Source organism: Eumetopias jubatus, unplaced genomic scaffold (genome assembly GCF_037043125.1).
Source record: "Eumetopias jubatus isolate StellerSeaLion01/CBP00866 unplaced genomic scaffold, mEumJub1_p1.0 scaffold_7, whole genome shotgun sequence".
NCBI classification, from domain to species: Eukaryota; Metazoa; Chordata; class Mammalia; order Carnivora; family Otariidae; genus Eumetopias; species Eumetopias jubatus.
The window spans coordinates 2422117-2566295 of record NW_028274813.1 but is presented as its reverse complement, the minus strand read 5'-3'; the positions used below and the strand labels follow the sequence as shown (position 1 = coordinate 2566295).

Here is a 144179-nt window from a genome sequence, read left to right as displayed (position 1 = left end):
TATACATCCTTCCCAAGTGCACGTGGAATATTTTACAGTATGGATCATATGTTAGGCCACAAAACAAGTCAATACATTTAAAACTATTGAAATAAAGTCAAGCATCTTTTCCAAACAATGGTATGAAACTAGAAATTACTTGAAGAAAACTGGAAAGTTCACAAATATGTGGAGACTAAACACCAGTTACTGAACAACAAATAGGTCAAAGAGGAAATCATACTGAACCAGAAAATAGAGACAAACAAAAATGGAACTATAACATACCAGAATTTATGGGATGCAGCAAAAGCAATTGCAAGACAGAAGTTCATCCTGAGAAATACCTACCTCAAGAAACAAGAAACATACCAAACCACCTAACACTACACCTCAAGAAACTAGAAGAACAAATGAAGCCCAAAGTTAGAAGAAAGGATTTAACAAAGTAGAAATAAATGAAATAGAGACTAAAAAGACCATGGAGAAGATTAATGAAACTAAGCTGAAAAGATAAACTAAATTAAGAAACCTTTAGCTAGACTCACAAAGAGAAGAAGAGAGGACTCAAAAAAAAAAAAAAAAAAATGAAAGAGGTGTTAGAACTGATACCACAGAAATGCAAAGGATCATAAGAGACTTGTGAACAATTATATGCCAACAAATTGGACAACATAGAAGAAATGGGTACATTTCTAGAAGCATACAACCTACCAAGACTGAACCATGATGAAATAGAAAATCTGAACAGACTGATTACTAGTAAGGAGATTGAATTAGTAATCAAAAATCTCCAAACAAACAAAAGTCTAGGACCAGATGGCCTCGCTAGTGAATTCTACCAAACACACAAAGAGGAATTAATCTCAATCATTCTCAAACTCTTCCAAAAAATAGAAGAGGGGGGAACTCTTCCAAACTTATTTTATGAGGCCAGCGTTACCCTGATAGCAAAACCAGTCAAGGATGCCACAAGAAATGAAAATTACAGGCCAATATCTCTAATGAACATACTTCACGCAAAACTTCCCAACAAAATATTAGCAAACTGAATTGAAAAATACATTAAAAGGATCATACACCATGATCAAGTGGGATTTTTTCCAGAGATGCAAGGATCCAGGTTTCAACATCCACAAATCAGTCAATGTGATACACCACCCTAACAGAGGAAATAATCATATAATTAAGTCAATCAGTGCAGAAAAAAGCATTTGACAAAATTCAATATCCATTTATCTGTTTATCTATTTTAGATTTTATTTATTAGAGTATGAGCAGTGGGAGCAGCAGGCAGAGGGAGAAGCAGACTCGCTACTGAGCAGGGAGCCCGATGCGGGACTTGATCCTGCCACTCCAGGATCATGACCTGAGCCGAAGGCAGTTGCTTAACCAACTGAGCCACCCAGGCACCCTCGATATCTATCTATGATAAAAACTCTCAACAAAGCAAGTATAGAAGGAATATATCTCAATATAATAAAGGCCATATATGATAAACCTACAGCTAACATCATATTCAATGAAAAGCTGAAAGACCTTCCTATAAGATCAGGAACAAGACAAGGATGCCCACTCTTGCCACGTTGATTCAATATAGTATTGGAAATCCTAGCCAGAGGAATTAGGTAAGAAAAGAGATCCATATTAGAAAGGAGGTAAAATTCTATTTGTGGATGACATGACATCATATATAGAAAACCCTAAAAATTTCATCAAAAAACCATTAGAAAAAATAAATTCAGTAAAGTTGCTGGTTACAAAATCAATACACAAAAATTGGTTGCATTTCTGTATACTAACAATGAATTATCAAAGAGATTAAACAACCCCATTTACAATTGCATCAAAAAGAATAAAGTACGGGGTGCCTGGGTGGCTCAGTCAGAAAGTGTCTGCCTTCAGCTCAGGTCATGATCCCAGGGTCCTGGAATCAAGCCCCATGTTTGGCTTCCTGCTCAGTGGCGAGTCTGCTTCTCCCTCTCCCTTTGCTCCTCCCCCTGCTTGTGCTCTCTTTCTTTCAAATAAATAAAAATCTTAAAAAATAAATTAATTAAATACCTAGGAATAAATTTAACCAAGGAAGTGAAAGAGCTGTATATTATTTTTTAAAATACTTGGTTTATTTACTTGAGAGAGTGAGAGCGAGCACAGAGGGAGAGGGAGAATCACACACCCAACAAGCAGGGAGCCTGACATGGGGCCAGATCCCAGGACCCTAAGATCATGACCTGAGCCAAAGGCAGACACTTAATGGACTGAGCGACCCAGGTGCCCCAAAGAGCTGTAATGTTAAAAACTATAAGACATTAACAAAAGAAATTGAAGAAGACACAAATAAATGGAAAGATATCCTGTACTTAAAGAGGGGTAGAATTAATATTGTTATGATGTCCATACCACCCAAAGCAATATACAGATCAATGCAATTTCTATCAAAATTTCAATGGCATTTTTCACAAAACAAACAATCCTAAAATTTGTATGGAACCACAGAAGACCTCAAATAGCCAAAGCAATCTTGAGAAAGAACAAAGCTGGACGCATCACACTCCCTGGTTTCAAACTATATTACAAAGCTACAATAATAAGATGGCAGGGCAGGGTGACCCTAAGTTTGCCTTATCGCACAGATACAACTAGATAACACTCATATTGGCATAAATAACCCAGAAAACGATCTGAAGGCCGGCAGAACAAACTCCACAACTGAAGGCAGAGGCGAGGACAGATCGAGAAAGTAGGAAGAGCAAAGATACAGTCTGGGAGCAAACAGACCATAGCTGTCCGTGGTGGGTGGGGGACTGTGGCGGAGAAGGGCGAAAAACAGACTTTCACACCAGGGAACCCAGGAATGGGGAGGAGGAATCCCCATAACATTTGCCTTTGAAAGTGAGAGGGGCCGAATTTTGTGAGTTCTTATAATCAATGGGACTTAAACCCTGGAATTTTAAAAATTACTGGATTCAACTGTGGAGTCCTTTTATTTCTTTTTTAAGATCTTACGTATTTATTTGACAGAGAGAGACCCAGCGAGAGAGGGAACACAAGCAGGGGGAGTGGGAGAGGGAGAAGCAGGCTTCCCGAGGAGCAGGGAGCCCGATGCGGGGCTCCATCCCAGGACCCTGGGATCATGACCTGAGCCAAAGGCAGACGCTTAACGACTGAACCACCCAGGTGCCCTCTCACCCTTAAAGAGACAGCATAACAGTCTTTGCAGATACAGTGTAGAACCAGTAGTTTGAAAATCGCCGGGGGCAGACAGGAGGGATCGTGATTTGTTTGACCCAGAGTGTGGCCCGGAAATATAGGGATCATGGGGAGACCCCTCCAGAAACAAAGGGGCTGGCAGGTGCCACTTCCCTCCCCACCCCCTAGCATAATCAAAAACCACCTATGGGAACCAGTGCCACATCGGCACACATTACCTAACTTGCTTACACCAAGCCCCCCAAGCCCCATGCTTGGGGTGGATCCACCCTTCCCGGTCACACTCCCCTTAGTCCCAGAGCTGTGGGTGCCTTCTCCCAGGAGACTGGCACAAACCCTGTCAACACTGCATCTCCTGACCTGCGCACATTCCAGAGCTCAGCTATGGAGGTTGCAGGAGTAGACTGATCTCACAAGCAGACCACTGCACACCTTGTTCAAACACACCCCACCCTTGTTGGGGACCAAACACTGTCCATAATAGGTAAAGAGAGCCTTTGCAGACAACTGGACTGAAGGGAAAAGAGACGCTCCTTGAAGTGCCAGGCCCTGGGGAACAGGGCACGCTGTAATGCAGGGCACTGCAGGACCTTTTCTTCATAAGGCTGTTATTGTTAAGATCCAGAGAAGTTGGGGGACCTGGGTGGGTCAGTCAGTTAAGTGATGGACTCTTGATTTCAACTCAGGCCATGATCTTAGCATCCTGGGATCGAGCCCCACATCAGGCTTACCACTCAGCAGGAAGTCTGCTTCTCTCCCTCGCCCCCTTCCTCTGCCCCTCGCCCCACTTGCACATGCACTCTCTCTCTCTCTCTAAAATAAATAAATCTTAAAAAAAAAAAAGACTTTAAGAGTAAGAGAAGTAGCTGACTTTCCTAACGCCAAAACAGACACAGAGAGGAGACAGAGAAATATGTCCCAAATGAAAGAACAGGACCAAACCACAGCAAGAGATCTAAGTGAAACGGATATAAGTAATATACTTGATAATTTGTTTTTTTAACATTTTGTTTTTAAACGAGAGAGAGTGTGAGTGAAGAGAAGGGCAGAGGGGGAGGGGGAGGGAAAGAGAGAGAATTCCAAGCAGACTCTGAGCTGAGTGTGGAGCCTGATGTGGGGCTTGATCTCACGACCCTGACAATATGACCTGAGCTAAAACCAAAAGTCGGACACAACTGACTGAGCCACCCAGGTGCCCCTTGATAGAGAATTTAAAGTAATGATCATAAAGATACTGGTCTTAAGAAAATAGTGGAGGACATCAGAGACTCTTAATACAGGTAAAAAAAAAAAATCAGAGATCAATAACACAATAAAGGAAATAAAAAATATATTTGATGGAATAAAGAGCAGTCTAGCTGAAGCAGAAGAACGAATTAACAACCTAGAAGACAGATTAATGGAAAGTAACCAAGCTGAGCAAAGGAGAGGAAAGAAAATTACACAAATTGAGAACAGTCTTAGGGAAGGAACTCAGTGACTTCAACAAGCATAATAACATTTGTATTATAGGGATCTCAGAAGAAGAAGAGACAGAAAAGGGGGCAAAATTTTTATTGGAAGAAATAATAGCTGAAAACCTCCCTAATCTGGGGAAGGAAACGAAATTCCCCCCTCACCCCCCCCCCAAATTCAACACAAGGGACTCTACACCAAGACACCTAGTAATTAAAATGGCAAAAAGCAGTGATAAAAAATTTTAAAGCAGCAAGAGAAAAAAAAAAAAAAGACAGCTACATACAAGTGAAACCCCATAAGACTATCAGCGGATTTCTCAGCAGAAACTTTGCAGGACAGAAGAAAGTGGCATAATCTATTCAAAGAGCTGAAAGGGAAAAATCTACAGCCAAGAATACTCTGCCTGGCAAGGCTATCATTCAGAATAGAAGGAGGAGATAGAGTTTCTCAGACAGACAAAAACTAAAGGAGTTTGGGCGCCTGGGTGGCTCAGTTGGTTAAGCAACTGCCTTCAGCTCAGGTCATGATCCAGGAGTCCCGGGATCGAGTCCCACATGGGGCTCCCTACTCAGCAGGCAGTCTGCTTCTCCCTCTGACCCTCCCCACCTCTTATGCTCTCTCTCCCTCTCTCTCTCTCTCATTCTCTCTCTCAAATAAATAAATAAAATCTTTAAAAAAAAAAAAAACTAAAGGAGTTCATCACCACTAAACCAGCCCTACAAGAAATATTAAAGGGGACTCTTTGAGTGGGAAGGAAAGACCATAAGTGAGAGTATGAAAAGTAAAAAACACAAAAGCAGTAAAAATAAGTATTTCTGTAAAAATCAGTCAAGGTGTTCATAAAATAAAAGGATGTGAAATATAACAGCATATACCTAAAAGGTGGTGGGGAGAGGAGTAGGAGTGAAGAATGGGTTCAAGCTTATGCAACCATCAAGTTCACATAGACTGCTATACACAGAAGATGTTATATACAAGCCTAATGGTAACCACAAATCCAAAACCAGTGCAAAGAATAAAGAGAAAGGAATTCAAGTATATCACTAAAAAGAAGCCAACTAATCGTGAGAGAAGAGAGCAAGCGAAGAAAGGAACAAAGAACTGCAAAAACAACCATGAAACAAGTAACAAAAAGGCAATAAGTACATATCAATCAGTAATTACTTTGAATGTAAATGGACTAAATGATCCAATCAAAAGACATAGGGTGACAGAGTGGATTAAAAAACAAACAAACATCTATATGCTGCCTACAAGAGACTCATTTCAGACCAAAATACACCTGCAGATTGAAAGTGAGGCATGGCAGACTTGGGACTCAAAGCCCTGGAGGTCAGAGCTGAGAAGTGTTCAGAAACTAAGTCATGAATCCACCTACACATAAAGAAAAATTCAAAGTTAGGGAAACCTGGGGGTGGCTCAGTCGGTTAAGCATCTGACTCAGGATCATGAGATCGAGCCCTGCATCAGGCTCTGCACTAAGCATGGAGCCTGCTTAAGATCTCTCTCCCCCTCTCCCTCGGTCCCTCACTTCCCCCACCTTGCTGCTCGCATGTGTGCACTCTCTCTAAAAACAAAACAAAAAACAAAGTTCATGATATTATTAAAACCCTTTGCAAAATCCATCTAGAGGGAACATACCTCAACATAATAAAAGGCCTTATATGAAAAAACTACAGCTAAGATCATACTCAATGGTGAAAAACTGAGAGTTTTTCCCCTAAGGTCTGGAACAAGACAAGGATGTCCACTCTCACCTTATTCAACAAAGTACTGGAAGTCCTAGCCACAGCAATTAGGCAACGTAAAGAAATAAAAGGCATCCAAATTGGTAAGGAAGAAGTAACACTCACTATTGCAAGTGACATGATATTATATATAGAAAACCCTAGAGACTACACCAAAAAACCACTAGAACTGACAAATGAATTCAGTAAAGTTGCAGGATACAAAGTCAATGTACAAAAATCTGTTGCATCCCTATACGCTAATAATGAAGCAGCAGAAACTGAAATTAAGGAAACAATCCTATTTATAATTGCTCTGAAAACAACAATAAAATATCAAGGAATAAACCTAACCAAAGAGGTGAAAGACTTGTACTCTGAAGATGATGCAAAGAAATGGAAAGACAGGGGCGCTTGGGTGGCTCAGTCGTTAAGCGTCTGCCTTCGGCTCAGGTCATGATCCCGGGGTGCTGGGATCAAGCCCTGCATCGGGCTCCCTGCTCGGCGGGAAGCCTGCTTCTCCCTCTCCCTCTGCCCCTGCTTGTGCTCCCTCTCTCGCTGTGTCTCTCTCTGTCAAATAAATAAATAAAATTTTAAAAATTTTTAAAATGAGCAGAAAACACGAATAGACATTTCTCCAAAGAAAACATACAGATTGGCAAACAGACACGCAGAAAGATGCTCAATATCACTCATCATCAGGGAAATGCAAATCAAAACTGCAATGAGATATCACCTCACACCTGTCAGAATGGCTAAAATCAAAAACAAAGAAACAAGTGTTGGTGAGGATGTGGAGAAAGGGGAACCCTCTTGCAGTGTTGGTGGGAATGCAAACTGATGCAGCCACTCTGGAAAACAGTATGGAGGTTACTCAAAAAGCTAAAAATAGGGGCACCTAGGTGGCTCAGTCGGTTAGGCGTCCGCCTTCGGCTCAGGTCATGATCTCAGGGTCCTGGGATCGAGCCCTGTACTGGGTGGGGGTGGGGTGTCCATGCTCAGCAGGGAGTCTGCTTCTCTCTCTCCCTCTCTGCCCCACCCCACATCTTGTGCTCTCTCTCTCTCTCTGTCCAATAAATAAAATCTCTTTAAAAAGTTAAAAATAGAACTACTCTACAATCCAGTAATTGCACTACTGGGTATTTACCCAAAAAATACAAAAATACTAATTCAAAGGGATACACGCACCCCTATATTTACAATAGCCAAACTATGGAAGTAGCCCAAATGCCCATTGATAGATAAATGGATAAAGAAGATGTGGTGTAGGGGCGCCTGGGGGGCTCAGTCAGTTAAGCAGCTGCCTTCGGCTCAGGTCATGATCCCAGGGTCCTGGGATCGAGCCCTGCATTGGGCTCCCTGCTCCGCGGGAAGCCTGCTTCCCCCTCTCCCACTCCCCCTGCTTGTGTTCCTGCTCTTGCTGTGTCTCTCTCTGTCAAATAAAGAAATAAAATCTTAAAAAAAGAAGATGTGGTGTATATATATATATATATATATATATATATATATATATATACAATGGAATATTATGCAGCCATAAAAAAGAATTGAAATCTTGCCATTTGCAACAACATGGCTAGAGCTAGAGAGTATAATGCTAGGTAAAATAAGTCAGAATCGCTTCTTGGCCTTTTCGCATTAGATCAAATGTGAAATAAGTCAGTCAGAGAAAGACAAATACCATATGATCTCAAGCATATATGGAATTTGAGAAACAGAACAACAAACAAGTAAAGAAAAGAGAGAGAGAGAAACCAAGAAACAGACTCTTTTAAATACAAAGAACAAACTGACGATTGCCAGAGGAGAGGTAGGTGGGAGAATGAAGGAGAATAGGTGACGGGGATTAAAGAGTACACTCAACATGATGAAAAATAAATAAAAATTATCCCTTTCCTTAAGTACAGGAAAAAAAAAACTATAGTAATTAAAAGGGTATAGTATTAGCATAAAAGCAGACACATAGATCAACAAAACAGGGTACAGAGCCCAGAAGTAAACCCACACATATATGGTCAATTGATTTACAACAAAGGAGCTAATAATATACAGTGGGGGAAGGACAGTCTTTTCAATAAATGGTGTTGGCAAAATTGGACAGCTATACACAGAAGAATGAAACTGGACCACTGTCTCACACCATACAAAAGAATTAAAACTCAAAATGGATTAAAGACTTGAACATAAGATCTGAAACCATAAAACTCCTGGAAGAAAAGATACCTCTTTCAGAGGGATCTTGGCGACGGTTTTTTGAATCAGTTTTGAATCTTGAATCTGACACCAAAAGCAAAATCAACAGAAATAAAAGTAAGTGGGACTGCATCAAGCTAAAACTTCTTCACAGCAAAGGAAACCATCAACAACAAAAAAAGGCAACCTACTGAATGGGAGAAAATATTTGCCAAACATGTATCTTATAAAGGACTAATATCCAAAATATATAAAGAACTCATTATAGTTCAGTAGCAAAAGTAACCCACAAATAATCCTACTAAAAATTAACAAGACATTTTCTGTAAAGGAGACATACAGATGGCTAATTGGGTACGTAAAAAGATGCTCAGGGCACCTAGGTGGCTCTGTCAGTTGGGTATCTGCCTTCAGCTCAGGTCATGATCTTGGGGTCCTGGGGTCGAGCCCCGAGTTGGGCTCCCTGCTCAGTGGGGAGTCTGCTTCTCTCTCTTCCTCTGCTTCTCCCCCAAGCCCCCGCTTGTGCACTCTAATAATGAATAGATAAAATCTTAAAAAAAAAAAGATGCTCAACATTATTAATCATCAGGGAGATGCAAATCAAAACCTCAATGAAGTATCACCTCACATCTGTTAGAATGGCAATGTCAATATTACCCAAAGCAAGAAGAGTTGTTTAGGATTATAGCCTAGAGTTACAACTGTTTAATTCAAATTTATACCATCTTGACTTCAATAGTATATCTATCCAGCATCATTACCACCTCTTTCATTTATTGCTGTTAGAAATCACACCTTAATGCATTGTGTGTCCAACAACCTAGGCTAATAACTTTTTTATTCATTAGTCTTTTTTTTTTAAAGATTTTATTTATTTGACAGAGAGAGGGAGCACAAGGAGGACGAGTGGCAGAGGGAGAAGCAGGCTCCCCACTGAGCAGGGAGCTTGATGTGGGGCTCAATCCCAGAATCCTAGGATCATGATCTGAGCTGAAGGCTGACTTTTAACTGACTGAGCTACCCAGGTACCCCTAGTCTTTTAAATCATAGAAAATTAAAAGTGGGGCTGTAACCCAAAATTCCAATAATACTAGCTTTTACAATTGCCCATGTTTTTACATTATTGGAAATCTTTATTTCTTCGAGATCTTCAAGATATTGCCTAGAGTCCTTTTATTTCAGCCTGAAGGAGTCCCTTCAGCATTTCTTATAGAGCTGGTCTCATGGTAATGAACTTTCTTAACTTTTATCAAGGAGTATCTTAATTTTTCCATTTTTGGAGGATACTTCTCCCAAATACAGGATTCTTGCTTGACAGTTGCTTGTTTTTTGTTTTTTGGGTTTCTTTAAATATATCAATCCATTGCCTTCTGGCCTCCAAGGTTTCTGATAAATTTGCTGATAATCTTATTGGGAATCCCTGTCTGTGATGATTTGCTCCTCTCTTGCTGCTTTCAATATTTTCTTTGTCTTTGTGATTTGATATTTTTATTATATGTCTTGGTGAGTCTTTGGAGTGGTTCCATTCATGTCTGTCATCAAAGTTGAGATCAGCCATAATTTCTTCAATTATTCTCTTGGCCTGCCTCTCTCTGTCTTGTCCTTCTGAGACCCCAACAGTGCATATGTTGGTCCCTTAGGTTCTCTCACTTTTCTTCAATCTTTTTCTTTCTGTTCCTTAGACTCAATAATTTCCATTGTCCTATCTTCAAGTTTGCTGATTCTTTCTTCTGCCTGCTCAAATTTACTCTTGAATTCCTCTGGTGAATTCTTTTTAGTTATACTTTTCAGATCCAAAATTTCCTTTTGATTCCTTTCCATGCTTCACATCTCTTCATTGATATTTCCATTTTGTTCATATATCATTTTCTTGACTTTGTCCACATTTAACTCTTCCAATATCTTTAAGACAGTTGTTTTCAAGTCTTTCTAACAAGTCCACCATCTCTTCCTTAGATGAGGTTTCTGTCTTTGAGTGGGCTAGACTTTCCTGATTTTTGTATGTGTTGTGATTTGTGGTTATTGTCATTGAAAACTGAGCAGCTGAATTTTACAATGTGGTAACTCTGGAGATCAGATTATTTCCCTTCCCCAGGGTTTTTTTTTCTTATCAAGTCTTTTTGGTTTTTTGGTTTTTTTTTGTTGTTGTTTGTTTGTTTTTTTGGGGGGAGAAGGGGGAGTGGTGCGGAGGGGTAGAGAGGGAGAGAGAGAATCCCAAACAGGATCCTTGCTCATCACAGAGCCAGACATAGGGCTCGATCTCACAACCCTGAGATCATGACCCCAGCCAAAATCAAGAATTGGATGCTCAACTGACTGAGCCACACTGGCACCCCTCTTTTTGTAAAATAATTATTGTAGGGTATTTTTGTGCTGAGGCTCAACCTGAGGTGTAAACTTAAGGTCTTCTCAGGTCTTTTCTGAGACTATGTCTTTTCCTGGGCATGTACAGTGACCTTTCCAAATTCCCCTGCACATGTGGTTGCTTTTGAATGTCCAAATTCTTAATTATCTGGTTCCCAGGAGGGAAAAAGGAAAGCTCAAAACCAAAACCAAACAGATTAAAACAAATAAACAGGCTCTGTGTCTCTAGACTCCCTGGAACTTACTTCAGCTGGTGGGGGCTCAGCCCTGAGAGCCACCTCTGTGTCTGCACAGCTGTGTTCACAAGCAGCAATCCACAATCAGGACAGGGATTCCTAATATTTGGAGAACATCCTTATTGCCCAGCGGGGCTCCCACATAGGAACATGCGCATGGCTCCCTGCTATCGGGTGGAGGGCACTGGAGGATGGTGGGAGATGGATCCTTGGCTCTCCCTACGCCATCTTCCCTGATGTCGCTGCTACAGCAAGAACTTTTACAACTCAATAATAAAAAGAGAAATACCCCAATTAAAAATTGGGCAAAGGATCTGTATAGACATTTCTCCAAAGAAAATATACAAGTGGCTAAGAAGCATGTGAAAATATGCTCAACACCCCTAGCCATCAGGAAAATTCAAACCAAAACCACAACTTCACACTCACTAGAATGATGATGTACTAGGCCAAAAAAATGACACCCCAAAAGATAGCCACGTCAGATCCCTGCAACCTGTGAATGTTACCTTATGTGGCCACAGATATGAGTAAGGTAGGACCTTAAGAGGAGGGGCTCATCCTGCATTATCTGAGTGGACGCTAAACGCAATCACGTGTGTTCTATAGGGCCGGGGGAGGGGGGAGGCTGAGAGAAGCACACAGAGGTGAAGGAAACATACAGACGGGGGCAGAGACTGGGGCAGGGCAGCCACAAACCAAGCATGCCACAGCCACCGCAAGCCGGAAGAGGCAGGGAGCAGAATCTCTGCTTACACCTTCAGAGGGAGCGCGGCCATCCCGACACCTTGATTTCAGACTTCTGGGCTTCGGAACTGTGAGAGAATACGTTTCCGCTGTTTCAAGCCGCCGAGTTTGCGGTGCTTTGTTACGGCAGCCCCAGGACGCTAATACATGTGGCTATCATAGAAAAGACTTGTAATAACTAACGTTGGTGAGGATGTGGAGACATTGAAGGCTTCACGCATGTCCACCGCTGCGGGGAGTATAAAACAGCACCGGAGTTTGGAACAAAAGATTAAACAGAGTTATCATATGACCCAGCAATTCCACTCCCTAGTAATAAAGAGAAATTAAAACCTATGTCCACATAAAAACTTGTCCGTGAATGTTATAGCAGTGTTATTTTTAATAGTTGAAAAGTGCAAACAACCCGAACGTCCACCAACTGTCAAATGGATCAGTAAAATATGTATGTATCCACATACAATGGATTGTTATTTTGCTTTGTGTTGTTTGGTATTTCTTAATGCCTTCCAGGAATTCCTTATATATTCACGACAACACTCATCTTTTGTTAATTATGTGCCTGATACTATCTCCTCTGAGTTTGTGCCATGTCTTTTCCCTTTCTTTATGACATCTTGAATATAAAATGGATTTAATTTGCATTTTCCTGGTTGCTGGCAAATTAAGCATCTTTACATGTGTTTACCGGCCAATTGCCAGCCTTTTTGTGAGGTGCCTTTTCGAATCTCTAATTTTCGTTCGGTTTTTGCTTAAACATTTGTAGAAGTTCTTTAAATATTCTGAATATGAGCCTTTGTCAGTTATGTGTTACAAATATCTTCCTTAGTTTGCTCCTTTTTGTTTCTTTGTTTACTCTTTGAATGTTGTCTTAGTGAAAAGTTCTTAATTTTACTGTAATTAAATTTATCAGGTTTTTTTCCCTTCAGGATTATTTTTATGCCTTTTTTGTTAATAAATTTTTGCTACCCTATGGGGCGCCTGGGTGGCTCAGTTGGTTAAGCGACTGCCTTCGGCTCAGGTCATGATCCTGGAGTCCCAGGATCGAGTCCCACCTCGGGCTCCCTGCTCGGCAGGGAGTCTGCTTCTCCCTCTGACCTTCCCCCCTCTCATGTACTCCCTCTCTCTCTCATTCTCTCTCTCAAATAAATAAATAAAATCTTTTAAATAAATAAATAAATTTTTGCTACCCTAAATTCCAAAAGATATTATATTCTACAGGCTTTATAGTTTGTATTTCATATCTAATTAATTTTTGTATATGGTGCAAAGTAGGGATCAAGTTGTTGCTTTTTCTTTTCTGTCCTATGGGAATACCCCACTGTTCCAGAACCATTTATTTAAAAGACTGTTCTTTCCCTACTGCTCTCTCTGAAAGGCCTCCTTTGTTGAAAATCAGGTATCTACATACGTGTTGGTCTACTTCTTGAGTTTTACTATTCCATGGGATTATCTTTGTATTCATACACTAATAACACAGTGCCTTAATTCCCATACTTTATAATAAGCCTTGATATCCAGTGAAGGCATTCTCTTACCTTGTTCCTCTGTTTTCAAAAGATTTTGGATATTCTTGGTCCTTTGCATTTAATAGAAATTTAGAATCAGTTTGTCAAGTTACATAGGTCTGTAACATATATGCACACAACCCTTCTGGCATGGTCTTTGAGATTGCATTGAGCGTACAGATCGATTTTATAGAAGAATACATTATAATAATGAGTTTTCTGATATGTAAACATGATATATTTCACCTTTTATATATTCTTTCATTTCTTATAATTGCCTTTAGTTTTCTATGTAGCTGCCTTGCATATCCTATATATGTCTTTACAAAGATTCATTCTCTAGCTCCTGTGTCTACTTTAACAGAAAGACAATTCCTTTTCATGCTCTGATCTTATGCCCAGCCACCTTCCTAAAGTCATTTATTAATTCTAATAATTATCCATATATTTATTTTAGATTTTCTATGTGCATATCATCTGCAAATAATGACAATTTCAGGTATCCCTTCCCAACCCTTTTATCTTTTATTTCTCTTTTCTTCCTGCACTTACCAGGGAGCTCCCTTGCCATCTTGATTTAAAGCAGCAAAAGTGGGTGTCCTTGTGTTTTCCTGATGGCAAAAAGAGAGCTGGAAACATTGTAACATTAAGGATGACAATGTCTGCTGCACATTTGTTTAGATATTCTTAACAGATCAAGGAAGTTCCAATCTATTCCTAGTTTGCTAGGAATATTGAATCAATTGTTTTTCTGCATGTATTGGGGTGTTTATATGATTATTTTCTCCTTTATTTTGCTGTTTTGGTGAATTACATTGATTTCTGAATGTTAAACCAAACTCGCATTCCTAGAATAAGCCCAACTTGGTTGTGTTATCTTTTCAATAATCACTGGATTTGGCTTACTAATATTTTATTTAGAAATATTTTTATCTTTGTCCCCAAGCAATATAATATTGGCATGTAATTTTTCTCATAATGTCCCCGTCAGACTTGGGGAACAAGTTGCCTACAAGGTCCAACTAAAACAAACATGTGTTGGAGTGTTTGGGTGGCTCAGTCAGTTAAGCCTCCAACTCTTGGTTTCAGCTCAGGTCATGATCTTGGGTTGTGGGATCAAGCCTCATGTCAGGCTCCGCGCTTGCATGGAGATGGCTTGGGATTCTCCCTCTCCCTCTCTCCTCTGCCCCTTCACCCCGGGTTGCTATCTCTCTCTCTCTCTCTCTCTCTCTCTCTCTCTCTCAAATAAATAAATAAATAAATCTTTAAAAAATAAAAACACAAACATGTGTCTCCTCTTTTTCTTTTCTCCAGAAGGGTTTGCATGAAATTAGTGTTATTTCTTTTTAAATGTTTGGCAGAACAGCTAGTGAAATCATCAGGGTCTAGAGTTTTCTTTGGGGAACGTTTTGAATTGTAGGTTCAATTTTGTTGGTATGATACTATCTAGATTTTCTATTTATTCTCATGCCAATTTGGTCAGGTATATTATTCTAGACATTGGTCCATAGCATCTAAAATTTTAAATGTGTTGTTACAAAGTTGTTCATGATACTCTCTTACTGCCATTTTAATGTCTGAAGGATCTCTAGTAATGTCTCTTTCTCTTGACCATGTTTCTTGTGCTTCCCTTACCATGATCAGTTTCACTAGCACTGAGACTTGTAGCTTTATTGATTCTGTTTGTTTTGTTTTCTTTTTTTTTAAGATTTTATTTATTCATTTGAGACACAGAGATACAGAGAGAGAGCATGAGCAGGGGGAAAGGCAGAGGGAGAGGGAGAAGCAGGCTCCCCCTGAGCCAAGAGCCTGATGTGGGGCTTGATCCCAAGAAGCTGGGATCCTGACCTGAGCCAAAGGCAGACGCTTAACCATCTGAGCCACCCAGGCGCTCCTCTGTTTGTTTTCTATTTCATTAATTTCTCTTTATTATTCCCTTTCTTGTACTTCCTTTGGGTTTAGTTGACTCTTTCTTTTCAAATTTCTTGAGATGCTTGCTTAGGTCTTGTGTTCCCAGCATTTCTTCTTGTCTGAAAGAATTTGTATAAAACTGAAATAATGTGTTCTTTGACAGTTTGATAGAACTCACCTATGGAATTATTTGTGCTTCAATTTCTCTACTAGTTATGGAGCTATTCATTTTCTATTTCTTCTTGGGTAGTCGTGATGTTATAATTTCTGGGAATTATAAAGCTTTCAAAGTATTAACACGAATTTGCTGATTGCATTTCTTTATTTTTTTAATCTCTGTAATATCTGTAGTCATTTCTTACCTTATATTTAATAATACTTTACTCTTCATTTCTCTCTTTTATTCTTAATTAGCCAAGCTAAAGTTCTGCCTTTTTTTTTTTTACCAGTTTTTTCAAGGAACTGTTTCTTGGCTTTATTGATCTCATTTTATCTTTATTCTCTATTTCATTAATTTCTGCTTTCCACTTGTCCTTTTTACTTTGGGTATAATGCATTCTTTTTCTGACTACATAATATTAATGCATAACTCATTATTATTTTTATTATTTTTTAAGTAAGCTCTATACCAAGCATGGGGCTTAAACTCATGATCCAGAGATCAAGGTTGCAGGCTCAGCCAACTGAGCCATCCAGACACCCCAGCCCATCTTTTCTTATTTAAGCATATAAGTCTGTGATTTTCTCTCTAAATACCATTTTGTTGTATCCCACAGGTTCTAATGAGTAAAATTGTTATATCATTCAATTTTACTTTCTCCTTCTTTGTTCATTTGACCTATAAATTATCAGTGTGTTTGCTTGCCTGTTGTAGGTCTAGATTCGAATGCTTTAACAGAATCTCTTTTGGGCTTCCCTGGCTGCAGAAGCTAGTTCCTGCTTATTAATACTCAAGCACATCAATTATCCATCCAAGCTTGTATGCATCACACACTGCAAGTCATCTTTTCTCCTGCCCTCTTGGTGAAAGGAGGCTTTGAGTCCAGCAGCCCCAGGGGAAGGCATGTAGGTAGGACTCAGGCTGACTCAGAAGGCCAGCCCTGGACAGCTCATGTCTGAGGTTACACCCGCCAGAACAGAATCTTGTTCTGACAACCCGACAGGTTCCATGTGGCCTCATCATGCCCAGCTCCTAAACTGTCATGTGAGGTCAGGGATTTATTTAACAGGAAAGGTTAGACTTTTGAGGGTTTTGCTCTTTCAATTCTGCCCCTGTCTTTGACCTGGAATCAAATATACTGGTAACAAATATTTTCCAAATGCAATCAGGACAGCCACCTTCCTGGTTGACGTGTGACGGGGGTATGATGAACCATCAGAATCATGGTCATAGAAACGGAAGGGCAGGAAGGGCAGGAAGGGTCTTAGGCAGGGTTGAATCTACTCTCTTGATGGCCACTCCCTGTCAGCTTCCTATAAGGAATCCATAATGAGCAACAGAAAGGTTGTCAGTCACCATTAATTAAGCCTAGTGCATGGACCTTAAGATAAAATTAAATCCATTACCAGCCAGTGAAGAATTACCCTTCTTTCTAAGCCACAAAATAACCAATATAAATGGCCTGCATCTATCAGCCACACTTTCTTGATCATTTTGTCACTTAAGTTGGTGACTGTGGGCAAGTTAGTCCAAGTGTAGTAGGCTGCACAGTGGCCCCCAGGATCTCAGGTCCTGATCCCTGGAATCTGTGGATGTTACCTTATATGGCGAAGATCTTGCCAATGTAGTAAATTAAGGACCTTGAGCTGGGTAGATGATCCTGGATTATTTGAGTGGACCCTAAATGCCATCACAAGTATCCTTATAAGAGCCAGGCCGTAGGGGGCAAGCAAGACACAAAGACAGAAGAGGAGATGGCAGTATGACCAGAGATTGGAGCGATGCTCCCACAAATCAAGGAATACCAGCAGCCTCCAATGCGGGAAGAGGCCGAGGACAGATTCTCCCTTCCAGTTCTGACAGATGAGTCAATCAGTCATCATTCGTTTTCATTCTCTCACCACCCAACATTCAGGGGCACCTGGTCCTTAAGTCTGTCCGAGCCCTCTGGTGCCTGCCAGGCCAGCTGGTGCGGGGGGTGCGATCTGGACCTGCCTCGCTGGTGAAATCGGATACTCTCCAGACCCTGAGCAGGCTCCAGGGCACAGAAGATGAGTGGAGGGCCTGCAGCAGAGGCCCCGGGTCACCATTTACTAGCCGGGAGAGCTCAGCAAACCTCCTAACCTTTAGGAGTACCAGTTTTCTCATCTGTAAAATGGGAATTCATTCATTAGGAGAAGTCAGAAAGGTAAGAGGGAAGCCCTCCGCAGGGAATGGCAGAGAAGGGAAAGCAAGGGCTGGGGGTGAGGACCTGGAGTTGAGGGTCCCCTGGTTTTAGACTAGAGAGAAAGGCAGCTGTTTGTGGCTGGTAGAAGGAGTCTACACATAAAGAGAGGGTGTCCATGAAAGAGGAGCTGAGGATCCAGGGAGGGTCTGGGGGTACTAGGAAGAACATGAGCCCAGATTCCCCACAGGGGCATCTCCTTTGGGATATGCAGGGAAGTAGGAGGAAAGGGTGGCCCTCCATGGGGCACGGGGGGGTCTGTGGTCATTGGGCAGGGTGTGCTGTGCAGGCTCTGTGGGGGTTATTGCTGCTTCTCTGACTCTCAGGGTCCTCTGCCCACCCACTGTTTACCCCTCCCCACCCCAGGAGCTCCAGCCCGGAAGCGACACGCCTTCCTTCACTGCGGGCTCACCTGCAGCAAATGGGGGGGGAGCCCCAGTCTTACACTGAGTTTGATCTGGCAGCTTTAAACTGGGCAGGGCTTTCAATGACTGTGAATGTCCAGAAAGTTAGGGACCAACCTGAAGCGGATTCCACAGAACACCGTTGAAAACAAGGGGCCAAGAAAAGAGATCTATAGTCACACCACCTACCGAGTTTATATTCCTTGATAAATGTAGTTACAATAGTAATGGGGTTGCAGGAGGTATTATTGTCCTTCCCCCCCCACCCCCTGCAAGTTTTACTAGATGGAAATTACGACACAAAATAGGTCCCAAGTTACTGCATTTGATGTCTGATAGGCATCTCAGATATAACACATTCACAACTGAACCGAATTTTTCATTTCTGCTGCTGTCCCCCGAGTCCCCTCCCCCATCTCAGTAAATGGTACTAGGAGCCAGCCTCGGGTCCTACTTTTTTCTCTTCCCAAGCATAGGGTCCATCTGCCAGTCCTACGGTCTCAACTGGGACAAGCTCTCCCAAGTCTGACCCAGCATGAACCCCCAGCCTCAGCCCTCCTTCCCTCCTGGACACGTAACGCCCACCTGGGGGGGTGGGTGGGCGGGGGCTTTTATCTTATCTTTGACCAATGTTTATTAACTATTTTAATTTTTTTAAAGATTTTATTTATTTATTTGAGACAGAATGAGAGAGAGAGAGAGAGAGAGAGAGAGAGAGCGCACATGAGAGGGGGGAGGGTCAGAGGGAGAAGCAGACTCCCCGCCGAGCAGGGAGCCCGATGCGGGACTCGATCCCGGGACTCCAGGATCATGACCTGAGCCGAAGGCAGTCTCTTAACCGACTGAGCCACCCAGGCGCCTCGTTAACTATTTTAATTTTTTTTAAAGATTTTATTTATTTATTTGAGACAGAATGAGAGAGAGAGAGAGAGAGAGCACATGAGAGGGGGGAGGGTCAGAGGGAGAAGCAGACTCCCCGCCGAGCAGGGAGCCCGATGCGGGACTCGATCCCGGGACTCCAGGATCATGACCTGAGCCGAAGGCAGTCGCTTAACCGACTGAGCCACCCAGGCGCCCCGTTAACTGTTTTAATTTTTTTTTAAAGATTTTATGTATTTATTTGACAGAGAGAGACACAGTGAGAGAGGGAACACAAGCAGGGGGAGTGGGAGAGGGAGAAGCAGGCTTCCCGCCGAGCAGGGAGCCCGATGAGGGACTCGATCCCAGGACCCCGGGGTCACGACCTGAGCCGAAGGCAGACGCTTAACGACTGAGCCACCCAGGCGCCCTAATTTTATTTTTTTTATAAAACTTGAGTAGACCTGTAATTTCCCTCCTAGATATACACCCCAAAGAACTGCAAACAGGTGCTCACACAGAGACATGCAGTCCCATTTCATCGCAGCACTCTTCTCTGTAGCCAAAAGCTGCAAGCAGCCCAAACGTTCACGAGCAGACGCATGGACGAGCACAGTTGGTCTGCTGGCACAATGGCATATCGTTCAGCCGTGAAGGGGAATGAAGTACTGATACATACCACACTGTCGCTGAGCCTTGAAAACATATGCGAAAGGGGCAAGACACAGAAGGTCAAATATTGTCTTATTCCATTTACATGAAATATCCAGAATAGGTAAATCCATAGAGACAGAACACAGATAGGTGGGAGCCAGGGGCTGGGGGGAGAGAGGACAAGAAAAACTACTTAATGCCGGGAGAGGTGTTACTCTGGAGTGATGGGGATGTTTTGGAACTAGATAGAACTGGTGATTGTGTAGCATTTCAAATGTACTAAACGCCCTTGAATTATTCACTTGAGACGGTTAATTTTATGTTATGTGAATTTTCCCCAGGGAATTATGTTTGAAAACAACTCAAGTATTTGTCAGGAATGGTGATTCACGAATGTTCCTATACCTACCCCTTGTTTCCGTCCTTGTCTCCTCAAAGGTAACCACTGAACCTCTACCCTGATTTTTGTGCTTGTTATCTGCTTCCATTTTTTGGAATTCTTTTTTCCCATATGTTTGCATCCTTAGACAATAAGTTGTTGGCTTTGCATGTTTTTGTTTCCAAGCTTTGCATAAATGGAATAGTGCTTTATAGAGTCTGTGAAGTTTTTGTCACTCAAGATTATATTCCTGGTATTCCTTCACGTTGCTGTGTGTCATTGTAATGGAGTTGTTATCTCTGCTCTCTGCTGTTTCTTTTAAAAAAAAATTTTTTTTTAAGATTTTATTTATTTGACACACAGAGAGAGAGCCCATAAGCAGGGGGAACAGCAGGCTGAGGGAGAGGGAGAAGCAGACTCCCCGCTGAGTGGGGAGCCCGATGCAGGACTCGATCCTCGGACCCTGGGATCATGACCCAAGTGGAGGCGGACGCTTAACCTACTGAGCCACCCAGGCGCCCCTATGCTGTTTCTTTGCATAAATATGCCATAGTCTTTATTCACACAGACAATGGATATTTACATTGTTTCCAGTATTTTTTTTAAAGATTTATTTATTTATTTTAGAGACAGAGAGAGAGAGCAGGGGGAGGAGCAGAGAGAAAGGGAGAGAGAATCCCAAGCCAACTCCCCACTGATCCCACGACCCTGGATCACAACCCGAGCTGAAACCAAGAGTCGGACGCTTAACCGACTGCGCCCCCCAGACGCCCCGTTTCCAGTATTTTTCTATGACAAACAGCAATGCGATAACATTCTTACACAGGTCCCCTGTGCACATGGGCAGGAGCTTCTTTAGGGCAAACACTGCAATCGGAACTGCCTTGTCGTGGGACATGGATAGCTTCCACTTTACTTGCTAATCCAGCTTGTTTTCCAAGATGCCAGTTGTATTCACTTTCGCAAAGAACCACTTTTTGGCTTTGTTGGTCCTCTATGTGATCTTTGTGCTGTATTTCATAATTTTCTGCTCTTGCCTTTGGTATCAGTTTCCATTCCCACCAGCAATGCCTAAGAGTTCCCTTTGCTCCACATCCTCAGCAATGCATGGTGTGTCAAATTTTTTCATTTTTGCCAGTCTGGTGACTGTTACATGGTGACTCAGTCTGGTTTTGGTTTGCATTTGCAATAACAGATGAGTTTAAACATGTGTTCTTATATTTATTGCCACTGTGAAGGGCCTATTCTAATGTCTTGCCCAAATGTCTAGTAGATTATTTATCTTATTAAATTGTAAACATTCTTTACATAGTGTGGATATGAATCCTTTATCCCTTATATCTTCTCCCAGTTTGAGATTTGTACTGTCACCCTCTTTTTTTTTTTTTTTTTTTGGTGAGATAGAGAGAGAGAGCACTCACGGGCAAGTGGGAAGGGGGGGAAGGGCAGAGGGAGAGGGAGAGAAAGAATCTTAAGCAGACTCCACACCCAGTGTGGAGCCCAATGCAGGGCTCAATCTCACCACCCTGAGATCATGACCTGAGCAGAAATCAAGAGTCGGACACTTAACCAACTGAGCCAACCTAGGCGCCCCTTTATTTTTTTATTTTTAAGTCATGTCTACACCCAACACGGGGCTCGAACCTACAACGCACATGCTCCACTGAGCCAGCCAGGTGCCCCTGTACTGTCACCCTCTTGATGGTGTTTTTGAAAAAAGAGATTGTTATAGGGTGGAGGAGGGCTTTTTTTAAACTGTATATCCTTTTGCACCTTGTAAATTGTGCACTGAGTGCATCTATTACCAAAAAAATGAATATAATTTGAATTAAAAGAAAAGAGCTTAATCTTAGGGCGCCTGGGTGGCTCCATCGGTTAAGCGTCCGACTCCTGGTTTCGGCTCAGGTCGTGATCTCTAGGACATGAGATGCAGCCCCATACCGGACTCTGTGCTCAGTGGGGCGTCTGCTTGAAGATTCTCTCCCTCTGCCCCTCCATCAACTCTCTCTCTCGTTCTCTCTCACTCTCTCTCAAACAAAATACATAAATCTTAAAAGAGCTTAGTCTCTATCACTCTACCCTCATTAATTTTCATAAGTTATTGTGCCCTAAATTATATCACTCATGAATTCTTTTATGTGTGTCCTGTGACACTTGACTGAGAACTGTGTTCAGAGCGATGTCCCCAGTGCTTGAAACACCACTTTACTCAAAGTGGGTGTGCGGGTGCGGTCCTTACCCTGTAGGGGAGCAACAAAGGGCAGGAGGCAAAGGAGGGAGGACTGACATTAGGGGTGAATGTGGCTTTTCATGGGGGTCCACTGGTTCCAAGGATGGTACAGGAACCAAAGTACTGGAAAAAATACTCTTTCCTCAAATAGAGCTTAGGTTGTTTCTGGAAAAATTATTATTTGTATCAGGAGGTGTGCTTACTTCTGATGGTCAGCCCTAAAGTAGTGGCCGATGCAAGTCTCGAGAGAGGTCCTGGGTCTTCGTCACCCAGTCTCCCCGACTCTCCCTCACTCTTTTATGGCCCACCTCTCTTTGCAGCCAGCATGGTGTCTGAGCCACTGGCCTGGGACCTAGAGCACTGCTTTCTGCCCTGGGAGCTTGATCAGGCTTCTTGCCCTTCCCTGGGAGCTTGAGCAAGCTTCTTGCCCTTCTTGCCCAGTCTCCATGTCCCCGAAAGCAAAACAGAGGCAACAGTGCGAACACTAACAGCTTACCTCGTATTGCTAGACCTCTTACCCAGAGTATCTGTATCCATTACCTCCCATAATGAGGTACCCCATGAGACAGGTGAGATTGGATGAGGAAACCTGGAAGGAGTGAGCCTCTAACTCTCGGCCATGTATGGCCTAAGAAGCCTTGTCTCCAGGGTTCATCCTGGGGAGAACCGAGAAGTGCGGCTGCCTGGGAAGGTGAACTCTGCACATACGTGCTGGCTGCTCCCTGGGCACTTCCTCTGTGGATGCCCACTGCAACTGTGAGTGACGGGTACTATTATTCCCATGTGACTGGTGAAGAAACTGGCCTTGAAAGACGTGAAGTAATTTGCCCAAGGTCACCCAGCATTCAAGGTCATGAGCCAGGGCTCAAATCCAAGGTTCAAACTCCAGAGCCCATGCTTCTCTCCCACCACTCTTGTCTCCATAGACCTTTGCGTGCATTCAACAGTGGGGTTCCCCAGCTCAGAGCAGAGTGGCCAAGGGAGAGGGCCTGCTACAGAGAGCCACACTGTCAGGATCTAGAAGGTCACCCAACAGAACGTCATATACATATGCTTCTAAATCTAGATCCAGACTGACAATCTCCAGCACATCAGACAGAGAATAGAACATTTCAATAGTCTGGGGCCATTAAGTGCAGGGGCAACTGGCCCTTTCTATCTCCAGATCCCCCAGGCCATCACAGTGTTGCAGTGCATTATGGGAACTGATAAAAGGGTAACTATTGACCAAAGCTGAATTTTTCAGAATAGTGTGCTTAGGAAGGCTGGGAAGTCTGTGATCCATCTCAGAAGCAGTCCATCCACAATTATCCTGAAAGGAGGCAGTACTGAGAAGAGAGAAGGGTGGTCACTGTCAGATCTGTGCTTTTTTTTTTTTTTTAAGATTTATTTATTTATTTATTTGACAGAGAGAGAGAGACAGTGAGAGAGGGAACACAAGCAGGGGGAGTGGGAGAGGGAGAAGCAGGCTTCCCTCAGAGCAGGGAGCCTGATGCGGGGCTCGATCCCAGCACCCTGGGATCATGACCTGAGCCGAAGGCAGACGCTTAATGACTGAGCCACCCAGGCGCCCCTGTGTTGACTTTCTAAACGGACACTCTGCTGAGCTAAGCACAAGGGGCTAGAAAGCCCTCCCCTTAACCAGAATGAAAGGGATCCATCACTGTCAGACACTTGGAGGGCAGAGCACAGCTTTGGAGTACGCTCCTGGCTCTCCTCTTGGTTATGACAATGTTGGACAAGTTACAGTCCCTCTCTCTAAACCCTGGTCTCCCACCACCCAAGCCCAGCGACATGCACGTTGACTCCATCACAGGGCTGTTGGAGAGTTCGTAGTCTAGGTGCCTGGTGCAGTGCCAGGTACACAGCTGGAGCTCAATAAATGTAGTGTGACCTCAGGCAGTAAAAATCAAGGATGCTGGGAGTGGGGGAGAGCTCACTGGAGGCCAATCTGGGAAGGCTCCACAGAAGAGGTGAGATGACAAGGGAGGATTCAGGGGGCCTGGGAAGCTGCTCCAGGCCGGAGAACAGCAGGAACACAGTGTCAGACGTGAGAATTCCTAAGCTGACTGCTGGACCCTCCCTGAGGGCAGTAATGGCCCCACTGGGGTGAAGGGGACCAGAGTAGTGAATTAGAACAGGAGCATGCCTGCTCGGACCTACAGTATGCTGGGGAGCAGCCTGGAAGGTGGCTCTGAAATGGACTTCATATTTCCCAGAGCCTTCAAGCGTCTCTAGCCTACTTGACCTACACTTGGCCTGGCCCCTCCTCTTCCCCTGCCTCTAGGCATGACGACCCCAGGTGTCCCAGATTATTACACTCCTCTTCTCTGTGGCTTTGTTCATTCTCAGTGCTCAGCTTTGGGTCAGCTCCCAAGCCCCCCCCACACACACATACACACACACACACACACACACACACACACACACACACACGGAGGGACAGCTCCTGGCCCCAGCACCTCCCACATTCTGGCAGAGAGGTTGTGGCTGTGAGCACAGTGGTATGGTGGCCAGGCTGAAGCAGGCCTTGCCAGCCCTGTCCAAAATAGATGTGGTGCAGAGAGCACAGGCCTGGGGGTCAGGAGATCTCACCACTGCATATGACAGAATTGGTTTAGGAATGCACTGGGCTGCAAGTAACAGACAACCCAAACTGTCACGGCTTCAACAAATGGGTGCTTATGTTTCCTGCATAAGGCTATTATTGCCCTCTGTGAGGGTCCAGCAGACAGCTTAGGAATCTCACGTCTCAGACGGTATTCCTGCCCTTCTCTGGCCCTGAACATCTTCCCAATCCCTCTGACTCTTCCCTGTCGTTACACAGTCTGGAGGAGAGCATCTCAGGGCCCGGGAAGGTACTCAAAGACTCTTTCTTTCTGGTGCCCACACTAGCTATGGAGCAAGGGCATGGCTCAGGGGTTTGGGAGAGTTGGGCCCCTTTCCGGCTCTGCTGCTAACTACTGTGCAGCTGCAGACAAGTCATGTCACCTCTTGGAGGCTCTGTTCCTTTTCTGTCCCCCCGCCCCCCAGCAACAAGGGTAGGACTGGATTATCCTCAGCTTCTCATGTCTCAGGATGAGCTTCCTTCCTGACATGTGAGTCAGCTCTACCTATGCACACACACAGCTTTGTAGATTTCCTTATGTCTTTTAGCTTAAGGAGACGAAGATAGAGCTCATTCTAATATGAAGATAGAGAATAAGGAACATGAAAAAGGACAGAAGAAGGCATTCTGGAAGTGACTTCCAGATCCAGATCTCGCCCTTCCATTCCTTCCAGACCATGGATCCATACATAACAATGCTTTGTTTTTTCTTTTCTCCCCCACCACTTTCTCCATTTTTTTTTTGCATGTATCATGCATACTTTGCCTCCCATTTTCCCATTTACAGGTCTTTATAGTACTGTGATGTCATTTGACATAAGAGAAATGAAAAGCTCAAAGTGAGAAGGGCATGTGATGTGATGAGCACTGGGTGTTATACGCAACTAATGAATCATTGGACATTACATCAAAAACTAATGATGTAATATATGTTGGGTAACTGAATTTAAATTAAAAAAATGGAAAAAATAAATAAACATATATAATATATATAAAGGAAAAGTTCAAAGTGTTTCTTTAATTCCAGCCTTTATGAAAACCAGAAGCATCTTGAGTTAAATAGTGTCAGCTTCAGGGCGCCTGGGTGGCTCAGTTGGTTAAGTGACTGCCTTCAGCTCAGGTCATGATCCTGGAGTCCCGGGATCGAGTCTCACATCGGGCTCCCTGCTCAGCAGGGAGTCTGCTTCTCCCGCTGACCCTCTTCCCTCTCGTGCTATCTCTCATTCTCTCTCTCAAACAAATAAATAAAATCTTTAAAAAAAAAATAGTGTCAGCTTCATTTCCTATCTTTTGGCATTCCTGATTCATTACTTAAGGTGTGGCTTGGTGAGAAAAGCGTTTAATTGGAAACCTCATCCCCCAGCTACTTCTTTGGCCAATGTGGAATGTTCTGAATTGTCTAAACCCTGTCTCTCAGCTCCTACCCAAGGCTGAAACCCTTTTGTGTGTCCTCCAGGTGTTTTCATAGCTGATCTAGTTGACATTCATCAGGATGCAGAACTGAGTGCCACACGGTGTCTGAGCCTGGCCTGACTCCTGCCTACCGCACCAACCTAACCTCTCGCCTCTCATTCTCTTGACATTGACCCAACTCCACTATGTTGTTCCTCATCTCTGGGACCCTGTACAGGCTGCCCTTCTGCTTGGAATGCCTTTCCAATGACCCGCCAGACCCATGCATATCATATAGTTAACCCAAGCCCATGACCACTAACAGGAGCTCTTTCTGCCCTTCTCATAACATCAGGCCCAACCATATGATTTCACTTCAACTCAATATATTTACTATTATTAGGTCTCACAACTAACACATTAACTATATATTAATGATGACGAGATATTGTTTGAGAAAGCACATTTCAAGGTCACCACACTCCCATTGTTCAAAAAGGCCTATGATACGGCATAATTCTTTTCATTGTCTCATAAGTATTCTTTTTTGCAGATTTTTTTTTGAGCCTTCTACCACTCCAGCTTAGCACCTACTCCCGAACTAGGAGGATGCTGACTACCCACGGGCATTACCCCCCTAAACCCCTTAGAAGTCCCACTACTCAACACCTCCGTACTTTTAGCTTCCAGAGTATCAATCATTTGAGCACATCACTATCCTCCCCTGGCTACCTCTACTCACACTTTCAGACTCAGTGTAAACAAACATCTTTTTCCCAGGAAGCTTCCCTGACCCAACCCCCCAAATTGGGCTAAATGCCCTACTGGAGCTCCAACAATCTTGTATTCACCCACATTTCATATGAAATGTATGAAGCACACATTTAAGTAATGAGAATTTAATCATGTCTCCTTAGCCAAAGAGGGAGAGAGAGAATAACATTTTTTTTTATTATTTTTTTAAAGATGTATTTATTTGAGAGAGAGAGAAGAGAGCGCAGGAGTGGGGGTGGAGGGGCAGAGGGAGGAGAAGCAGACTCTCCGCTGAGCAGGGAACCTGACCTGGGGCCTGATCCCAGATCTCTGGGATCACGACCTGAACCAAAGGCAGACGCTTAACCAACTGAGCCATCCAGGCTCCCCGAGAGAATAACATTTTAAACAAGGTTACCCTTGTCCCAGTGAACACTAGCCTGAGAGGGTGAGATGGAAGCCCCAAATGCATCTTAGTCCTCAGGTGTTTTTATGGTGGGAGCGTCTGCCCTCTCTGGGTACGATGCTGGTGTTTAAAGACATATTTTTCTCACAGAGCAGGAAATGTCCCAGACGTAGCAGAAACGGTTCACATAATGAGGGACGAAAAAAGGAAGAAAGAAAAACAAGGCATACCCACTACAAGAACTTATCTGTTAGGGAAGTTTTAGGACATGGGTTCAAATCCTAGCTCTGCAGCTAACCAACTTGGGTACTTCAGTCAAGTCACTGTAATCTGCTGGCAGGTGTGCCTGCCCGTCTTTATAATGAGGGGCACCCGCGTGGCTCAGTCCGTAGAGCATGAGACTCCTGATCTTGGAGAGTTCAAGCCCCACATTTTGGCATAGAGCTTACTTTAAAAAAAAAAAAATTAAAAATAAATAAATAAATTTAAAAAAATATATAGGGTAACCCCGAGGCTTAAATGAGGTAACAAATGTAATGTACCCATAAGCTAGACCATAACAGTTCGTGTTACTTCAGCCAATACCCCTCTCCTTCCTCAGAACCTCGAACCAATGGATTCCATCCACCGCAGGCCAGGATCGGCGCAGGACCACCGGGCACATGAAGAGGCGAGGGAGCCTTCCAGTAGCATTTCCGATGTTCCAGGCTGTAGTGTTGCTGAGCTTCGGCCCCAGGCTGGGACCCAGAGGTGCTTCCAGCCCTGCAGCAGCCACACGCTGGTATTTAGGAACTGGTCCCTGGGGGCTTCTAGGGCTTCGCCTCGCTCCCTCTCCAAGCCCCAGTATAGCAGTCTTCCTTCCGGATGGCATTAAGCCGAGTCCGGGTCCATCCCGCTCCTGACCGCGAGCTCCTCGGGGGTGCCCAGCCCAGCCCGCGGCTACCCAGAGCTGGAGGTAGGAAGGGTGAATCCTCGACTCCCAGAAGCCCGGCTCCTCCCCGCAGCCCCTGCCCTATAACTGCTGCCGCGGCTCGATTCCGTGCCTCGCGGTCCCACTCAACCCCCGCACACAGTAGGCGCTCCACTAACACTGTAAAACGCCAGCCCAGCAGTCGCACTCAAGCCATCGCCCAGGGCCATGTGCCGACTCTCTCGGGGGCGCCGGCAGCGCGCGCCGCGCCCGGCCACCCTTTCCGCGCCCAGAGCGCCGCCTCGTCCACTCGGGACAGGACCAAGTCGCCCCTAGCAACAGCAGCCGGGCAGGCTTCCTCGGGTCGCGCTGATTGGCCGAGCTCCGGGAGGCGGCGGTGCCGTCACTTCCGGCATCCGGAGGCAGCAGAGGAAGCCGAGGGGCGGCCATCTTGGGTCCGTGAGGCTCCGAGGTACCGGGAGCGGCGGCGGCCAGCAGTGGAGGCTGAGGAGGCAAGCGAACCGGAGGAAGCAGAGCAGCCGGGCGCAGGCACCGCTTCCGCAGCCCCCTCCATGGTCTGCGCCCGCAGCCCGCGGCGGCCTGTCTTACACTCCGCCTTGTCCACATCCTCCTCGTCCTCCTCTTCAGGGGCAGCCGGCGGCGCCGTGTGGAGGCCCCGGCGCTGAAATCCGCGGTGCGACGGGCGAGGGCGGACGAGGAGGCGGAGGGGTTCGGGCCCGCGGGGCGCCCTGAGGCGCGGGGACGCCGGCGGGCCGACTAGCAGCCCGCCGCTGCCGCCGCCGCCGCCGGCCCGGCCCCGCCACCGCCGCCCGCGGGGCTCCTCGGCGCGGCCGCCGGGGCCGGGGGAGCATGAGCCCCGGGACCCGCCGCGGGACGGCCCGGGCCCGGCCCGGGATCTAGACGGCCGTGGGGGAGGGGAGCCGCCCTCCGCGGCGCCGCTCCGGAACCGCAGGGCACGCGAGGACGCGGTCGCCGGCCCCCCAAGGCCGTGCCGTTTTGTTTCAGCCTCGCATTGTGCGGAAGTGAAGTGAAGTAAGATGTCCACTAGGACCCCGCTGCCAACGGTGAATGAAAGAGACACTGAGAACGTAAGTGACCGGGGCGTTCTCGGGCTCTGCGCGGGCCGGGTGGCCCCCGCTGCCTGCCGGAGCGCGACGGCAGCGCGTGCTGCCGGGGGTCCCCAGCCCGGAGCGCGCTGGCGGTCGTGGGCAGGCGGCAGGCACGGCGGGGCCGCTGGCCCGGCCCGTGTCCTGGAGGCGGCAGCCCTGGCGCGGCCGGCGTGCGGGCTGGGGCCGCGCGGGGGCCTGGACGCCGCCGTCCTGTTGGCTGGTAAAGCCTGTGCGTGGCGGCCGACCAGGGGGTGTCCTGAGACCGCGGGGTGCCGCGCCGTGGGCTGCCCGAGGGAGTTTCGGCTCTCCGCGCTGTGCAGTGCTTATTTTAAGGAAACCCTCCTGTTAGATTGGGGCACGCAGCTGAGAGCTGTCAGGTTGAAAGCGGGTTCGTGGTGCTGATGAAGAGTCGTTGATTGGGTCGCGGGGCATGTCCTTTATGCCCGGTTTTTTGGAATTGTCTGGAACTAAGTTGAGTGACAGTCACTACAACGGGGTGGTCACTGAGGAATCTTTGAGGGCCCCTTGGAAGGAACTGCAAAGCTATTCAGAAGAGAAGGTTTTGGAGAGAGTACAGACTGCGTTAAGGAGTAGCTTTCTTTCCATACAAGTCTGTTTTGAAGGTAAGCATTTTCTGAAAGGAAGGTGTTATGGTAAAGCTGCCCTGCTCCTCACTGCCTGGCTCAGGGACGCCCGCTCCGGACTTAGTTTTTACCTCCTTCCTAAAAACAGCTTTTGGCTTAAACGAGCCTTAGGTCCCTGCTGGCACTCACATCCTATGATTCTATAAAAGGAACCTTTGATTTTGTTCGTGTAGACCTTTTAAAAAGGCCAGGAACATCATTTTTAGGGAACGACAACTTGTAGTGGACATTCCTTTGGACAGATGTTGACTCTGTCCAGGTGCTTTCTGAACTCCTCTCTAGCACCGGGTTCAGAACTGTTCCAGTCTGGCTGGGAATTATCTTCTGTAAAACATCTAGTAAATAGCTTGTGAAGAAACTTCACTGGCCTTTCATTATATGTGTTATGAGGTAATTCCTGGCAAGAAAATGCCATCACTTAGGAAAAGCTTTCTTGCTCTGCCTGTTTCCATGCTTTCAACAACGTCCTGAAACTTTGTGGCCTCGTGGTATCAAATGCCTTCTTTTTTTTTTTTTTTTAAAGATCTTTTATTTATTTGAGAGAGAATGAGAGACAGAGAGCATGAGAGGGAAGAGGGCCAGAGGGAGAAGCAGACTCCCCGCTGAGCAGGGAGCCCGACGCGGGACTCGATCCCGGGACCCCAGGATCATGACCTGAGCCGAAGGCAGTCGCTTAACCAACTGAGCCACCCAGGCGCCCCCAAACGCCTTCATTTTAATCTTCAAAATGCCACTTGTTGGCTGGATAACAGGGGATTTAATCTGTTTATGTAAACTTCGGTCTAAAGCATTCCTGTAGTGTATTAATGTATAGTATTTAATGCTCTTTAATCTGGTGAGTGAGTAGTACAGTGGCATATGTTCCTTTACCTGAGATGAATTAGAAAGGTCCAGAAAGAGGGAATAATAGGGAATCATAGACTAGGTGAGTCAGGGAATTCATTTTCTTATGGACCCTTGGAAGAACCTATTTCTGACTTGACCACTTTCCTATTCCTTGGCTACGCTGTAGAGTGGAGTAAGCAAAAAACTGAGTTGATTAGCTTTGATCGACTTTCACCCAGAGAAGCAAAATCTTACATTGACCCAAGAGCGGGAGCTCCATACTTTCTAAATGAACTGAAGCCAAAAACAGATTTGTAATAATGAAGGATTTACACTAAATGAGTCTTTTTACTTTGATCTCTGATGAATTTGTTGAATGATGTTTTAATCTTTTTGTGTGTTGTTAGAAACTACTAACTTTATTCTTTAAAAACAACGTAGGAGTGGTGCCTGGGTGGCTCAGTTGGTTAAGCGCCTGCCTTTTGCCCAGGTCATGATCCCAGAGTCCTGGGATCGAGCCCCGCATCGGGCTCCCTGCTCGGTGGGGAGCCTGCTTCTCCCTCTCCTTCTGCCCCTCCACCCCACTGTGTTCTTTCTCCATCACTCTTCTCTCTCTCTCTCTCTCTCTCAAATAAATAAATTAAAAAAATAAAAACAATGTAGGATATGGAGTGTGCTTTTATTCTTGTGGAATGTATTTAAATTTGAATTTTTGACAATGTTAAAATCAGAGGTTTGGGGGCGCCTGGGTGGCTCAGATGGTTGAACGTCTGCCTTCGGCTCAGGTCATGATCCCAGGGTCCTGGGATCGGGCCGGTGTCGGGCTCCCTGTTCGGCGGGGGGCCTGCTTCTCCCCTTCCCTCTGCTTCTCCTCCTGCTCATATTCTCTCTCTCTCTCTCTATCTCTGTGTCTCGAATGAGTAAATAAAAAAAAAAAATCAGAGGTTTGCAGCACATCATTGCATTAATTCACCATGCCCTTTTCCATTTTTAAATTTTGTATTAGAACGTTCTGGGAGTAGTTGTGTGTCTCTGACGGTGTGGTGTCCTTGTGTCAGTGTTACAAGTCTGGCATATGCCAAGTTATTTACCTGCCATTACCGAACTGCTTGGTGAGGATACAAGAATGAATGGGAGCTCTCAGTTTCTGGAGCAGCTCTTTTGTTAAAGTCAGGTTTATTGAGATAGAACATTTACTCTTTTTTTTTTTTTTTAAAGATTTTATTTATTTATTTGACAGAGAGAGACACAGTGAGAGAGGGAACACAAGCAGGGGGAGTGGGAGAGGGAGAAGCAGGCTTCCCACAGAGCAGGGAGCCCCATGTGGGGCTCGATCCCAGGACCCTGGGATCATGACCTGAGCCGAAGGCAGATGCTTAACGACTGAGCCACCCAGGTGCCCCGAACATTTACTCTTTTTAAGTGTAGGCTTGATGAGTTGTGACAAATGTATAGTTATGTAACCACCATCTCAGTCAGGATATAGAATATTTTCATTGCCCAGAAAAGTGCTTACCTTGTGGCCCTTTACAGTCAGTCCCCTCTCTGTTTCCCCAGCCCTTGGCAACCTCTGATCTATCTCTATAGTTTTATCTTTTCTAGAATGTCATATAAATGGAATCTGTATTCATGTTTGTGTGTGTATCAGTAATTGATTCCTTTTTATTTCTGAGTGGTAGTTCATTGTTTGGATGTACAATTTTTTTTAAAGTTTTAATTCCAGTTAGTTAGCATACAGTGTTATATTAGTTTCAGGTGTACAGTACAGTGATTCAGCTCTTCCATACATTATCCAGTTAATGTAGAACAGTTTTTAATCCATCCACCATTGATGGACGTTTTGGCAGTTATGACTAGAAGATTTGCCTTTCCATTTTGTAAAAAGACTTTTCCATTTTGCTTATCCTGGGAATCTTATTGATTGATTGATTGATTAGGCACCACGCTCAATGTGGAGCCCAGTGTGGGACTTGAACTCATGACCCTGAGATCAAGAGTCAGACGCTTGACAGACTGGGCCACCCAGATGCCCCTCCTGGGAATCTTATTTAAATTGGGTATACCTGTGATAGGAATGTTGCTTATAGATCAAGAATAATAAGAGGCAGGTAATTTGCAACAAGTATATTGTCTTCATCCTAGTACACTACTCTGTTTTCTTTTGTTTCATTTACTGATGTGAATGTACACCTTTAGCTGATGGGTATATACAAGATAATACTGTTTGGGGCGCCTGGATGAGTGTCCGACTGTTGATTTTGGCTCAGGTCATGAGATCGAGCCCTATGTTGGGCTCTGCACTCAGCGGGGAGTCTGCTTGAGATTCTTTCCCCTCCTCCCTCTCCCTCCTCCTCTGCTCCTCCAGCCCACCTCCACACACTCTCTCTCAAATAAATAAATAAATAAAAATCGTTTTAAATAAAAGATAACACTGTTATCAAATCATTTTAAAACTCAAAAGGACTAATCAAAAATCTGACCTCATGGGGATACTGAGGCTCAAGAAGTGACAGGAGCTGCTTGTGACAAAACTGTTTAGTAGCAGCGCCTCTACTAGGCTCCAGATCTCTGGTTCAGTCCCCTCTGCTTTTTTTGTGTACCAAGCTGTTCCTCAGAAGCTTATGTACTGGGGTGCTTGGGTGACTCAGTCGGTTAAATGTCTGTCTTTGGCTCAGGGCATGATCCCAGGGTCCTGGGATGGAGTCCCAGTCCCACGTTGGGCTTCCTGCTCAGCGGGGAGTCTGCTTCTTCCTCTGCCCCTCCCCCTTGCTCGTGCTTTCTCTCTCAAATAAATAATCCCAAAACAAAAGCTTATGTACTAATTATTCAACTAGAGAGATGTAGTTGTACCAAAACACAGTGTGTAAGTAAAATAAGACTTAAATATTTTGTTATGGAAAATTTCAAACAAGTAGGGAGAATTTAGTAGGTTTTTATCCGTGGTTCTCAACCAGGAACGATTTTGCCCCCCAGTGGACATTTGATGATGTCTAGAGACATTTTTGATTGTCACAACTCCAGAGAGTTTACTGACTAGGAATGCTGCTAAACATTTTACAATACACAGAACAGCACTCCTTCCTCCCCCAGCAACAAAATAAAATAATCTGGCCAAAAATGTCAAGAGTGCCAGAATTGAGAAGCCCTGTTACATAGATAGCCCTCCATGTACTCAACAGCTCAGTGGCCAGTCTTATTTCATTTGGTTTCTCCCCAAGAAACAAATTCAGTACATCATATCATTTCATCTCTAAATTTTTATAAAAATTGTAATCCTTCCTTTATCATAATTTCTTAATATCAGATATCCAGTCAGCCTTCAAATTTCTTCAGTTGTCTACATTTTAATTTTTTTAATTAAAAAAAAAAAGATTTTATTTATTTGAGAGAGAGCACACGCAGGGAGAGAGGCAGAGGGAGAAGAGGGCTAAGCAGGCTCTCACTGAGCAGGGAGCCTGACAAGGGGATCAGATCCCAGGACCCTGGGATCATGACCTGAGCTGAAGGCAGACGCTTAACAGACTGAGCTGACGTAGGTGCAACACTTATCTGCCTTTTCAACACTTTGTTCAAACTGGAATCTCTTGGGTCCATATGTTACAGTTAACTAATATGTGAAATTAGATGCATTTTGAAGGCAACAAAAAAGTTTATGTTTTAGTTTATGTTCTGCAGTTGACTTGTATAGAGCCATGGTCAAATCCTGTTTGGACACTGGTAAAATTAGAAATGCAGTTTTCACTTAAATTATAAAACATATCACACTTTGTAAGCCTGGATTATTTGACAAAGTACCAGAGGCCCCGGGGCTTTGACAATTATTTAACAGCTCCTGGTTTGTGTGCAGCATGTGCTTACTTATTAATGTGGACAAGCCATCAGAATTTCTTATCTCTGTGGTGGTCTTGTTTAGTCAGCTATAGGTTATATGAGACTATTATTAACCTATTCAAGTTTGAGTGCGTACTTTGTGTATGACACTGTGCTAGATGCCACAGAGGATATACCTAGGAACCATATTGCACCTGCTCTTTAGGACTTCTCAATCCCTGCAGAACAAAGCACCCTGAACTCTGTGAAACTAGTCTAATAAACTCTCAAACTGGAGCAAGCATCAGTATCACCTGAAGGGTTTATTAAAGCTCTGATTGTTGGGCCCTACCCCCAGACCTTGATTCTACAGTTAGCATTTCTAACAAGTCCCTAGGTGATGTTAATGTGGCAGGTCCAGAAACCACGTTTTAATCACTGCATTTGTATTCAGTGAAAGCTTGCTAACTAAACTACATTCCTTTAGATTGTATTGTGACTAGAGAAGAGAGATTTCTGATAGATTAAATAAGATTTTCAAGTTCCATGAGTTTTTAAAGTTGGTTCTTTGTAAGAAAGTGTGGTTATGGAGTATAAAAATAGTTACTATTTGTTGATCACTTACTGTATATCAGGCAACAGTACTAAGTACTTTATATAGTATTTCATTTAAAATATGTAGTATGGGGCGCCTGGGTGGCTCAGTGGCTTAAATATCTGCCTTGGGCTCAGGTCATGATCCCAGCGTCCTGGGATCGAGCCCCGCATCGGGCTCTCCCCTCAGCGGGAGACCTGCTTCTCCCTCTCCCACTCCCCCTCTGCTTGTGTGCCCTCTCTCGCTATCTCTCTCTCTCTGTCAAATAAATAAATAAAATCTTTATAAAATATATAGTATGATTGCTTTTAATCTGCCTTTCCACTTCCTAGCACAGCTATCTATTGAATAAAGCTGTCTGAGCCTTTTTTAAAAAGTTGATCTCCTTTTTTTTTTTTTTAAAGATTTTATTTATCTGTCAGAGAGCGCCAACGCACAAGCAGAGGGAGTGGCAGACAGAGGGAGAAGCAGACTCCCTGCTGAGCAAGGAGCCCACCAAGGGATTCCATCCCAGAAGTTGATCTCTGAGAGTAAATATTTTTTATGTCAAAGCGTTTTGAGAAAAGATCTTACAGACTTCAGGGGAAGAATGAAGGGGAGTAAGTCGGAGGGGGAGACGAACCATGAGAGACGATGGACTCTGAAAAACAAACTGAGGGTTCTAGAGGGGGGATGGGTCAGCCTGGTGATGGGTATTAAAGAGGGCACATTCTGCGTGGAGCACTGGGTGTTATGCACAAACAATGAATCATGGAACACTGCATCAAAAACTAATGATGTAATGTATGGTGATTAACATAACAAGAAAAAAAATTTAAAAAATATTTTTAAAAAAAGATCTTATAGACTTCAGTTTGAGGGCTATTTTGTTGTTGTTCAGTATGTAAATTAGGTGAAAGTGGAAATTTGCAATGAGTAGAATATAGGTCACTTTGATCATGTAGTACATGATTTACATTGTAACTGCTTCTAAGAGATTCATACATAGTTTAATGTCAATTAAGGTTAATCTGTTATCTTTAATTTCAAAGAGGGTTGTTCTGGATTCTAAGTAAGATATGGCCAGATTTTATCCCTGGAATTTCTTTTCAACCTGGAAGTAAGTCAGGGAATGCAGCCCTTTCTGATCACCACTGGGAGGACTAAAGCAGAACACCCTTGTCTCAGTGTATTTGGGGGCCGGTGGCCATGTGGAGGGGGCTGGGAGGAGGAAAAAAAAAAGAAAACTGTTGTCTCACTTCCATTTTGTTTTATTTTTACATATTAAATATTTTTAAAAAGATTTTATTATTTATTTGAGATCGTGTGTGCAAATGGGGAGAGGAGCAGAGGGAGAGGGACAAGCAGGCTCTGTGCTGTTTGTGAAGCCCGGTGCAGAGCTCAGTCCCACGACCCTGAGATCGTGACCCGAACCCAAACCAAGAGTCGGACACTCAACTGACTGAGCCACCCAGGGACCCCGATACATTTTTTTCTTTCTTTCTTTCTTTTTTTTTTAAGTAAACTCTGCCCCCAGTGTGGGGCTTGAACTCACTACTCTGGGATCAAGAGTTGCATTCTCTGCGGCTGAGCTAGCCAGGCACCCCATCTCCCCTTCACTTTAAACTTTCAAATTAAACCTGAAGGAGAGAACAGATTTCTTCCCTGGGAATATCCCAGCTTTAATGTTGTCTTATACAAGAATTTAAAGTATGTGCTTGGGGGCCTCTGGGTGGCTCAGTCGTTGAGCGTCTGCCTTCAGCTCAGGTCATGATCCCAGGGTCCTGGGATTGAGCCACACATCGGGCTCCCTGCTCGGCGGGAAGCCTGCTTCTCCCTCTCCCACTCCCCCTGCTTGTGTTCCCTCTCTCACTGTGAATCTCTCTGTCAAATAAGTAAATAAAATCTTAAAAAAAAAGAATGTGCTTGGAGTTGGTCTGCAAGTGGTAATAAGGAGTTTGTGCTAATCCGTATGCACCTGCTTGTACAGTAATTGGGCGGGCGGAAGTTGGCACTGGAAACAAGGATTTTTTTTTTTTTTTTTGAGTCTTAACTTTTTCTTCAAGGTAAAGTTTTTCAGCACTGCATTCTAACCACCTGAGCTGTTCAGCCGTGGTTAGTCTTATGTAATCTTACGTAGACTAGATAAGGCATTGTGTAAGTGGGTTACACGGAATCTTGGTGTTCAGAGTTGAAACTTGAGCAGAGCAGGAGGTGTTTTGTTTGTATTTGTTGCTAACAGTTAGTTAGGCAGTTGCATTTGGGTGGATGTTCACTATTGGGGAGTTTGTATTATGGACATTTTACATGAAAATGTGTATTGGTACAATTTAGTATAAAATTTGAATAAGCTAAGCCCAAAGGTTTTTATTCTAGAACTTTAGATAACCCCATTCTTTATGCAGTAAATACCTTTATGACTTCATTGACTACAATAGCAGATTCTAGCATGAGAATCCTGGAGAGGAGTCTACCTAGAACCATTCCCTAACTCAGCCTTCTGCTCTGAGAATTGCCATTGTTTATCCAGAAGAATAATTTAACCCAGGGCAATCAACTTTCGTTTTTGAAGGCATTTGAGGTGTTTTCAATGGCATTCTGTTCATATACTCTCTCCATTTTTCCTTTTCTTTCCTCCCTTGCTAGCCCTTGCCTATTCCTAGTCCCTCCTTGGTACCCATAGGCATGTATTAGCTCTATTAGTGGAATGGACTAAAGGATCTTCCTTTCTTCTCTCAAAAGAATGTTGCCATCTAGACGTTAAAGATATTTAATGATAAAGAACCTTCCACATACCATGGTAATGTATTCCAGGTGTTTTGTTTTGTTTTTTTTCATTTCTAATAACTTAGTTCAGGTTCTTTTTTTTTTTTTTAACATTTTATGTATTTATTTAAGAGAGAATAAGAGCATGAGCACGGGGCGAGGCTGTGTGTGGTGGGGGTAGACGGACAAGCAGACTCCCTGCAGAGCAGGGAGCCCGGAGCAGGGCTTGATCCCAGGGCCCTGAGATCATGACCTGAGCCGAAGGCAGATGCTTAACTGACTGAGCCACCAAGGCGCCCCCGTTCAGGTTCTTAATATTTATTTTGTGCTTATTGTATAGTGGTTCTTATTATTGCTGTGGAACAACTGTGGAACTCCACAACATAGTATTGTAAAACAACAGCCATTTTATTATGCTCACAGGTTGTGTGTAAGGAATTCAGACAAGGATGGCTTATCTTTGTTGTTCTATGTGGGACTTCAGTTTGGAGGATCTCAAAAGGCTAGGGGGGGTTGAACAGCTGGGCAGGGAGATCCACGTTCTAGATGGCTTCTTTACTCACGTATCTGGCACCTTGGCAGAAGGCTGGGCTCAGCTGGGACTCTTGGCAAGAGAGTCTATAAGGGCTCCTCCAACATGGAGGCCTCAATGTGATCAGACTTCTGAGGTTGTTCATCATTTCAGAAAAGACAGAAACTGCCTGTCTTATTACCTAGCCTCAGAAGGCACATAGTATCACTTTTTTCATTTTCTCTTGGTTAAATCTGTCACAACCACCCAGATTCAACAGAAGGGACATGGACCTTACGTTGTAATGGGAACTGTGTCAAAGACATCGGGTTCATGTTTTCAAATCACTGTAATAGTAACTCTTCGGGTTTGTAATCTGATCTAGTATTTTATTGTGTGACCTTAGACAAGTTATTTAACTTCTTTGTGCCCCAGTTACCTCATCTATAAAATGTGATTGGTAATAGTGAGACCTCGCAGGGCTGTTACAAGGATAAGGCCTTCTGTGCTCTGGCCTCCCTTCCCTCTTTGCCCTCATCTCCTACCTCTCTGTACCCACTACATCCATAGACCCAGGAGTCTTCTTGCTGTTCTGGGTACACACCAGGAACACTCCAACCTGAGGGCCTTGGCGTTGCCCTTCTCTTTGAACACCTTTCTTCCAGATATCCTCATGGCTGATTTTTCTCACCTCCTCTTTACACATATCACCTCAGTGGTTTAATCACCTCTGGCTCTACCAGTCTCCCCAACCCTGATCTAGTTTTTTCTTTTCTCCATTGCAGGTGTTACTTCCTACATACCATATTATTTACATATTTCTTACGTAGATTGTGTTTTGTAGGTTTCCTCTAGTATATGGAAAGCCCCACAGGGACAGGAATATTTTATTTACTGACATAACAAATACCTAGAACATGCTTGCCATTTATTACAGGTGATCAACAAAATATTGGTTGAATTAGTGATTAAATGAGACAGTATGGGTAAAGCATTTGAAACAGTGCCTCATTCATAGTAACAGATAAATGTTAGCCGTCGTTAATGATGGTCTTTTTACTGGTCTTCTCATCTCTGTCCCTGTGTCCCTCAGCCTCTGCCCTCTGAAGTTATTCCACTGAGAGCATCTCCTCTCTCCCTTTTTAAAACCTAAGGCAGCTTGCTGCCTTGCTGGCTTGCTTGCTTTCATTTTATTTATTTATTTATTTATTTATTTATTTATTTATTTATTTATCTATCTATCTATTTATTTGACACAGAGAGAGAGAGAGACAGCGAGAGAGGGAACACAAGCAGCGGGAGTGGGAGAGGGAGAAGCAGGCTTCCCGCCGAGCAGGGAGCCCGATGTGGGGCTCGATCCCAGGACCCTGGGATCATGACCTGAGCTTCGGCTGACACTTAACCAAACTGAGCCACCCAGGCGCCCCTAGGACAGCTTTCTTAAAGAGAGACTCGATGGATAGTGTCTGGGCTTGCAAGTGGAAAGAAAGATGGGAGTGTAAGACTGGTTGAAAGAGTGATTATGAAGACATGTCTGAGGTAGGGTAGACAAGATGTGGAGCAAAAAAAAAAAAACAATGACAATGCATACAAGAAGTTGGATTTGGAATTACATACTTGGAATTGAAACTAGCCTTCAAATATAACTAAATCATGATCAAGTTAATTCACTTATCTGTGCCTCAAAAATATTTTATTTCACTTTTTTTATATTGAGATGTAATTGACATAGAAAACACTAGTTTATTAGTTTCAGGTGTACAACATAATGATTCAGTATTTGTATTGATTGTGAAATGACCACCACAATAAGTATAGTTAATGATTAACATCCATCACCATGCATAATTAAAATTTTTTTCTTGTGATGAGAATTTTAAGATCTACTCTCTTAGCAGTTTTCAAATATACAATACAGTATTATTATCTAAAGTCACCATGTTGTACATTTACATGTGCTTTTTTATTTTTATCACAAGGAAATAACACCATCTACTCAGGGTTGTTGTGATTGAAGAAAATAACACTGATAACATGCTTGGTCCAATCCACACCACATCATGGGCATTGTATAGGTGTTAATTCCCTCTTAAGATAGTTTTTGTAGTGTTCTAAAAAAACTGGGTAATCTAAAGTCTTTGATTTAGTCTTCAGAGTTCTTGATACACCTTTCTAGCTTTGTTACTTTTTTTTTTTAAAGATTTTATTTATTTATTTGACAGAGAGAGCACAAGCAGGCAGAGAGGCAGGCAGAGGGAGAGGGAGAAGGAGGCTCCCCGCTGGGCACGGAGCCCCATGTGGGGCTCAATCCCAGGACCCTGGGATCATGACCTGAGCCGAAGGCAGCCGCCCAACCAACTGAGCCACCCAGGCGCCCCTAGCTTTGTTATTTCTAACTGTTCAACTGTATAACCGTTAATACCCAGCCTGACAATTCTGCTTGCCTCTTTACCTAGAGATCTCACACCTGCTGGTTACCAGGTCCTGTGTTCTGAGACTGTAGAGGGACCTCACAGTCTAGTACTTCAGTGTAGAAATTAACTAAGCTAAGGGTTGGGGATAGAAAGGGGAGCAAGGCAGAAAGGACAGCCTAGTCAGGAGCATAAAGATAAATTGCCAGCCATCATGATGTCAGGGAACCTAGAGCCTTTTATTTTCTTCCCCTCCAGTGTCAGTGCCATCTATGAGAGAGTTGTGAGAGATGAAAGTGGTTAGACACGCAGGTTAGGGGGGATAGTTTCCCATCCCCCAAGTTTTCTTAGCTTTTCCTTGTGCTAGTTCCTGGCTTGAAATAGCCTTTGTCTTCCATTAGAACTCTACTATTTATCTTTCAAAGACTATTCCTTCACCTTTAGGATACCTGTTTTTCTTGCATCTCACTCAAATGTGATCACATTTGATCTGAGTGCTAAGCACTGCATTCTCCTACACAGTAGCTACCAGCCACGTGCGGCTACAAGCACTTGAAATGGGGCTAGTCTGAATTAGGATGTTCTGTAAGTATAAAATATATATGAAATTTCAAAGACAGTATGAAAAAAGGAATGTACAGTCTTAATCTTTTTATATTATGTGTCAAAATATTTGGGAATTTGTTGGGGTTAAATAAAAAAAAGTTTAACCAGTTGCTATGTTCTTTTAATGTTTCTATTAGAAAATTGAAAATTAAATATATAGCTCATATTCTGTGTACTCGATGGCACTTAGAATACCTACTCTCTGATTTTTCTCAATGGGGCAGGGATTGCCCCTTGTTTTAGTTACTGTGCCTCAGGTTAGCTCTTCAGCTAGGTTAGGAGTGCCTGAAAGGTTTGGTACCATACTTTATTTCATCACTTTGTAGTGCCTGGCACTTAGTAGTTGCTTGGCCTAGAGTTAACTGGTCAAAAGCTACCGAGTGAAAGTTTTCTTTAGCCGCAATTTGTGCCTTGTAATCCTTCTGAGGATTAGACGAGTAAATTATTTTTCAGTCTATTTCATTATTATGATAGTTTACCTGTTTTACCAATAATAGTATTTTATTAAAAGTGAAACCAATTTCACTGAATTTATGGATATGAACAATAATAGTTCCCCATTTCTGTTCTGCATATTCTTAGAAACTTTTTTACAAATTCATCTGCAAAGAAGTCACATTATCTTTGGTCGGTGTGCACTCCCTTTCTTGTTTTATTCTTAATTCCCATTTCCCTCCAAGAGTGACTGTTCTTTGTTTAGGACGTTGTAATGTGTGCATGTGCTCTTACAGAGTGTACGTTTGGCACTTCATGTAAATATTAGCTAGGAGTGGGCTTGCTCTGTCACAGAAAATATAGATAGGGCCCAAAGTTGCCCTCCTGGATGGTTCCATCAGACCATACTCTTACCAGTGGTGCAGAGTGTCCCTGGTTCCTGCCATTATTTAGCATTATCCAGTTTTAATTTTTTGCAGGTCTGTTAGATGTAATGTAATATCTCCTTGTTAACTTGTATTTCTCTATGATTTTTATTAGCTCTATATATTCCTTGGCTTTTGGAGTGTCCTGTAATTGCTCTTTTTCCTCTGTCCATTTTTCTTTTGGGTTGTTGTCTTTTTCTTGTTGATTCTTAGGTATTCCTTGATTTTCTAGATGTTACTCCGATATAGGTTTTATTTAATTTATTTTTTATTTTTAAAAAATATTTATTTGGGAGAGAGAGAGAGTGAGCATGAGCAGGGGAGAAAGGGAGAAGCACACTCCCCACTGAGCAGGGAAGCCTGTCATGGGCCCTGATGCCAGGACCCTGAGATCATGACCTGAGCCGAACACAGACTCTTAACCCACTGAGCGCCCCTTCTGTCATCTTTCTATAATGCCCTTCATTGAACAAATCCTTAATTTTGGTGTAACCAACATAAACCTTTGCCTTGTGTTTGTGCTTTTTTTTTTTTTCTTTTTCAAGATTTTATTTATTTTTATTTATTTGACAGAGAGCGAGAGATCGAGATAGAGAGAGAGAGCGCGCACAAGACGGGGGAGTGGCAGGCAGGCAGAGGGAGAGGGAGAAGCAGGCTCTCTGCTGAGCAAGGAGCCTGATGCGGGACTTGATCCCAGGACCTTGGGATCATGACCTGAGCCAAAGGCAGCCGCTTAACCCACTGAGCCACCCAGGCCCCCCTTCTGTCATCTTTCTATACTGCCCTTCATTGAACAAATCCTTAATATTGGTGTAACCAACATAAATTTTTGCTTTGTGTTTGTGCTTTTGATTTGAAGTTTTACTTAAATCCCCGAATCACAAGGATATTCTCTTTTATTTCATTTGTTAACCTTTTATCGTTTTACCTTTCACATGTAGATTTTTAATCCCTCTAGACGAAGCCTGCCTTTGCAAGTGGTCTCAGGTAGGGATCTAGTTTTATTTTTCTTACAGGCTTATATGTGAACTGGTTTTCCCACTGCTGTCTACTCAGCAGTCTATCCTTTCCCCACCAGTTTATAGGGCCCCTTTCATTATATCTTACATTCCCACATACTTAACAAACATCTTTTAGCTTTGTATTCTGGTGCATAGGGCTGTTTGTTGTGCCCAAACCTCACAGATTTTCTGTTCTTTTTTATTTATTTGACAGAGAGAGAGAGTGTTAGCCAGAGCAGGAACAGAAGCAGGGGGAGTGGAAGAGGGAGAAGCAGGCCTCCTGCTGAGCAGGGAGCCCGATGCAGGGCTTGATCCCAGGACCCCAGGATCACGACCTGAGCCAAAGGCAGACGCCCAACAACTGAGCCGCCCAGGCGCCCCAATATTTTTATCATTTTAGGTTTTCTCTTCTTTTTAATGACTGTAGCTTCATAGTCTATCTTAATCTGTGTATCTGTTTCTATATCTTCTCTGTTGAACTTTTTATTTTGAAATAATTTTAGACTTAAATAAAAATTGCCGAAGTAGTACAGAGTTCATGTGTGCCTTTCACCCAGCTTCCCCTAATGTTAACACCTACATAACCGTGGTTCAGTTATGAAAGCCAGAAAATTCATACTGGTCTGAGACTCTTAATGATGATGATTATAGAACTTACTTGAATTTTCACCAGTTTTTCTTCAGGGTTCTTTTTTCTTTTCTAGGATCCAGTCAGAGATCCCACATTAGTGTCTCCTTGGTCTTCTCCAATTTGTAATGGTTCCTCTGTCTTTGTCTTTTATGCTCTTGACAGTTTTTTTTTTAAGATTTTATTCATTTATTTGAGAGAGAGAAAGAGAGCACAAGCAGGGGAGCAGCCGAGGGAGAGAGAGAAGCAGGCTCCCACTGAGCAGGGATCATGGGATCATGATCTGAGCCGAAGGCAGACGTTTAACCGACAGAGCCACCCAGGCGCCCCTTGACATTTTTTTTGTTTTTAAAGAGAGAGAGACAGAGAGCTTGCACACACCAGTGGGGAAAGGAGCAGAGAAAGAGGGAGAGAATCCCAAGCAGACTCCCTGCTGAGCATGGATCCTGCTGTGGGGCTCAGTCTCAGTCCGTCACTTAACCAACTGAGGTACCCCTGCACTTGACAGTTTTGATGAGTACTGGTCAGATATTTTGTGAAATGTCTCTCAATTTAAGTTTGTCTGATGTTTTCTCACAATTAGATTAAGATTATATATTTTTGGCAAGAATGCCCAGAAACGATGTTGTGTGTCTCTCAGTGCAATGATATTAGAGGGTACGTGATAGAAATACGTTTTGTTATGCTTATGTTAACTAACCTGGATCACTTTTTGTTTCTGAGCTTTTTTTTTTTTTTTAACTCTTTTGTCAGGGCTGACCTGGCAATTATTCATCCTTGTAAACTTCAGAGTAAAATTAAAATTACACACAAACTTTTAAAAAATTCATTCAGAAACTGCTAACTGGAAATTTTAATTGAGATTGCATTGAACCTGTAGATTAATTTGGATAGAATTTGTAGTATCTATTCAAGGGCATGGAATTTCCATTTATTTGAGTATCTTTATGTCTTTTATTTATTTTTTTAAGATTTTATTATTTATTTTTAATCGGAGTATTTTTTTTACATACAATGAGTTGACATTAAAGTAGATATCTTGGTTATCTGCAGTTAAGGTAGGTTATCTTGGATGACCAATTCAAGGAAGTTCACTTAATCCAACTTAATGAAGCCTATATCCTTCGTGTACTGACGGAAACACTGGCGGCATATATTGAGGCCGTATTTCTGGATCAGACCGTGCCGGTTTGAGCAGACGCGGCAAGAATGAGAACGCTGGACAAATTTCCTCGGATGGCTCCAGTACAGCTGCTGGTGACCCATCTTGCTCTCTCGGATACAACGAGGCAAAAGCAAGATTTTATTTATTTATTTGACACAGAGAGAACCAGAGAGAGCAGACAGAGAGCAAGCACAAGCAGAGGGAACAGCAGGCAGGGGAGAAGCAGGCTCCCTGCTGAGCAAAGAGCCCGACATGGGGCTCGATTCCAGGACCCTGGGATCATGACCTGAGCTGAAGGCAGCCGCTTAACCAACTGAGCCACCCAGGCGCCCCTCTATATGTCTTTCATTAAAAATTTAAAGCTTTCTCCAGAGAGCTTGTATATATTCTTGATTAAGGTAGTTTCTACCTGCTTTGTATTTTGTATTGATATTATGAATGGTTATTTTTTTTTTGTTAAGTATTCTGTCAGGTTACTAGAGGTGTAGAGAAATGTTATAGGTTGATCTTGGACCTTACCAAACTCTCTCATGAGTTCTAGTGGTATTTCTGATTCTGTTGGTTTGTAGGTAGATCATGTCATCTACAGGCAAAGACAGTTTTATCTCTTTCCTTCTGATTCTCACATCTTAACTTTTTTCTTTCCTTAAAGTATTGGCCATGACCTTTTGTATTTCGTTAAGTAATAGTAGTGGTAATAGGCAGCTTTATCTTGTTTCTGATTTTAAAGAAAGGATTCTAAAGTTTCTCCATTTAGTGTAGTATTTACTGAAGGTTTTTGGTCCATAATTTTTTTTTTTAAGATTTTATTTATCAGAGAGAGAGAGATGGAGAGAACAAGTGGGAGGAGCGGCAGAAGGAGAAGCAGGACTTGATCCCACGACCCTTGGATCCCTCGGATCATGACGTGAGCCGAAGGCAGGTGCTTAACCGCTTAACCAACTGAGCCACCCAGGCGCCCTGGTCCGTGATTTTTATCAAATTAAGGAAGTTCCGTTCAGTTTCTTGTTTGCTAAAAGTTTTTTAAATCACAAATTGTTTAATCTTATCAAATATTTTTTCTGTAGTGAATGAAATAATCACCCCACTGCTTTCAAAAGTGAAATTTGATTTTATGAGTATTTCTAAAGTACAAAATACTTGGGGGACAGCCCTTTATTGTCCCAGTTTAGCTTTGTAGATTGTTTTACACTTGAAAAACCTGCCCTGTGTTAAGGAGGTGGCTTGTTTTTTTAAGGATTATAAAGGATGTGTGGGCACATGTCTTGTGTTTTACAAAAGAGACCAAGCTCTGTTCAGGAAGAGTTGAAACATAGTGTAAAGTTGTTTTAAACTTTTAAACCTGATTTTTTTTTCCAGTTTTATTGAGAAGTAATTAACATACATCACTGAAAAGTTTAAGACATACAGCAGGATGGTTTGATTTATGTAATTGTGAAGTGACTATCGCAGTGTATTCAGCTAACATCCACTTCTTATATAAAACAATAAAAAGAAAAGAAAGAAATTAATGAAGGGGAAAAAATTCTCCTTGTGATAAGAATTCTTAGGATTTACACTTTTAATGACTTTTTCCTGCGTATCACACAGCAGTGTTAGCAGTGGTAACCGTGTTGTACATTACATCCCTTAATTGCTGTATAACTGGAAATTTGTACCTTTTGACCATCTTCCTCCAGTTCTCCCTTTCCCTACCCATTACTTCTGGTAACCATAAGTATGATCTCTTTTTCTATGAGTTTGTATTTGTTTTCTTGTTTTTTGTTTTGGTTTGCGTTTGGATTTCACATGTGAGACTGTATAGTATTTGTCTTTGGCTTATTTCACTTAGCATATTGCCTTTGAGAGCTATCCATGTTGTTGCAAATGGTAGCATTTCCTTGTTTTTTTAATGGCTGAATAATATTCCACTGCATCTATATACCACAACTTCTTTATCCATTCGTCCAGTGAGGGACACTCAATTTGTTTCCATGTCTTGTCTATTGTATGTAATGCTGCTATGAACATGGGGATGCAGATACCTTTCTGAGGTAGTGTTTTTGTTACCTTTAGATATATACCCAGAAGTAGAATTGCTGCATCATATGGTGGTTCTCTTTTTAATTTTTTGAGAATTGTCCATACTGTGTTCCATAGTGGCTGTACCAATTTACAATCCCACCAGCGCACAAGGGTTTCCTTTTCTTCTATATCCATACCAGCATTTGTCTTTTTTTTTTTTAAGATTTGTTTATTTATTTGAGGGGGGAGGGGCAGAGGGAGAGGGAGAGAGAGTCTTAAGCAGACTCTGTGCCTGATGTGGGGCTCAGTGTCACGACCCCGAGATCACGACCTGAGCCAAAACCCGAGTCAGATGCTTAACCGACTGTGCCACCCAGGCACCCCAGCATTTGTCTTTTTGATGATAGCCACTTTGACAGGCGTGAGCTGAAATCTTGTTGTGGTTCTAATTTGCATTTCCCCAATGACTAGTGATGTTGAGCATATTTTCATGTACCTATTAGCCTTTTGTATATCTTCTTTAGAGAAATCTCCCAAGTCTTTTGCCCATTTTTTAATTGGGTTGTTTTTGCTGTTGAGTTGTATTAGTTCTCCATATGTTTTGGTTATTAACCCCTTATCAAATTTATAGTTTGCAAATATTTTCCCATTTCATAGCTTGTCTTTTCACTTTATGGAAAAGTGAAAAGCTTTTTAGTTTGATAGTCCCGCTTGTTTATTTTTTATTTTGTTACTTGTGCCTTAGGTGTCATATCCATTACTGAGACCCATGTCCGAGAGCTTTGTTCCTATGTTTTCTTCTAGGAGTTTCATGGTTTCAGGCCTTAACATTTAAGTTTTTAATCCATTTCAAGTTAATTTTTGTGAGTGGTGTAAGGTATATGGGTCCAGTTTCATTCTTTTACATATGAGTACCGAATTATCCCAGCATCATTTATTGAAGAGACTGTCTTTTCTCCATTGAGTGTTCTTGGCTCCCTTGCCAAATATTAGTTGACTGGATATGCTTGGGTTTATTTCTGGGCTCTCAGTTATGTTCTCTTGGTCTATTTGTTTTTATGCCATTATCATACTGTTTGTTTGTTTATTTTAAATATTTTATTTATTTGACAGAGAGACACAGCAAGAGAGGGAACACAAGCAGGGGGAGCGGGAGAGGGAGAAGCAGGCTTCCTGTGGAGCAGGGAGTCTGATGCAGGCTCAATCACAGGACTCTGGGATCATGACCTGAGCCAAAGGCGTAGACACTGAGCCACCCAGGTGCCCCTATCATACTGTTTATTATCATAATGTATCTTTATAGTATAGCTTGAAATCAGGAGTTGTGATACCTCCTGCTTTTGTCTTTCTCAACATTTCTTTGGCTATTTGAGGTCTTGTGGTTCCATAAAAAATTTTAGTAGTGTTTTCTCTACTTCTGTAAAAGTGACATTGGAATCTTGATATAGATTGCATTGGATCTGTAGATGGCTATTAGTAGAATTGACATTTTAACAATATTAATTCTTCCAACCCTTGAACACAGGATATTTGTGTTGTCTTCAATTTCTTTCATCAGTGTCTTATAGTTTTCAGTATAGAGATCTTTCACCTCCTTAATTTATTCCTTGAACACAGGATATTTGTGCTGTCTTCAATTTATTTCAACAGTCTTAGTTTTCAGTATAGAGATTATTCACCTCCTTAATTTATTCCTTGAACACAAGATATTTGTGTTGTCTTCAATTTCTTTCAACAGTGTCTTACAGTTTTCAAGGGCGCCTCGGTGGCTCAGTCATTAAGCGTCTGCTTTCGGCTCAGGTCATGGTCCCAGGGTCCTGGGATTGAGCCCCACATCTGGCTCCCTGCTTGGTGGGAAGCCTGCTTCTCCCTCTCCCACTCCCCCTGCTTGTGTTCCCTCTCTTGCTGTGTCTCTCTCTGTCAAATAAATAAATAAAATCTTTAAAAAAAAAAAAAACAGTGTCTTACAGTTTTCAGTATAGAGACCTTTCACCTCCTTAATTTATTACTGAGTATTTTATTCTTTCTGATGCTATTGTATATGGGATCGATTTCTTTCTTTTCAGAAATCTCATTGTTAGTGGGGACACCTGGGTGGCTCACTTGGTTAAGTGGCCAACTCTTGATTTTGGCTTAGTTCATGATCTCAGGGTCATTAGATTGAGCCCCACATTGGGCTCCATGCTCAGCACAGAGTCTGCTTGAGATTCTCTCTCTCCCTCTGCCCCTCCCCTGCTTGTGATTTCTAAATAAATAAATAAATAATTTTTAAAAATCTCATTGTTAGGGATGCCTGGGGTGGCTCAGTTGGTTAAGCATCTGCCTTTGGCTCTGGTCATGATCCCAGGGTCCTGGGATTGAGTCCCACATTGGGCTCCTTGCTCAGCGGGGAGCCTGCTTCTACCCCTGCTTGTGCTCTCTCTCTCTCTCTCTCTCTCTCTCTCTCTCTCTCTCTCTCTCTGACAAATAAATAAATAAAAATCTTTGAAAATAAAAATAAAAATCTCATTGTTAGTATATAGAAAAATTACTGATTTTTTTTAAAGATTTTTATTTATTTGAAATAGAGTGAGCGAGAGGGAGAACACGAGCAGGGCGAGGGGGAGAAGCAGACTCCCCACTGAGCAGGGAGCCCAATGTGGGACTCGATCCCGGGACTCCAGGGTCACGACCTGAGCCAAAGGCAGTTGCTTAACCAACTGAGCCACCCAGGCACCCAACACTACTGATTTTTGAACTTAAATTTTTTTTAAGATTTTATTTATTTTTTATTTTTTTATAAATTCTTTTTTTTTTTAAGATTTATTTATTTATTTTGAGAGAGTGAGAATGAGAGAGAGAAAGAGTACATGAGAGGGGGGAGGGTTAGAGGGAGAAGCAGGCCCCTCGCTGAGCACGGAGCCCGATGCAGGACTCGATCCCGGGACTCCAGGATCATGACCTGAGCCGAAGGCAGTCGCTTAACCCACTGAGCCACCCTGGCGCCCCAAGATTTTATTTATTTTTTAACAGAGAGAGACAGTGTGAGAGGGAACACAAGCAGGGAGAGTGGGAAAGGGAGAAGCAGGCTTCCTGCCGAGCAGGGAGCCCGATGCGGGACTCGATCCCAGGACCCTGGGATCATGACCCAAGCCGAAGGCAGACACTTAACGACTGAGCCACCCAGGCGCCCTGAATTTAATTTTTTTCTTGCAGCTTCACTGAATTCATTGACTAGAGCTAACAGTTTTTTAGTTGAGTCTTTAGGGTTTTCTATATCTGGTACTTTGCCAGATAGATAAAAGGACAAGACTGGAACCATATTTATTATGGTAAAAAATTTAAAAACAAAAGATCATGCCTTTTTTTCCCCCAAGATTTTATTTTTAAAGTAATCTCTCCACCCAACATGGGGCTTTATTATTTACAACTTACTCTTGAGATTGAGAGTCACGTGTTCTACCAACTTAGCCAGCCAGGCACCCCTATAAAATCATGTCTTTTGCAAATAGAGACAATTTTACTTCTTTTCTAATTTTGATACCTTTTTTTTTTCCTTGCCTGATTGTTCCCACTAAGACTTCTAGTACTATGTTGAATAGGAGTGGTGAGAGTGGGCACCCTTGTCTTGTTCCTGATTTTAAAGGAGAAGCTTTTATCCTTTCACCATCGACTATGATGTTAGCTGTTGGGCCTCACATATATGGCCTTTGTATGTCAAGATATGTTCTTTCAGTGCCTAATTTATTAAGAGTTTTTACCATGAATGGATGTTGACTTTAGCAAGTTTTTTGTTTTTGTTTTTGTTTTTTAAGATTTTATTTATTTATTTATTTGACAAAGAGAGAGAGAGAGAGAGACAGTGAGAGAGGGGGCACAAGCAGAGGGAGGGGGAGAACCGGACTCCCTAATGAGCAAGGAGCCCAATGTGGGACTCGATATTTTGTTCACCCTGGGATCATGACCTGAGCCGAAGGCAGACGCTTAACGACTGAGCCACCCAGGCACCCAAATGGATGTTGACTTTAAGTCAGGGATTTTGCTGGATGCCTTTTCTGTGTCTATCAAGATGATCATGTGATTATTTTCTTTTATTGTTAGTGTGAAATACCACATTGATTGATATGCTGAACTATCTTTACATCCCAGGGATAAATCCCTCTTGATCATGGTAAATGATCCTTTCATTTTGCTGCTGAATTCAGTGTGCTAGTATTGAGAATGGAGAATTTTTGCATCATTATTCATGAGGGATATTAGCCTGTTGTTTACTTTTCTAGTAGTGTTTTTCTGCTTAAACCTGATTTAAGTCAGCTTCTCAAGTTTCAGGTTGGTGGTTTGCCAGAGAAATACAAGGACAAGCCTGGAACCATATTTATTATGGTAAATTAAAAATAAGAAAATTTTGGTGTGTGTCTAAGGTATATACTCATTTGTATCTTTTGGTTATGTGATTTATATTCAATGGCTTTTGTATATGGACATTTTTTAAGAAAAACTAATATGCATAACATAAAATGGAATGCATTCCCCTTTCATTTTTCTTATTGCTTCTTACATTAGTGTTGATAGAGCCCTGTAACAGTAGTACTTTGGCTGAAAGTAACAAACCCTAACATAATGGCTTAACCAGATAGGGGTTTGCTTTTCTTACAAAAGAAATCTAGGTAGCTTCCAGCTTTGGTTCAGTAGTACAATAACATTGGAGCTGGTGGTTTTTAAAAATACTTTGTCTTTTCTTTCATGTTTGAGACCTTATGGCTGCAGGATAGCTTCTACTTCTTCAGTTATGGTAGTACTGAAGGCACGACAAAGGAGGAAGGGACTACTAGTGTATCTGTTCCCCTTTATGAGAAACAAAAGGTTTTCCAGAACCACCCCCTCCCCCCAATAGCTTTCATTAATGAGAACTGGGCAGAACCAAGCCAAATGCTACATCTAGCTGCAGAGAAGTTTGAGAAAATAAGTATTTAGTTGGCTTTGTTGCCTCGCCAAACACACATCCAGGTTCTCTTGGTAATGAAGAAGGGAGAATTTGATATTGAGTAGGTATCTATAGTGTTTGCTCCATTCTCTAGTATATTACCTGGAAAATTAAATGTTTTGCATTAGAGTTTTTGGTTTGAAAATAGACATTTTATGAATTTGTTAATAATTTCCTGTCCTTGGCTTGTCTCTGATTATTTTCGGTAGCAGTGTACATACTCTAATTTTCATTGTGGCTGAAGTGGTATAAGCTCAAATCCATGGGAGAGAAGTTTCAGGACTCCTTTAATCTTTAAGAATTAAATTTAACAGCTTTGAGTACCTGTTACATGCTTAGTGTTGCCATAAATGTTGTAATGTGAATAATGAAGAATTCTATAACATTTTCTTTTTTTTTTGTCCTTGGGTTGTTTACTGGCTGGCTCCTTAGGGAGAGGAAAGAAAAAAAAAGCCTATGTATGAAGTAATTGGCTAACAGTACAAGAATTCAGAATTATTTGTCAAAATGGTTAGTATCCACATTGAGTGTCATAAGATTAGAAACATTTTTTTTCTTTAGGGCCACTGATAAAAGCATGGGAAGAATAAAATGAAGGCCAAATAGGGGTCATCTGGGTGGCTCAGTCGTTAGGCGTCTGTCTGCCTTTGGCTCAGGTCGTGGTCCCAGGATCCTGGGATTGAGCCCCACATTGGGCTCACTGCTCTGCGTGAAGCCTGCTTCTCCCTCTCCCACTCCCCCTGCTTGTGTTCCCTCTCTAGCTCTCTCTCTCTGTCAAATAAATAAATAAAATCTTTAAAAAAATAAAAAAAAATGAAGGCCAAGTAGAAGAAGCACTACTAACTGTTACAGGGCCATATCAAACTAATGTAAGAAACAGTAAGAAAAATGAATGAGAAATGCATTCCATTTTATGTTGTACATATTCTTTAAAAAATGTGTCCATGTATAAGAGCCATCAAATTTAAATTACTATATAACCTGAAGACACAAATGAGAATATACCTTAGACACACATACACCCCCAAAAAATTATCTTTAATTTTTTTTAACATAATAAATATGATCCCAGGTTTACCTTTGTAGCTACCTGGTAAAGCACCAACCTGAAATTTGAGAAGCCTATTTAAGAAATCAGTTTTAACTGGAAAAGGACACTACTAGAAAACTATAGGCCAATATCCCTGATGAATAAATTGCTTCTGTTTTGAGGTTTTTTTTTTTTTAAGTTAAACACATTAGAATTTTTTTTAAGATTTTATTTATTTGAGAGAGAGGGAATGAGAGAGAGAGAGCACAAGAGGGGAGAGGGTCAGAAGGAGAAGCAGACTCCCTGCTGAGCAGGGAGCCCGATGTGGGACTCGATCCCAGGACTCCAGGATCATGACCTGAGCCGAAGGCAGTTGCTTAACCAACTGAGCCACCCAGGCGCCCTAGAATTTTTTTTTTTAATTTTATTTTTAAGGGGTGCCTGGGTATCACAGTTGGTTAAGTATCTGCCTTCAGCTCAGGTCATGATCCCAGAGTCCAGGATGGAGCCCTACATCGGGCTCCCTGCTCAGCGGGGAGTATGCTTCTCCCTCTGCTCCTCCCCCTGCTCCTGCTCTCTTGCTCTCTCATGCTCTCTCTCTCAAATAAATAAATAAAATCTTAAAAAAAAAAAGATTTTGGGGCTCCTGGGTGGCTCAGTCAGTTAAGCATCTGCCTTCAGCTCAGGTCATGATCTCAGGGTCCTGGGATCGAGCCCCGCATCGGGCTCCCTGCTCAGCGGGAAGCCTGCTTCTCCCTCTCCCCCTGCTGCTCCCCCTGCTTGTGCTTTCTTTCTCAAATGAATAAATAAAATCTTAAAAAAAAAAAAGATTTTAAAGTAATCTCTACACCCAACATGGTGCACGAACTCACAACCCCAAGATCAAGAGTCTCATGCTGTACCAACTGAACCAGCCAGGTACCACTAGATTTTTTTTTTCTTTAAAGATTTCATCTATTTATTTGACACAGAGAGAGACAGCTAGAGAGGGAACCCAAGCAGGGGGAGTGGGAGAGGGAGCCGGACATGGGGCTCCATCCCAGGACTCTGGGACCACAGCCCGAGCTGAAGGCCAGTGTTTAATGACTAAACCACCCAGATGTCCCCACCACTAAATTTTTTAATTTAAGGACTTTATGTTAAGGAAACAAACTAAATATACTAAGTTTAATTCTGTTATAATTTAACAAACATCACATATTTTAATCCGTTGTATGAGTTTATAGTCTATAATGGAAATAGAAGTTTCTTACTGCTTTGTGTTACGATTGTTTATTTGCATGAGTATGTATTAGTTAGGTTGAGTTATACTGTGATACACAACCAAAATCCTAGTGGTTTAACACAGTAAAAACCTTTGTTTACACAGTTTGCCTGAGGGTTCATTGGCTCCATGAAGATTGATCTCCCTGCCCAGGCCGGTTTGGTCCTTTGGTATTCTGTCTTTGGGCAATGCTCAGGATTCAGGAGAGCAGAAAATGGTTGGAGTCAAGCACCGGCAGTTAAATGCTTCTGCATGGGAATGACATGTCACTTTTGCTTGCATGCCATTGGCTAAACTTAGGCCACGTGGCTGTGCCAGCTCAAAGGAGGGAAGAGGGTGTGAGTTCCTTTGTGAAGTCAGTGGACTCCTCCACAAACTCAGAAGCAAAAGAGCCAATATAGCGGGTAATAGTATTGTCTACAACAAAGTAGCATAATACAGATAGATAGAAAGTACCTCCAGAACCCAAAGGAAAAGAAAAAAAAATCTGATGAGATGGAGGAAGAGTCATGGAAGGCTTCAGAAAGATGGTGACAAATGATCCAAGCATAAAGAATGAGTAGGATTTTCTTAGGTTTGAAGAGAAGAAAGGGTACTCAAACTGAGGGACCAGGACCATGCTAGAGAATAGTGGATGATGTAGCCTGAAAGAAGAAATGGATTAGATCAGAGAGGACCTGGAATTCATTTCCCGTTCATTCAGCAACAGTGTATTGCACAGCTACTCAGTGCCAGTCACTGCTCCCAAGTTCTGGGAATATCTGGTAATGAACAAAACAGACAAAAAACTCTGTCCTCCTGAAGGTTACATCTAGTGGATGCTAAGGAGTTCCTCTTTTATTGTAAGTAGGTTGGGGAGTAAGCAAAGGTATAAACTTTGGATGCCTATGCATCTTAAGATTCTTTTAATATTCCTATTTTACATGCAATAGAAGACAGTTGATTTGCACATAAGTTAATATTTTGTTCATTTAACTGTGCCTCACTGTAGAAAACTTAATGCATGAAAAGCTGAATTTAAAAAACATGTAAATGAGAAAATATTTTTACATTACAAAAGCTTTTTTAACCCAAATTTTGGATAGTAGTGTAATTTTTTAAAATCTTTATTTATTTATTCATGAAAGAGAGAGGCAGATGGAGAGGGAGAAGAGGCTCCCCTTGGAGCAGGGAACCCAACATGGGGCTCGATCCCAGGACACTGGGATCATGACCTGAGCTGAAGGCAGATGCTCAACAGACTGAGCCCCCCAGTGGTTATATTATAGTAGTATATATATAAAATTATAGCAGTATAATTTTAACGACTGTATTTTCATTGTGTAAATAGTAAAACCACTTGGACACATAGCTCATGGGGACAGGGATTTTGTTTTATGCACTGCTGTGTTTCCAGTACCCAAAACAGCCTGGCACATACATATACACATATAAAATCTGGGGCACCTGGGTGGCTCAGTCGGTTAATCGGCTGCCTTCGGTTGAGGTCTTGATTCCTGGGACCAAGCCCCGCATCGGCCTCCCTGCTCATTGGGGAGTCTGCTTCTCCCTCTCCCTCTGCAACTCCCCCTACTTGTGCGCGCTCTCTCTCAAATAAAGTCTTTTTTAAAAATTTAAAAAATTAGGGGTGCCTGGGTGGCTCAGTCGTTAAGTGTCTGCCTTTGGCTCAGGTCATGATCCCAGGATTCTGGGATCGAGTCCCGCCTCAGGCTCCTGCTCCGCGGGGAAGCCTGCTTCTCCCTCTCCTGCTCCCCCTGCTTGTGTTCCCTCGCTCTCCCCTGCTGTGTTCCCTCTCTTGCTGTGTCTCTGTCAAATAAATAAAAAATCTTTTAAAAATTTAAAAAATTAAAATAAAATCTACCAGGCACCTGAGTGGCTCAGTTGGTTGGGCGACTGCCTTTGGCTCAGGTCATGACCCTGGAGTCCCTGGATTGAGTCCCGCATCAGGCCCTCTGCTCGGCAGGGAGTCTGCTTCTCCCTCTGACCCTCCCCCCGTCTCATGTGCTTTCTCTCTCTCTCATTCTCTCTCTCTCAAATAAATAAATAAAATCTTAAAAAAAATAAAATAAAATCTACCATGTCATCACTCAGTAAATGTTTGAATGAATGAATAGAAGAAAAGTTCTGTTTGGAAGATAGAGAAGAGAAATTTCCCATAATCTAAGCATCTGAACACTACAGTGATAGTATTATGTTATCATGTTATAGTCATTCTAATATATCTATTAAATCCCTGTTCTGTGCCAACTACTGTTCTAAGATCTAAGGAATAATAAATTATTTTACCTGTTTTCGTGAAACTTAAATCTAGTTTGGAAATAAACATATAACAAACATGATCACCAAAATTGTTTTGTTTTTTTTAAGATTTATTTATATGAGAGAGAAAGTGTGTGTGTTCGGTTGTGGGCTGAGTGGGGGGAGGGGCGTTGGGAACAGAGGGAGAGAATCTTCAAGCAGACTCCCTGCTGAGTGCGGAGCCTGACACGGGGCTAGATCCCACAACCCATGAGATCATGACCTGAGCTGAAACCAAGAGTTGGATGCTTAACTGACTGAACCACCCAGGCACCCCACCAAAATTCTTTTAAAACCATACTCCATCTGATGTGCAAAATTTGCATTACAGCAGCACATGTTTTGTTTACAACAAATGTACCTGTTTTGTGTGAAGCCCTCCTCTCATAACTTAGTTGCTGTTTTAGTTTTTTTCTTTGATAAACAGATCTTCATTTATAAATAAGCTATTTCTCCAAAGCTCTTATTTTGAAATTAGAATCCTTTTTGTTATAGGAACAGTATTACAAATTGCTTACATTTGTAGCTGGTTCATAAAAGCCAACTTTACTTAAAATATACATTTACAGTAAAAACATAAAAATTGCATGCAGTATTACATGATAAAACAAGTGAACCTATCCTAAAACCTGGTACCATGAGGGAAGAATAATTAGAGAATATGAGAAAGTAGATGGAATTTAACAGGGAAATTCTGAAAAAAGACATTTTCGAAGACTCCAGAAGCTAATCACACAAATTCTTAAGCTTTCACTTGAGAACACTTGTTTTTCCTTTTTCCTTGATATGTGTATTACAACATAGTTTCTTATGTTTATCAGCTGGATTCAGGCTTGATTTGATCTATAGGTAGTGAGAGAGCAAGAGAAAAAAGGGACATTTTCCTGGATAAAGAGAAAAAAGAATGAAGGAGATTTCGTGTATATGTATGAGTGCTGGGAGAGAGAGCAGTGCCCTGAAAGGCAGGCAGTGGGCCACGGCATCCTTTGAGCCAGGTGTGAGGCAAAAGGAAGCATGAGGCAGCTAGATGCTTGTACATGCAGAATTGTACACATTGGGTGTTTGTAATTCCAGTACCTTTCTGTTTAATATGATTAGAGGTATATATGCTTTGTTTTACTTTTATGGAGCATATTGAGTATTCATCTAACTAACATTTATCAAGGACCATATAGTCTGGCTGGTTTTTTCTTTAAGTTTTTATTTTAATTCCAGTTAATACACAGTGTTATATTGGTTTAAGGTGTATGATACAGTGATTCAACAATTCCGTACATGACCCAGTGCTCATTGAGACAAGCGTGCTCCTTAATCCCCATCACCTATTTCCCCCATTCCCTCCCCCCTCCCCCCCATAACAATCAGTTCTCTATAGTTAAGAGTCTGTTTCTTGGTTTGTCTCACTCTGTTTTTTCCCCCCTTTACTCATCTGTTTTGTTTCTCAAATTCCACATATAAGTGAAATCATATGGTATTTGTCTTGCTCTGACTGACTGACTTTGCATTTATATACTCTAGATCCATCCATGTTATTGCAAATGGCAAGATTTCATTTTTTTTAATTTTTTTGTTATGTTAACCACCATACATTACATCATTAGTTTTTGATGTAGTGTTCCATGATTCATTGTTTGCATATAACACCCAGTGCTCTGTTCAATACGTGCCCTCTTTAATACCCATCACCGGGCTAACCCATCCCCCAACCCCCCAAGATTTCATTCTTTTTTATGGCTGAATAATATTCCTGTGTGTGTGTGTATCTCTTTTTTTTTATTTGAGATTTATTTATTTGCGAGAGAGAGCATGGTGGGAAGAGCAGAGGGACAGGGAGAAGCAGACTCCCCACTTATCAGGGAGCCCGACATGGGGCTCAATCCCAGGACCCTGAGATCATGACCTGAGCCAAAGGCAGATGCTTAACTGACTGAGCCACCCAGGAGCTCCTGTATCTCCTTTATCCATTCATCAATCAGTGGACATTTGGGCTGTTTCCACATCTTGGCTATTGTAAATAATGCTGCTATAAAATAGGGATGTGTGTATCCCTTTGAATTAGTGTTTTTGTATTTTGAGTGTAAATACCCAGTCGTGTGATTGCTGGATCTTAGAGTAGTTCTTTTTTATAACTTTTTGAGGAAACTCCACACTATTTTCCAGAGTGGCTGCACCAGTTTGCATTCCCACCAACAGTGCACGAGGGTTCCCCTTTCTCCATGTCCTCACCAACACCTGTTGTTTCTTTTGTTGTTGATTTTAGCCTTCTCACAGGTGTGAGGTGATAATCACATTGTTTTAATTTGCATTTCACTGATGATGAGTGATAATGAGCTTTTCATGTCTGTTGGCCATCTGTATGTCTTTGGAGAAATGTCTGTTCATGTCTTTACATTTTTTAAAATTGGATTGTTTGGATTTTGGGTGTTGAGTTTGGTAAGTTCTTTATATATTGTGGATACTAACCCTTTATCAGATATGTCATTTGCAAATATCTTTTCCCATTCCATAGGTTGCCTTTCAGTTCAGTTGATTGTTTCCTTTGCTGTGCAGAAGCTTTTTATTTTAATGTAGGTCCCAGTTTATTTTTTTATTTTTTATTTTTTAAGATTTTATTTATTTATTTTGACAGAGAGACAGAGAGGGAACACAAGCAGGGAGAGTGGGAGAGGGAGAAGCAGGCTTCCCGCTGAGCAGGGATCCTGATGTGGGGCTTGATCCCAGGACTCTGGGATCATGACCTGAGCCGAAGCTTAACGACTGAGCCACCCAGGCGCCCCCCAGTTGTTTATTTTTGATTTTGTTTTGCTTGCCTCGGGACCTATCCAGAAAAAACTACAGCCTCTGTCAGAGAAGTTACTGCCTGTGCTCTCTAATCTGGCTGCTTTTTTTAAAAGATTTTATTTATTTGAGAGAGAGTGAGCAAGAGAACAGAAGCTGGGGGAGAGGCAGAGGGAGAGAGAGAAGAGGGCTCCCTGTGGGGCTCGATACCAGGACCCTGGGATCATGACCTGAGCCGAAGGCAGGCAGACGCTCCATAATCTGGCTGCTTCTTGAAACATTATTTTCAATTACTGTTATTAGCAGCATAGTGTAGAAAGAAATTGGGAATCCAGATTCTTTGGATCTTTCACTAAATAGTGATGTGGCCGTGAATAAATCACAAAAATACCCTCCAGTGGTGAAGGATCATTTGTGCAGGTGCACTTAATAGCTTATGGACAAGTTACATTTTTATGACTATAAGGCAATCTTGTTATTCCTATTTTATGTTGCAGCCACATACAGAAAATATCTCATTTCCTTCTGAACACCCACTTCAACCCTTGATACTTTTCTTCTCAGCATTTCCTGTTTTCCTCATAAATTTAGATCATGTGGGCAAATTTCTTTAAAGTGCTAGATGCATTAAGATTAAAATTAAAGCAGTAATGTTTTGTTTCTTCAACTAGGGGCTCTTAAAATTTGGCAAGTACCATGTGTTCTCTCATTTCCTAATTTTTGTGTATGTTATATTGTAGCACACGTCACATGGAGATGGGCGGCAAGAAGTTACCTCTCGCACTGGGCGGTCTGGAGCTCGGTGTAGAAACTCTATAGCTTCCTGTGCTGATGAACAACCTCACATTGGAAACTACAGACTGTTGAAAACAATCGGCAAGGGGAATTTTGCAAAAGTGAAATTGGCAAGACACATCCTTACAGGCAGAGAGGTAAATATTAAGCCTAATTTCTGTTATGACACTTGCTCTGTTTAGTTCCATGTGAGAGAAAGAGGAAGATAATGTATATATTTGAGTTAATTTCTAAGTTAATTATATATTGTTTTTAAGAACAAGAAACTTAACATACTAATTATCTGGGGGGAGCCCGATGCAGGGCTCGATCCCAGGAACCTGGGACCGTGAACTGAGCCGAAGGCAGCTGCTTAACTGGCTGAGCCACCCAGGCGCCCCTGGAGTTACAGACTTTAAAAGTTGCTTCTTCATGTTTTGTATCAACTTAAGTGACAAATCACTGGCCAGTACCTGTTGTTGAGATACCTGGGTTGCCTTTAGAGTCAGAAAAAGCATGAGTGGGTGGGGCTTTCCTTGCTGTCCTTAATCAAAGCTTTCTGAAACAAGGCAAAACCTCTTGAGTTTAGTCCCCACCAATTCTAGGTGGTTACTCGGCCAGTTTCCTTACATGGGCAGCTGGTAAGTGGAAAGAGGAATGGGACAGACAGACCTCTACCCTTCTCCTTAGCTGCAGTTTGGTCTGCCATGTTTTTATCTAGGAGGTTCTCTCTCCAGAAAGGTTTGAATCTGACTAGCAGAGTGGCTTAATCTAAAATTTTCCTGTTCTTTTTTTTTTTAAACTTTGAATTAAACCATTTTACAAACCCATTTTGTTTTTTCCCTATTGTAGGTATTAACCAGAAGCATGGAAAATGTAAACATTATATTTTATATATTATAACATTATATTTCTATATTATAGAAAGTATTATGTAGGAAGTACAGGTTCCTTGAAATTTCTCTCCTCAAAGAGGATCACTTTCAGCAGTTTGTTGTATATTCCCACAGTTTTTTATATAGACATTAACTTTTTGTTTATTTTAACAAAAAGGGACTCATGGACATAACAGTAGTTTTCTTTTTTTAAATTTTTTTTAAAAGATTTTATTTATCTGAGAAAGCGAGAATGAGAGAGAGAGAGAGAGAGCACATGAGAGGGGGGAGGGTCAGAGGGAGAAGCAGACTCCCCACTGAGCAGGGAGCCTGATGCGGGACTTGATCCTGGGACTCCAGGATCATGACCTGAGCCAAAGGCAGTCACTTAACCAACTGAGCAACCAAGGCGCCCCATAACAGTAATTTTCTTAGCAATGTACTTGACCATGTCTGAATCTTTGTGCTCATAGATCTGACACATTCTATTTCCAGTATGTGCTGGCGCCATGGTTTATCCCGTCAGTGGGCATTGAGTGGTTTCTGATTTTTTTGCCCCTGTAAACATCTGCAGTGAACATTCCTTAACATAACTCTCTACCCTTGTTAAGAGTGTTTCTGTAGGATAAATTCCTAGAAGTGGGTGTCCTGGGTCAAAAAGGATGAATATTTGACATTTTAATAGGTACTGCTAAATTGCTTTTGAGAAAATGTCAAGAGTACTTTATTATCCTACCAAACTGAATGAGAGTATCCATTTTTCTATACCCTTACTAATACTATATAGATAATTTTCTGATGGACAAAAAATTATATTTTTTTAAAGCTTGCTTTGGTAACTAGATGATATTTTCATGTATTTTTGTCATTCATATTTGCTTTTTAAAATAAGTTTCCTATTTGTATCCTTTATCCATTTTTCTTTTCTCTTTCAAATCTTAGTGACTGGGGCGCCTGGGTGGCTCAGTCGGTTAAGTGTCCGGCTCTTGGTGTCAGCTCAGGTCCTGACCTCAGGTTGATATTGAGCTCTGTGTCAGGCTCTGTGCTCCGTGGGAAGTCTGCTTCAGATTCTCTCTCCCTCTCCCTCCCTCCCTTTCTTTCTCTCTCAAATAATAAATAAAAATCTTAAAAATAAATAAATCTTAGTGATTTAAACCCATTATGTGTTTCATGCATCAGTCTGATCTGTCTGGGTTTCATGACTCGGTAAGAAAGGTTTACTTTGTCCCAAGATCTAAAAACAAGGTTCTGTATCTTCTTCAGACACTCCTATGACTCCTGTTTGAATGTTTCATTCATTCGGTATATATTTTGGGAGATTAATATGAAGTGTAGGGATCAAACCCTTTTTTTCCCCCCATGTGGATTACCACTTTTCCTGGGATCATCTGTCCTTTTCCCCAATTGAGGATACCTGCTTTATCACATACCAAATTCCCATATATGTCTCTTTGTTTCTCTGATCTGTTTGTTTAGCCTTGTATCCATATGGTGGTAATTTTATTACTGCAGCTTTGAATTGTACATTTGTATGTTTTAGAGTAAGTTAAATGCTCTGCAGATTATTCTTTATTTTTTAAAAACTTTATACCTCGGCGCACCTGGGTGGCTCAGTCGTTGGGCATCTGCGTTCGGCTCAGGTCATGATCCCTGGTTCCTGGGATGGAGCCCTGAATCGGGCTCCCTGCTTAGCGGGAGGCCTGCTTCTCCCTCTCCCACTGCCCCTGCTTGTGTTCCCTCTCTCTCTGTCTCTCTCTCGCTCTGTCAAAGTAAATAAATAAAATCTTTAAAAAAATAAAAAATAAAAACTTAATACCTCTTCTTGCCATTTACTGTGTTAGATTTATTGTTTTTTTTTAAGATTTTATTTATTTATTAGAGAGAGAGAGAGAAACAGCATGAGAGGGGAGAAGGTCAGAGGGAGAAGCAGGCTCCCCGCTGAGCCGGGAACCTGATGTGGGACTCAATCCCAGGACTCCGGAATCATGACCTGAGCCGAAGGCAGTCACTTAACCAACTGAGCCACCCAGGCACCCATATTTATTTTAGAATCAAGATACTGTGTCCCAAAAATAGTCTTACTGGAAATTTGATAAGATTAATTTTGATTGGAATTAACTGTATTTATAAACTGATCTGGGGGAATTTGCTATTTGAATGATACTAAGTCTTTCTATATAGGAATATGAAATGTGTCACAATTTTGTTTTCAGGGTTTATAATTTTCTTCATCTAGGTTTTTCATCATTCTTTTTTTTAAGGGGATTACAAACAAATTCTACAGAGTAGGTGAATGGTTTTGCATAATTCTTAAGTTCATTCCAAGGTATTTTAAAATTTTTGTTGCTGCTGTGAATGGCATTTTTTCCTTAGCTGTTATGAATAATATGGGAAGGCTGTAACATTTGTATAACATCTTGTATCTGAGCACCCTTTGAACTCACTCTCATTTTGGATATCAGAGTTAAGCAAGTTTGTGTTATTTTTAAAATTACACATCATTGTTTCCTTTGAGGTACAGTTCTCTGAATTGTAACACATTCGTAGATTCACTACTACCACCGTGATCCAGGTAGCTACTGAGAGCTGTCAGGTCAAGCTGTTTTTAAAGGATGGGCAAAATACCAACGCGTTTATCTGTTAACAGGAATAATCTGACAGAAAGGGGGAAAGTGGTGCTGTGGGCGAGATACTTGAGAGGGTGAAGGGGGTGGCGGAAGTGTTAGCCCTGGTGATGTGGGCAGTTCTGACATAGAAACAGGAGAAAGGTTGAGGGCACTGGCATAGGTGCAGCTCAGGACTGTGTGTGATCTGGGAGCCAGTGGAGGTTTTCTGCTCGTTGCAGCTCTTTCTTCAGTAAAATGGAAAGCAAGATCATCTAAGAGTGTGATTATCAAGGAGATAGGAGATATTAGAGATGTAAGAAGTTATAGTAATTACTGGGCAAGCAGAAGAGTTAACGGACTGGAAGAATGCAGTAGAATTGCGAGGTGGCCTTAAGGTTTCCCTAAGGGGATCATGGATTTAAAGTGGGAATAAGCAGCATGGCTGGAAATAACTCTCCAGCAACATTTAGGTACCCAGACACAGGCATGGCATTTATAGATAGTTGGGATTTTTTCACACTAACTGTAGAGAATGGGAACAGAGCAAGGGCATTGATTTGGAATACCTAAGGGAGTGATTACAGTGAAGGACTACAGATTTGAATAGTAAATAACTTGAGAGAGAAGACAAACCATAAGAAGGTGGTGGGACCAGTCATTATGGATCCTGGTGAGTTCAGACAGTTATTGGCGTTCTAGATTGAGTGGTCAGGAAAGGTAGAGGAGGTGATAGAGAGTGGGAAGCTCAAAATTAAGGTCAGAAGGAGTTTTCCAGTATTGGTAGTTCCAGAGATTGGAGTATAACAGTGTAAGTGGCTTAAGTGTGTGAATTTTTTTTTCCTCTCTAGAACCTTTTTAGACTCTTCACATTTATCCTTGCTATTCAGAAATTTCAGAGTGAGGTACAGGGAGTTGATCTGCATCCACTCTTTTTTTTTTTTTTTAAGATTTTATTTATTTGAGAGAGAGAGAACACGAGAGGGGGGAGGGTCAGAGGGAGAAGCAGACTCCCCGCCGAGCAGGGAGCCTGATCTGGGACTTGATCCCGGGACTCCAGGATCATGACCTGAGCCAAAGGCAGTCGCTTAACCAGCTGAGCCACCCAGGTGCCGATCTGCATCCATTCTTCTTGATTGCTCATTGGACCCTTTCAGTTTGGAGATTTCTTGTCTTTCAGTTCCAGAGAATTGTCTCATTTTATTATTTAAAAATCTTCATTCTGTAATTCTTACTAATCAGAGATTGGAACTCTTGGAAAAGAACCTTGACTTTTTTTGAAAAAATCTGTTCTCCATCTGTGTTTCTATTTTATTTTCTGGGCAATGTCTTTAATTTCATCTTTTGTTAAATTTGTGTGTATGTGCGTCCTGATGTATCTCCTCCCCCTTCCTCCCAGCTCTTTCTTTCTTTTTTCTTTTTTTTTAAGATTTAATTTATTCATTTGTCAGAGAGAGAGAAAAAGCAGGAGCAGCAGAAGCAGCAGGCAGAGGGAGAAGCAGGCTCCCCACTGAGCAAGGAGTCCAATGTAGGACTCGATTCCAGAACCCTGGGACCATGACCCAAGCTGAAGGCAGCCACCCAACCGGCTGAGCCACCCAGGCACCCCTCTCCCAGCTCTTTCTTGTTCTCTGATTATTTGTATAGTATCCAGTTCTGGGATCATGAATGCTGTTTCTTCTGTTAACAACTCCCTGTGAGGGTAATAAAGGCTTTCCTCTTTTTTTTTTTTTTTTAAAATAGATTGTGCTTCCTGCACCATTTCTCTTTTCTATGGGGTTCTTCCTTGGTAACTGTCTGTCATACAGAGCCTTTCTTTGAAATCTGATAATCTGTGGTCATCTGTTTGTATTTCAGATGGAGCTTTCAGAAACTCATCAATAGCTGAGTTTGCAAACAGGATATGTTTGACCACACGTAGCTTTCCTGTTGGGAGTTGTCTGGTGCTTTTATTGCAGGACCCCAGATATCTGTGTCTTTAGATCTCTTCTCTGAGGCCATTCTGTTTCTGTAAATAAGAATCCTCTGTTCTGGGGTGCCTGGGTGGCTCAGTTGGTTAAGCGGCTGCCTTCGGCTCGGGTCATGATCCCAGGGTCCTGGGATTGAGTCCGCATTGGGCTCCTTGCTCAGCGGGGAGCCTGCTTCTCCCTCTCCCTCTGCCTGCCTCTCTGCCTACTTGTGCTCTCTATCTCTGTCAAATACATAAATAAGATCTTTTTTTAAACTTTTTTTTAAGTGTTTTATTTATTTATTCATGAGAGTCAGAGAGAGAGAGAGAGAGAGGCAGAGGCAGAGGGAGAAGCAGGTTGCCCGCCTAGCAGGGAGCCGGATGCGGGACTCTATCCCAGGACCCTGGGATCATGACCTGAGCCGAAGGCAGACGCTTAACTATCTGAGCCACCCAGGCGCCCATAAATAAAATCTTTAAAAAAAAAAAAAAGAATCCTCTGTTCTGCCTGGGAGGAGCTGGCCGTCCAACCCCTCATGGTAGTCTAACACTTAATTTCCCCCTTTTCATCTCCAGGCCTGTTTCTGTCCTCTGTTGGGCTCATTGGCTGGGTTGAGGAGCAGCACACGTTCTGCATACAGACTCGTGACCTCGTAATTTAGCCCAGTAGCTCCACTATTGCCTTTGGTGCCTCCCAGCCTCCCAAGTTTGGAGCCCTTCCCGAATTATGCTGGGCAAATCATGTTGTTTCTGGTGATGGTTTTCTCTGCTCTCTTTCAGAAAATTACTGAACTATGTTGTCTTGTTTTTATGAGGAAAAAACCCCTTTGTACAAAACTAACTGTTGTTAGCCGTGCTGTTATGCCTGCATGCCTTTACTGTCTGTCCTCCACATTTCACCGGGAGCGAGCTCTTAACCTGCTTCCCGTGTGTGTGCTGTGTGCTGTCCCCGGCGCTGAAGGAGGCACCAGAGAGCAGGAAGGGGAAGGATTAGATCTGGCACCGCATTCACCATTTGTTGTTGATTTTAAGAATGATAAACTGTAGTTCTTCATTCCAGGTGTGCTCAACTTCTTGGGACTTTAGATAAGTGGTTTTATATTTTAGTAACAACTTTTTGTGTGTGTGAAGATCATCTTCACAGAGAGTTTGGAGACTAGAGAGGAAGAAAATCCCACACTTAAAATATTCTGAATACCATTTTTATCTTTGTATATTCTTCATATGTATGTTTTTTCACCGTATTTTTGGTCATAATTTTGTATTCTGGTTTTTCTCCCTCAGAATTTCATGCCGAGCAGTTCTCCATGCCGCTTCGTGGTCATTGTACCAGCTTTAGTGGTTGTGCGCGGTTGCATTGATTAGAACGACACTTCCCAAATTCTTTGTGTCTCAGAACGCCTTTAAACTTTTAAAATTGAGGACTCCCGGGATTCCTGGGTGGCTCAGTTGGTTAAGTGTCTGCCTTCAGCTCAGGTCATGAACCCAGGATCAAGGGATGGAGTCCCACATCCAGCTCCTTGCTCGCCGGGGAGCCTGCTTCTCCACTGCCTGCCACTCGCCCTGCTTGTGTGTGCACTCTCTCTCTGTGACAGATAAGTAAATAAAATCTTTTTTAAAAAAAATTGAGGACGGGGCACTGGGTGGCTCAGTCGTGAAGCATCTGCCTTCAGCTCAGGTCATGATCCCAGGGTCCTGGGCTCAAGCCCCGCATTGGGCTCCCTGCTCAGCGGGGAGCCAGCTTCTCCCTCTACCCCTCCCCTTTCTCTCTCTCTCTCAAATAAATAAAATCTTTAAAAAATAAATAAATAAAAGTAAAAATAAGTAAAAATAAAAAAAAGTTGAGGACTCCCAAAAAGCCTTTGTTTACATGGGTTGTATAGACTGATATTTACCATACTAGAACTTAACACTAATAAATTTAAAACATATTAATTCATTTAAAGTAATAACAGGGATGCCTGAGTGGTTTAGATAGTTAAGTATCTGCCTTCGGCTCAGGTCTTGAACCCAGGGTCCTGAGATCAAGTCCCACACTGGGCTCCCTGCTGAGCAGGGAGCCTGCTTCTCCCTCTCCGTCTGCCTGCTGCTCCCCCTGCTTGTGCTCTCTTTCTCTCTCTCTCTGACAAATAAATAAAATCTTTAAAAAAATTAAGTAATAACAGACCTATTACATTTAATTTAAATAACATTTTTTTCAAAGATTTCATTTATTTATTTGACAGAGAGACAGCAAAAGAGGGAATACAAGCAGGGGGAGTGGGAGAGGGTGAAGCAGGCCTCCCGCTGAGCAGGGAGCCCGATGTGGGGCTCGATCCCAGGACCCTGGGACCATGACCTGAGCAGAAGGCAGATGCTTAACGACTGAGCCACCCAGGCGCCCCTAAATAACATTTTTATGAGGAAAAAAAACCCTATTGTACAAAACAAATTATTGAAAAGAGTGACATTGTTTGTTTTTTTGCAAATATCTTTAGTGTCTGTTTTAATAGAAGGTAGCTGGGTTTTCATATATTCTGCATTTATGTCGGTATACTGTTTTGGTCAAAGTTTTTTAAAGTTATTTATTTGAGAGAGAGCAAGTGAGTGAGCACGAGTTGGGGGAAGGGCAGAGGGAGAGGGAGAAGCAGGCTCCCCACTGAGCAGGGAGCCCATGAGGGGCTTGATCCCAGGACTCTGGGATCATGACCTGAGCCAAAGGCAGATGTTTATCTGACTGAGCCACCCAGGTGCCCTTGGTTGAAGTTTATGAAGAAAATCTGACCTCACACGGATAATATAACTAAAAAAAAGAGGAGTGTCTTAATTCCCTTTTTCAGATAATTGCAAATACTGTTCTTTGATACTCTACTAAAACTCAGCAAGTAGTAATTTGGTGGCAGAGGGGGCAATGATTAATGGAATGTTTATTCAAAACAACTATAGTGACGGCCAAAAGCTGTTGATACCCAGAACAATTTGCTTCATTTGGAAATTAGTAGTAGTAGATTTGGCAGTGAGCGAGCAGAAGGGTGAAAGCCTCCTGTTCCACTAACAGATATAATTGAAAAATATAAAGATGTTCATCTTGCTTTTAATACAATCTGGAGGTGGAGTATTTACTGTTGGTGTGCAGAAAAAGAGAAAACCTCACCTGAACCCAGTTGCTGCATATTTAAAATCACTTACACAACTGTTACACTTTTTTTATTGTGGTAAAATATACATAACATGAAATTTACCGTTTTAACCATTTTAAGTGTACAGTTTGGCGGCATTAAGTACATTTGCATTGTTGTGCAACCGTCACCATCACCCATCTCTAGGACAGATACAGTTGATCTCACTTGCAAATTCCATATTTTCAGATTCATCTGCTCACTACAGTTTGTTTGTAATTCCAAAATCAGTACTTGCAGTGCTTTTGCAGTATTTGTGGATATGCACAAAGCATCAGAAAGTTTGAATTGCCCAATGTATGCATCCCCTGCTGAGATCCAACAAGGTGATGATGCTCTGCCTTGTTTCAGCTTTCATACCACAACAAATGCTCTTTTTGTGGTCTGTTTACTCCATGGTTTTTGCATTTTTGTGCTTTTTGTTGTCAATTTTGCTGTTTAAAATGGCCCCCAAGTGTACGGCTGAAGTACTAGCCAGTGTTTCTAAGTGTAAGGCTGTGATGTGCCTGATAGAGAAAACACATTTGTTAGATAAGCTTCATTCAGACATGAGTTAGGTTCTGCTGCTGGCTGACAGTTCAATGTTACTGAATCAATGATATGTAGTAAATAAGGTGTGCTTAGAAACACACATAAAACAAGGTTATGTATTGATCAGTTGATGAAAGTTTTTATGACCAGGGTCCCATAGGAACCTAACCCTGTATTTCCTCTAGGAGCAGTATTCACAATGGCTTTGTAGAACATAATTACCATACCCAACAACAAACAACGATCTGTTTTTTTTTTAATTTTATTGTTATGTTAATCACCATACATTACATCATTAATTTTTGATGTGGTGTTCCATGATTCATTGTTTGTGCATAACACCCAGTGCTCCACGCAGAACTACTATCTCTGTTTTTGAAAGAGAAGTTATCTGGTGTTTTCCCCTAACAGATATATGGAGAAGGGTATCAAAAAATCACAGGCTTTCCTTGTATATCTATGATTTTTGATTCGCCATTAATGTTTTCAAGGGGGAGCACTACGAAGCAAATTGAGAGCTCTGTACATGGGACATGGTATGTGGAGGCTGCTGGTCATGTGTCCGGCTTAGCTTCCTGGTGGTCAGTAGGAAAGTTGCCACATACACAGCACAAAGTGATTTTCTCAGTGAGGTTTCCCTGGATTGTACTCTTTGGGCACACCGTAGGCTTGTATGTGCCCTGCTGTGTGGGCCTCAGATTTTTATCTTCCAGAAATTGTTTAAAGTCACTTTTCTCCTGATGGCACCTCTCCCATTCTCTTTGTCATTCTTTGTTCTTTAATTGGACCAGCAGGTGGGAGAAGAGGGAAATGCATGGGATCAATACGCCCCCTTTAACTAAATGCCCTCATTGTGGTTATGAGAAACCTTTTGACTTAGTTATTTGTATTCAAGTTCTGTTATGCAGTTTAAAGAGTCAAGGCTTGTTTAAAAACCGAGTCCCTTGATCCCCCACCCCCATTTCCTAATCTCCCAAGATGGCCAATTTCAGTCTTTTAAACTTTTTTTTTTGTTTTTATTTTAATTACAGTTAGTTAACATACAGTGTTATATTAGTTTCAAGTGTACAATATAAACTGATCCTTTAGGTTACTTCTATCTTTAGCATGCTTTTATTCTTTAGAAACATTTTTTATTGAAGTATAGTTGATACACAGCATGCTCTTATTCTTACTTAATTTTTTGGTTTTAGGCATTATCTGCTGTCTTTTCATGACGGTTATTTAGAGTCATGATTGATTTTTTTTTAAATAAACTCCTTATTGAAATATAACACACATCCAGGGAAAGTGCCCAGATCATAAGTGTACACCTTGATGAATTAACACAAAGTAAACACATTTGCATAACCATGACCCAGGGCAAAACTATACTATGACTTGAACCCCAGAAGCTTCCCTTCTGTCTTCTTCTTCTCACTTTTCTGTCCTTCCTCCCCAAGGTAACCAGTGTCTTGACTTCTAACACCGTAGATCATTTTTTGTCTTCCTTAATGTGCTAATGGAATCATACAGTAGATACTATTTTGTGTCTGCCTCTTTTACTGCACTTCATGTTTGTGACATTCTTCCATGTTGTGTTTCTTCTATGTGTTGGGTGTTATGTTTTAATTTGAAGTTTTATTTTTGTAGCCACTTATTGTAGTTGTTCAGCTTGGTCTTTATTGCTGTGGACTAATTTGTGTCTCTCAAAATCATATATTAAATCCCTAACCCCCAGTGTATTTGGAGATAGGGCTTTTGTGGAAATAGGTTAAATTAGATCATAAAGGTAGGGTCCTGATCCAGTAGGATTAATGTCCTTACAAGAAGAGACACCAGAAAGCTGCTCCCTCTCCACCATGTAAGGACGCGGTGAGAAGGGGGCCATCTGCAAGCCAAGAGGAAAAGCCTCACCAGGAACTGACCATGCTGGTCAGACTCTGATCTTGGACTTCCAGCCTTCCAATCTGTGAGAAAATAAATTTCTGTTGTTTAAGCCACTCAGTCTGTGGTATTTTTGTTATCGCAGCCTGAGCTAATAATCCATCCTTCCAGGCTACTGCATCCTCTTAAAGACCTGGGATCTTTTTTTTGACTGCTCTTTTAGTGTTTGTGGATGCTTTAATGCATATTGGGAGCAGGATTTGGGGACCTTTGACCACGAGAAAATTGACAGGAAGTGAAAGATGAGGGTATTTATTTCTCTGGTGGGTGTTTGCTACAGGTTTATTGGGCCCTCTGGGGTGGCGTATATCGAGGGAAGCCCTTCTCGTGTATGAGCTCTCTTTATCCCTCTTTTGTAATTTTCCACTTTGTTTCTGGCATCAGGGTGAATAAATGGAATTTCCCAGAACTTTACACAACAAGTGGCAGGGGCATTCCTCTTTCCTCGCCAGTGAACTCCCTTGGCTTTTGCTATGCACGCCCCATCCCCTGCCAAAAAAAACCTCCAAAAAACTCCACAACCTTGGGAACATGTGTGTGGTCTTTCCAGTCTCCATCTGTCTCAGGTACCTGGTGATGCCCCCACAGTTGCTTCCTCTCTTACTGTCTTCGAGGTCTGAGCTCTCCCCCAGGAACGAGCTCTGGGCCAAGATTATTTTGGTAGTTGAGTCACCCCAGCAGGGAGCTGGAGGAAGAGGGGATTATAGGCTTCCCCCTCAGGCTTCATGGCCACACAGATTGACATCATTGTAAATAACTGTTTCACTCAGAGGACACTTACTTTTAATAAAATGACTCTCTTCTACAGTTTGATTTAGCTGAATGAAACATTTTGAGCTTCTGCTTTTGCTTTAAATACTATTTGAATAGCAGTATTTGAAAAAGAAAATGCTTAAGAATAGAATCTTTTCTGTAGAATAGAAGGCAGATACTGAACAGAGCCAGAAGAAGCTAGTGATCAAGAGTTTGGTCATGAAAGGGGCGCCTGGGTGGCTCAGTTGGTTAGGCAACTGCCTTTGGCTCGGGTCGTGATCCCAGGGTCCTGGGATCGAGCCCCGCATTGGGCTCCCTGCTCTACGGGGGGGCCTGTTAGTCCCTCTCCCTCTGCCGCTCTCCTGCTCTCTCTCTCTCTCTCTCTCTCTCTGCCAAATAAATAAATAAATAAATAAAATCTTAAAAAAAAAAAAAGTCTGGTCAAGAGAATAGAAACCAGGTCTCAGAGGATCAGAGGGAAGAAGAACCAGGAAGCATATTTGATAAATCTGGCCATTAGAAGGAGGAAGAAAACAGAATGGTGGCCAGAAAGGAATAGTATATCTAAGGGGTTTCTTTGGAAATTGGGAGATCCATGGATACCACATAAAATTACTTATGAAAGTACAGTTTGAAGAAAATTAATCCATTAAACTTTGAAATAATTAATTAAAAAAAAAGATTTTACTTATTTGGAGGAGCAAGCGAGAGAGAGCACGAGCATAGGGAGGGGCAGCGGGAGAGAGAGAAGCAGACTCCCTGCCAACCAGGGAGCCCAGTGTGATGCGGGGCTCAATCCCAGGACCCTGAGATCATGACCTGAGCCAAAGGCAGATGCTTAACCGACTGAGCCACCCAGGCACCACTGAAATAATGTAATTTTTTTAAAGATTTTATTTATTTACTTGAGAGAGAGAGAATGAGAGAACACATGAGAGGGGGGAGGGTCAGAGGCAGAAGCAGACTCCCTGCCGAGCAGGGAGCCTGATGTGGGACTTGATCCAGGGACTCCAGGATCATGACCTGAGCCGAAGCAGTCGCTTAACCAACTGAGCCACCCAGGCGCCCTGAAATAATGTAATTTTTAAAAATTACATTGATATCTGTTAAAACACCAGAAACCCTATTTCTTCACTCTTCTGTCTCCATCTCAAACATGTGTGTGGTTACTGAGTATGAGTGGTCAGGGCTCACATAAGCTCAGGAAGCACTTATGTACCTAGTAGTATGTTGGGGCTATAACAAGACGTCAATCCCCAGCTGAGATGTGAACAAGGTCATTGTTTGTATACTCCAGCCACTGACATTTCCTTTCACTTTTTTTATTATAGTTTCCACCAAGACTTGTGTTTTCCAAATATGAAATCAGAATTCTGTCTTTGCTTTTTTCAAGCACACACATGCTAACTGTCTACCCCTCCTGCAATTCTGGTTTCTTTTTCCTCCCCAATTGGGGTGGGCTGGGGTGGTGGGTCCTTACGCTCCAAGGTCAAGTTCACTGGGTGCCATGTTAGCAGCATTTGTCTGTCTTTAGCTCCTCTGGAGGTCAGTGGGTTCATAGGAAGTAATAGATAACTTAGGCAGATGGAGGCTTTAGGCCAAGTGAAGCAGGGGTTGTTGTTTTTTTAAGTGTTAATATGAATAAGTGCAGCAGTTCTTGAAGTAGCTTTGGGGACCCCTGGAGGTCTCTCTGGAGAACCTTTTAGAGGGTCTGCAAAGTCTGTACTATTTTTGTAATACTATTAAGACAATACTTTTTCCATTCTCTTTCATGAACCTAAAGTAAAATTTTTCCAGAGGCTACATGACGTGTGACATCACAACAGATTGAATCTATGATATGTGAGAATTTCATAAAAATGTTATTTATATTAACATGTAATGGGCTTACTTTTTTCCGTTTATTGTGATAAAATACACATAGCATAAAATTACTCTCAACTATTTTTAAGTGTATGTTTCAGTAGTATTGAATACATTTATATTGTGTAACCATTACCGTCATGCATCTCCAGACCTATTTTCATCTTGTAAAACTGAAACTCTGTATCCATAAATACTAACTCCCCATTCCTTCCTTCCCCCGTTCTACTTTCTGTCTCTATGAATGTGAACTCTCTAGGAACCTCATAAAGTGGAATCATATAGTATCTGTCCTTTTGTGTCTGGCTTGTTTCATTTAACATAGTGTCCTCAAGGTTCATCCATGCTATAGCATGTGTCAGAATTTCCTCCCTTTTTAAGACTGAAAAATATTCTGCTGTATGGAGACACCACATGAGGCTTATCCATTCATCACTCTGTGGACGCTGGGGTTGCTTCCACATCTTAGCTATTGTGAATAGTGCTGCTGTGAATGTGGTGTATAAATGTCTATTTAAGTCCCTGCTTTTGGTTCTTCTGGGTACATACCCAGAAATGGAATTGCTTGATCATATGGTAATTTCTATTTTTAATTTTTTTAAGGAACTCTATACTGTTTTCCACAGCAGCTGTACCATTTTACATTCCTACCAGCAGTGCACAAGGGTTCCAGTTTCCCTACATCCTTACTGCTTGTTGTTTTCTGGGAGGTTGTTTTGTGTTTTTTTTTTTAGTAGCCATCTTGATGGGTGTGAAATGGTATGTTGGGGTTTTGGTTTGCATTTCCCTAATGATCAGTGATGTTGAGCATCTTTTTTATGTGCTTACTGGCCGTTTGTACAGTTAACCCTTGAACTACATAGTTTGAATTGGGCAGGTTTACTTATATGTAGATTTTTTTCTTTAAATGCAGTTGAGTACTATATTTTCTCTTATCATTTTTGTAATACATTTTCTTTTCTCTAGCTTACTTTATTGTAAGAACACACACAACATACAAAATACATGTTCATCAGCTATATATATTATTAGGCTTCCCATCAACAGTAGGCTATTAGTAAAGTTTTGGGGGAGTCAAAAGTTATTCATGGATTTTTGACTTGGAGGGGGCAGTGCCCCTACCCCCATATTGTTCAGGAGTCCACTGTAGATCTTTGGGGAAATGTCTCTTCAAGTCCTTTGCCCATTTTTCAATTGGGTTTTTTGTCGTTGAGTTATAGGAGTTCTCTCTATATTCTTGATATTAATCCCTTCTCAGATCTATGATTTGTAAATATTTTTTCCATTCTCTGGGTTGCCCTTTTACTCTGTCAGTATTGTCTTTTGATGCACAGAATTTAAAAATTTTTGTTAAATCTAATTTGGCTATTTCCTTTGTTGCCTGTGCCTTTTGTGTCATATCTAAGAAATCACTGCCCGGTCCAGTTTTGTGAATCTTTTGCTGTATGTTTTCTTCTAAAACATTAGAAGAAATTTAAAATTTAAAACTAATTTTAACTCATATTCAGGTGTTTGATCCATTTTGCAGTAATTTTTGTAGATGATGTTAGGTAAGAGTTCAGTTTCATTCTTTTGCATGTGGATATCCAGTTTTCCCAGCACCATTTGTTGAATATTATGTTGAAATGAATCTTACTATGTTCAATACTTATTTTTACAATTTTTCAGTTTTCATTTGTAATAAGGTAAATATTAATAGATATAACCCACATTTGGGATCATTAGTAATCTTTAAGAGTGTAAAGGGGACCAAAAAGTTTGAGTACTACTGACATAGAGGATCTCCAAGCACTTTCCCCAGACTTTCACTCCCTTTCTTCAGTGGTGCTTCTTATTGGATCTGGTCCTGAAGGATGCACAGTAGGAATACAGCCTCATCAGTGTGGGGTTAGATCATTTGTTGTCCTGGACCTCAGTTGCAAAGCTGAGTTAATTATGTTCTCCAGTTCCTGGCAAAGCCTCTTTCTTCACTTATGTTCCCTTTCATCCCCTGTTGTTACCCTCTCCCTCCATTCTGGATGTTCCTAGTTCCTAGAAGTCACTTTTATTCTAGAAAGGACAACATGCCAGATAAGGACGCTGCTGCAGGTCCATTTAGTAAATATTAGTAAAACTGATTTTTTTTTTTTAAAGATAAGTGTGTATGACTAGAAGCTATAGTTCTTTCTTTCTGTATCTTAGTGGTTTGTTAAGACTGCTTGGGGTTTACTCACGCCTTTTTGAACAGAGGTGACCAGGTAATCCATTTGTTGTCTCTGTACATGTTTCACTTGGCCTACAGATTGCTCTGGAACTAGTCCCTTTTCCTTCTTTAACTACCTAAAGATCTTTTCTATTTTTTTTAAATAAAGTGTTTTTAAAGTTTCAGATTGAACTCCAACCTATTAGTTCATATATTTACTTAATTACCAAGCTCTTACTGTGTGTAAGACACTCTGAGCAAGGCACTCTGGGGTATATAAATCTGTGAAAGCTGTATGTACTGCCCTTGAATCCCAGAGTCAGATAAAATTAAAATATCGGCTTGCTTCTCAGCCTTTTGGCTAAGAGCAAGTGTAGTATCTGTTCTTCTCAGTTTAATATCTGATACCTCCTCTGTCTGAGGACAATACATTAAATGGATTTGGGGAACTAGGAAATGGAATAGGAGCTTGCTCCTTCCACTCCGTGCATTGACCTGGTATTGCAGTACTTCCAGGAATGGTGCAACCACCACCACCCCTGTCCTTGGATTAAAATTAAAAAAAAAAAAAATTTTTTTTAAGTATTGCTGAATAGGGAATAGATCTGCTTCATTATCCTACGTTTTTAGAAGTGTTTTCATTATATAATCAATCTCTCTCTGTCTTTCTCATGTCCCACATGTCTGGGCATTTACAAAACTATTACCAGTTAGTCTATAGTTACCAAATTTGTAAAATCTATAAATATTTATTAATTTATTTTTTTCTAGGTTGCAATAAAAATAATTGACAAAACTCAGTTGAATCCAACAAGTCTACAAAAGGTAAGATTGGTTTGGTATCCAGTATTTTTTTAAATGATTTTCAGTGCTAATTGCCATCTAATTGGTCCCACCAATACCTCAACTGTTATTTGTATATATTATGTTTAGTACAATAAGCTTCCTATTCCTCAGTGTAACTTAGGTGTAGTATTATATGAAAAGTTGTTGGATTGTTTTCCTTTAGATGAAGATAATGATTTTTAAATGTTTTTAATAGCACAAATTGAAGGCTATACATTTTAGTTGAATATTCTAACTATTGACTAGAACAGAGTTTTTAAACATAAGACAGAACATGCTTTTGTGTAATTAGTCTTATGCAGAGTTATATACCTTTCTCATAGCTAGTACTGAGGTCTTTAAAGTCAGCACTTTGGCTTTATTAAACTCTGCCACTATGACTAATTAAGGACTGATGATTAATTCATATGAAAGGAAAATATAAAAATACAAATGATAGTTGAAAACATGGTTGTAATGCACTGTTGCGATTTGTATCATCTAATGGAGATCAGAAGTCCTCAACCTTGTTGCATGTTAGAATCAGCTGGACCTCTTTGCAATGTCTTGATGACTGGCCCAGAGAGATTTAATTGCTCAGGTTAGGGCCTTGGCATAGGTATTTCACTGGTGCATTTGTAAATGATTAATGATCATAATAAAATCCTTCTAGTTCTTTTTAGTCTTGCAAAGCCTTTTACATCATTTGATTTCTAGATTTGGCCTATTAGTAGTTGGGGTTTTAGAGACTAGGAACTAGGAACAGGAAATCTGAATTAAAATCCTGGCTCTGCCACGTAAAATGTCTAACTTGACCTTGAGCCAGTTACTTAACTTTCTTTTTTTTTCCAGTTAACTTTCTTGACCCCAGGTTTCTGGTCTTTAAAATAGAGATAATTTCATCTTCTCAGGATGGATGTATTAATAAAATAATGCAGTTAAAAGAGCTTTGTAAACTTCAAAGCATTTCACATGTAAGATATTATAAGCGTATTGCCCTGTATAAATTCCTGATTTTTTCCTAATGGTTATTTTCCATTTATATCATAATATCATTATATCATAATTTTGAAGTCCTGTCCGTGTGTGTGTGAGGGGGGGGGTGAGAGAGAGAGGTGGGGAGGAAAGGACTTTATCTTGCACTAAAAATGGTACTTAACAAGTGGTTCTGCAGGCCAGAGTGAGTCTTAATGGCACTCAAGGTGGCCTGGAATGGATCCAAAAATTCCAGTCCTTTCTTCTGAGGATAAAACTGTATCCATTGCTTTAAACTTTTATTTCTTCATATATCTTAAGGACTTGGCATTAATGAGTAAGTTAGGGGTTACTAAAATTTGGTATTCAGAACTAAAATTAGCATATAAAGAAGTTTACTGAGGGTTCTAGTTCAGTATCCTAATGATGTTACAAGTGTTCCACTATTCAAGCATCCTTGGTGGATAACTGGAATTCTAGCAGTTTTCTAGGGAGAATTTTATCATGGTTTTGTCTTTAGTTGGTTGTAATTTTTCCCTCCTTCCTTGCTTTTTTTTCATTATTTTGGGTAAGAGTGTTTTATTGCTGCTATTCTTTATTATTATTACAAATTACTGTTTGTAAACATCATTATCAGTTTAGTACATGGTACGTTGTCTGGTTGGCCTGACAATGTGATTATGCATATTTATATCAGCATTAATTTGGGCATATAATAATAAGAGGTAAGATTTTAAGAAGCCAGATCTGTCCAAGTTAAATAACTTGATAAGTGTAATATTTGAAGCTTATAGGGCATTGTTTTATTTTTTATTTTTCTATTGAAGTATAATTTCCATGTAGTGTTATATTTCAGGTGTACAATATAATGACTCAGCAGTTCTATGCATTATTCAGTGCTCATCACGATAAGTATGCTCTTAATCCCCTTTGTCTCATTCATCCATCCCCCACGTACCTCCTCTCTGGCAACCACCAGTCTGTTCTCTGTATTTAAGAGTCTGTTACTTTGGGACACCTGAGTGGCTTAGTTGCTTAAGTGTTCAACTCTTGGTTTTGGTTAAGGTCATGATCTCGGGTGGTGGGATTGAGCCCCCTGTCGGGCGGGCTCCACACTCTGTGCAGAATCTATTTGTCCCTCTCTGCCCTCTGCCTCTCCCCTTGCTCTCTCTCTGAAAATGAATAAATAAAATCTTTTTTGTGTGTGTTGTCTCTTTTTTCTTTGTTCATTTGTTTCTTAAATTCTACATAGGAGTGAAATCATGTGGTATTTGTCTTTCTCTGACTTCACTTAGTATTATACTTTCTAGATCCATCCATGTTGTTGCAAATGACAAGATCTTGTTCTTCTTTATGGCTGAGTAATATTCCTGTGTGTGTGTGTGTGTGTGTGTGTGTGTGTGTGTGTGTGTGTGTATCTTCTTTACTCATTCATCTGTGAATGGATACTTGGGTTACTTCCACATCTTGGCTATTGTAAATAATGTTCCAAGAAACATATGGGTGCATATATCTTTTCAAATTAGTGTTTTCATTTTCTTTGGGTAAATATCCAGTGGTGGAATTACTGGATCTTATGATAATTCTATTTTTAATTTCTTGAGGAACCTCCATGCTGTTTTCCGCAGTGGCTGCACCAGCGTGCATTCCCACCAGCAGTGCAGGAGGGCTCCTTTTTCTCCACGTCCTCTCTAGCTTTTGTTTTTTGTTGTCCTTTTGATTCCAGCCATTCTGACAGGTGTGAGGTGGTATCTCACTGTGGTTTGGATTTGCATTTCCCTGATGCTGAGCCATGCTGAGCATCTTTTTCATGTGTCTGTTGGCTATCTGTATGTCTTCCTGGGAAAAATATCTATTCAGATCCTCTGCCCATTTTTATTGGATTATTTTTAGATTTTGGTGTTGGGTTTTATAAGTTCTTTATATATTTTGGATATTGACTCCTTATTGGATATATCATTTGCAGATATTTTTTCTCATTTGGTAGGTTGTCTTGTTGATGGCTTCCTTTGCTGTGTAAAGCATTTTATTTTGGTATATCTCAGTAGTTTAATTTTGCTTTTGTTTCCTTTGCCTGAGGAGACAGATCTAGAAGAATGTTTCTATGGTTGATTTCAAAGAAATTATTGCCTGTGTTTTCTTCTAGGAGTTTTATGGCTTCAGGTCTCATATTTAGGCCTTTAATCACTTTTGAGTCTATTTTTGTGTGTTGTGTAAGAAAGTGGTCCAGTTTCATCTCTCTGTATTTTTTTTTGAGGAACCTCCATACTGTCCACTTTCATCTTTTGCATGTAGCTGGCTAGTTTTCCCAGCACCATTTATTAAAATACAGGGCATTATTTTAAATCATGTGTATTAGTTCATATTCTTTTCTTATAAATTAGAAGCATTCTCTGTATATTCCTGTACAGTTGTTTTTCACTGAATTCCTTTTCTGTGGAAAAGTTGCCACAGGGTGGGGTTTACATGGCGTCTTGTCTTTTTTTTTTAAAGATTTAGTTATTTATTTGACAGAGAGATAGCGAGAGCAGGAACACAAGCAGGGGGGCGGGAGAGGGAGAAGCAGGCTTCCCACTGAGCAGGGAGCTCGATGTGGGACTCGATCCCAGGACCCTGGGACCATGATCTGAGCCGAAGGCAGACACTTAACAACTGAGCCACCCAGGTGCCCCAACATGGTGTCTTTTCCCTTGGAATAGTACTTACTACTTTTTTCTTCCTCAGCGCTATGCACAGTTGTATCACATCTGCATTAGGAACAGCTCTCTTTATATTTTGATTTTAAGCCTTGAAGCTTATACATTTCTCAGTGCTTATCATGATGAGCCCCGAGTAATGTATAGAATTGTTGAATCATTGTATTATATACCTAAAACTAATACAGCACCTTAGAAGGTAACATTCACTTTAAGGAACATTCTGCCATCAATAAAATGTAATCTTTTTGTACTGCCACTATCAAAAAATGTAGACTGGCTCATTTAAGGAGTGTTTTAACACAGGTGTTAAAATAGTATCCATTTCAACATGTTCAAATTATTCAGGCTTGCACACTGAATTGTGCACATTTGCAAACTAATGTTACTTTCACAGACAAGTTTCTTTTCTTTTTCTTTTTCCAGTCATTGCGTTAACAAATGTTAGATTCTAGTAAGAGATATTTTTCTGCATTGTTTTTGTGCTTCTCAACTTTGAACTACTATTCCTGAGATGTTTTCTGTTTATGAATGTTTTAGATCAGCCTTTTTTTTTCTTAAGGTCAGCCTTTTTAATGTTGTGTACCTATATAATGGTTTTGAAAGCAGCAGGTATAAGAAGTATGTTAGTTTTCTTTTGGTTTTACAAAGTCATTTTTAACTTTGGTTTGGTTATATGTGAGGAATTTTGCTGGGTCTTGTTTTAGTTTGTCATTAAGAAGCAAGTTATGGCTCATTTTTAAAAATATGTTTACCTATTCAAAAATGCTAGTCTCTATTAAGGCAATCTAGTATAATCAGTGTAACCCATCTAAAGTTATTATTGTTCTTTTTCAGCCTTGGAGTAGAATGTTAACATAAAGAGAGTGTATAGAGTGATGGTTAGGAACACTGTGAAGCCAGGCTGCATGGATTCAAATCCAGGCTTAATCCAGCCTAGCTGTGTGACAAGTCATTTAACCTCCCCAGGGTCTTAGTTTCCCCACTTATAAAATGGGGATAATAATAGTAGGTCATAGGGCTGTAGTAAGAATTAAATGAGTTAACTTTTTTTTTAATTTTCTTTAAAAACAATTTTAAGTTCCAGTTAGTTTTAACATACAGTGTAATATTAGTTTTAGGTGTACAATAGAGTGATTTCAACACTTACATACAACACCCAGTGCTCATGACAGTAAGTGCACTCCAGTCCTTCATCCCCAAAACCTATCAAGTCTATCCATCCTTCTACCTCCCTTCTAGTAACCATCAGTTTGTTGTCTATAGTTAAGAGTCTGTTTCTTGGTTTGCCTCCCTCTCTCTTTTTTCCTTTTCTTGTTTATTTTGTTTCTTAAATTATACATATGACTGAAATCATATTTATTTCTATCTGATTGACTTATTTTGCTTAGCATTATACTCTAGGTCCATCCACATTGTTGCAAATAGAAAGATTTCATTCTTTTTTCTAATATTCCGTGTGTGTGTGTGTGTGTGTGTGACACACCACATCTTTATCCATTTGTCAATTGATGGACACGTGGGATGTTTCCATATTCCATAATTTGTCTATTGTAGATAATACTGATATAAACATAGGGGTGAGTGTATCCCTTTGAATACTTTTTGTATTCTTTGGGTGAATACCCAGTAGCGTGATTGCTGGATCATAGGGTAGTTCTATTTTTAACTTTTTGAGGAACTTCCATACTATTTTCCACAATGGTTACATTGGTTACATTACATTCCACAATAGTTTTCATTCCCACCAACAGTGCAAAAGGGTTCCCCTTTCTCCAAGTCCTCACCAACACCTGTTGTTGATTGATCTTGTGTTACTGATTTTAGCCCTTCTGACAGGTGTGGGTTAATACCACATTGTTGTTTTAATTGCATTTCCCTAATGATAAGTCATGATGCGTTTCATGTGTCTCTTGGCCATTTGTATGTCTTCTTTGGAAAAATATCTGTTCATGTCTTCTGCCCATTTTTTAATTGGATTATTCGTTTTTTGGGTGTTTATCAGTTCTTTAAATATTTTAGATACTAACCTTTTATTGGTTATGTCATTTACAAATATCTTCTCCCATTCTGTAGGTTGTCTTTTAGTTCTGTTGATTGTTTCCTTTGCTATCCAGAAGCTTTTTTTTTTTTTTAAGATTTTATTTATTTATTCATGAGAGACAGAGAGAGGCAGAGAGAGAAGCAGGCTCCCAAGGAGCAGGGAACCCGATGCAGGACTCGATCCCAGGACCCTGGGATCATGACCTGAGCCAAAGGCAGATGCTCAACCATCTGAGCCACCCAGGCGCCCGTGCAGAAGCTTTTTATTTTGGTGTATAGTTTATTTTTTATTTTGTTTCCCTTGCCTTGGGAGACTTACCTAGAAAGAAGTTACTCTGTAAATAAGTTAATATTTAAAAGCCCTTAGAAGGACAGAGACTAGTACCTGACACAGGGTAAGGACTGAATGAATGCTTGTTATTGTGTGTCCTGCTAAATATTAGGTTTTTGTTTGCTTGGTTTTGAGGGGTAAAAGGTGTTGTTTTTTTTGTTTAAAATTTTCCCCTTACAGGAAATAAGTAAAGCTTAAGAACTGAGTGTTAGGTTCTGGCTCAGTCTCTTTTATAGGCCTTAATTGCAGTGCACTATTTCCGGTAATGGCAAATATTTGAGCATTTAATGCTGAGCATTTTTCTGACTGTATTACCTGTATGAACTCATTGTATTAGTTTGCTCCAGCTGCTACAACAAAATACTATAGGTTGGGTGACATATAAACAATAGACCTTTATTTCACACAGTTCTAGAGGCTGGGAAGCCCAAAATCAGGGTGCCAGCCTGGTCGGGCTCTGGTGAGAGTGCTCCCTTTGGCTTGCAGGGGGCTGCTCTCACACCTTCTCTGATGTCTCCACTTAGAAGGGCACTAATCCCATCGTGAGGACCTACTCTAAGACCCCATCTAAACCTACTTAACTCCTAAATGCTCCATCTCCAAATACCATCACATGGTGGGTTAGGGTTTCAACATAGGAATTTTGGGGGAACACAGTTCAGTCCAAAGCATTCATTCACTCTTTACAACTTCATGAGCTAAGTTCTATTATTCAGGAAAGAAAGGCCAGGGCGATTAAAAAACCTGCCCAAAGTCTTTTAATTTATAAGTGATGGGTACTTGGGCAGGCCTTCCATGGCAGGTGTAGTCAGCTTTGAGTCAAGCATTAGTGAACTTAAAATGAAAATGTGTTTGCCACAGTTCAGATAATGGAGCACTTTGATATGCAGTGCCCTGGGATTACGACTGAATGTTTGCTACCTGGAGATTCCTTGTCATTAGATACTAGAGCCTGTGCCTCCCATGTTCTTACACATAGAAGTGTTGAACTTTTTCACATTAGCTAGTCTGATGGGTATGTTTTCGTCTTCATGCTCTGTTAATTTTCCAGTAAGGTGACTGACTCCGAAGTAGATATAGTTCAGCTCTCATAGTAAGTGGTGGGGTGAACATGTAAATCCTGCTCTGACTCCAAAATACAGTTCTTTCCACTCCATTGTGCCACCTTACTGCAATTAGTTAAAATTTTCCCAATTTAGGATTATGAGAACTTAGACTGGAACTAACCCAAGATTTTCCTTTGTAGTCCCTGTAAAGAAGTTAGTAGTTTAAAGTTGGGAGGAATATTTCTAGTACTTAAGAGAAGTAGGCCTTGTACTCCACCTCTCCCTCCAAACATTGCATAAGCCATGTTTTTATGTAGCTTTTTTTTTATTCACTCATTCATTCAACAAACACTTATTATTAAATACCTACTGTATGCCAGACACTGTTCAAAGCAGTGTGGAGACAACATTGAACCAAGTTAAGTTCCTGCTTTAATGGAATTGACATCCTAGTAGGAGAGCAGCAGTAAACAAATATATAATGTCATGTCAATGCTGTGAAAAAAATAAAGCAAAGTGTATTAACTATATTTTGTTATTTTCTGTTTTCTTGATGTTCTAGCACCTGGGACTATGCTGACCTGGGAAAGACTGCCCCTCCCAGGGCAACTAATTCCTAGAAATAGCAGACTACTCCCCTGTGAGTGTACTGTTTATGTGCAGACGAATTAATCCAGAGCTCATACTCAGAACCACCTCCTTTATTTGGCTCTTAAACTCCAGGAGGCAATATTCCTCTGCCCTAATCAACCCAGGGCCAGGTGCCAGACAACTAGAGACTGTATGTATACCCCAGAGCCTACTGAAATGGTTCAGACAAGCCAGTCCTCAGCCTGTTACCCTGCTTGACCTTGCCTTTCCTGTGGAAACCAAGATAAAGACTCTTTCCCATGCTTTCCCTTTGCTTCTTGTGCCTCCTGACTGACCCTGGTGCTTCCCCATGTGGCATTGTGTGCCCCCTTCTCTTGTGAACTGTTAGTAACGATTATCTTTTCAGTGCCAGTCCTGATGTCTTGGCTCACCATACCTAAATAATAGTAGAAACTTCACTTTAAAACATAGGCTGAAGAGATAATATTTGAAGGAATATTTCAAATGAAAAATAGGGGTGGCCTCCTGAACCAAGCTCTGTGATGTCTCCAATGAGTCAGATAAGTGTAGTGGACTCTGGGCGAACCCATGTGGTTTACAGTAAAATTTCACCTAGGCTTTGAAGGATCTAATATTTTTTACCAGGGCGCCTGAGTAGCTCAGTTGGTTAAGCCTCCGACTCTTGATCTCAGCTCCTGTCTTGAGCTCAGGGTTGTGAATTCAAGCCCCACGTTGAGCTCCACACTGGGCATGGAACCTACTTACAATAATAATAATGATAATATATGTAATAATAACATGATAATATAGTTACATATTATATATAATAGTTATTATGTATATAATATAACTATTATTATTACACTAAGTATTTTTTACAGAGTAAGAAAGATGGAAAGACTTTTGTAGTCTCATTGTGGTGTTGGCATGGGGGCACTCATTAAGTGTTGGTAGGGGGACTGCGTGCACAGCCAAGGGGCGGCACAGCAACAGGCTGTGGGGAGAGCTATGCAAGTGCAGAGTAGTGCATGAAGGAAGACTCACCAGAGCTCCCACTGGGCCCTGTGGGAGCCTGTGCTACCCGGTGCTTTTAAGGAAGTCATCTAATTGCAGTAAACCTTTTTTTTTTTAAGGCTTTGTTTACTTATGACAGAGAGAGACAGGGAGAGAGGGAACACAAGCAGTGGGAGTGGGAGAAGGAGAAGCAGGCTTCCCGCTGAGCAGGAAGCCCGATGCAGGGCTCGATCCCAGGACCCTGGGATCATGACCTGAGCCGAACGCAGACACTTAAAGACTGAGCCACCCAGGCGCCCGTATGTGCAGTAAACTTTTCACTGATTCCCTGACCTTCCCCTGGGTTGTTCTAAGATTTTGTTATGTTAGAAATACTCAGTCTTTTTGGTGGCAGAAACTTAATTGTCACCATACTCTGCCACAATCAATTTAAACAATAATTCGTTGTTTTTTTTTTTTTAACTGGAGCCACTTAATTAAAAGCAAGAAATTTATAACATGTAATGAAATAATTGTTTAGAATATGTATTTATGACAGCTGGTTAGTTAGCCAGTTTTAAACACACCTAGGGACAGAGGCTCACTTCTTCCTTATGGCATCTTGTTCCAGTGTTGGATAGCTGTAGTTAATAGAATTTTTCCCTTTAGTTTGCACTGGCATCTGTCTTCTAGAAACGTCTGCAACACTGTTCTCTATTCTGCCATATGGAGCTAGTGAGGTTAAATCTACCACTGCAGACATAACCAGCTATTTTGAGTCTTCTTGTTTCCTTCTCCAGAGTCAATACTCAGCCTCTTGGGCCAGCCACAGGAATAGCCCTTGACACAGACCTAATTTATTCAATACATGCAACTGATTTTTTTTTTCTTAACCTGAATTCGACTTCTGCTAAAGATCATTTAATTGGTTTTCTGCCACAATTCCAGTCTGTTGAGGTATTTTGAATAGTGAGTCTTCTGTATTAGCTATATCCCTTCTAGTTTGGTGCTGCGTGAACTGGATAAGGATGTCTTCATCCAATTAAAATATCTGACAAGGCCCTTCAGTGGAGACTCCATCCTTTAGTTGATCCTGCTGACCTAGTAGCAAAGCATTTTTTGAGTTAAGATTCAAGCACTGTTCTTCAATCCAGACTTTTAGTAAGAGAGAAAGGGAAATCCTGTTTTAAAAAATTTAGCCAAGGCGTGCCTGGGTGGCTCAGTCAGTTGGGCGGCTGCCTTCAGTTCAGGTCATGATCCTGGAGTCCCGGGATCGAGTCCCGCATCAGGCTCCCTGCTTGGCAGGGAGTCTGCTTCTCCCTCTGACCCTCTTCCTTCTCGTGCTCTCTATCTCTCATTCTGTCTCTCTCAAATAAATAAATAAAATCTTTAAAAAAAAAAGTAGATTGTGAATTTGAGAATATATAATTTCTTTTTATAAATTATAGCAATACTTATACCAATTATAGTTATACCCAGCATATATTATAATTGTACCCATGATTCATTATTGCTATTTTAGAAAAGTCCCTAAAGAACCAAATGTTTTAAATAGGTTAAACTTAGAGGATGGCATCGACCCATTTGTAGAAAATCAAAAATTGGGCACAAATTAGGCCTTTGGAAGAGAATCGTACTAACAACAGTAACAGCCAGAATCACAACCCCATACTGAGTGTTTGTTGTGTGCCAGGTACTATTCCAAGCTTCCACACATCGGGCTTCTTTAATTGTGTGGGTACCAGAATCCCAGGAAAGTCATGTCACCTAGACTGAGTGCTAGAGCCGGGCTAGGGCCAGGTATTGTGCTCCAGAGCTCAAATTCTTTTTTTTTTTTTTTTTTTAAGATTTTATTTCTTTATTTGTCAGGGAGAGAGACAGAGGGAGAGAGAGCAGCAGGCAGAGGGAGAAGCAGGCTACCCCCCGAGCAAGGAGCCTGATAATGGACTCGACCCCAGGACCCTGGGATCATGACCTGAGCTGAAGGCAGTCAACTGACTAAGCCACCCAGGCATCCCCAGAGCTCAAATTCTTTTTTTTTTTTTTTTAAGATTTTAATTATTTATTTAACAGAGAGAGACAGCGAAAGAGGGAACACAAGCAGGGGCAGTGGGAGAGGGAGAAGCAGGCTTCTCGTTGGGCAGGGGCAGTGCGGGGCTTGATCCCAGGACCCTGGGATCATGACCTGAGCTGAAGGCAGCCGCTTAACAACTGAGCCACCCAGGGGCCCCAAGAGCTCAAATTCTTAATGACTGTGCACAGCACCTACATCACGCATTGCCTTTTTTCACATCAGCCCTGTGACGTAGCTTTTTTATCTATATATATTTTACAGATGAGCAGACTGAAGTTTTCTAACATTTTGCACCTTGTTCAGTCATCCAGTGAGGAAGTGACTACACTAGTGTTAGAACCTAAAGCCCTAACTTCAAATAGTCTTGTTCTGCCATGTCCCCTTGGAAGGAATCAGGCCCAGCCCCTTCCTTATGGGGGTAGCAAAGGAGCATACTGAAGTTCAGCTTGCATATGGTGGACACCCAGTAAAATCTGTTCTTAATTATTAAGTGCCAAATTTATTGTAACACTAAATTAATATCTTCTCATATTACGCTGATTCCAGGAATTTTGACCACCAGAACCTGGGGTTTTGGAGAGTGGGAGAATCTCTTTGTCTTGGAAATATTTAATCATAAAAATCCACATTGCTGCTGTTCTTACTTTAAATTTTTAAAAACTGCTTAATTTTATTAATCAGCTCAATCTAAGCAATTATTTAAAATTCAGTTTTAATTTTTATTAACTGTTTTACATACAAAAAAGTTAGATGTTTATAGTGTAAATATTATAGGAAATGAACATTTACTTCAAGAAATGGATCATCAGCAATACCTATAAATCACTCACACTGGCCCTCTCCAACTTGATTCCCCTTCTTCCTTTCCCACCTACCAGGTAACCACTAACAAGAATTTTGTGTTGTTTTCTTGATTGTCTTTATAATTTTACCTTATATGGAGTCTCTCATCAAAATAGTGTAAAGGTTTTATTTTTTTTTATCTTTTCCAAAAATATTGTAAAGGTTTTAAATACTGTATAAATGTAGTCATATGTATCCTTCTATTTGCTTTCTTTTGCCCAAATTGTGTTCCATGTTGACATATTTAGCTAATTCACTTTCTCTATTCTCGTTTTCATGATTATATAGTATTCTATTACATGAATATATACCATGATTTACATATGCGTGGTCTCTGGTTCAGAGACCTTCAGATTGCTTATAGCTATTTGTATTACAAACATTGTTGCTGTGAGTTGTCCTGTATGTGTCCTGGTGCACTTGTGTAAGAGTTTCGTAATGATATATAGCCAGTAGTAGAATTATTGGTTCACAGAGTCTGTTTATTGGAGCTGGCCAGATTGTTTCCAAAGCAGTTGTGTAATTTATATTCCCACCAGTAGCATTTAGGAGAAAGTTCAAGTAATGTCACATCCTCATCAAAATTTGAATTTGTCTGATATTTAATTCTTGCCAATCTGGTGGATATAAAAATAACATTTCGTTGTGATTTTTATCTACATTTCTCTGATTACTGAGGAAGTATTACATCTTTTCATATTTTTACTGGTTTTTGTTTCTTCTTTGAAGTGCCTCTTCAAGTCTTTTGTTCAGTTTTAAGGAATTCTTCCATATCTAGGGCCATAAAGATACTCGTCTCTATTGTTTTAAAGTTTTTATAAACTCTAATCTCATTATCTGACCCTGAAATCGTGACCTGAGTCAAAATCAAGAGTCAGCTGCTCAACTGAGTGAGCCACCCAGGCACCCCTACATTTTATTTTTAATAGTAGAATGGTATATGATAAATAGAACCTCAAAATACATGCCAGGTAAAATCTGAGCTAAATTAACAAACACTAGGGCACCTGGGTGGCTCAGTGGGTTGGGCGTCTGCCTTACGGCTCTGGTCATGATCCCAGGGTCCTGGGATCAAGTCCTGCATTGGGCTCCCTGCTCAGCGGGAAGCCTGCTTCTCGTCCCACTCCCCCTGCTTGTGTTCTCTCTCTCATTGTCTCTCTCTCTGTCAAATAAATAAAATCTTAAAAAAAAAACAAAAAACAGTTGGATGTCTTACACAGAAGCTCCTTAATTTCTGCCCACTGATCTTGTGGTCCAGTCCTCACATCCATAACACTCAGTACAGAGCTTTAGTGCCTCTCTTAAATATGGAAATATGGGAGGACAGCCAGGAATCTCCAGGTATTTCAGAATAATCAGAGACTAAAACAAACAGGAATAAAAAAGAACAATTGAAAGAGGAAACTAGACTACTTTAAAAAAAAAAGGAAAAGGAAAATTACAATTTTTATTTCCGAAAGATTTAAAAAAGAGGAAGACAGTAGTACAACAACAGTCATTATATTCATGAAAGAATATGATGCATTGAAAAAGGACCATTGAGGAGAGGGTAATTTATGGTATTGGGAAGAAAGTCAGTAAAAGGGTTGGAAAGTAAAGTCAAGGAAATCTCTCAGAAAATAATATACAAATTTAAAGACTTGAGAATTAAGGAAGATAAGATATAAAATTGAAGTATCTACGTAGGAGGTGTGGTTTGTGATAACATGGAGTGGTAAAAAGAACTGAGGAAAGGAGGGGAAATTATCAAGGAATAACAAAAGGTAGTTTCCCAGAACTGTGGAACCTAAATTTGCAGCTCCAGAGGCTTGGTGCCCAGTGCAAACATGAAAAAAGACCCACAATATATCTGGAATGAATGCTAATGTACCACAGGTACTAAATCTCTGGTACATTAAAATTTAAATACATCAAGGTTAAGGAGAATGAAGAGGAAAAATTAGGTCACAAACAGAATTGTAACAAAATGGCATCACGCTATTCTGCATTGCTTTAAGCTCAAAGATAATGTATCGGGGGCGCCTGGGTGGCTCACTCATTAAGCGTCTGCCTCCATCACAGGTCATGATCCCAGGGTCCTGGGATTGAGCCCCGCATCGGGCTCCCTGCTCGCATCGGGCTCCCTGCTCGGCAGGAGGCCTGTTTCTCCCTCTCCCACTCCCCTTGCTTGTGTTCCCTCTCTTGCTGTGTCTCTGTCCAAAAAAAAAAAAAAAAAAATGGATCGAGGCCTTTAAAATTCTGAACCAACTGGATATTCACAGGTAAAAGATTGAAATTGGACCCCTATCTTACACCACCCACAAAAATTAACTCAAAGTGGATTAAGGTCTTAAATGGAAGACCTAAACCATAAAGCTCCTGGAAGAAAACAGGGGAAAATCTCTTTGATGTTGACCCTGGCAATGATTTTTTGGGTATGACACCAAAAGCACAAGCAACAAAAGCAAAATTCAACTAGTGGAAGTTCAGAAAACTTAATGCACAGCAAAAGAAACAGTCAACAAAATGAAAAGGAAACCCACAAAATGGGAGAAAAATAATTACAAATCATGTATCTGATAAAGGATTAATATCCAAAATAGATAAGGAGCTCCTATAATTCAATAGCAAAAACAAACAAAAATAATCTAATTAAAATGGGTAAAGACCTAAAAAGACATATTTCCAAAGAAGACATACAAATAGCCAGTACGTCCATGAAAAGGTATTCAATATCACTCATCATCAGGAAAATGCAAATAAAAACCACAATGAGATATTTATCACCATATATGTGTTAGAATGGCTGTTACCAAAAAGTGATCAATGCTGGCGAGAATGAGAAATGGCAGCCCTCATGTGAGTGGTGGAAATGTAAATTTTACAGCTGCTTATGGAAAACAGTGTGGAGGGTCCTTAAAGAATTAACAGTAGAGCTGCCATGTGATCTAGCAGTTTCATTTCTGGGTATATATCCATAGGAAGTGAAATCATCATCTTAAAGAGATATCGGACCTCCCATTGTTCACTGCAGGATTATTCACAACAGCTTAGACATTGACACACATTAAGTGTCCACAAATAATGGATAAAGAAGGTGTGAGATTACTTATGCACATGCAGAAATACATATTTTCTACATAATATTCCATAAAAAGGGGAATCCTGTTCCAAATAGAACAACATACTTTGAGGGCACACTAAACAAATCAGATGGAAAAAGACAAATACTGTATGATCTCACTTACATGTAAGTCTTAAAAACTAAGCTAGAAGCAGAGTAGACAGTGGTTGCCAGGGGTTGGGAGTGGAGGAGGTGGGGAGATGTGGATTCAAAGGGTATGGACTCCCAACCATGAGATGGGCAGGTGCCAGGAACCTCATGTACAGCTCAATGACTGTGGCTAACAATACCGTACCCTGGGGGCGCCCGGGGGTCTCAGTCGTTGGGCGCCTGCCTTCGGCTCGGGTCCTAATCCCAGGGTTCTGGGATCGAGCCCCGCATCGGGCTCCCCGCTCCGCGGGAGGCCTGCTTCTCCCTCCCCCACTCCCCCTGCTTGGGTTCCCTCTCTCGTTGTGTCTCTCTCTGTCAAATAAGTAAATAAAATCTTCAAAAAAAAAACCAATATCGTATACTCGAAAGTTGCTATGAGAGTAGATCCTAAATGTTCTCACCACACACCATAACAATAACAAAATGGTAATTATGTGAGGTGAAAGATGTGTTAACCAACCTCATTGTGGTAAAGATTTCACAAAATACATACGTGTTTCAAATCATTAACATTGTATACCTTAAACTTACACAGTATTACATGTCCATTATATCTCATTAAAGCTGGGGGGTGAATTTTTCTGAGAGAAAAGAATCTAATCTAGAATTCTTTACCCAACCAAACTGTCAATCACATGTGAAGATAGAATCAAATATTCTGGGGCACACAGCGTTTCACAGTTAACCACCCATGTCCTTACCCTTCCTCAGGAGATGTTGGTGGCATATACTTTACCACCGCAAGAGAGAATACCAAGAAAGAGAAAGCATAGGGTTCAGAACAGGAAGTCCAACAGAGTGGGCCTTGAGAACAGGACAGAGGCTTCCGGAATATGAAATACCTACAAAGGAAAAAAATTACTTAACTCAAAGTATTTGAAAGGAGATTTACACTTCTGTCACAGAGTTTAAGGATGAATTAGTAAAGTGAGGGATACACAGAAAACTTAAGTGAACAGAATTATTGAGGCAGTATTGGTTCCAAGGAAACCAAAAATCAGTCAATCAATTTAAAGGATAAAAATGCATTCCTGGTGTGGCTGTAAATAATGTTTATACATGGGAATGGAAGCTGGTGTAGCCACTCTGGAAAGCAGTATGACGTTTCCTCAAAAAGTTAAAAACAGAGCTACCCTACTACCCAGCAATTGCACTACTAGGTATTTACCCAGAGGATACAAACATAGTGGTCTGAACGGGCACCTGCACCTCAATGTTTATAGCAGCAATGTCCACAATAGCCAAACTATGGAAAGAGCCCAGATGTCCATCAACAGATGAATGGATAAAAACAACACACACACACACACACACACACACACACACACACACACACAGTAGAATATTACTCAGCCATCAAAAATGAAATCTTACCATTTGCATCGACATGGATGGAACTAGAAGGTATCATGCTAAGCAAAATAAGTCAATCAGAGAAAGACAGTTATCATATGATTTCACTCGTGTGGAATTTAAGAAATAAAACAGAGAATCATAAGGGAAGGGAGGGAAAAATAAAACAAGACGAAATCAGGAAGACAAACCATAAGAGACTGTCAACTATAGAGAACAAACTGAGAGTTGCTGGAGGGAAGGTGGGTGGGGAGGATGGGGTAACTGGGTGATGGACATTAAGGGGGGCACATGATGTAATGAGCACTGTGTGTTATATGTAGTGGATGAATCACTGAACTCTACCTCTGAAACTAATAATACACTGTATGTTAATTGAATTTAATATTTATTCCATGTAAACTGAATAATTTAGCCAAATGCTATGAGAACTGATTAGGAGGAAGGAGGGAAGGGACATGGGGTGGGAGAGCCAGGTCTTCACTGCCCATGTTAAGAAATCTGTGGATAATGGAGTGGGGGAAGGGACTAAACAAATCAATGAACCGCAGCACAAGCATGCTATTTAGGAGTCTTTTTTTTTTTTTTAAGATTTTATTTACTTATTTATTTATTTAAGAGAGAGAGTGTGTGTGTGAGAGAGAGATCACGAGCAGCGGGGAGGGGTAGAGGGAGAAGCAGATTCCCCGCTGAGTAGGGAGCCTGATGCAGGGCTCGATCCCAGGACCCTGGGATCATGACCTTAGCCGAAGGCAGACGCTTAACCGACTGAGCCACCTAGGTGCCCATATGCTATTTAGAAATAAGACAGCAAATACCAGAGTTGAAAGTGCTTGCCAGAGTAGGTAGGTATAAGAAAACATCTAAAATGGAAAATCAAGCAAGCGTTATAATTCCGGCTTTTTAGAAATAAGTAGGTAGGGGCGCCTGGCTGACTCAGTTGGTAGAGCATGTTGCTCTTGATCTTGGGGTTGTGAGTTAAACCCCCACGTTGGATGTAGAAATTACTTTAAAAAAATAAAATCTTAAAAAAAGAAAAAAGAAAGCATGTATGCCCTTTGGCCCCCATCCTGTTTCTAAGAATCTACCTTGCCAATGTATTTGCATGAGTGTACAAGTAGTATATACCCGTGTATACAGTAGTCCCCCCTTTTCCAAGGGGGTCATGTTCCAAGACTCCCTATAGATACCTGAACCTGTGGGTAGTACCGAACCTTATATAATACTATGTTTTTCCTGTACATACACGCCTGTGATAAAGTTTAATTTATAAATTAGGCACAGTAAAAGAATAACAATATAATAAAATATGGGGCCCCTGGGTGTCTCAGTTAGTTAAGCATCCGACTCTTGAATCTGGCTCAAGTCCTGATCTCATGGCTCATGAGATCCAGCCCCGCGTCAGGCTCCCCACTCAGCAGGAGTCTGCTTGGACATTCTCTCCCTCTGCCTTTCCCCTGTGCACACAGTCTCTCTCAAATAAATAAATCTTTTTTAAGAAACCTAATAACAAAATAGAACAATTATAGGGGTGTCTGGTTGGCTCAGTCAGTTAAGCATCCGACTCTTGGTTTCAGCTCAGGTCATGATCTCAGGGTTGTGGGATCAAGCCAGCGTGGGGCTCTGCACTAGGCATGGAGTCTGCTTGAAATTCTCTCTCCCTCACCCTCTGTCCCTTTTGGCTATATATAGCTCCCCCCCAAAAGAACAGTTATAACCATATACTGTAGTAAAGTTATATGAATGTGGTCTCTCAAAACATTTTATTGTACTGTACTCATCCTTCTTTTTGTGATGATGTGAGATGATAAAAATGCCTTCATGATGGGGTGAAGTGAAGTGAGGTGAGTGAGGTAAGCTTTGTGATGTAACGTTAGGCTACTACTGACCTTCTGGCCATCCAGAAGGAGAATTGTCTGCTGGATTGAGGTTGATCACAGGGAACTGAAAGTGCAGAGAAGGTTGGGGAACAGGGGCTTACTGTACAAGGATATTCACTGTGATGTTAACAAAAATGTGTCAGTCATTGGTATTACCATGTCATTGGTAAAATTCTAGTTAAATACATTGTAATACACCCATATCTTGTCATATCCCCACATCTGTAGACCTCTCTTCCTGAGTGGGAGAGGTCACTGCTTTTAGCTAGTGTTAGACAAATGGTCTTTAGTAATGCTGTTAATAATTATCTTAATTCGGGTGCCTGGGTGGCTCAGTTGGTTAAGCGACTGCCTTCGGCTCAGGTCATGATCCCGGAGTCCTGGGATCGAGTCCCACATCAGGCTCCCGGCTCAGTGGGGAGCCTGCTTCTCCCTCTGACCTTCTCCCCTCTCATGCTGTTTCTCTTTCTCTCTCTCAAATAAATAAATAAAATCTTTAAAAAAAAATTACCTTATCTCCCTGTCATTTGTTAACTTTCCTAGTATGTTCTTTATTTTAAGATATTTAATGTCGAGGTGATTCTGAGAGTGACTCGGATCTCTTTACCTGCCTTAAGTTTTGCCTAACAGCATTGGCTCTCATATTTACTTTACTTCAGAGATACTCCCTGGAAGACTTACTTGCCTTTCACCCCCTGGCAGCCTCCACCCACATGGTGAAAAGGGATAGGAAATGCTCTTCTTGTTAAGAGTGATCAAAATACAGCATTTCCGGCTACCTTGTCTTTTTCAAGAATTCCCCTTTTAGCCAAAACAAACAAACAGACAAAAAAACAAAACACCTTTTCTTTGTTCATTCTCAACCCTTCTTTAAAATCAGATTAATTGAGGGAAGGGAGGTAGATAATACAATTATGTGTCTTAAAGTTCAAAGGACAGAAAAAATATTGAAGGAAAGGTCTTCATTCAGCCTTTGACTACCAGCCACCCTGGTCCTATCTCTGGGACAACCAGAGGCATCATTTTCTGTTTGTCCTTCCAGAGATATTCTATGTATAGAAAGGCAAAGACACAGTTTTCCTTTTTTTACACCAACACATTTTCTTCACAGTTCCTTTCCATTAACTCTGTGGGCTTTTGCCAGCCCCTCTCCCTCAGTTTTATCTGAGAGGGTCTTTGATTTGTTCTTTTGTTCAGCAGAGCTGGAATAGCAGTGTAGTAAGACAGAGGGACAGAGGTTTCTGCACAGTGAAGAGGAAAAGCAGGTCCATCATCCTTCTACCTTTCCTTCCTGAAGCACCCTCAAGATGCTCCAGGACCTGGGATGCTGTTGGTGAATAGACTCTGGGCCCCACGTGTATGTCTGTCCTAGACATTAGACTCCAGTGTTTCAATTTCATTCTGTCTCTCTGGCTGCCTTCTTCTCTGAGAGTCTCCGTTGTGGGCCCCAGTTCTTTTGTCTCTGAAATGTTTGCTTTTTGGTGTTCTGTCTTTTCATCCTGCACAATTGGGCAGTGTTACTTCCTTCCAAGGATGCCATCTCTATGCTGGTAATTCTACAGAACGTATCTCTATTCCAGCCTTTTTTCCTGAGCTCCAGACCCAAATACCATGCACTTTCACTTGCCTAAAGCGCCCTCACACCACATGTCCAAAAGCAACTCCGTCTGCCTTGCTGCAGTCTGTCATGTCTTCTCTGTCTCAGAGGGGCACCCAGACCCACACAGGGGTGTCAGTGCCCACGTGGCCTTCCTCTCCTTTACCCCCTGAATGTTTCCTGACTGTGTCTCCTTCTCTTTATCCAAGACTGCTGATAATTACCCACGAATCTTAGATTTATAGCATGGCTATTTTCTGTTCAAGAAGAGGGTGGTTATTATGTTTACTTCATTATTTCTAACACGTAAGTTGTCATTCAGCCTGTCACTCTGCTGCCATGAAAAGCACAGGCTCTCAATGTCACAGCCTGGTCCTTCTGTCTTGTACCTGTTACATATCTGGAGAGGGGGGTCTGAATACTTTCACCATCATGATTTAGGTAACAGTTTTATGTGACCCCCCCCTCATGTTCTTTTTTATATGCTCACTTTACTTTTTCATTGTTTGTTAAATTCTCTTTTTCCAAAGATAATTTCCTGGGCATCCCAAGTCCTGGTCGTTGGGACATCTCTTTACTCTGTGGTACTATATATTTGGTATCCTTGATATTCTGATTACAGGATCCCGAATCTTTGCCTTCGAACATGTTTGTTCTCCTCCTGGGTACTGGTTCCTAGAGGACTTGAAGATGTTAGGAGGTTGCAGATTGGTCAGTGAGGAGAGAATTCTTGCACTTCATATATTTCTGTGTTATTTCATTTTGTTTTTTACAACTATCATCTGCATAAGATTGAAAAGGAATGTAAAGAAGTTGAATTAAGATAGAAGTAGGTGGATTTAAGTGTCCTTTTGTAATAACAAAACTTTAAAAAAAAATATGTCGTATAATCCTAATAGGGACTTCCCTAAAATTTCATGCCTTCTCTTCAGTAAGTTACTTCTATCCAAATTTAACTATCTTCAGCTATCAGCTTCATAGTTGATACAAATATATGAAATCTCTGGCGTGTTGTTGTGGGGTTTTTGTTTTGGGGGTTTTTTTTTTTTCCTCTCTCTCACCCAAAATGTCTGGCATTTTTATCACTTATATGCAGATTGTCAACTTTTAAAAATTGTGCCAGTGCCCATTTGTTGCTCTGGAATTTTCTGTACCAGCAGCTTATAATCTATCAATGAATTTACTTGTAAATTTCAAAGGCAGCTGCATGGCATCATGAGATGAGTGTGGACCTTGGAGTCAGTAAACTCAGAGTCCTGGCTCCAGCATCTACTCGCGGGGAGTCCTTGGACATGTTTCTCAACTTGCTCAGTTCTCATTCCTATGCACTGGAGGTCATCACAGTCACCAGACAGAGTTGTGAACATTAAGTTAGATCATGGGTGGAAGCATCTAGCTTTGTGCTTTAGGCAGAGTGGACACCTAACACCTCAGTAGCTGTTGGCTTCTTGCTTCCTCTCCACCTCCTTGATTAACTTGCTATAGATTTATTAACTACTTTCTGCCTGAAACACAGTTCTGATAGAGGTAAATAAGTAAAGTTATTTGATAATATCCTGACACTATCCTACTAGGGAATCTGAGGCTATTCTTTCTGCCTCCAGAATTAAGCTTGTACGACCCATCCCTCTGTCTGGTGCCATTTACCTTTCCTCTGTGTTTTCACAACACATGCCTTGGTGTGACCTCTGCTGTAACTCATGGATCGTCTGTAGTGTGTCAGTTATCAGCTGCTCTCTAACAGATTACTCCAGAACTGAGCAACTGAAACAAAGCCATTTGTTACCTCATCATTCCTGCGAGTCATGGGTTTGGGAGTGACTTAAGTAGGTAGTTCTGGCACAGGAGCTGTCAAGAAGTTTTGGGTAAGAGCCACAACTCCGGCATCTGAAGACTCGATTAGGCTGGTGGGTCTGCTTCCTCTTACGTGGCTCTCTTGAGGGGCTGCAGTTCCTCACCGACTGTGCGCATGAGGCCTCAGTACTTTGCCATATGGGGGTCTGTCCATCAAGGTGTTTAATGTCCCCACGACACACAAGCGAGTGATCTCTGAGAGCATGGAGGGAGCCACACTACCTAGTCATTCTCTGCAAGTCCCCCACCATCACCTCTGCCTTACTCTTTGCGTTAGAAGCAAATCACTAAGTGCAGCCCACACTCAAAAGAGAGGAATATGAAGTTCTCTCTTTTGCAGAGAGGATTGTCAAAGAATTTGTGGTTCTGTGGACATATTTTAAAACCACCATACCTAGGGTGCTTGCTGAAAGTAAGATTCTTAATCCCACTTCAGATCTAGCAAGAGGTAGGGCCCAGGGACCTGGAGTTTGCACAAACACCCTTATGATTCTGATGCAGGTGACCTGAAATCCACACTTGGAAATGCACTGTTCTGCCAGAGGTATCACTTGGTCTTCCTTAAATAAATAGTCTTAATTGGCCATACCATATCTTTGCTCACATATATAAAGCACACATAGCTCATTTTTTACTGTGGACATCTTTTTGAGTCCTGCATGAGTCTCGTTACCGCCATGGCACCTGCTACCCCAGACTAAAGTGAGCTCTGCCTTTCTTGAATTCCTGTAATAGTGCATCTTTTCCTGCTGTGTGGCTCTGATTACTTTGTTTCCGTGCTGCACTGCTAGTAGGGATTTAAAAATGACTGCCTTCAGTAGACCTGCTCTCCTGCCAGCAGAATGGTGACAGCTAAGCACCAAGCATCCTGCTACTCAGGATTTAAAAGCAGGGTGGTCATTAGAATGCTAAGGAGGCTGGCTCAAACCACACTTCTTGGTAGTTAGTACTTTCATAAGGGCATTTATCAAACAAATGAGTTCCTGTTGTGTGCCAGGCTTGGTTTCAAGTATACAGTAGTGAAAGGAGACCAATGTGCCTCCCCCTACCCCACACAGATGACAAGGCAACAATGAACAGGTACACAAAAATGTATCTTTATAACTTGAAAGACATTCTAGAGAAGAAGCAGACAGACCACTATGATGTAAAACAAAGGAAATCTTAGATAAGGTTTTCAGAGAATCTGCTTGAGACTACAAGGACAGAAAGGAGAAACGACTAAGGAAGGAAAGAAGTTCGAATGTTCTGATACCTGAGAGGAATCACGATGGCTGGAGGAGTGTCACGTTGCAGGGAGAAGTAGAGGCCACCATGGCCATGGTCTGAGTTCTGTACTACATGCAGGGTCCTAACGTGTTGGTATTGTATCCAACTTGGAGCTCTCCTACTTTAGCAGTTGTGGAAATAACTGGGACATTCAGATTATAAGCTACAAATTCCACTATAATGAACTGGAAAACAGGGTTTCTGTGTTCGCTTGACAGAGGGAAACTAAGATAAAGAACTCAAGCCTGAGCGGTGTTCAGGGTAGCTGTCTTCTCATCTCAGAACATAAATCGTGAGAATGACCACAAAAGCAACAGGAGATATTTGTGTTGGAGATAAAAGTGCTCCAGCCTTTAGAGAAGATCCAGTATTCAGGAAAGGAATCTTAATCATCTGACTCCATGTTTTTAAGCTCTGAGATTAGTTTAGAGGTCAGATACGTCCATGTCCATCTCCATGCTCTTAGTTGTTAGGTGCTGATTCAATTCTAGATTAGATGTGGTAGACGGGACAAGTGCAGTAAGACCCCTGTGATTTCTCCCCCAGATTCCTTTCCACATAGCCAGCTGTTCCTCCTCTTCCCAAGGTCTTCCCAGTCCATTCCTCCCATAGGTTATAGATACTGGGTGTTGGGAGACCTTGGTTCTGGCCCAGTTCCCTGCAGAAAGAGAGCAGGACCTTGGGAGACCTTTTCCTCTCCTTTCCTGGTTTCCACTTGTTTGCAAGAGGGTTGGATAAGATGGCCTCTAAAATTCTGTTATTTTCTGAGATCTTCTGATATTAGCCTAGGCCATAGCACCATGACTCTCTTCTGCATTCACAGCACATGTTTATACAACAACAGTTTGATATTTCTCCTTATTCTGTGTGATGGCTGGGCAGCTCTACCAGTCTTACCTGGATGGTTTTTCTTATGGCATCCTCTGGGTTCATTTGTGTGGCAGCATTCAGCTGACAAGTTGATGAGGCTGTACTCAGGTGGGACAGTGGGTCTTTCCCTACATATACTCTTTCATCCTCAAAGAGGCTAGACTGACCTCTTTATATCATGGCAACATCATTCCAAGACAGCAAGTGCCAGATACACAAGCATTTATCCACCCTCTTCTTGCTGGATGGACGATATCAAATTTGATAATGTTTCATTGGCCAGAGCAAGTCACACAGCCCATACAAAAATGTGAACATGCGAGGCAGGGCTCATTAGGACCGTTAATTTAACAGTCTGCCACAACCGCCATGCAGATTACCTGTCTTCTCCAACAAGGATTTCCCAAAGTGGTTTTGAAAAAAATCTTCTCCTAGAATTACTTGGAATTGTCAGTCCTAATACACTCATGATGTAGTTCGTTAGGACTGTACATGGTTGGATTTGCAATATCTACCCCTGGATAGGTATTGAATCAGACTGAGTTTAATCACAAACTATTCTTGCCTAAATCGGATCTTCCATGTTCAAGATAGCAAAATATAATTAAGATTGTGGTATCATCCTCCTCTGCAACTTCTGCTTTTCCAGGAGCTAAAACGGAAGCATTTATAGCTTCCCTGGACTTTCATGCTAGTGTTAGATGTAGACTGTTGAACATTTCCAGTAGGTCAGTTATCTAAGAGAAGATTTAAGTTTGTATTGCAACAGTGGAATAGAATGTTTAATAACCTGTGTTGGGGAATTTTGTGTTTGTTTTTTAGCTCTTCAGAGAAGTAAGAATAATGAAGATTTTAAATCATCCAAACATAGGTATTTTTCTGCTTTCTTAAATACTTTTGGGTCTCAATGCATTCCATTTGGGGTCTTAAACCTATATTCCAAGAGTGATAGGAGATTCCTTCCCTCCTCCCAGCCCAGGTATACTTTTCATAAAATACATACTTATACATATTGTTGATCATTTGTATTAACTTTTTGAAATTACTAAAGACAAAAGCTTAGGTATTAAACTCTTGAATTTAAAGCTTTAATGCAGTAGAAATTCTAATCAGATCATAACTTTCCAATTTTTAATGCATATTAGAAAATAATTTTATTTAATTCATATATGGAAAAGGGAATTATAATAAGTCAGAGTTAAGATTTTCAAAGGTGGGCGCCTGGGTGGCTCAGTCGTTAAATGTCTGCCTTCGGCTCAGGTCATGATCCCAGGGTCCTGGAATCGAGTCCCACATCGGGCTCTCTGCTCTGTGGGAAGCCTGCTTCTCCCTCTCCCATTCCCCCTGCTTGTGTTCCTGCTCTCGCTATGTCTCTCTCTGTCAAATAAATAAACAAAATCTTGAAAAAAAAAAAGAAGATTTCCAGGGTATAACAGGTTTTGCTATGGCAGTGTTCTTAAGAAATTACTTATCCATTGAATTGTATTTTAAAAGATATAGGATACCTGCTATCTAATGGAATTTTTTAAGGAATTGTTTTGTATAGCAAAGATATGTTTCATGTGCCCTCTGTGTGCATAGCTCAGTGCTAGGTTCAGTGAGGTGGGTTTAAAGGAGGGGTATAGGGCACTTGGCTGGCTCAGTCACTAGAGCATGTGACTATTGATCTCACAGTCATGAGTTCAAGCCCTATGTTGGGTGTTGAGCCTACTTAAAAATAAGTAAATAATGAGGAGGAAGGTCATGGTCCTGCTCTCATCATAATTACAGGAACAAGGTGAAAGTATGCAAATTACTTAGTATTCTGTATATACATCTCAATGAAAATGTAGAGCTCTTTTTGAATAATATAACTTTTTTTATTATTTCAAGAATGAAATAGCTGTTAAGACAGCCACTTTTACCACTTTAATATCAAAATAAGTTCTAGGAAGTGGGAGGGACGAAGTTCAATGTTAACGGATATCCTATCAAGAATTCTTTTTTTATTTTTTTAAGATTTTATTTATTTCTTTGACAGAGCAAGAGAGCGCGAGCAGGGGGAGCAGTAGAGGGAGAGGGAGAAGCAGGCTGCCCGCTGAGCAAGGAGCCAGATGTGGGGCTTGATCCCAGGACCCTGGGATCATGACCTGAGCCAAAGGCAGATGCTTAACCATCTGAGCCACCCAGGCGCCCCTATCAAGAATTCTTAAGGCACAAGAATAGAAGATAAAATGGAGCCACAGCAAGGAAAAGCTTATATATACCCTATTTCATCAGATCTAAGCCACATCGTTTAAAAGGCGTTTTTGGTTTTACATGCTGCTAAGGAAAAAAATTCTACCAAGCGGTCATCTTATTCTTAGTGTATTAGTTAAAATGTGAAAAAAATTAATCTTAGAATCAGTGAAATACAGTGTTTGGAGAAAAATAACAAGGAATATAATAATGGGAAGAAAACCTTTCTTCACTTTTCATTTCAGCCCTTTGGGGTTAGCTAGGTAATTCTTGGTTTCAGATTCCAGCTTTTCACCAAATAACCAGTGACTGCAGCCTAGAACTAGCTAACTTAAACATAGTTATTTTGTTCTTTAGTTATTAAGTTGTGCCCTGATTAGAGTTTTCTCTACTTGTTCCCAAATAACATATCTGTGATGATAGATACGAATTTCTAAAAATTTAAATTTGTATTGGATTCAGATAGTTTTTCCAGAAGAGCCAGTATTTACATTGGAATTTTAGAAAGGTTTTATTTGTATGTTGATGGTTTACCAGCATATATGCCTTAAATTTCTTTAAATTATTTTTCCTGACAACCTGAACATACCGTTTTAGAAATGACATATGATAGTTTTATTCATCAGTTCAACAAACACATATTACATACTGTGTTAGGCACTTTATTTGGTCTGATACTCTGTATTAAAGTGTCAGAAAATAGCCTGCAATATAAGAGACTAGCACCCCGTCCCCCATTTTTTGGTAAATTTAACTTTAGAGTGTGTATTACCAAAATGAAGTAGATGTGGAAAATAGTGAGTCAGTAGCTTTAGAAATGTACTTCAGTTTCATTTTAAAATGTGTATATTTCTGATTGGTTTGATATGGTTTTGTGAATTAAAAGTAATAGAAATATTATTTCGATCTGTAACAAGGGACTGCTATATAGCAAAGTCACAATGACCCATTGCAAATAATTCTTTAAAAAGTTCTTTTCAATTAACTATAGCATAATCCCTTCTGCTACTTTCCATCTCTGGCTTCAGAATAGTAACAAAAGAACCTTGTTCTCTGAGAAGGAGTGAACAGAAGTTTCCCAAGCAACAGAAGTCTCAAGTGGAATTGTTCTATATATCCTTAAAGCCATAATGACAAGTGAACGCACTTAAACTTGGAGAAGTAGAGTAGATCTGAGCAGTTCCTGCAGGTCGAGAATGTGAAGTAGGAACCCTTTTCCTGTGGGGAAAGCACAGTCTGCTGGGAGGGCAGCTAACCCGTGTAGGCAGCATGCAGGATGAGGGCAGAGAAGATGTGAGCAGGTACACAGCCTGGACTGCTGAGTGCGTGCCAAAGTTACATCGTTGGAGCACCCAGAAATACCTTTGTTTTTATGGAATTCCATGCTTTTATAAAATGTGTTGTTGTAACATATGATAAAATTCCCCAAAAACATTCTGTTAAGGCAGCCAGTTATAAAAATCTTTAACAGGGAAAAAGTTTCTTTTAGTACTTACAGTTTATATGTACAGTGTATATACATACAGACGTCTGTTTCTTTTTCTCCCATATCCTTTCCCCTCCCCCAGTGAAGTTGTTCGAAGTCATTGAAACTGACAAAACGCTCTACCTAATCATGGAGTATGCAAGTGGAGGTAAGAAACTTCTATGGTTTTTCTTTCTTTCTTCCCTTTTAGAAGAATACACAACCAAACTGCCCACATGGATCATTGTTAAGGTTTTGTTTAACATCCGGAGTCATAATACAGTAGCATGAGGTAATACAGTAGCATGAGAATCAGAAAAGCTGTCTTGGCTCTTCTGTAATTCACTATTAGCATTATTAATAATATCCAAAACTTGGATTTTTTTTGATTGTGGTAAAATGTACATAACATAAAATTTAGCATTTTGACCATTCTAAGTGTACAGTTCTGTGACATTAAGTACATTCACATTGTCATATAGCCATGACCACCATCCATCCCCAGAATTTTTTCATTTGCCCAAACTGAAACTCTGTCCCCATTAAACACTAACTTCCCTCTCCTCCTCCCCAGCCCCTGGTCCCCACCAGCCTACTTCCTGTCTCTGTGGATGTGACTACTCTAGGTAGTCATATGAGTGGTATCTCACAGCACTTGTCCTTTTATGCCTACTTCACTCAGCATAATGTCTTCAAGGTCCATCCATGTCAGAGTTTTCCTTCCTCTTTAAGGCTGAATAATATACCATTATGTATATATATGCACGCCACATTTTGTTTAAGAACTTGGATTTTTAAATATATCAGTGCATTAGCTTGTTTGAAATAAATGTGTACTGCCTATTGGATGGTTTTCTTTATCAGATTTCAGTGTCATTGATGTTCATCTTTCCCAAGGCCAGAAATGGTGCTTGCAATGCATATATTTAGATTTCCCTTAAAGATTAAGGACTTAGCCTACAAGATTATATACATGTAGTTATTTTTCTGAAATACATGTATATAACTGTTCTCTTTTACAGAGATACTCCTCTGGAGGTTGAAGTTGGGTTAGGCTTGTAGTTTTTGGACCACATGTAAGTCTCCTTGTCTGTGGAGAGCAGAAGCTTTCTGATTGGTCTTTGTGTGCTCCCTAGCTCTATACCTCTAGATAGTGCCTGGCACGTGGCAGATGCTTCACAAATAAGAATTGAAGTGCGCTTATGAAATGACAAACTACTAGGGACATACTCCGTTTAACTAGGGGCATTAAGTATAGCTTCGACTGTTTTGCTCACAGTAGTTTTATTTTATCTTAGCACTTTGATCAGACAGAAGATTCCGTCACAGCCTCGCTGTAATGAATTAACCATTAAATAAAAGATTGTAAACGTGCTGTGGGCAGGAATGAGTTACAATAGGAAAACCTTTGATGCCACTTTTTCATACTCCTAATTCATTATTAGTTGTGTGATTTAGAGTTTAAATGTGTGGTTTGAGAATTTAGTTGGGATTTTTCACAATTGAGGAGAAGTAGTAGAAGAGCTGAAACTGAATTGCAGCGCCAAATATCTGTATGGAGTTCTAATACTTTCTCCTCGTGTTACAGTTATATTCATAACCTTTTCATTTGTGTAGCTTTCTCTCACCGGATCTCCTTTGACCCTCACAATGACTCCGTGATGTGGCCAGGCAGTGAAGGATGGGCTTTTACCCTTGAGGAAACGGAGGCTGGGAAGTCATTGTGGTCACGCTGCCAGGCCCGCAGCCCTAGCCTTCTGACAGTAGATAGGCTCTCCTAATTGGTCAGTTGGTCATGACTTTCCTTTTCCATCTATTTTAGGTGTTAGTGTCATAGAGATTGCTCTTATATAGGGGCAAAACTAATCTGAGAAGCATCCACTTTTAGTAGAAAGAGGGTGGGCTTTTGAAAACACAGACATGGGGTCAGTCCAGCCAGGGCCTCTCATTGACAGTGTGACCTGATAAGTCAACATGTCTCTGAGCTTCTTAGTGGTGGTGCATTTTGGCTTGGGCTATTTTAATCAGCTCAACAAAGCACTATCAGTCTCCAGGACATCTGTTTTTTTGTGTTTACATTTGTCATTTGGAACAACCAGAGTCTCATTAAATTGACTACCTATTCCTCCCTAGCCTGGTGTTTTTCAATTTGGTAGACTCATAGAATTTTACACTTGGAAGGAATCTTAGAAGTCATCGAAGGCAACTGCCTAATTTTTATAGATGAAACTAAAGCTCTGGAAGGTTGTTCTGTGCCAGCAGTTCCATCGCTTGTTTAGTGCCAGGACCCCAACTAGGACCAAGGGCTTTCTGAACTGACCTGTCCAGTGTCCTCTCAACCACATGGTCCCTGACCTGGGTGGGGAAAGCCACTATTTTCTGTCTTTTTCCTAATAAATAGCCTTTTGAGGTTTTCAGTTTAGCTACTTAATCTGAATGCTAATACATTTTTAATAAGGAAAATAAAGTGATCTGGGTTGAATTCCTGATTTATAACTTAGTGATTGTGAGTATGACTTTATGGTTCCAAAATCTCTTAAGAGGTTTATATTGCTTTTGAATTTATAAAAAAAATTTTTTTAATTATATTGACAGACTTGGACTTTTCTCCATGTTACTCTACAACAGCTAGTGGGTACAGCAACTAGTGGGTTTAATCCATTAGTTTTTTTTAAGTTAAAACTGTTTTTCATATGATATGCACACATCTTTAGTTGTTTTCACTTTTTAACCACTTGTTTTGACATTGTATACTACTCTGCAAGTACAAAGGTCATTTGCTTAGAAAATGCTGACATTTTACTGAGCTGACATTTAACTTCATAATTCATCATAGTTAAACGAATTGTGTAGTGTGAATTAACAATATGTAATGCGTTTTAAAAGATCATTATGCAATCAAGTGATAACTTGAAAATATTTATGCCCATCCATTATTTAAAAATGTTTCAGCTAGGCTAAAAACTTAAAAGTTAGAGATATTAATACGTAATTCAGAATAACTTTTTCTTCAAAAGTATTTGTTGTGTTCTGAAACGAAGCATTTTTTAAGTATCAAAATCTTTTAGTTGAGTGTTGTCACTAAGCTGATGGAAATATTCTTTATTTGTATGAAGAAGATGTGACTCTTTCCCAAACATATTTTATGTCTAATTTGCTCAATTAGTACCCTTTTCTGTTGATTTCAGAGGTATTGTTTCTTTATTCCCAGTTGATAAGCAAGTATTTCCTGAAGTGTCACCTCTTCCCTGAGGAATTAATACTGTGTAAACTACCAAGTGGATGTCCACCAGCATGTTCTGTTGGCTTGACCTTCCCACTGAGTCCCGAACCTCCCCACTTTTCGCCACCACTGCCACTTCCCGCTCAAGTCCCAGCCTCCCTCGTTCTTGCCCTGATTATTGCACTACTCCCTCGTCTTTCTGTCCCTTCCGCAATCCTGACCTCCTCCCCCTCTGGCAGCCAGAGTGACCCTTTTAAGAGGTCATTCATTTCATAGCCTCCTCTGCTTCTCCTCACTCAGAGCAAAGCCTGCGGGACTCTTCATGGCCTTACCCCTCCTTCCCATCTCCTATGCCCATCCACTAATTTCCCTTTCCCTTGTTCACACTTCTTTGGCGACATAGCCTCCTTGCTCTTTGCTGTTTGCTCTGCCTAGACTCTTTCTCCCAGATAATGACAGTGCCCTCTCCCTCACAGCAGTCCCCCAAAGCACGCACATGCAGACACACTTCCTGTTTCTTCCCCTGTGTCTGCTCCACTGCCCTTGTCAGCTGACATACTGTTTGGTTGTTTGTTGATTGCCTGTCTCTCCCTACTCGAATGTAAATTCTCCGTGAGGAAAAGGACTTCACTTGGTTCACTGCTGTATTTCCCCAGAGCCTAGAACAGTGCCTGGCAGTTAGTAGGCACTCAATAAATATTTGTTGAATTAATTAATTAATATATTCAGGAACTGCTTTTTTCGTAATCCTACAGTGAAGATGTTACCCTCTTTTAACACATATCACTTTCCCATTTTAACTTTCAGTTTTTATTAAAGCCCATTGAAAACATAACCCTTAAAATAAAAGTTTCATAAACATAGGAAATTTTAAGGCTTTTCTCTAGCTTAAAGATTTTATCAAAGAACTTTTGCCTATAGTTAAACGTAAGGCTAGCTTAGTTCAAAATCCACATTTCTGTTATCTTCATGGCCGTATTTAAAAACAGAAATTAGAGCATTCCTAAAAGTGAAACATCATCAATTTATGGGAAAATTAATGCTCAGAAGTAGGACTTCTTACTTTTATTTCTCTTGATTATAGGTGAAGTGTTTGACTATTTGGTCGCACATGGAAGAATGAAGGAAAAAGAAGCAAGAGCTAAATTTAGACAGGTATGAGTTAATGCACCTTTATTAATTTAATTAAGTTATTTTGCTTATTAAACCTGAAGCAGACAGCGTTTGCCTCTCTAAATGGTTATAAGGCCCGTTGGAGGGAGCAGGGAGGGGTTAGCCATTCAGTTCAACAAAAATTTATTAAGTATCTTTCATGCCTAAGGCACTGTGCAGGAAGCAACCATGGTTCTGTTTCTAGCTTTATCAAGATTTTCATCTCATTCTTAACCTTAGTTTTTGACAGTTTAGCCTCAAAAATCTAGTCTTTCAAAACATCTATGATTTCTGTTTTTGGTAAATGGTAAAAACCATTTCCCAGTTTTTAGCAAGAAAAATGTCACAATCTCAGAATTCATTATTAGTTTTGTCTTACATAAGCCAGATGTAGGCTTAAATTTAACTTAAAAACACTTAAATACTAATGGTACTTTGAATTAAAACCTATTAAATGACAAATTTTTAGACTAATCTTTGGCTATTATTTAATTTCTCATATCCTCAACTTTTCTACCTACAAAAATTGGAAGTTATATTTGGTAATTAATTTGGAAGTGCTTTCCAGTTCTGATATTTTATTCTGAGATCTACGGAGGGAAGCTCAAATTTCTCTTTATGACAGAACAAAGTTGGTTTGGCCCCTTTCCATAACTATACTCTTTATTTTTATAAATTGACCACTTAAAAGCCAAGAGGGTTTTTTTTGCCTCACAAACCTTAAATTCCTTCCCACTAAGTTGAATCTGTCTGACTCGCAATCATTTATGTGTATGTGGTTTGTTGACTATGAGGAACAGACGAGTGAGTGCCTCCAGCAACAGCAGGTTTGAGCCTGACTCTTTCCAAGGAAGCAACTAGCGCTTAACCCTGTGACTACTCCTCACTTCTTCCGTCTCCACACATCCCCCTGGCAGGGTCTGACTTGTCAGAGGGACTCGGACATTTACTAACCTACATGTTGGGGCCATTGCTCAGGCTTTTATTTTAAATTTCCTGCAGAGGGGCACCTCGGTGGCTCAGTTGGTTAAGCTTTTGACTTCGGCTCAGCTCATGATCCCGGGGTCCTGGGATAGAGCTCCAAGTCGGGCTCCCTCCTCCTCAGGAAGTCTGTTTCTCCTTCTCTGCCTCTCCACCCCACTTGTGCTGGCTCTTTCTCTTTCTCTCTCTCTCTCTCTCTCAAATAAATAAATAACCTTTAAAAAAGATAAAATAGATTTCCTGCAGAAAATCTGAAGTCTTTATCTGAGGAACCCATTAGTTGGTCAAGGAAAGATAATTTATGTGCTTTTATAACTAATGACTTAATTTACACTGCTTACAATTTAATGTAATCCTTTCTTCTTGCCATAGTATTTCCTTAAGATCCCTCATTTAAACCTGGAAGGATCAGTCAGGATATTGGTGTTTACACTTTGCTCTGTTGCTAATTGCCATGCTTTCCAAAAGTTTATAAGCCATTCTTACATTGACTAAGTAAGAAGTTTTCTTCTTTGTGGCAAAGAGGAAGGTATGCCATACACAAGGTACACTCCACATGAAAATGTTAACTGTCAGAAACAGGCCCTTCTCTCCACATCCATCAGCAGATGGTGTCTCCTTCCCACCTCCTTGGCCATTCTCATCCTAAGGACTGCTTGTGTGGTTTTAAGCATTTGAATGAGCTCTGTTCTTTTCAAAGAGAGAGAGTAGAATCCTGGCTCCATCATCTTTCCTCACCTCTTTCCTGGTGGGTTGGTAATGTTGCTGCCTCTGCTCTTTCCTGTCTGACTGGAGGTAAATTAGGTTTGCCTTCATATTTCAATCTGGGAAACATCCAGATTCTTAACTTTTTTAAAGAAATAACTGCTTCTAGCTTAAAGGAATGCAAAAAAAACCAGTGATTTAAAGTTGAATGTTTTCAGGTTATTGTGGCTTTAAAAGGTTAACTGTGAGTTGTTTGGAGGTAAAAGGAGAACTTCTTTGATCTCTTTGAGAAAGGGTAGGAAATTGTCAAATGTTAGAGGCAGAATTTGAAAATAACCTGTAGGAGAAATCTCAGTATTGGGGGAAGTGGGGTGAAAAGAGGGACAGTTGGATCAGGCAGAAGGTCAGTGGTACCCACGTCCTAGGCAGTGTACCTGTTTTGGGAAAACAAACTTACTCGCTTTCCCAGCTTTCATGTAGAGTAGAACAGCGTAAATGATCATCCAAGGTAACAGGTGTTCTAAACCATATTTTGGCATTGGAATTTTTATATTTTTTGTTGATTATAAGGATCTGGGGGCACCTGGGTGGCTCAGTCGTTAAGCATCTGCCCTTGGCTCAGGTCATGATGGATCGAGCCCCGCATCGGGCTCCCTGCTCGGTGGGAAGCCTGCTTCTCCCTCTCCCACTCCCCCTGCTTATGTTCCCTCTTGCTGTCTCTCTGTCAAATAAATAAATAAAATCTTAAAAAAAAAAAGTGGATCTGATCTTGTGAATATTCACTTTATAAAGTATGTAGCTGCTTAGTGAAGCCCTGATTTTGGCATCTCCTTGCTCCTTGTTCTGAACCAAAATGCCGACCGATAAAACAGCTTGGGGCGCCCAAGCTGGCTTAGTCAGTAAAGCGTGCAACTCTTGATTTCAGGGTCGTGAGTTCAAGCCCCACACTGGGCGTGGAGCCTACTTAAAAACAAAAGAAGCATTCTCTTAGTGTTTATGTCCAGTGTAGGTGGGTGTGTGGAGCTTACAGTTAAAAGCTGATGATGATCTGGAGAAACAAGCAGTATTTTTTTTTTAAAGATGTTATTTATTTATTTGACAGAGAGAGACAGTGAGAGAGGGAGCACAAGCAGGGGGAGTGGGAGAGGGAGAAGCAGGCTTCCCGCAAAGTAGGAAGCCCGATGCGGAGCTCGATCCCAGGGCCCTGGGACCATGACCCGAGGCGAAGGCAGACGCTTAACCAACTGAGCCACCCAGGCACCCCAACAAGGAGTATTTTCATTAGAACCCCAGTTTTGCATATATGTGGTCATATGTAGTTACACCAGTATAACACCAACAAAAAGGTTAGAAGCAGATACACTAAAACAACAAGAGATGTTACCAGGCATGTGCTTATATGTACTTTTCTGTATTTCCTAAAATTCCTATAACAGGCATGTAAAACTTTTATTGATTAGAAAAGGAGGCTTCTGGGGGCGCCTGGGTGGCTCAGTCGGTTAAGCATCTGCGTTCACTGCAGCTCAGGTCATGATCCCAGAGTCCTGGGATCAAGCCCCGTATCGGGCTCCCTGCTCAGTCGGGAGCCTGCTTGTCTCTCTCCCTCTGCTGCTCCCACCCCCCCCAACTTGTGTGCTCTTTCATTCTCTCAAATAAATAATACGTAAAATCTTTGAAAACAGAGAGAGAGAAAAAAAGAGGAAAGAAAAGGAGGCTTCTTAAAAAATTAAAAGTAAGGGGCGCCTGGGTGACTCAGTCGGTTAAGCGTCTGCCTTTGGCTCAGGTCAAGATCCTGGGGTCCGGGGCATGAGCCCCGCATCAGGCTCCCTGCTCAGTGGGAGTCTGCTTCGCCCTCTGCCTGTTGCTCTCCCTGCCTGTGTTCTCTCTCTCTCTCTATCAAATAAATAAATTTTTTAAAAAAATCTTTAAAAGGGGTGCCTGGGTGGCTCAGTCATTAAGCGTCTGCCTTTGGCTCAGGTCATGATCCCAGGGTCCTGGGCTCGAGCCCCTCATCAGGCTCCCTGCTCTGCGGGAAGCCTGCTTCTCCCTCTCCCACTCCCCCTGCTTGTGTTCCTTCTCTCACTCTGTCTCTGTCAAATAAATAAATAAAATCTTAAAAATAAATAAATACATATCTTTTAAAAAAATTACAAGTGTGAAATTTCAGCAAAATAGTTGTTTAGTTGTTTAATCAACAGTACTAATCACAGGAGTGATCCAAAGTTGACTAAATAAAAGCATACCATTTGCTGAGAGTAGAAGGAGACTCTTATGGATCGAGCACAGAGTAACTTACCTAGTTCGTAGTTCACATATATTATAACATTTACTCTTCCATTTTAAGGAAGAGGAAACCGATCCTCAGAGAGATGAGTAAGTTTTGCTGTCTTTGAACCCACATCAGCTAAAAGGAAGAGAGTGTTGTAAGGAGCAGTCCTGACTGGGAAGAGAAGTAATTAAAAGAGGAGACCCAACCTGGATGAATTTGTGGCCATGGATAGTCTGTAACTGCCAGTTTAGTTTTGAGTTAATTACATGGAAATTATATGGAAAGCTTGCACCAGAGCCATCCGATCCTGGGTCTGGGGGCAGCTAGGGTCTTCCAGATCCTGGTGATTTGTTGGGCCCTGGCACCATATTCACAGATAACCAGAATGTCAGGGGGTAGGCCCAAGAGGAGACTTTCCAGTGAAAACTAGAGAGAGCAGGAAGAACATGCTCACCTATCTCTTCTTGCCCTCACCCCTGAACTTCTCCAAATTGGAAAGTTCAAAGCACAAGAAAATTATTTTTAGAGACCCACACAGACAGTCAGGTGCTCACTGAGTATTTTGCATGTGTGAACATTAATGAGATTTTCCTCTCTCTTTTTTTTTTAAGATTTTATTTATTTATTTGAGAGAGAGAATGAGATAGAGAGCATGAGAGGGGAGAGGGTCAGAAGGAGAAGCAGACTCCCCACTGAGCAGGGAGCCCGATGCGGGACTCGATCCCGGGACTCCAGGATCATGACCTGAGCCGAAGGCAGTCGCTTAACCAACTGAGCCACCCAGGCGCCCTGAGATTTTCCTCTTAATGATGATGATTAACCTGTGTCTCTCCTATGCAGATCGTATCTGCAGTCCAGTACTGCCACCAAAAACGGATTGTTCACAGAGACCTCAAGGTGAGTTGCAGGGCCCTTAGTCTGTGAGTGTATGTGCTCAGTTCTACTGGTGGTCACAGATTAGATTGCGTTATTAAATAAGAAGAAGTAAATCCTATAATAATTGATTCTTTTAGTCAGGTTTTGGTATTAATGAAATATGAAGTTTATTAAAAGTATCTTACATTTCAGTTAAGGTAGCACATAGTTGGTCTCTGTAGAAATATTACCACACTACCAAAGAGGTGGGGGCCTCCAAAAAGGTATGCTGTCACCTAGACGATGCCTTCAGTGCCACCTGGCCACCTCTTTGTCTCTGGTCAGCGTGGTGCTGCCCGGAGACCTGCTGCACACTCCTTCGCTTCAGGTCTCACTCTTGGCATAGGATAAGGTTTTCTATTTCCCAGAGAACATAGAAATGCCAGCAGAAACGTCTTCAGTTTCCTAGCAAGCCTGCAAAGTAAGCTGCACCCATGCCCACCCTTCACCTCTCAGAACATTCCTCTTGTTGCAGTCAGTAGGGTGGCTCTGCCCACCCTGCCTCTGGGTTCTGGGCCCTCTCTACCTACTGGCTTCTCACCAGCAGCATTTACAAAAACATGCTGAAGTCTGGACTGTCTTTTACCAAAAAAAACCTCTCCACCCCAAGTCCCCTTCCAGATACACTAGTTTTCTCTCTCTACTTTCACAGCCGTATCTCCCTAATCGTCTAGATTTATTGGTCCTCGCTTCCTCCCCTTCCTCATGTCATTAGCATCGATTGCTTGTTCCTCTCCACACCCACCCATGCTGCTTACACATCCACTCTAGTCGCTGCAGTGGCCACCTGTATGCTGATGACCCCAAATCCATGCCTGCGGCCAGAGCTGACAGATGGGCGCCAGCTAAGCCCTGCTCCTGTCCCTTGGGTTCAGCAGATTCATAGCCTACGTTCTTCCTTCCTGAACAGGAATGTTCATTTCTCATTCTGATGCCTCATGTCCCTCGGTGCTTCAGTCTCCTTTGTTCTGCCATCCACTCAGTCCCCAGGTCCTTTTGCTGCTGTTTCCTAAACCTTTTTTGAGTGTGCTGTTTTCTGTCCCTGGGACCACTGTCCTCATCCAGACTGCCAGCATCTCATACACCGGTTTTTTGTTGGTCTTCTTGCTTCCAATCTTGCCTCTCCCTCCCTTGTCTATTTTATACCCTGCAACCAGAATGGTCTTTTAAAAATACAAATAAGATTGTCGTTTTCTTGCTTGAGTGACTCTTTAACAGCTTCCCATTGCCCTTAGTTGGAAAACTTGAACTTCCTACCAGTCACTCAACTGGCCCTTTGTGATTCGGCCATGGCCACATCCCCTGCACCCCTTTTCCACACACTGTCTTTCAGTTTCTGGAGTGTGAAACATGTTCTCTTTTTCCTTCTGGGTTTTCAGACTGTTTATATTCTGCCTCCCACCTCCCACCCACTACTGTTACCTAAGCCTCCAGGCAGCGGCTCTGATTTCACCCCCTCTAGGAAGCCTTCCTGCACCTGTCAGTGCCAGGCCCACAGCTCCCCACACATCCTCAGTTACAGCACTGAGGTCAGAGTGCAGCTGCTTGGTCTTCTGCCTTTCCCCCTCTAACCTGTGAGCTCCTTGAGGGCCAGACCCTATCTGTCTTTTTCATCATATGTTCAGACACAAATATAATGCCGGGTGTGTCATTGGCATGTGGTAGATGTTTACTGAAATAAATGAAGATGACTATGATCTCTATCTTGAATGAGGTCCAGGGCTCTCCCCTCCCTGGTCATAGCCACTGCACAGCTCTTCAGCCGTTTTTATAAAACGTGGCTGGCCACTTAAAGCAAGTGTTCATTTTTTTAAAAGCCACTTATTAATTGAGAAAGCTATTTAAATAATTTTTTTTTTTAATTACGGACATTTGTTGTTTAAAATATTGCCAGAGTTAATCTATACCTTGTATCTGTTATTGGTTGTTAATATTAAAAAATTAGAAATCTTGGGGCGCCTGGCTGGCTCAGTCATTAGAGCATCTGATTCTTGATCCCAGGAGTTCCTCCTCCACATTGGGTATAGTGATTACTTAAAAATAAAATTAAAATAATAAATATAATAAAATATAAATAATAAACATAATAAAAAATAGAAATTCTAATTTATATTCTGTTTTTATGTTTTTCCTCTAGAAAGAATGTTTCCTTATTTTTTTCGTTAGGTTATATAAACTTTATATCATTACAAAAAGCTTTTATGAAATGCCTAATTCTATCACAGTTCTAATTCTATTTTGGTTAAATTTCACTTTTGTCTTGATGTTTTCCCTCTAGGCCGAAAATCTATTGTTAGATGCTGATATGAACATTAAAATAGCTGACTTTGGTTTTAGCAATGAATTTACTGTTGGCAGTAAACTGGATACGTTTTGTGGCAGTCCTCCATATGCAGCCCCAGAGCTCTTCCAGGGCAAGAAATACGACGGGCCGGAAGTGGACGTGTGGAGCCTTGGCGTAATTCTCTACACTCTAGTCAGCGGGTCACTCCCCTTTGATGGACAGAACCTAAAGGTATAAGAACCAGTTGTTATCCACGCTCTTCAGAATGCTAAACATTTTATTAAATGATGAGGGTTAATATTTTAATGATCTGTCAGTATGGTGGGGTCTCAGTGGGTTCTTTTTTAACCTAAAATTAGACTCAACTAGTTTTCTTTCCTCCCTGCCCCCCCAAAGGAACTGAGAGAAAGAGTATTAAGAGGGAAATACAGAATCCCTTTCTACATGTCCACAGACTGTGAAAACCTTCTCAAACGTTTCCTGGTGCTAAATCCAATAAAACGAGGCACTCTAGAGGTAATCGCATAAGTACAAAATAAGTAATGACTTTGGAGAGTCTTTACAGTATTTTTAGAACTTTGGTTGGTTTGTATGACATATTGAATACTGTCCTGGGGGCTTTTTAAGCAGGAATTGAGACATTAAAGACTTTTTTAAAAGTTATCCTTTGAGATAAAATCCTTGAAAATGTTGAAAATAAATTTTTCTAAATATTGTGGTTATCAGCATGTTTTATTTTATGCTGCTAATGAATAGTTCACCTTTCAGCAAATCATGAAGGACAGATGGATCAATGCAGGGCATGAAGAAGATGAACTGAAACCATTTGTTGAACCAGAACTAGACATCTCAGACCAGAAAAGAATAGGTAACTACTCTGTGCCTGTGTCCTTGTGTGTGTGCAAGTAACATATTTCTGTTTTGACTCCTATGGATATGCCTAAAATGGGAATAATAGGAAGTTAAACATAAGTTACACGAGTTAGCTTATCTGTTTTGTCATATTTAGGAACTTACCTGTTGTTTCCTGGAATGGGAACTTAGAAATAAGCCAACCGCCCATTTATGTTAGAAAATCTACGATGTTTTCGGTCAAATAAAGGAAATTATTTTATCCTGTAACACAGTGATTTTGTATCCAGACAAAACACATAAACTATATTATGTCCTTCTTTTAGATATTATGGTGGGAATGGGATATTCACAAGAAGAAATTCAAGAATCTCTTAGTAAAATGAAATACGATGAGATCACAGCTACATATTTGCTATTGGGGAGAAAATCTTCAGAGGTAAGAGTAATCAGAAAGAGCGAATATGACTTTTAGGTAAATGATGAGTTTAGTAAGCTCTTTTCTTAGTTTTTATTTTGTTAATATATGTAACATTTGATGTATCATTTTTAAACTTACCTGCAAATGACAGATCTAACTGCTATGACCATTATCAACTACTATTTTAATTTTGAGGTAGTAACCTTAACGGTGGGTATTGTCACAAACTTGAATGTCATAAGTTAACCTACAGTCATTAATGGTTTAGAAATGATGTAAAGTATGAGTGAAGTGAACAGAGAGCATTTTAAATTATATGAAAAAGCCTAGAAAGAAGATCATAAATACCTATCCTTTCATGAGCTTTTTCATCAGTCAGAAAAATATTTTTGCCCAAATTGAAGGTTGTCATTTTTGTACATTGTGAATCTTTGTAGATGAACTGTTTGTGAGAGGTTTGTGTGTTATGAGAAGTTTAGTTTCCTAACATATCATTTGGGTCCGTGTTGTGGTTTGCTCTGTTCTTCTCATTTCCTCTTAGCTGGATGCTAGTGACTCCAGTTCTAGCAGCAATCTTTCACTTGCTAAGGTTAGGCCAAGCAGTGACCTCAACAACAGTACTGGCCAGTCTCCTCACCACAAGGTGCAGAGAAGTGTTTCTTCCAGCCAGAAGCAGAGGCGGTACAGTGACCATGGTAAGTTTGACACCATTGCAGTGTGTTCTCTTGCAGTCTCCCCTAACACAAGAGACCTCTTAACGTTGGGAAGCATCCTTTGGCTTAAGGCCTACTGGGATGGGAAATTGACTTGATTTATTTTCAGGGCATTTCCTTCCTACCAGTCCTCCTGATGGCAATCATCTCAAGGCTCTGATCTCTTTGGTACACTCACTCCTCTGGGACTCCTGCTTCAGTCTCTGGTTCTCTGTTTGCTCTCTTCCCCATCTCTGCATCGGATTTACTTTCCTGAGCGTTGTCCAGCACTTTTGCAGTGATGAAAATGTTCTAGATCTGTGCTGTCCTATAGAGTAGTCACTGGCCACATGTGGCTGTTGAGCACTTGAACTGGGGAAATGGTTTTCAATTTTGATTAAGCTAAATTTATGTAGCTACATGTGGACAGCCATGGAGAATGTATAGTACCCCAGTTTGCCTCACTTGGTTTAAATTTTTGACTTGGGTCATTCTCAGCCGCACACTCTAGCTGTTGATGTGTCTTAACACCCTCACTCTTAAAATATTCACCATAGATGTGAATCTTTTATGAGCCTTTGGACCCTAAAAGATATGGTTACCAAACTTAACAAATATTCTGCCTTCCAGGCAGCCCCATGTGTGGGGATCCAGAGACTCTAGCACGCGCGCATGTGCGTGTATGTGTGCGCGAGTGTGCGCACGTGCTTATTTCACCTATAACCTGTGAGTGTGCACATGGCATTTGTAAACCTAGTGTTGGTCTGGGTCTCTGTCTCTTTGGTCATGTTCAGGTTAGTTGTTACGGAGGGGTTTTCAGTGCCTCTGGACAACAGGGCATTTAGCAAAATGCCTACAGATTGCTCTAAACCATCCAGTTTAAAGGGAATTATTCCTAAATTCTTGGTTGGGGGGGGAACTGGTTTGTGTTTTGGGTCTTTTGTTTTATTTTGTTTTTTAATTTTCTCTTATTTCTAGTAACTATCTTAATAAGTTAATTCTTCCCTAAGCACATATATTCGATTTGGATTGGTAATGCCTTTTTTCCCCAGCTCAGAAAATTTTAGAGCGGAAAAGAGCTTTAGCCATGGTGTCATACACTCACCTAACCCCCATTTTATCAATAAGGATAAAGGCCAAGAGAGCTCACTAAGTCTCCCGAGGTTACATAGAAGTGGGAACACTTGTGACAGAACCCCCGGACTTCTGGCCCCGGGTCCTGTGGCTCTGTCCACTAACCCACTGACTGATTACCTCATGGAGTAGTCTTTTTATAATAATAATGATCCTTCCTTCTTGGAGCCTCTAATATTAAAAAGTGCATAAAAGGGCGCCTGGGTGGCTCACTTGGTTAAGCGACTGCCTTCGGCTCAGGTCATGATCCTGGAATCCCTGGATCGAGTTCCCACATCGGGCTCCCTGCTCAGTGGGGAGTCTGCTTCTCCCTCTGACCCTCTTCCCTCTCATGCTCTCTATCTCTCATTCTCTCCCTCTCAAATAAATAAATAAAATCTTTAAAAAAATTAAAAAAATAAAAAGTGCATAAAAGAGGGGTGCCTGGCTGGCTCAGTCAGTAGAGCATGCAACTCTTAATCTCAGGGTTGTGAATTCAAGCCCCATGTTGGGAGTAGAGCCTACTTAAAAACAAAAAACAAACAAACAAAAAAACTTCATAAAAGAATATTTCCAGAAATCCATGTATATAGAAAGTCACTGACCCGATTCTATGTTGTTTTTTTATTCTTTTATGGGGATGAAGATAGTGGTCAGCAAAGGGAAGATTTTGGTTATACCTCTGGCTGTGTTCTTTTACGTGCTAAACATGGGACAGATTGTACATACAGTGTCTAGTGAAGCACACCCCCTTGATACCAAGTGAGGGCGACAAGCCTGCAGCTAACCCAGCTTTCGGCTTGTCTCTCATCCCTCCCCTTGTTTCCTACTTCTAGATGGCAACAGTTTATATATGCCTGCTTCTGTAAAATTACAACTTGTTTTTTCTGTGGTTCTTAATTTGGGTCACCTGTGTGAACCCCCTGTATGTGTGTACATATTTTTCTAGGAAGGGTGATCTTCATTAGGTTTTCAAAGTGTTCTTTGGTAAAAAAAAAAAAAAAAAAAAAAAGGTAGAGAATTCCTGGTTTATTAATCAATAAATGGTATTGGGGCATATGGTAGTTATCAGAAAAAAATAAATTTGCATCTATTTCTCACATCTTATGCAAGGGTAGATTCCATTTGGAATGAAGATGTAAATATAAAAATATGGAAATATTAAAAGAAAACATGAGATAATTTGCTTTTTCTTTATAACTTGGACTAGTGAGGGTCGTTCTGACTGTAACCCCAGTACTAACAGCCATGAAAGAAAAGACGTATTTACCAAGTTTGACTCTGTAAAAATCACATTTCCGTGTGAGACAGTCACACCATAGAACGCTACTTGGCAATAAAAAGGAACAAAGTATTGATGGGTGCAACCGTTTGTATAGATATCAAGGGAACTCTGCTGAGTGGGGAAAAAAATCTCAAAAGGTATCATGAAATTGATTCCGTTCGTGTAACAGTCTCAAAAAGAGAGAATCCAGAGATGGAGACCAGACTAGTGGTTGCCAGTGTTGAGGGAACTAGAGGTTGGGGTGGAGAGGATGGCTGTGCTGGAAAAGGACAGTCCTTGAGATGGAACTGCTCTGGCTTCACTGGTGGCGAGCCTGGGTGGTTACTGTGCGCGGAGCTCACTGTGGCCTGGACGCCAGTGGCACTGGTGACACAATGCAGTCAGGTTTCATAGCAGATCAGCAGTAACCCTAAAAATGCAGGATGTCCTTAGCTGTCTCATGCTGTTGAGAAGAAAGATAAGTGTTAAGGGTAATATCACCCATGCTTGGTTAATTCTTTGTTTTTTATGTTAAAATTCCCAAACTTAGAGCTTAATTGTTTCCCTCCCACAAATAAAAGCAAACCTTTGTATACTTCTAACTCAGTTCCAAATAAATTTACCATTTAGATTTTTCTCCAAGAAGTAGCTTTTTTGTACCCCACCCTAAGCCGTGTTTAATAGATCTAAAATATAAAGTCTCTTCTATAGAATAAATGATGAGCATATGATGCCATTCCTGAAGATCACCACTGGATGACATACATAACGAATATACTAGTTATCTTGTTCATTTCCAAAATTCTTTGAACTCCAAATCTCCTGTGCTACCATCAGAGTCTCCCAATGCTTTTTTGTAGGACATAAGTTAATTGTCCATCCAGGATGTTCCCAGGTGTACTCCTCCTGGGGTGGGAGTGTGGCTGGGAACATGGCATTCCTCTGCTTGTGTCCCCTTTCCCTGTCTACTCAAATTCCTGTTTATCTAGAAGATTATGAGTGCTTTAAAAAAGATCCAGGATAAAACTTCAAAAGTAATGACCCATAAATCTGTTCTGTTCCGAAAGGTGAAGGCCTCTCTTGTACAAAAAAGGATAAGGTTCACTCAGATGTACCAGGCGAAGCAGTTCATTCTGCATGATGTATGTGCATCAAGTTAGTTTGATTATATATCTGTACAGTAGCACTCTCTGAAGATGTTTTCAGTGGACAGCTATCCCTGAAGATGTCTCTGAAGCACAACTATACAAGCTTATGAATTAAAAAAAAAGAACAAACAAAACCAAAACTTTAAGAAAAGTAGAAAGGGACAAGTAAGTGAAATTTCAAAATTGAACTCATTGCATAGGGAAGACATTATACGTGAATGGGAAATACCCTACAGGATTTTACTATCTTGTATTTTCTTAGATGATAGCAGTGTTAGGTCGACCATCTTATAAAATACGTTTATTTTCACAGAATAAAACATAAAACTATATTCTGGCTTTTAAAAAGTAACTCTTATTTTAGCTGGACCAGCTATTCCTTCAGTTGTGGCATATCCGAAAAGGAGTCAGACCAGCACTGCAGATAGTGACCTCAAAGAAGATGGAATTCCTTCCCGGAAATCAGGCGGAAGTGCTGTTGGAGGAAAGGGAATTGCTCCAGCCAGTCCCATGCTTGGGAATGCAAGTAATCCCAATAAGGCCGATATTCCTGAACGCAAGAAGAGCTCTACTGTCCCTAGTGTAAGTATTGTTAAGCTAGAGGGCATTGCTAGGATTGTAGGGTTATGGCGGTCTGGGCATTTTGTTCCTCTGTTCTCATCCACCTGCAGTACTGTCCCCACAAGGCCACCATGCCCAATCTCAACCTCTAGAGATCACCTTCAATACCTGTGTTGAAGGTGTTTCTTGCTGAGCCCCATCCCACTAGATGAGTGTTCAGATCTTTCTTGTCAAGGGCTGTTTCTGGTTATTCCACAAGCATCTGCTGAGCTTTAGGTCATATCAGGTGCTAAGAAATAGAAATACCTCATAGCCTAAGAGGGAATAAATAAAATCAAATGATGACAGTGCAGACAGGCGACTGCAGACAGAAGCCTAACAGAGTCTCTGCAGGACACTGGGAGGTCTGATTGCCTGAGGGCCTGGGATATGGTGTGCATCTTCATAGGGCTCTCACGATAAAAGAACATTTGAATGAGTCCTTACTGTGTGCCAGGGACTCTGCCAAGTGCTTTTCCATGTATTAGCTAAATTTTAGGTGAGAAAATGAAGAAAAGTTAGGTAATTTCCTAAAATTATACTGCTGATCTGTATCCATCTCTTAATCCCTATCCTTAACATATCTCCTCCTTAAATAGGTAGTATTTATTAAATTAAATTCAGTCTATTCAGTGTCAGGAACTTTTCTGTGAATCGAAACATGTTCTATCTGACTAATACAGTAATTATTATTCTTAGCACTCTTGAAGTAATTTTAGAAAGAATTTGCAGAGAATGTACAGTCTTAGGAATATTCTGTAACCACATTTTTTTCCTACAAAGTTAACAGTGACATAGCCCTCCCTCTACCTCAAAAAACCCAAAGTGAGAGGACCCATGGAGAAGCTGGGCTGCTCCTTTCGGGAGGCTTTTATTTGTGCTGTTCTGGGCATAGGCGCTCATAGAGAAGCCCAAGGGGGTTTGTCTGCTCCATTCTCTGACCTTGTGTTTTATCAGAGTAAACCCTGTGTGAAAGATTTTTTATTTTGCCTTCCTAATGACATAAAGTTGGGTTGTCACATCACAGCCCTACAATTTAATTTCAGCCTCCAGCTTTTGTTGACATTTGTGAGAGGAAAGTAAGACATGTCCTCTGCCTTCATGACTTTCTGTCCCTGTTGCTCTACTCAACTGCACACCTCCCTTTTGATGATGTACCCCAAGCATCGTCAGTCATCCATATCTGATTATTTATAAAAGAGAAAAGTAACGTTATTAAAATTTTCTCCCGTTTAGACTGGAATTTCCCTGTACATGGTCTACTTGTGCTGTATTAAAGGTGGCTGCTTTTCTTTGTTTAAAAAATTGTTCATATCTGATGAAATTCCTTAGTAGTTAATTCCTTGCTTGTTAATTTTGAAAGCATTCCTTTCCTTGCTTAATTTTGAAAGCATTAGCTTTTTAAAAAATTGGTGTGAAATTCATGTGACATAAATAACTGTTTTGAAGCAGACTATTTGGTGGCATTTGGTATATTCACGGTGTTGTGCAACCACCACCTCTCTCAAGTTCTGAAACTTGATTTCATTACCCAGAAAAACATCCTATACCCTTTAAATAATCACCTCCTCTCCCCCATATCCTGGCAACTGCTCATCTGCTTTCTCTCCTAATGGATTGCCTACTGTGGGTACTGCATATAAATGGCCTTATCCCATACACAACCTTTTGTGACTGACTAATTTCCCTCAGCGTAATAATATTCTCAAGGTTCATCCAAGTTGTAGCATGTATCAGCACTTCCTGCCTTTTTAAGTATCAGTTTGTTGCTCTGTTCATCCCTTGATGGACATTTAGATTGTTTCTACCTTTTGGTTATTATTAATAACATTGCTATAAACATTTATGTGTAAGTTTCTATTTAGACTTGTGTTTTCATTTCTGTTGGATTCATACCTAGGAATGAAATTGCTGTCTCCTGTGGTAATTCAATAATTAACTCTTTTTGAGGCACTGCCAAACTCCAAACTTCCCCACACTGCACCATTTCCCATTCCTTCCATATATGAGAGTCCCTATTTCTCCACATCCTTGCCAGCACTTTTTATTTTCTGTTTTTTATTATAGCTGTTCTAGGGGCGCCTGGGTGGCTCAGTCGTTAAGCATCTGCCTTCGGCTCAGGTCATGATCCCGGGGTCCTGGGATCGAGCCCCGCATCGGGCTCCCTGCTCAGCGGGAAGCCTGCTTCTCCCTCTCCCACTTCCCCTGCTTGTGTTCCCTCTCTCACTGTGTCTCTCTCTGTCAAATAAATAAAATCTTTAAAAAATAAATAAATAAAATCTTTTTAAAAAAATCTATTATTATAGCTGTTCTAATGGGCAAAAAGTGGTACCTTGTTGTGCCTTTGATTTGCATTTCTTTAATGACCAGTGGTGTTGAGCATCTTTTCATGTGCTCATTGGCCTTCTTTGGAGATACACCTGTTCAAGTCTTTTGCCCATTTTAAACCAGACTGTTTGTCATTTTGTAGTTGAGTTGTAAAAGTTTTTTATGTATGTTGAAACTTTACCAAATATATGATGTGAAAATATTTTCTCCTATTCTCTAGGTTCTCTTTTTACATTCTTGGTAATATCCTTTGATACACAAAAGTTTCTAATTTTAATAAAGTCCAGTTTATCAGTTTTTTTCCTTTTGTTATTCGTGCTTTAGTGTCATATCTCTGAATCTGTATAATGCAAGGTTGTGGGCTGATAAAAACTAATAGTTTTATAGTTTTAATACTTACATTTAGATCTTTATTTTTCATTTTTATTATTTTCATGTTTATATTACTTAATTTGTATATTTACCTTATATTTCTAATCCTTGCTTTTTGATTTTTGTTTTAAAAGCATTAGCTTTTAAAAACAGTGGCTATCTTCCTACTCTGTTTTAAGTGTGAGTTATTAATTTATGGATTATTATTGCCAACTTTTTAGAGTCACGCTACCATAGCCAGCTTTCATTCTTTTTGCCAGGAGACAGGACAGAGACTGTTGCCTCCACTCCCTTTTGTGATCTTTTAGCCAGTACTACTGATAGCTTACTGTCGGTTTATTCAAAGACTAAATTATTCATGTGTATTTAGATGAGCTTTTTTTCCTCTTTGTACTCTCCTTATTACTAAATGGTAAAAAGACAAAAAATGCCTCCTCCTTTGTTTTTAATAGAGTAATGCAGCATCTGGTGGAATGACACGGCGAAATACATACGTTTGCAGTGAAAGAACTACAGCTGATAGACATTCAGTAATTCAGAATGGGAAAGAAAACAGGTATGAAATTTTACCTGTTTGCAAGAAAATTTGTTTTTCCCAAAAGAAATGGAAGCATGTTGTTTACTTCTCAGTTTTTATAATCAGAATTCAGATAATAATGGTAAGTATTCTTTCACGGTAAGTTAAACACAATGCAAATTTTTAGCAAGATACTAGAATTCCAAATTCCTCTCATCATCCAGAGCTTATCAGGCTGTGTGTGTCATGGTTGAAAGGGTTGAGTTAAATCAGGGAGCTTTCCCACAAGAGACACATCTTAAGCTGTGTTGTAATTGTAGAATAGCAAATAGGGGAGTGGACATTATTTTGTGTACATTAACAAGTTGAACAAAGGGTAAAGTGGGGAGGGATAAGGACCCGGGGCACGGGGAGCCAGGCCTCGGGAGGACAGTGTGAGGCAGGGTGAGTGAGCCTTCAGTGACAGGCAGGCGGGTTACCAAAGGGGCCAGGTGGATAAGCTGAGTGGGAAAAGTGGGATAAAGTAGGGCCAAAACCAACGTTTAGGAGGAGAGAAAAAAGAGAAGAAAGAGGTTGAGATTGGTGGAGTAGTTAAATATATTCTGTATGGAACAAATTTCTCAGGCAAGCATGGATTTTTCTTCGTTCTTTTGGTAAGAGTAGCATATAAATGAAATTCAGAGGGGTGAGGTAAAGCCACAATGAGCAAATAAAGTTCTGGAGTAGAAATCCATTAAGTAAATTCCCACCATCTTTCATTGTCCCCTGGCTGCCTAACTTGAACATTGTCTGGTCTCGTCACAGTCCCATGTCTGGCATCAAAACAGTTTCTTTCTTTTTTGCTGACATTTACTTTCTGAAGATGCATTATATGGTTTCTGTTCCCTTTAGATCTCATTAGTCAAATGTTTGATCACTAACTCCTATGACAGCCTAAGCAAAGATTCTTCTTTCCTCTTTCATCCTCAAAACCAGACTGTTTGTCATTTCCCTCTTCCATAGACTACTTAACTTTGAATTGACATGAAGCTAAAAGCTTGTTGTGTGAGATTATGTTGGTTATTCAGTGCGTTTTTAAAAATATTTACATTCTAGTATTCTCTTTTCTGATTCCTATGTACTTGTTTTAACATTGTCTTTTTCCTTGTGATTAAAAACTATCAGTACCTTGAGTATGATACAGCAGCTGTGCTAGACAGCTTACAAATAATGATTGATTTTTTAATAGTAGTCTGTTCTCTGGTAAAGTTTCTTACATTACATTCTCAAATCTATCATTTCTTCTAGTTCAAAGTTATTTTTTTTTTTAGTTCAGAGTTATTTAATAGAGTATATCAATAGAAGACAATTAGAAGTTTCTAATGTAAATGTTGTTTCATGACTCTTCTTCCTTTTGGAAATTCTTAGTTGCTGAACTATTTTACCAGATTCTTTTTGACCTTTAGGAAATACAGTTCTCTGAGGTAAAAGGCTGTTAAGACCAGGATCTCCTCTCTGCGCCCCCAGCTTGTGTTTGTGTGGTGCACGTGCTCTTCTGACTCTCCCTTCCTGCAGTATTCGATTCACTCTTTGGAAATAGTTTGAAGAATTCTCTAATTTCTTTGGAGTCGTTACCTGTCTGTGTCTTCCCTCTCAGGGCTGACCCCTCCTTATCTCAGCTTAGGCCTCATTGCTGCAGTAGCTTCAATCATTTAAATGCTTTGCTTTTGAAAGTATTGTTTTTATCTTTAGCCAAATAGAGCCTCAGTGTCAAACCACTCAAGACATGGCCCAAAATTTGTATAATATCTGGATTTTCTTTTTCTATCATATAAATTCATTGAAAAACTGGAAAATTATTGGAGGCTTGAATGGCAAACTAGTCATATTTTTTACTTTCAGTTAGGGCAGTAAATGTGACAACTTTCTCACCCTTAAAGTCGATCCTGAGTTGTAAATTGGCTGCACTGCACCATCTCTGTGCACAGATGACTTCTTAGGCAGATGGTTACTCTCTCCTCTCCCCATGTAGATCTCTGACTCCTTGACTAAAATACTGGTGAGCTACAGGATGCCTGGATCCCTGTTAACTTCTGGAGGATGTTCATTTTCTTTTTCCTTTTTTTTTTAAGATTTTATTTATTTATTTGACAGAGAGAGAGACAGCGAGAGAGAGAACACAGGCAGGGGAAGGGGGAGAGGGAGAAGCAGGCTTCCCGCTGAGCAGGGAGCCCAATGCGGGGCTCGGTCCCAAGACCCCGGGATCATGACCTGAGCTGAAGGCAGATGCTTAACAACTGAGCTACCCAGGCGCCCCAGACGTTCATTTTCATTTTTAACCATGAATATATGGGACTTTTTTCTTATATGCGCATATGTTTATACAAAATTCCAACATGAGCATGATCATGGCTAGTAAAGGCGGTGCGAGTTTGAACCAAAGGCGGTACATGTCCTAAACAAGCTCTTCTCCAGCTGTCTTCCAAATCCTGCCATGAGCATGGGGTGATGTTTTAAATTCGCCCCACTGGCGATGCCGTTTCATTTTAAAATTAATTTTATGGATTAATTCTTACCAGTGCAGTCTTTTTGTTTTATTGGCCTTACTGTTTGAAAATAAAGAAATCGTTGTTTAAAGGACAGAAGTTACAGGATTTGGCAAACTCTTGCTTTGGCTTGAGCACATGTGAACTGTTTTCTAAGTCAGACCATTGTTTTGACATCGGGCATGCCGAAATCCATCTTACTTTTGCTACATCTCCGGATGTAATTATTCTACCTTCTTCCGATGGCGGACTCTCACTGTGGCCCATTTCCAAAAATGACGAATAGTCAGTATAAACTAGGCATGAGAAAGTGTAACCACATCTTCAGTTGCATGATTCTGTCACAGTTGTGTAGGTTCTTACAATGAGTCTTAAACCACTTAGCACAGAGGCTGACACATAGTGCTCAACACATACTAGCTTATGAAAGTATCGATGGTAAACCATTCAGATGGGAATGTCAAGAATTTTCTTAGTTTACACTCATTTCTCAACTTAATTATTTGGTAACCTACACACATAATGTGGACTCTGTGTCCTGCTCTTTCATATGCTTTTAGATACCTATAGGAGACTGTTGGAAAATGTATTCAGTTGAGGGCCCCCAAAGATGTAGTGTGATATGGTTATAATAAAGCACAATGGAATCTTTTCAAAAAAGTTTTAGGTATTTGATATTCTAGGTAAGATTTTAAAATTGTGGGGCGCCTGGGTGGCTTAGTCGTTAAGTGTCTGCCTTCAGTTCAGGTCATGATCCCAGGGTCCTAGGATCAAGCCCCACATCAGATTCCTTGCTCAGCAGGAGGCCTGCTTCTCCCTCTCCCACTCCTCCTGCTTGTGTTCCCTCTTCCGCTGTCTCTCTCTGTCAAATAAATAAAATCTTAAAAAAAAAAAAGATTTTAAAGTTGTAAAGTGTTTCTTTTATTTTATCCATTTGTCCTACATCACGGCACAGGGATTGAGCAGAGAAAGTTGACACATGTATCTTTTAGGTTAAATTTTTAATTCTGCCTTTGCCCTATCACTGAGTACGGTTTGAATCAGCAACCAAAACATTCCATATCAGAATGTTCTGATACGGCATAAATGTCATTTCAAACAAATTCAAAATACCTATCCTTTATTAACTGTAAGTAGATTAGAGTTTCCAAAAATGATAATCAGACATAAATGCAAAGCAATTCAATTAACAGGAACCTCGAACAACTTGAATTGTAAGAAAAGTTACTATTTCTGTAGGTTAAGGTTTGAAAATGGTTTTCCCTTGGACCCAGAAATACTAAAAATGTAACGCAGCTACTGTTTTGCTGATGTAGATGATTATGGGCTAATCTATTAAATATAACCACCATTTTTAGCACTTTTCTGGTGGTAAAATTTTGTCCAGTTTTCACAGCAACCAACTTGATGAACTTTTAGAGTAGTGTGTCAAAAAAATTTAAAAATTTACAATGAAAATATCAATTTACTCTTCCTTTTTTGGAAAGGTTTATAACTTAAAGGAGGGTCACTTTTTTGCTGCAACGTGTCTGTCCAGTCTTGCCATGCTTATGTGCCTTGTCGATCTTGCCTACACAGCCCAGCCATTGAGCAGTATGCCTTGGGGAGGGAGGTGGGGGGAATAGATTGGCATCTTCTTGCTCTGTATGCTGACTAAAAGCCCTTTGCTTCTTCAGGGTCTTTGGGATCATTCATATTCTCCAGGGAAGAAGCCAGACAACCCCTGTCTTCCTTTATTCCCCTGCTTCTAATGCACCCATTGATCCTAGCTCCTAATTTGAGCAAGAGAATGTCAGCAACTAGGCAGAGGCATCAAGTGGGTTGACCCTTGACCTGTCCTAAACAGATAATAGAGCACAAAAGACAGTCGTTATTTATCTATAACTACACACACACACACACACACACACACACACACACACACACACACACACACACACACACACACACACACACACACAAATCTGTCTGTTTGTATGGGAAACAAGCAAGCCTTTCTCAGATAGTTGAATCTGTTTCTGTTTCTCCCCCTCCCACCCCCGCTTCTCACTACTACACTTGACTAGTCTTTAAAAAGAGTTGAATCAGTTAGGACTGTGTTACAGGTGACAAGGAACCCAGTCCAAACAAACTTAAATTAAAAAGGGCATCTTTGGGGCGCCTGAGTGGCTCAGTCAGTTGAACGCCAGTTGACTCTTGATTTTGGATCAGGTTGTGATCTCAGGGTTGTGAGATTAAGCCCCCCATCAGGCTCTGCGCTCAGTGGGGAGTCTGCTTGGGATTCTCTCTCTCCTTCTCCCTCTGCACCCCCCCCCGCAGCTCATGCGCTTGCGCGCTGTCTCTCAGATAAGTAAATCTTTTTTTAAAAAGTGTATCTTTGAGTTCCTATAACCAAAAAAGTGCAGGGAAAATCAGGGTCTATCTCCTAATTTCGCTTCCTCTGTAGTCGTTCCCTAGTTGGGCTCAGCAGCATTAGACTTGGCATCTTCCCACACTCAGCTTCTCAGACAGAAGCCCTGGGGCTGTCTCTGGGTCCATGCTGGTGTGGTTCTAGCCATGTGCCCATCTTGTCACTGGCCGGAGTGGCTGGGAAAGTCTGGGGTGGAGTCAGTGACATCCAGAGCCTAGGAACTTGTTTCCCTCATAACAGAACTCAAGTGTCATTGCCCCAGGTAAAAGAGTGGGTGCCGAGTCGCAAAAACACAAAACTGAATCTATTTTTATCTTCATAAGGCATTTGTTTCCAGTTCTTCTGTGACTACATTAGAGCCATTCTCCCAAGTCAGAGGACAAAATTCTCAAAACAAAAATGCAGGGACAAACAGATCTTGAGCAATTTATTACAGACACATCTGCCCCACCCCACCAATCAAGACTGTCAGAGCTCCGGTGACTCATTTCATTAACTTACCTTTTCAGTTAGGAGAGCATTTATTGGGTGCCATGCTTTAGGACACTCAAGCAGGGAAGGGTCACTGTGATACAGTATGGTGTGTAGTAGCAGGTGAACGTAGTACAAAAGGGGATGATAAGCTGCTGATGGGAAAGGACATCAGGGAAAACTTCATGAAGAGGGTGACCTCTGGGTTAAATTTTGATGAAAATAGAAGATACCTGCTCTCCAGGCACAGAGAATAGTTCCTGTGAAAGTTATTTGACCTGATGTATGACCAAGGTTTTGCACATCATAGAAGCTCCCAAAAGTCAGGTTCCAAAAGGTAACAGTAGAAGGTAGAACCTGGAGATGCAGCCAGGCCTGGGCTGTGGGTGCCTGAGGGAAGGACTGGGATGCCAGGGTGAGGGATCTGAACTCAGTCCTGAAGACACAGTGTACTTTTGAAAGGTTATAAGCAGATGAGTGACCAGTGAAGGCCAGGAGGCCAGTGAACACAGGTGCTAAGGTATAGGCCAGTGTGGGAGAGAGGGAAGACCCTCTGTGGGGAGACCCTGGGGTAGAGGTGGGGAGGGTGTGCAGACTGGCGTGCATGATCACAGTTGTGAATCCCTGGCTTGCCTCAAAGGAAAGAAACTGCCTCTTTGGAACTCCGAGGGCAGGGTAACTGAGCTGGAATCAAGGAACAGCGTGGCCGTGGTGAGGCTCCTGTCACTCTCTCTGCCAGGTGCAGCTGCAGGCGTCCAGCCACGTCTGTTGCTCTTTTTCTTTGTCTACGAGCAGTTAAATTACTCTGACTAGTTTTCCTGCCTTGAAAAAGGGGGTTCTGTTGACCCCTTAGGAATTTTGACTTGTTTATAAAGAAGTGAATGTCCTTTGCATAGGAAGATTCTCATCTATCTTTAAACAGCATAGGACACTTGGATAAATAGCACCTAGTTACTATACCTGTCGTTTTACTAGTCCATTTAAAATATGTCTGTGTGCTTGGGGAACAGGTCGAAAGCACGGTGTGCTCATGTTGTAGATTCACTCGACCACTTCAATTTGAACGGAGACATCTCTTTCGGGAAAGGCTTTATTTTGTACACAGCTTAGAAGACATTGCCCCCTCACATAAATATTCAAACAAGTAAGATGTCATTTTTCTTCTTTAAAGCTAATAAATCTTTTACTGTTTGGAAAAAAAATAGCTACAGGTTAGTAACTGCTGCAGAATCCCTAAAAGAAGGTTAAGAGATTTTTGTTCTAAGGCAAAAATGAGATGGTTTGGGGAGGAAGGTGTGTGCTTTAAATAGCAGGTCGCTCTTTTTGTCACTGCGCCATCATATTGTTGTTTCTGCCTCTGCCTGAACCCAAACCCCCTCCCAGCCTGACAGAACTGTTCGCTTATGCAGCTAGCCCTGCCTCAGTTTGTGCCACATCTTCCACCTGTCGGCTGAGACATCAGAAGTCGATGTCCATGTCAGCCTCTGGGCACCCCACGATGATGGTACCTCCAGTAGACAGTGAAGGAGATAACAGCAAGGCTGTGTAAGACAACTGCACATTCCTCGTGAGACTCTTGTGTGCCCGCCGCTGCTCCATGCTGTGCTGTGGATTTTATAGTCCACGGGTCGTTACTCTTGTGCACAAAATACCCTTCCTGTGTGTGGTTTTAGTTCAGCGCATCCTGTGTCATGGTGTCCTTGGTCGTCTGTGTGTCTTCATGCCTTTGCGCACTCCAAAGGGTGTAAGAAGTACCCTTCCTCTCCATGGTGCTCTTAGCATGTGGAATCTGAAAGCAAATGTGCCTTTTGTGTTTGTGTGCTTCTAAAACTTTTTAGTTGCCTATTCTTCAGTTTCACCCGCCTAGCCCATATTTCTTTTATATTGCCAAGGTTCTCTGCATGTAAGCAACTTTGAGAAGGAAGCAAAGGGAAAAAGCTTGAGTTAGCCATTCCTTTGTCCCAGAATTTCCCTGCATTAATCTTGTCCTTGAAAATATGTATATGTCCTATTCCCTTAAACTCCATGAGGCTGTGTTTCATTATATACTGTTTATTTGATACCCTCCTATTTAGCTTGCCTTTTGGTCCTGTGCCCTATAAAATACCCCCTTGGGTCTAGAGATTTATTATAACTGATTTTCTCTACTGTATATAAGAGGTACATTGAGATTGTAGATTTTTGTGTGGCATGTTTGCCACAAAGCTGGGCTTTTGTGAACAAAGATGCGAGGCTGTTCTGTTCTGCTCTTCTAGCACTATTCCCGATCCGAGGACTCCAGTTGCGTCAACGCACAGTGTCAGCAGTGCAGCCACCCCAGACCGACTCCGCTTCCCACGGGGCACAGCCAGTCGCAGCACTTTCCACGGCCAGCCCCGAGAACGGCGGACCGCCACGTATAACGGCCCGCCCGCCTCACCCAGCCTGTCCCACGAAGCCACACCGTTGTCACAGACTCGAAGCCGAGGCTCCACTAATCTTTTTAGTAAATTAACTTCAAAACTCACAAGGAGGTAAGTGTTGGGTGGTGCCTTTTGTTTGGAGCAAATACAAGAGCAAAAAGAGAAAAATCTTCTCTGTTTTGTGAAGCAACTGCCCAGATACTTTTCACTTTGTCTTTAACTCTTTTTTTTTTTGTGGTGAGAGAGATCACAAGCAACAGGGAAGAATAGAGGGAGAAGTAGACTCCCCACTGAGCAGGGAGCCTGATGCGGAACTCGATCCCAGGACCCTGGGATCATGACCTGAACTGAAGGCAGACGCTCAGCTAACTGAGCCACCCAGGCGCCCTTCGCTTTGTCTTTAGCTCGTGTTTTTCTGGTTTATATATAGAACTTTATATTTTAAAACCTTTTAGAATAGGAATTACAGAGTTCAGAATCTTCACAGCACCAAAAATCCTCTAGCACTTGGGAGGCTGTTGTTTTCTTTAATTGCTGTTCCTTTTGATCACACTTCTGTCCACGTGGCATGTTTACTGCACTTTAGCAAAACCCCACCTCCAGTGTAGGCTGACACTCCAGAAGCAGTCCCTGTAGAAGACAGCGTGTGATGTGACCAACCCTGGACACGGAGGAGAGAGACATTTCTTCTCTCATCTCCTGTCATTGTCATTGAAGACCATTAAGTTTCTTAGGGTCTAAATCTTAAAACTGTTCTCTCTGTTGGTCTCAATAAGTTATAGTAAGAACAAGGTGTCTTGCTCAAACTGTGTAGTTTGGCATATAAAAGTCCTGATTTCTTTCAGCAAGAAGCTTGTATCTGGTTATGGTGTAAAATCCTTTTTCCCTTGAGGTACTTTGAACTTTGTTTCCGTAACCTAATCTGGAGGCTGCAAAGGCTTAGAATCTTTGATTGCTATAAGAGGAAGAAGAAAAAGTGCCCCTATGCACCATAAGCACACAGGCAGAGTCACCATTATCTAGGATCACACTCAGGAGACCTGAGCACCCCTGTACTCTCAGGACTCCCAGAAGAGTTTCTTCTTGAAGAAATTGAGCCTCATGGGGTGCCTGGGTGGCTCAGTCGATTAAGTGTCTGCCTTCAGCTCAGGTCATGACCCCAAGGTCCTGGGATCGAGCCTCACATTGGGCTCCCTGCTCAGCAGGGAGTCTGCTCCCCCCATTCTTGTGCCCCTCCCCCAGCTTGTGCTCTCTCTCTCTCTCTCCCACTCTCTCTCAAATAAATAAGTAAAATATTTAATACAAATAAATAAATAAATTGAGGCTCACTGTGGATTAGTATGTCCAGGGCATCCTGCAGCTTTGCGTGTTGCAGGCACTCTTGTTCGTCATCTGTATTTTACTCAGAACAGCAGAGTCTGAAATGGCTGGCACCCCCCACCCCTTTGTTTCTCCATACTCCCTGTGGCTCACTAGCTGGCTGCTGTTTCCTGCTATCTTTGGTATTTAACCTGTAAGCCAGATACTACTTTTCAGTCTCCTTAATTCCTCCAATAATTTTATGTTCTTTTAGATGAATCACTTGAATTTAGCCAAGTCACATTCAACTGTCTTTCTCCAGGTAATCTGCTTGTTGTCAGGACACTAACTACCAGTTAGGGAGGACTTCTGCTATCCGTTATTAACAGGACGTCAGAGGGGGGCCAGAAGTTACAGTCCAGCCTCTTACGCCACCCCTTTGCTGAAACCCCCTGTTCTAAACTGGGCAGAAGAGTAGAATGGTCTAAAGGACTTTGCCAGGTTTGGGGCACCCACTAGGGACCAGTAAGAGAAGCAGGGAGCTTAATCCAAGAAGAGTCTGGTGACCCCCAGAATAATTCCTTCCTTCCTTTCAGGGTCATCCTATGGCCTGTCCCAGGCCTCCCTGCCCCCTGGTTCCTTCCTTATGGACTAAACTGAAGTAGAATCTGCCTCTGAAACTCGGGTGGTAGGGGACAGAGCCAGGTATGATCCAGCAGGCTGTTAGCTCCCTGGCCTAGCTTAATACTGACTGGTGTTAAGCCCAGGGAGAGCCCTGAGCACAGCGGGGATGCACACCAGTCAGGTCTTTCTGAGCTCTAGTTGCAGGACAGGCAGCTGTTTGTCTTTATACTTTGGTCTATAATGGGCTCTTTAAATAAAACCTTACATATCAGGAATATCCTTGAATTTATTTGTTGCCTTTGTGCTCTTTTTCTGGTCATCTTAATGCTATTATTGTTACAGATAACATCACCTACCATTTATTGATTGCTTACCATGTGCTAAGATGAATAGATGTCTATAGATTTATAGAGATATATTTGTTTTACGTTTATAAAGATGCACATGTGTACACACACATTCTCACACATTCATTTAATCTCCACAGTCTGCCTGTGTAGTAGGTATTATCCCAATGTTGCAGGACAACTTGGGAGATGAGGTTTAGAGAGTTTAAGGCACATGTTCAAGATTCTACAGCCAAAAGTTGCTGAGCCAGGTCTGGGCCTCAGAGGCCCTGAGGCCGCTTCATGTGCTGCCCTACAGGGCTATCAGGGACAGTGCGCGTCCTTGTCCCTCATTTTCTAATGTAGTTTATTTCATGTCTTTGAATTAAAATTGGAGACTGAGTTTTCTTGGTTTAATTTTTTAAAAAATCTTGGGGTTCAATTTATTTTACATTTCCAGGCAATTTCCTCTCCTAAAGATTTGCAGAAATATAGTCTTCTCTTTGTTGAAGTTTGCAAACTGAGGTCTGTAGCTTCCCCTGGTTGCTACACTTTAGAAGTCCACTGATATAACTAAGTGTTAGATTAGCATAGGCTGCTTATCCCGCCCTAACAATAATTGTGTGGATCAGAGCCCTGGTACCTGAAAGAGGCTCAGGTGTTCTTATGTAGGTGCTGCATCGGAGACCTGCTAAGGTTTGGTGGGAAGGGAGCTGGCACCACCAGGAGGCCTGCACTCTGCTCTTGGCCCTGACTCTGCCCTGGATACGTGTGGCTTCAGAGAGCGGTGTGCTCTGAGGCCGTCTGTAGTCAGAAGGAGGCCTGCGTAGGGTGCTCAGAGTTGCTCATACCCTGTAGATACGACGTATATGCCACTGTGTGCCTCAGATTGGTACACGGAGCCCCGGGCACAGCCTCAGTCCTGCCGCTGCTCCCCTCTATACCTCAGGGATTTGTGGCAGGAAAAGTGAAGAAAAGCAGTCCTATGGTACTTGACCAATAACCCTGACTTTTCTCAGGCAGAAAATTTGAAATGAAAATACATTTTAAAGATCTTTTAATCAGTTTTCAACTAAAATAATCTTTTGCATAATCCTACCTTATGTTTACGTAGTGCTTAATTATTTACAAAATATCGTTACGTGCATGATCTTGTCTACTGCGTGTAACCCTGCTGTGTACCACTTCTGATCTGATTATGAAGTGGTTGGCTGTTATCCACAGTAGTTAGATATTTATTAATTGCTTGTATCTGAAGCAGTGCCAAATTATCCATGTTAGAAGAACAAGTCCAAGGCATTCATTACTTCTTTCACTCAGACTGAATTCTGTGTTCAGTTACAGAACTGGGAAGTTTCAGAAATAGTTTGGCAAGCCCAGCCTGCACTTGCCCAGGAATGCTGACCACATGATCATACAAGCCCGACTCATAGTTTGGAATTTCTTTTGTCAGATTCTGTTCAGAACAACCTGAGCATCTCCTTAATTTTTAACGAGCAGAGTCCCTTCTAAATACAGCTCTTCCAGTGTATTCCATAAAACATAAATTGAAACCCCATTGTTATCATTTAATTTCCATTCATTTTGCCATCTAAAACTCTGAAAAGTCTGCTTCATTTTAAACCCCAATTACTTAGTTTTTTCTTAAAAAGTGATTTATGTCCTATACTGTAATAGACATTCTGTGAATGTTTAAATCATTTTTCTGAGATAAGTAAGGGTTCTCTTAATGTTTGAACACTTTAAAATGAAATTTTTAATGTTATATAAGAAGGTGAGGTTTTTGTTCATAAGACATTCTGAAGAGGATGAAGAGGTGTTACCCTCTTACTCTAGTGTACTGCAGATGAGTTCCATCACTTCTCTAACACAGGATGTTGGATTTTATCATCTTAAAGTATATCCATCTAAGAAACCTTTAAATAAATTTAATTACAGCTAATGTCAATATTTACTGCTGAATTTATCTTACAAGTAAGATTTTTTTATATTTCTAGAAAATTAAAAGATCACATACTCAATTATCTGTGATTTTATTTTTTCAACAAATGTCGTGTTTCATTGTTCATTGGACAGAAAGAGGAGCCCTGTTTTATTTGTCGTTTTTCTTTCTCTCTATAATTGACTAGATTTTCTATTTAATTTGTGCAAGTCATTTTTGTTAATTTTTTTTTTTTTGGCTTAATTTCTTTTAGAAACATGTCATTCAGGTTTATCAAAAGGTAGGACTTATATATACACATTATTTTTTTTCGATTCTTACCCCAAAATGGCTCCTGCAATTAACATCAGGTTTGGCTTTCTAGCCTTGTTTTTGTTTTGTTTTCTTAAAAACTAAACTTTCTGCTGAGAACTAAATACTTACTTCTTTGTAAGGAAACCTTGAAAAGAAATAGATTAACTCTGTCAGGCATTTGTAAAGGGACTGTGACACCCATTAACAATAGGCCTGTGCATGCTCTGTGCATTTTCTTTCTTTGGTAGAATTATTTAGCATCCAAATAATTCTGTCTTCATACTAATAACACTTAGCATGCTTCTGTTTGAAGAATGAGATGTTCAGTAATATTAATGTACAGTTACTGATTGGCCTCAAGCCCGCAGAAGGTAAGTGGTGACTGTTGCCATCTTTTAGCAAAAGGCTTTAAAATGACCGGGAAATTAGGTAATATTTTTACATGGGAAACAAGCACAAAATTCAAACCTACAGCCTCATTTGGTTTGAGGTTTTCAGAAATAAAGATGTGGGCACCTGATAGTGGAAATGTTTTAATATTTTCAGAGAGTTGAAGAGTAAGTAGTATTCTAAAAGCTGCTTTCCACCAACCACTGAAGGAAGTAGGTCTCATTACTTTTACTGAAAGCACTGTGGTAAATATTATATATTCCTACCAGATGAGTACTTTTTGATGATGGTGAGTCAGGAGAACAAAAACACTGCTCACGGTCTTGGAATGCACACAGAATGAGGCAAAAAATCTGCCATTTGGGCCACCTGTGTCCAGAAGGCCAGGCTATGGGGGTCTATGTGTTGATGAGGTCAGTGGGTCACTGAAAGGCTGTGTGAACGTGAGCTCTGTTAAAACTGTGGGAGGAGCGCTTTCCTCTTATAGGAAATTCCCCTCCATGATTGTTTTTTAATCTTCCCAGTTGTCAAATTTTCCCTTGCACAGGAAATTTTGTAGTTGGAAGTAGGATTTAACTGCTAGAATTAATTTTCCTTTTAGTTAAAACCCATTACACTCTGGGGGAGGGATTAAAAAATCAGAATATCTCCAATTCCAGAGCCGGGCAGGAATACCTGTTGTGTATGTGAAGCGGGTGCAGGGCCAGCCTCCCAGCCCGCCTGCCCGCACACATGGAGAAGGATGGCTGTGGGCTGAGTCACCCCCATGACAGGATGAGTTTAACAAGCACAGCTGGTGACCCGAAGTCCTTTGGGTTTGCTCATTTTATGACATCTGTGTTTGTTTATGGGTGGTTGTATACTGGTCTGTAAGATTTCTTTTCTCTTTCCCGCTTCTCTGCTTCTGCATTCTGTTCGTTGAGGCTTCCAACTGAATATGAGAGGAACGGGAGATATGAGGGCTCAAGGTGAGGGAAATGATTTTTACTTAAAATATTTTATAGGTATTTACCTTGTGTGTGTGGCAGAAACGATGCTCTTTTCTGAATATCCTGCCTCCTATCCTTGCTCTCAATGTAGGATTGCTTGGTGAGGTCCGCATTCTGTGGTTGGTGAAGCAGGAGTGTGTGGCTGCTGCCCCCTCCCAGTGGCCACTTGAGGGCGCCAGAGCGCCATGGCCACCAGCACGTGGAAGCCTTCTGTCTCCCCGCCTGACTTGGGCTTTCCACTGGTGTTTGGGTGTTAAAATACGGGACCCTCCTGCCTGGGCGCTGATAGCCTGAAATGAGATCTGGGAGTCGGTAGGAGCACTGTTGACGTGTCCGTAACTCCTGCATGATTCTGGTCTCAAAAGAATGAAGCAGAATATTGAGTAGAATTTTCATATTTTAAATTAGATGTGTCTTTAAGAGTGATTATGTAGTCGAGCGATTTGCTTTTACGTTTTGTAGGTCATTTTGTATTTCATTACACAGACTTGGGTGTTGGGGGAGTTGACCAGATAGGCCTCCAGAGCTGAAGTTCTTGTCCACTTACTTCCTTTCAGTACTAGTTACCAGCATGCTGTCGCAGGTCCCCGTTAACCCATTTGCTCTCCTGGTGGTCTTTCTAAAGCACAGCTCTGATCATGTGACTTTTCTGAATGAAAACTTACAGTGGCCCCATTGCCTGACCTGCCCTGGGTAGCCTCAACAGCCCCGGCCTCCCCTGACCCCACCCCTGCCCCAGTTGAGGTGTCACTCCCACCCCAGGCCTGCCCATGCCGGCCTTGAGTAGGCTCCAGCTGTCCTGAGTTTGCCTACCGCAAGTACATAGCAGCTGTTGTGGGGGTGATGCTGTGCCCCCAGTTCCAGTCCATCTGTACACTTGATTATACCTTCAACACATTCTGTGCTTTCTCTGCGTCCTTGCCTTTGCTTATGATATTCCCTCTGCTCAGCACACGAACTCTTCCCCCACCCCCTTTGTATTGGAATCCCATGGTTCTTGGTAGCTCTTCTCAGATGCCACCCCCTCCTGGAAGCCATTTCCTCATTTCCCTGCACTCCTTCCGTTAGAGGGCCCCACCTGTCATTCCTGCCACCCTCTTGTGGACCCTTTATACCTTTCCTGTTCTACTGCTGTTGCCTTGAGTTGCAGTCTTCCTTCCCCCAACCCCAACTTAGCTTGAGACCTTTTGCTCATTTCTGTAACCTATTTAGCGACTAATACAGCATTTTATACATAGGAAGCTTCTGATCAATTTGAGGGGATGTGAACTAAATTGAATATTCTACCAGCAGGTTGTCAGCTATCTGCATAGTAAACCTATGGCCCACCCTCAGGTCTGATAAATTTGCCATAGGATGAAGTGTTTTTAACATGCATATACTGGGTGTTTTTAATACACAAGAGTGTCAGTCAATCACCGTCCTCATTGAAGCATCTAATGTATACATGAGAGTGTAAATAACGGTTTGTGGCAATGATGATTAAATGCCGTGAACAGCAAGATATGGTAGATTCCTTGTTGTGGACTTCCCAAGAGAACTGTGCCCAGGACCCCACTGTGACATCACCTCGTAGACATTGGGACCACCCCTTCCACTCTGTGGATCGATACAACTTGCATTCAAACTGGTTGTTGGAGTGTTCAACAACAAATAAGCCTTAACATTTCATTTTTCTGCTTCAGTAGTAAGATAATGTCACCTTTGAGTTATTTTTAACTGTGGAATTAACAGTTTAACAAAATGGCAGGAAAAATATCGAGGTGGGTGGAGGGAATGGAGAGAAGGGTCCACGCCCCCACCCAGCTGTTTACTCAAGGGCCACCTGCAGGGATGGTGATTTTGAACTATGTGGAGACACTGGTTATCCTGAGTAACCACTGTGGTGAAGGTTAGGAGGAACTGACCGGACAGGAGAAGTGGTGGTACAGGGGTAGCGTGCTGGTCAGAGCCAGAAGCTGGCCTGCTGACCCCGCCTCCCTAAGCTGGGCTTTTGGGGGTCTCCCCCGGCTCCTTGCCACCTGCAGTCAGCCTAGAGGGGAACGCTGGGCTCTTCTTGGAGAGGTGCTCAGCTCTCTATTTCACCTGATCTTCAAGGATTTTGCTTAACAAATTATTTTCTTAATGTTATTAAGTATAGATGGCTGGTGAAGATTTTTCAGCCAAGATTTTTCAACCTTTGCCTGTGTGGGTTATGGTTTGGGGGGAGGGGGTGAGTAATAGAAGAATGCTTCTCAGTAAAGGAACAGGTCACCACATGGGAGCCTGTGCAAGAGAAGTGTGGAGGTCAGTTATTCTGTTACAGCGAAGATGTTGATTATGAACTAGCTGAACTAGAAAAGGTTGGTTTTTCTGTGCAATTAAAAATAAACCTGCCACTGTGCATTTCAGTCGCAACGTATCTGCCGAGCAAAAGGATGAAAACAAAGAAGCAAAACCTCGCTCCCTCCGCTTTACCTGGAGCATGAAAACCACTAGTTCCATGGATCCCAATGACATGATGCGGGAAATCCGCAAAGTGCTGGATGCCAATAACTGCGACTATGAGCAGAGAGAGCGCTTCTTACTCTTCTGTGTCCACGGTGACGGGCACGCAGAGAACCTCGTGCAGTGGGAGATGGAGGTGTGCAAGCTGCCAAGACTGTCTCTGAACGGGGTCCGGTTTAAGCGGATATCAGGGACATCCATAGCTTTCAAAAATATTGCTTCCAAAATTGCCAATGAGCTAAAGCTGTAACCCAGTAATTACGGTGTAAATTAAGTAGCAATTTAAAGTGTTTTCCTGAACACTGATGGAAATGTATAGAATAATATTTAGGTAATAACGTCTGCATCTTCTAAATCATGATATTAAAATATAAGGACGAGAGCACGCCTGGGAGCGGAAGCTGGCCTTTTTTCTACGAATGCACTACATTAAAGATGTGTGACACGCGTGCCCTCTGTCTTATTTCCATTGCCCTGAAAGTCAGCGTGTGACATCATCGCCACGGGCCTCCTGTCTGTGTGGTGTGAGCGTGGACTGTGCGTGTGAAGTAGTGCATACGGAAGCATCTCCTTACACTGGCAGCCAGAGTTGTTACGAGTACCTCTGTGGGAGATCATTTGGTGCTAAAACATTAAAATTGCCAAGGAGGAAAATATTGAATTACTACTAAGAATTAACGTTAAGACTAGTTGATAATTAATACAGGTTTACAGTTCATGCCTGTGGTTTTGTGTTTGTTGTTTTGTGTTTTTTTAGTGCAAAAGGTTTAAATTTATAGTTGTGAACATTGCTTGTGTTTTTCTAAGTAGATTCACAAGATAATTAAAAATTCACTTTTTCTCAGTAAAATCTTGCATTGTCTCCTACTACTGTATTTAAGACTTAGATTAAGGCAGTGACTAAAAGTATGTTTTGCCTCCACCACCAAGCTGAACAAAAGCAAATGGTAAGTGTATGAAGGCCTGGGGCCACTTTGTCCTTAGCGTGGAGCCCAGCATTTTGTGATTACTAGCATCTTTTTTCTCCAAAGGTAAAAAAGGGAGAAGTCGGCCCTCCTGGCGACCCGCGGAGGAAGGGAATCAGGAGCCTCCGCGAGCCCGTGTGCAGAGGTACCAGGTCCTTACGGTTCTGGGTTTGTTCTCCATGAAGTATGTAATTTTCCTCTCTTGTTGTTTTTGTGATTCAGAACATGAATCAATCCTACAGCTTTTTTCCACCACCTACATGGTTATATAGAGGGAGTAATGAATTCATCACTTAGGGTGACACTTCAGTCTCATGGGGAAATTGCCACATTGATTGGTGTGCTATTTTGGATTCTGGGTTTTTTGTTGGTGGTCAAAGTATGAAAGTCTGGATAGTCACTCAGTCAAATATTCCCTACCACGGGCAGAACACTGTTTTAGGTATTGGGGACACATCAGTGAACAAAATAAAGAACCCTATAGCATCTCGTGAAGCTTATGTTCTAATAGGATGGCAGTCAGCAAAAAGTAAAGTCGTAGGAACAAAATGGTCAGTGCCAAGAAAAAAAAATGCAGAGCGGGGTCAGGCATTCGTAGGGACCCGAGGTTTGGTCAGTGCCATGTTAAATCGGGGGATGGGGACGGTGGCTTGTCCTCTCAGGGAGCAAGGAGAAGAAGCCAGGAAAGCTGTTTAGAGGCTATCAGCAGTGATCAGGCAGGAGGTGCTGCTGGCCCAGTGAGAACGTGGTCAGTTCTGGATATGTCCTGAAATAAGAGTCAACTGCATCTGCTCTTGTGTTGGCTGTGGATGAGCGAGCAAAAGCCCAAGGCTGTACAAGTTTTGGCCTGAGCGGCAGAAAAGACGGGTTTGCTGTCCATTGGAATGGGGCAGCTTGCTTTGGCAGGGAGGGCGAGCATCAGAGCGGTTTTGAAGGCACTGAGTTGGGAGTGCCTTCAGACGCCATGTGGAGACCCAGGAGGAACCCCGGGAGTCCTCAGCCCCTCGGCTGGTGGGTGGATCCTATGCGGATATGGGACAGAAGTTCCCAGAAAAGGGGTGCGGCCTGGGAAGCGTAGAGAGGTGGGAGGGGCCCCGCCCTCAGAGGTGGTGGTAGACCTGACCGGGGTTTTCAAACCTCCCTTATTAAACAAAACAGGTCCCGTCCCCCTCCTTTTTTCACCTGAGGCATTTTAGTTCCTTCTCTAGACCCAGTTCCTTTGCACATGCGCTTCTCTCACAGCTCTGTGTGCACAGGTTCCTCCGAGCAGCTGCCCTGTGGAAGTTTGCAGAAGGGAAGCGGGGCTCCTCTGACCTTTAAGCCTCAGACACATTCTAATAGCTGGCCATAGTTTTGTTCTCAAGGACACACTGAATACTGGAAGTCAGGCTCCTTTGAGAGAAGTTCATTCCCCACGTGCTCTGATGAGATGACCACTCTGTGCACATGTTGTTGTCAGTTGTTGGTTTGTCAGAAGTGTGTGGGCACGTTAATGCACTACTGACCCAGTGAGAGTTGGGTACTGATTCACAGAGGTTGTCTGGGTTGGTCTCATTTCAAAGCCTCTAACACTGATTGACATCTGTATGATTTCAGTGGCAACATGGATAGTGTTACTTTACTGCAGTTAAAACAGGAAATCACATCAATTACCGAGGGGCCCATGCCCTTCCTTAAAATAGTATGTTTTTATAATATGGTGTTTTTATTCTGCATACAGTGAATTTTGGAAAGGAATGTTCTAGAGTCCTTGAAAATCACTTCAGACGCAATGACAAGGCCACATTTTTCCCTCATCCGCTCCTCTGGAGTCCCTCAGAGGTGAGGTAAGGTATGTGGTGGGGGCGGTGCT

The 144179-nt window shown here is 41.5% G+C and overlaps 1 protein-coding gene, 1 non-coding gene and 1 pseudogene across 6 annotated transcripts; 2 read left to right on the top strand and 1 right to left on the bottom strand.

Annotated features, from left to right (window-relative positions):
• Positions 1-29175: 29175 nt before the first annotated feature.
• On the top strand, positions 29176-141812 carry MARK3 (microtubule affinity regulating kinase 3). 5 transcript variants are annotated; one of them, XM_028100119.2, is made up of 18 exons: positions 29176-29420; positions 60320-60511; positions 76964-77017; positions 101508-101556; positions 104471-104536; positions 108675-108745; positions 113538-113594; positions 115891-116127; positions 116293-116412; positions 116665-116764; positions 117075-117187; positions 117711-117864; positions 121751-121968; positions 125139-125242; positions 131993-132154; positions 132865-133122; positions 138810-138854; positions 141267-141812. In XM_028100119.2, exons 1-18 carry the CDS (start codon positions 29370-29372, stop codon positions 141610-141612), a joined length of 2397 nt encoding a protein of 798 aa, XP_027955920.1. In that variant the 5' UTR covers positions 29176-29369; the 3' UTR covers positions 141613-141812. The 5 variants fall into 5 exon arrangements, with proteins under 5 accessions (XP_027955920.1, XP_087880556.1, XP_027955886.1 ...); XM_088024430.1 differs by lacking the exon at positions 131993-132154 and having other exon boundaries at positions 29178-29420; positions 117759-117864; XM_028100085.2 differs by lacking the exon at positions 131993-132154 and having other exon boundaries at positions 29180-29420.
• LOC114206403 (small ribosomal subunit protein uS14 pseudogene) lies at positions 45094-45349 on the bottom strand (annotated as a pseudogene).
• LOC114208629 (U2 spliceosomal RNA) lies at positions 76534-76724 on the top strand. Its single transcript, XR_003609080.2, has one exon. It is a non-coding gene; the product is annotated as a U2 spliceosomal RNA (small nuclear RNA).
• Positions 141813-144179: the final 2367 nt, after the last annotated feature.

Excerpts from the sequence above, each read along its gene's own strand:
- MARK3 (XM_028100119.2), top strand. The coding sequence starts at position 29,370 with ATGTCCACTAGGACCCCGCTGCCAACGGTGAATGAAAGAGACACTGAG. Across the intron at positions 77,018-101,507 it reads ATCCAACAAGTCTACAAAAG|CTCTTCAGAGAAGTAAGAAT; the intron begins GTAAGATTGGTT and ends TTTGTTTTTTAG. Across the intron at positions 133,123-138,809 it reads ACTTCAAAACTCACAAGGAG|GCTTCCAACTGAATATGAGA; the intron begins GTAAGTGTTGGG and ends CTGTTCGTTGAG.